The 140,691-nt window shown below is 50.4% G+C and overlaps 8 protein-coding genes across 12 annotated transcripts in view; 2 read left to right on the top strand and 6 right to left on the bottom strand.

The window, feature by feature from the left end:
* LOC144142632 (protein kinase C-binding protein NELL1-like) overlaps positions 1-2,625 on the bottom strand; it is a 98,462-nt gene extending 95,837 nt beyond the window's left edge. For 2 of the 3 annotated variants that reach the window (XM_077674279.1, XM_077674277.1), the window contains exon 1: positions 2,443-2,579. Coding sequence is in view for 1 of the 3 variants with exons in the window: in XM_077674280.1 (XP_077530406.1) it covers positions 2,443-2,500 (58 nt within the window). In the remaining 2 variants the exon portion in view is untranslated. Of the gene's footprint in view, positions 1-2,442 lie in introns of all 3 variants that reach the window. The other variant, XM_077674280.1, reaches the window with a different exon arrangement.
* Positions 2,626-8,255: 5,630 nt separating this feature from the next.
* On the bottom strand, positions 8,256-13,545 carry LOC144141552 (uncharacterized). The gene is made up of 3 exons (XM_077673095.1): positions 13,208-13,545; positions 9,843-9,984; positions 8,256-8,667 (listed from the first exon to the last, which is right to left on the bottom strand). Exons 1-3 carry the CDS (start codon positions 13,344-13,346, stop codon positions 8,310-8,312), a joined length of 639 nt encoding a protein of 212 aa, XP_077529221.1. The 5' UTR covers positions 13,347-13,545; the 3' UTR covers positions 8,256-8,309.
* Positions 13,546-21,751: 8,206 nt separating this feature from the next.
* On the top strand, positions 21,752-22,994 carry LOC144143006 (uncharacterized). The gene has a single exon (XM_077674830.1). It carries the CDS (start codon positions 21,783-21,785, stop codon positions 22,992-22,994), a length of 1,212 nt encoding a protein of 403 aa, XP_077530956.1. The 5' UTR covers positions 21,752-21,782.
* Positions 22,995-40,339: 17,345 nt separating this feature from the next.
* Positions 40,340-47,599, bottom strand: LOC144141551 (uncharacterized). Of its 2 annotated transcripts, none has more exons than XM_077673093.1 (3): positions 47,368-47,599; positions 44,608-44,749; positions 40,340-40,772 (listed from the first exon to the last, which is right to left on the bottom strand). In XM_077673093.1, the coding sequence occupies exons 1-3, from the start codon at positions 47,552-47,554 to the stop codon at positions 40,391-40,393; spliced, it is 711 nt and encodes a 236-aa protein (XP_077529219.1). In that variant the 5' UTR covers positions 47,555-47,599; the 3' UTR covers positions 40,340-40,390. The 2 variants fall into 2 exon arrangements, with proteins under 2 accessions (XP_077529219.1, XP_077529220.1); XM_077673094.1 differs by lacking the exon at positions 47,368-47,599 and adding an exon at positions 46,396-46,593.
* A 10,188-nt stretch (positions 47,600-57,787) lies between these two features.
* Positions 57,788-63,210, bottom strand: LOC144141550 (uncharacterized). The gene is made up of 3 exons (XM_077673092.1): positions 62,406-63,210; positions 60,759-60,900; positions 57,788-58,245 (listed from the first exon to the last, which is right to left on the bottom strand). Exons 1-3 carry the CDS (start codon positions 62,542-62,544, stop codon positions 57,864-57,866), a joined length of 663 nt encoding a protein of 220 aa, XP_077529218.1. The 5' UTR covers positions 62,545-63,210; the 3' UTR covers positions 57,788-57,863.
* Positions 63,211-68,520: 5,310 nt separating this feature from the next.
* Positions 68,521-68,950, top strand: LOC144141549 (uncharacterized). The gene has a single exon (XM_077673091.1). The coding sequence runs from the start codon at positions 68,558-68,560 to the stop codon at positions 68,939-68,941; it is 384 nt and encodes a 127-aa protein (XP_077529217.1). The 5' UTR covers positions 68,521-68,557; the 3' UTR covers positions 68,942-68,950.
* A 5,081-nt stretch (positions 68,951-74,031) lies between these two features.
* LOC144141548 (uncharacterized) lies at positions 74,032-84,626 on the bottom strand. 2 transcript variants are annotated; one of them, XR_013316639.1, is made up of 4 exons: positions 84,347-84,617; positions 84,003-84,108; positions 81,972-82,117; positions 74,043-74,524 (listed from the first exon to the last, which is right to left on the bottom strand). XR_013316639.1 is itself a non-coding variant. In XM_077673090.1 (3 exons), exons 1-3 carry the CDS (start codon positions 84,513-84,515, stop codon positions 74,245-74,247), a joined length of 555 nt encoding a protein of 184 aa, XP_077529216.1. In that variant the 5' UTR covers positions 84,516-84,626; the 3' UTR covers positions 74,032-74,244. The 2 variants fall into 2 exon arrangements, 1 of the variants encoding a protein (XP_077529216.1); XM_077673090.1 differs by lacking the exon at positions 81,972-82,117 and having other exon boundaries at positions 74,032-74,524; positions 84,347-84,626.
* A 16,826-nt stretch (positions 84,627-101,452) lies between these two features.
* Prosalpha6 (Proteasome alpha6 subunit) lies at positions 101,453-126,804 on the bottom strand. Its single transcript, XM_077674275.1, has 6 exons — positions 126,672-126,804; positions 122,751-123,090; positions 117,972-118,042; positions 113,878-114,007; positions 109,435-109,586; positions 101,453-101,668 (listed from the first exon to the last, which is right to left on the bottom strand). The coding sequence occupies exons 1-6, from the start codon at positions 126,672-126,674 to the stop codon at positions 101,528-101,530; spliced, it is 837 nt and encodes a 278-aa protein (XP_077530401.1). The 5' UTR covers positions 126,675-126,804; the 3' UTR covers positions 101,453-101,527.
* Between the last annotated feature and the right edge of the window lie 13,887 nt (positions 126,805-140,691).

Here is a 140,691-nt window from a genome sequence, read left to right as displayed (position 1 = left end):
GGTATGGAAGCGCGAAAGGGGAGAGGATGTTACGAGGCGGCAGAAGACGAGATTTGCAGCGAAGCCAGCAGACACGCGGCCTGCGGGAATTCGATTGGGGCGCGCAACACAGGGAACACCGCCACGCCCCGTCGCCCGTGAAGTTGCCGCCCAAGTCGAGTCTCTCTCGCTTGAAAGAGCGCGCTCCAGAATCGTCGCCCTCCCAGCAGCAGCAGCGGCAGCATCTTTCCGAACGCTACCAGCGGCTGCGGCGCAGACTTGACGGTGATGAACTCGCCTGCTGCGAGGAGCCGCCGCCCCGAGGCTTTCCCCAAAACTTTCCCCGAGCAGCCCGCTGGACGGATGACTCGGGGAGCGACGCATTCCTCCTCCGCGGGGCAGAAGAGAGTTAACCGCGGCTTGAGACGGCGGCGAGCGCACTCGGCCGGGCTTTGCGCCATCCAAATTTAGACCACCACCCCCGAGGCCAGTCTCTCCGATGTTTGGAGGAGCCCAGCGGCGGCGCCCGGGATGTTCGCTCGCCACGCGGAACATGCGACACGACTCTGGTATCGTCGCCGGGGCGTTTTGCACGACGAGCACAACACCTTCGGTGTAGTCGCCTACCTTCGAAGGTAAAGCCGCGAAACTTCCGAAAGGGACACCAACGTCAGTGCGATGATTGTATGCGCCAGGGTACCGAGATAAGAGCATATCGACATAAAAAAGCATAAAAAAGCAACGTACGCGTTATTTGAAGGTTGGGGGTTCGTATCACACCCGCGGCGCAAATTTTTTTCCCGTTTTCCCATAAACACGCTACTATCATTTAAAAATTTCTATTTGTGAGGCAAAAAAAAAACACGCCTGCTACGTTTGCTATGACCTAAATATTGTTCATAACTGCTGTATTTTCTTACTATAAGAAAAATACCCAAGGCAAAAAGGGAAAACACAGTAAAGGTTGAAAAGAGTTCATTAAAATTACCGATCATGCCCCGTCAAACTGCTTTTGCCTCACCACTGCCGAGCTCCGCGGCAAAGCCCGCTTGCAAACAGGTGTTTTCGTTTTGAATATCACGTAGTGTGCGGTCTTTAACTGTTTTATCTTCGGTTACGCTCCGCAAGCGAGAAATCAATTAGCGTAGGACGGTTACGTTTCCTGCTGCAAGCTACGTTACTTGCTTCGGACCGAGCTTCAAAATGGTCGAAGAGAATCGCCGAGAAAGCACGGAAGTTAACGAGATGGACGCTCGAAACAGCCTTCTTGCAACCGTGTTTCAACATCGCCGAGAAAAAAAAAAAAGAGAGAGAGAACGAAAGCTGGGCAACGACAAAAGCAAAAATCAAAACACAAAAAACGCGCCCGTTCGACGGCGACGTCTGAACAGCTCAGCAGCGGAGGCTTAACGCTTCGCTCCGAAGGAGCGGCGGTGCGTATATTCGGAAACATCATTTGTCGCCACCTTGTAAAAGTGGCAGCGCGCGCGCTTGAAAGAATCTCGGCAGCGGCGGCACGCCCTTGGTCATTAATTGTGCTTTGTTTTGGACGGCGAAACACCGCCAATGAGCGCTCTCTTTTTATTCTACCGCCGCGATGCTTTTTAAAGCAGCACCGCTAATACTTGGTACTCCTGTCTTATCTTCGTAGCAGTTTACAACGGGTGCGGCATCGCCGGCGAGATCTGAAGATATCCGCTTAGCTGAACGGGAGTCGTTCCGTCTAGAATTTATTGCCGCGACGATGACGGCCGCGGAAACCAAACAAGGAGGGGGAAACTGCTCTCGAGTGCATTTATTTGTGTTATATTGGGTGGTCGTGACCTCCGCATTGCCGACCGAGCAATCGTCTATTTTGGGGTAAGCGCTTTCGTGTTACGTTTATCGGGCTCGCAATTCTCAGTCTCGGGCAATAAGCGTCAGTCCATGGTCGTAGCAGTAACCCGCCGATTTTAAGTTGAATGTACGTAACCTTCAGAGATCGCGCTGAAGGGGAAAAAAAAAAAAAAACAGAAGAAGAAGAACGGAATTTGGACTTCGAAAATGTACGGCACGTGGCCCAGGTGTCTACAAGTTCTTTTTTGTATTTCCTCTTCTCCAGGCGCAGGCCGTCTGCTTCTGCCGAGGAGCGTGACGTCACGACCCACGCGGTAGGTGTGGTGCGGTGAAGCCAACGTCGGAAGGACGAACCATCTCACAGGGAGGGGTTCGGCATTCTATTTCGTTTTTTAGCAAATACACTGTCGTGCCACTCGGCTCTTGGCTCGCTATGGAAGGTGCGTAATCCATTGCTACTGATGCGTCCGTCCTTAAATTCTCCACCTCAAAGCTTTCACCCCGACCGAGCGATCTTTTTGCAGCGGCCGGCGCGTCTATCACGGCCCAACAGGCCTTGCCGCAATGGAGCAAAAAAACAAGCTCGCGATCGCTCGCACGACGGCGGCGACGCGTGCGGGAACTTACCGGTTAAGTTGAGCAACAGTAGCTCGGTGAACAGGAGCGTCAGCGGCCGGAGAAGCATTTCCTCATGGGGCCGCTGCCGGGCCGCGGCGGGCTCCGGTCGCTTCCATACCGCGCGGGCCCCGGCGGCCGCCAAAATGGTCGACGCCTCCTCCCATAGCTTTTCAATCTGTGCAGTGCCCAAACTCCCCGCACACTTCGCTCCAGACTAAGCGGTGCCGTGATTGGTTATAGCATGCGATTGCAGCGTCATCTGTATAAAAACACACACTGAGTTTCCGCGGAAGCGGCGTCGAGTTCGTTGCAACTTTGTCGATTAGCCGATGATGTATTCAGCAACCAGGTATGAACCGAAACTCACACCTTTCGCTTCAAAAACTGAGCTATTTAATGATGAGCTAAGAAATGCCGGTGAAATTGGCTGGACGCCGCGAGGGTGGTGTGACAGACATGCGGCAGACGTTTCCCTACTAACAACTTTGCAGACTATGCCTGCTACGCCTCGGATCCGCGTGGCGGCGCTGCCTGTGGGCGCGCTCGCAGAAGGGCGGGCCGTTTGAGTTGTTGGAGTGGCGGCCGACGGTGCGGTTTTGCGGATGATTAGGATCGACCAGTTTGCGCTGCCGTCCACCGTCTACGCCGGCCACCTGCCATTACGCTAAGCGAATTCTGAACACGGATTGCCTCCCGCCATTTTCGCAGCTCCCCCGTAATGCCGAGGTCCGGAGCTACGCGCCGAGCGTAACACTTCGATCGGGTCGAGTATTGACGGAACTCGAAGGACGTAGCTGTCCAGCCATCTAGATCCACCGCGGCCTCGTCAAGCTGTCCGAGCGCGCGTCTGCTCTGACGGTGAGAGGGAGTCAGGAAATATGCAAAAGGTTTGGGCGTGCCCCACTGCCGGCTAGACAGATAAGCGCGAAAGGAGGCTTGTGGGCAGATCTTTTTTTCCGTCCTTCAGACAGAAACGTATACATTGTCTATGGTGACTTGTTTTCGCCTCAAGTTCCGAAACTGACCACCGTGCATTCTATAAACTTCAACTTACTCCTTAATTCCTACACCATCTATCGAGAGCACAGAGCCATCCCGCAACCATATATGAAATTAATACCTCTACAAACTGCCCTTCTCTCTCTCTCTCTCTCTCTCTCTCTCTCTCTCTCTCTCTCTCTCTCTCTCTCTCTCTCTCTCTCTCTCTCTCTCTCTCTCTCTCTCTCTCTCTCTCTCTCTCTCTCTCTCTCTCTCTCTCTCTCTCTCTCTCTCTCTCTCTCTAGCCTGGTCGAGGTGTTTGGGGCCAAATGACAGAAGAAATGCATGAGTCCGAGACCACATCATTGAAATGCGTCAGCAAGGCATACGCGGCTTCTTGCGCGCATATGATCCTGCAACGGAAAGAATAATGATACAGAGACTCCAGCTGGTTGCAAATTAGGCGAGGCGTCGGTTGATGCAAATGCAGATAGGCTCAAATACCAGTTCACAATGTCTAAAAGCGGCATCGAGGAGCTTCTAGAGATACTTCACTTTGGCGCGAATGGGTGACCGATGAGCCCAATTTAAATTTCAAGCGCGGGAACCCCTCCGGGCTGCACTTTGGTTCACCCACTGAGCATGATATATTATATCGCCGGCGATGGGCCGAAGCTATACGAAGGTCAAGTCGGGGCACGCGTGAACTATACGGGGCGCCTCCCACAGCGAGACCGGCAAGGTAATGGACAGAAATTTAGTCGCGCGAAATGCGCGAATCTCTGAGAGCCCGCGCTCCACACGGACTGCCTGTCCTTTTAGTATGCTTATCGTGAACTTTTTCACTTCTTCATTGCCGAGAGTATGGTGTTGCACTGGCTTGTCGTTCCAGGATAGTACACGCGCAGCACTTCCTGTGTGATGCAAAACGTTGATTATACGTTTTTCAATATGCCGTGCCCCAATCTTAAACTGAGCCAAAAGGTGCCAAAAAACCCTTATTTACGGAAAAATGCGTAGAATTGAGCTAAGAAAACATCTTACAGTCAAAAGAAACACGGGTATTCTGAAAAAAAAAAAAAATTGCTGAAACTCAGGTCGCTCGCTTCGAAACCCGAGATTCTACCCCGACGCTGTTGAAGCCGAACCGTGGAGTTATTTTAGCAGTTCTTCAAAATAATACAAGGAATGTCCCAAGCGAACCAGTAGATGGCGTTGAGTACTCACTGTAGGTGCTTCCCACACAGAAATTGCTTATGGGCGCCTATTGAAAAATCTATGATGAGCTATCGCCGCCTATGTATCCCCATGGTCACCCATAATAGGGCATAAAATAGGTTACAGTCAGCTATTAAAGTTTTTATGCATCCTGCGCTAAAGATTATAACTACAAAATTCTCTTTGGACGATTATAGAACACCCTAGTGTGTTTAGGCTAATCGAGTCACATCTATTCAGGTTACTTTAGCCAGCTACAGTAAAGCCATAGCACCGGATATGGAAGAAGCTAAAGTCACTCATAGGAATGTCGATACGAATGGCCATAGAAATGGCTATAGAAACGGCTGTGCCTAATTGGGGCAAATAGCTAAAGCAAACCAGAAAAAGGATTTTCTATAGCCGACAACACGATATGTTTATATAAGTTGTACCCACAGGAGAATGGAATGTCGCGTTTGAATACAGGACCAGCTCGCGGCTATATAACTCAGGCGATGAGGCGCGCCGTAGTGGAGAGCTCCCGATTAATTTTGACCACCTGGGGATCTTTAACTTGCGCCGAAATCTCGTACACACGAGCGTTTTTGCTTTTCGCCTCCCTCAGAAAAGCGGCCGCCGCAGCCGGGATCGAACCCACGTCCTCGTGCTCAGCAGCGCAACGCCTTAGCCACTGAGCCACCGCGAATAACCAACTAGCAACTTTCGTTGTTCAGTGTAATTATTGTCTCATGGTGGGCAAAAAATCCCGGGCCATCTCCACTAACGTGAAACCTGGGGAGGGGCGAAGCATGCAGTGTATAAGTGTATTCTTTCGCCTTGGCGTTTTTTGCCAACGGAGACGAAACCGCTGCGGTGTAGAGGTATACAGCTTTGCTGTTAAAGTCTCTTGTCTTTGAAGCCCGAAGCTCTCCAGCGCGAGGCGCAAATGAGTGTCCCGGTGTTTTTTTTAGTAGGGGTTACCAAGCTTTCCAGCGCGAGGCGTAAACGAGTGTCCCGGCGTTTTTTAGTACGCGTTACCAAGCGTTCTAGAGCGACGCGTAAACGAGTGCCCCGGTATTTTAGCACCGTGACTACATGAGACGACGGTTACGATGACGACGACAGGAGACGCTGACAGATCAAGCCCCTAAAGGACTTCACCGCCTAAAAACAACAGTGAAAAACACCGCAGTTGATGGGCCAAATATCAGTTCTGTGCAGCGTGAGGGAAAATACGGCAGCAGTCGCCGTTGTCGCGCTCGCGTTCGTAATATTACGTAAGCGTGACGAAGCTTCCCTTTTGTGAGATAGTTGGCCTTCGCTGATAGTGTATTTTTTTCTTCCTGTTTATTGTTACCTTTAGTTCCCATCTACTTGCTCCTCGTGTAATTACATTTGATTGATGGCGCTACCCGTTATTCACACACGCTATTGCCTCTCTCGGCGCCGTTCCATAGCGAAGCGCTATAGGCTGGTGGCACTAACCTCGCCGTTCAAGAACAATCGCCCACACTTTATTAGTTTCACCGCCGGGTTAGAATGCGATCGAAGTTAAAGGCACCCTGCAACACTTTCTTCAACTTTATTTAAAATGTTAAATGCTTGCAGAACGTAGTCACACAACAAACCCGGTAATTAGATTAGAGAATGGCAAAGTACCTCGGCCAGAAATTACTGCTCTACGCCCATCAGATAACTTGGAAACTCCCTCAAAAGATTTTCCTCTCTTTCCCGGTCTTAACGTTCTTCGACGGCCCCAATTACGTCACTGAGGCCATGTAGCGGCTGTTGGCTGGTTTTCCTTCAGTTTCAGCAATGAGCGTTTTTCAACTTTAAAAATCAAACCACAAAAACAAAGCAGAGGCGGAAGGCGCATCTGGTGCGACGAGCAAATCACGCAGTGCCGCTCCGTGCTGGCGATAACTGTAGCTTTCGCAGTGCTTCCAGACGCGAAGGAAAGAGTGCAAGCGCTTATCGAAAGTGTTGCAGGGTCCCTTTAAAAGTCTGCAGGCCCTTCTTCTACTATCCAGCTGGGTGGTCATATTCAGCGCTGCAAGACACTGCGCTTGGTATCGGCGTGCCGCCAAGGGATGATGTCCTTCGCTCGCGAGTGATAGTTTACGTGTCTCCTTATGCTCCCTCTTCAAAGACATTTCATCATCTTTCGCTAACGTCGTTTCAGGGTGTCTGCCCGAATACCATTAATAACTTAAATAACACACCCCTCCCCCTCACCTTGTTCTTTTGCCCTTTATATCCCGCAGTCCCCTTATTCGTGGAATTCACGGCAGTACAGGAAATACTTTACGCAAAGCAGCAGCACACTGGTCAACTGGCTACCTCGACACCGGAGCTTTCATATTCGAATTATGTGTTCTACGCGCCAAAGCAATATACTACAACAGGGCTATAAGCCCCGCCTTATGGGCCTTGCGTACTGTGAGTTGTGTCCGTTTCGAAAATTCCCATTTCGCGTCAGTTTCGGTCCGGATGTAGGCGCTCTCGCGAGGACCCTGAGGAATGGATGTGCTGTCTAGTCGTCTGCTTTCAGCCAATCAGGGCGTGCTCAAAACGGACATGATATTGGCGCGCACCACGCCTTCAGTTTTACTTTTGTGTTGTCGCCAGCGTCTGCCCGCGCCAAGCAGTCAGAAGTGAAGCGCGCGTTTCCGTCTGTTTCTTTTGTATTCCGCACAGGCTCTCTGATTTGGTAGGAATAGTATATAAAACTGTCGTCACTCGAACGGAATCTTCGTCTTTGATCACCGATGTTCGAAATCTTATCCGAGGGTTCTCGAAGCATTAACGTCGAAAGATAAAAGCGAGCAATGCAAGCAATGCAATATTCGAATCGCCGACACTCTCCTGCGCATGTCACTTTGTTGACTGCTCTTTTGCCGCTTGTATATTCCTTGAGTTCTTTGCGGAACACAAGTTCGCCCCAATAAAAGTTTGTCCCTCGAAGAAACATGCGTCCTGCTCGACTAAGTGATAGTTTTTTTCTGACCGTTTCCGACGGTCCGCTCCGGACCCGCGGCCTACACAGCGCAACTGGAGCCAATGCCGTACGCGGACAAGTGCGCCACGCATGCGCAATGGCACCCCCGCTTGCAATCGGAGCCTAGCGGACCGTGGAAACCGGTCCGCGGAAACTCGCTAATATGGACAAAGCTGAGAATTCCGCCGGTGGCGAGGCATATGCCCGAGATTACATGTCGGTATGTATGCATCTCTTGTCGTCACATAGTGTTGGGGGAGTGAGAGCATTCGAATAAAAAGGCGCAAAGGATCGCAGGCTGAAGGAGAGTTGGGATAAAATTTACATCTTTTTTGTAGTTCGTGCGAATTGGTGGCTGAATGATTTGACAATCAATTACCACATTTTGCTCATGACCATATCCACCTAACTTGTTACGTGAGTGGAACGGACACAAACGAGCAAAAGGCCTGGTGTATCATTTCCACGGTTCTCTCTCCGTACAAGATGTTTCCTAATATTTTATGTTTAAGGTCTTTTAATCGCCGTTGAGGTGCGGCCCAAGGCGCGCTGAAAATGATAGATCCATCGAAGGATCCAGATGCTTTGACAGCAGAGAGTAACTTTTTCACTTTGAACCCTTTTATTTCTCCAGAACCGTCGGTTCGGTCTCTGACTGCGCCGTCTTCAAATCCCACGGCCAAGCATCCTCACGCTGTGGCTACGGAACGGGAGCCGGCGGCTCCGAGTTGTCCAGCAGACCAAACTCGAACTGGTACAGGGACTGCAGCACCTTCAGGCGGGCCACGTCGCGCTGCCTGGGTGGAATGCGCCTCAGGTGATCCAGGAGGCTCAGGCAGAACAGCTCGTCCTGGTCGCGTGATTCCCCTAGAGTGGGAGGTGCCGAAGGTGGAGGAATAGGCTGCGCCATTGGCGGCTCTTCTAGCGCCAAGCCCCACTGCAGGTCCGGAGACTCCGGTGGTGACGGCAGCGGCACCGTCGACGCCGCCGAGGAACATCCGGGACTCTCGCCTTCGTCCAGCTCCATTTTTATTACTGCGGGCCGCAGCTGGCACCGCCTGCGCATGCGCAAAACGACGTGGTTCACGGGCAACTCGCCCAGGTTCACGGCGCGGACGTATAGTCACGGCCAGGTTGTGACTGAGACAATGGAGTATTAAAGCAGAGTGCTGAACCATCCCGGAACTAGAATTACAGCAGAGCGGAGAACCGGCCCGGCAACGTATTTCCAAACGCTTCGCTGCACAGAGAACCCACGTGACATGTCTGTTTGTGCGATTGGCTGCGCCCCAAACCTAAAGCGACCTAAAACATACCAAATCACTATTATTAACAAAAACAACCCGTGCATTTGAGTTTAGAAAAAGAAATTAACAGTAGAAAGAAAAGTCAGGCAATGAAAAAAAAAACTAAAAGATAGACCTGCTGGAGATCGAACCCAAACCTTCAGCGCCATTTCGCAGTACTCAACATCAAGGCCACGGAGCCCCATTGGATGGCGCGTTTTAGCGGGCGCTCAAAAGAATAGCGCGCGCAGTCACACCACACATGTCACGTGGGTGCTCTGTGCAGCGGAGCGTTTGGAATCACGCGGCCCGCCACGGTTCCCGGTATAGGCTACGTGTACCAGTGCTCCGTGGGCAGAGGCGGCGAAACCGGCTATGCGTACGCGCATGGGCAAGGGTAGCCCACCTAGTAATCTGCAATAGCTATGATCGACCCCTGTTGCCCGAACCGGTGGGCGAAAGCCAATCGTACGTGTTAGGTTTCTGGCAGTGAGTGAGCTAGTGAAGGAGTGCAAACGAAAATGCGAAGTAAATTTGTATCGACGTCAAGATGTGCACGTCCCGCTATAAAGCCACGGCTCATGTGTCGCACGAACTTGAACTTCACCGAACGACCCGTAGAAAAGCAGGTGAACACATCTAATATAATCACACATGCCCAACTGGGGGACGTAGAACAAAGGAAGCTCCGGGGAAGACGAAGAAGGTGGGCAGGGCGAACGGGGTGAATAAGAGGAGAACGAGAACTCGAGAGATCGAGAGCGGTTAGGTGCAGCCACTTGCTTCCGGGCACAAGTTCGCCCGTGTAAATAAAGGAACTTATTTGTACGGCTCTTTCGCCCATGACAATATCATCGGGTACTTACGCACGTCTCTTCCTACATTGTCTCCTGTGGGAATAGTCTTCCCAAGTAATGGACATCAATGCAGCACAGACGCGCACTCACGTGCGGGGTCTGAGGAAGCCGTCGAGGAAGCCGAGCTCGTGCTCCAGCACGTTCCACTGGCCCTTGGAGGAGACGTGCAGACGCTTCTTGCGCTTCAGGTACGTGTCCCGGATGGTGCGCCACCGGGTTTGGCACTCCTCCACTGTACATGAACGGGGGCCACACATGTACTAATGAGTGCGCGTAAGCGACGCCCAAATTAAATGAAGTTTTCAACGGAAGTTGATCAGTGCAAAGGTAGAGCAATTTGTTGAACTTCTCTAAATAAATTGCCATATCTTTGCGTATTTTTATTCCCATGGCCAGAACGAGGAAAATAGCTGTCTACCATACATAAATGCAAAGAGCATTGCACGACCACGGTGGGCGTTTTATTTTCTCGCTTTGGAGCGGAAACCAGTCTTCCCGTGATCCTGATGGTACATTACGATAACCATCATTATAATTCACGAGCAAAGCGGTAATATCGTGGTCCTTGCGCAAGATTGCACCGCAGGCCCACTATCTAGGAAGTAGAAACTGCAATCTTTCTCCTCATTAGCCCAGTATTAGTAAGGCTTCCAGCGTTATGAATAAGTGTTAGTGCGTAGCTCTTTTTCGCTAATGTAAAACGCACCATCAACGAGGAAGTTAGGCAGTTGCAAAGGCAAGTATAGTGCGAATGCAACTTTACTAGAAGCCCGCTGCTGAGTGGAGGTCAAGCGTTTGCCTCTGAAATTCGGTAGCTGCGTCTGTGATGGAAGCATAAAAATTCGAAAGCCTTTTTCTCAAAAGAAAGAAGGTTAAAACGCGACGTTTCCACCAGTGCTAACTGAGTCAAAGGCAAAGACCGAAATCTACGCTTCGAAAGTGTGAAATCCAACTCTGCTTATAGAATGTATTACATCATCATCATAGTGTGTACTGCCAAACTATATTTTGTGTATTACGAGACGTTCGTAAGGTGTGCAACGACATCCCATTGTTATGTTAATGGGTTTACGATTGATGTGCTCCCTGTGAAACCTATTGCGTGAAGTTGGCTTTCCTCCGTGCACTTTACTTCGACGTCATAAGTGAGGCGAAGAAAGCTTCGCTTAAAAAAATTGGCCGCGTATCTGCTCCTTCCGTTGCAAATGTCGTCAAAAGACGATAGTTTTTGTAGACATTTGCAAAGGAGATTCCCCCCCTTTGCTTTCCCGTCACTTCTCATGCTGTTACTGTACCGTCGCGCTCATCCCAAGGTAAACACACCAAGGGTTTGCTCAAGGCGATTTGAATTTACCGCGTTCCACTGCTACAGGCCGGGTTCCTCGATGCCAGCGCTGCAGTACGGCGGAAACGTGCGTGAATCGAGGCGGCCGACTTGAAGGTTTATAGAACCGCGTGGCGTTCCAAGCAGAACGTAGAACCTACCTAGTGGAACCTTTCGTAACTGTTGCAGCGTTATTTTTTATATGCTGCCTGTAGGTGACGCGGGCAACAGCAGGCGGCGGCTGGTTTTCTGCAGTAGGTGTAGAATATCATTTGCTATCGAAAAACCAAGCATCCATGAATTTTTTAATAAAGGAACAGTGTAAATATTCCTTGTGTATGAATTTTTGGTCTTATATTTGCGTAATGTCCTGTTCATGTTCAACAAAGTTGACAAGTATGAACATATAAACTGGGCTTAGACGCTCACATTTGGCTATGAGTATATAAGACTGTTCTGCAGTGTACATTTTACTTTGGCCGGGTGGCTGAATCGAGTCACAGACAAACAGACGCACGGACAGACAGACATAGACAGACCAAAATTTCTGGGTTTATGTTGCCCAAGAAAGAATCGTCTTAAAAAAACGTGTAAATAGACGGGGGTTCAGTGAACGGGAAAGAGCGGATTTAAGGCCATGTGGACGCCTGAGACCACAACAAGGCACCCTGCCGACCGGAAACTATCTTTGAGCGGCATCATTTTTTTTCTAGGGATAGCACTTGGCTACGGTATGCAGAGCCTCTTCCGATGCCACTGCGCCAAGTCACACCTACCTATCACACGTGCCGCTTTTGTACCGGACACGGCCTCAGCAAGCTCCTGGTGCACGCGTCGTTCGTGCACTTGAGAACGCAGTCAAGCCAAGTGCGATCCACAGTCAGTGGCACACACCGACCCCCTACCCATGATTACACAAGTAAGCCAGAGCAAACATCTGATAATCGTAGTTTTAGCAACCACAAACTGGACAAAATGATTTCTGACAGCTCGTGGGCTCCTTTTTGTACTATATCAAAACAGCCACGCGATGTGCTAATTTCGGAAGCTAATTTCGGAAGTCCCACAGACGACGTACATCGCTTCCGTAGCTTCCCTTTTATTGCTATTCAAGGTTATCACCCACTAGAGGACTATAGCAGCCATAAACTGCCGCGATTATTCTCAAATCCCCACGAAGTAACTGTCTGAGCGGTGAGCCCTCTGAACTAGATCCGCTCCTCTCCCTGGTCCTCTCCAGGATCCAAGATCAGTATATGTCAAAAGATCCGGCACCGTTGGCCCTGCAACGCACGGCACCAGAAAACATCGCAGAGCGCAGCGCGTGTGGAGAACGCGTCTCGGCACGCGAGGAGAACTGCTGCGTCGCGAGCAAAAAAAAAAAAAAAAAAAAAAAAAAGCTGCACCCCAGCCACGCAGAACACCGATTCTGGGGAAGGGAAGATGACTGCGTTTCTGTACTACCCTACAAAAGTTAAAAAAAAAAGCATTACTCTGAGCCCTCAAGTCGCTTTATATAGCACAAGTGGAAATCACAACGCTTCCGCAATAAAAGAACGTAAGCAGACTTGCCTATGGTATGGGAAAGCCACAACTCGTTTGAATTCGGAGCCCGTAAGCTTCATCACGCGCTCCGAGAAATTTTACGGGTTTGCTTTGCCACAGAATGCGATCATAGGACTCTAAAGGCGAGCCGTAAATACCACAGTTTCGTCGTGCATTCACAATGGTAAGTACAACAAATACGCTTTGTCGAGTTCGGATACGGGCATTCCTCTCCAAAGAGGTCTGCAGATCCATGCAAAGATGGCACATTACGAGACGGGAGCGAACGCGCTATCAGACCGCCAAGGTACCTCAAAAGGCGTCAGGTGACACGGCTCAGACGGGACACACTTAATGCAATATGTACCTCACCGCATATTTTCGCACTGGAACGCGCAACGCAGCTTACGTTGAACAGAAGCAGCTTTTCCCTCAGGGCTAAACGGTGGTTTGCGGGGGCTTTTACCACCTTGATCTCGGAATTCATCATGCAAGGCTATTACAATAACCGGGACTCTGCCTCCGTGACCACGGAACGCCGAAGTAATGCACGCTCTCAGAATGGCGACGCGGGCGCGCTACCCACCGGTCACACCGAGGGTTTCGGCGATGTCGGCCCACGCGGTCTCCCGGCAGCTGGCCTCCTTGTGGAGCTTCGAGTGCTGGTCCCAGAGCTGCTTGTGCTTCTTCACCTCTCGGACGAGCCTCTCGTTGAAGGACGCCATCGTGCGTTCCGATCTACAGCTGTGCAGGGTCGCACTGACGGATGCGTGGGCCTCACTTCGTCCTCTTCTAGCAGAGGACACACGATGTACGGCGGCGTTCCTTTTCCCCCGGCCGACGTCAGCGGTGTCTGCTTCCGGTCAGGCGCGTGAGGAAACCCGGCGTCTGAGCACCACCGACAGGGCGAGCAGCTGGCGCTGCGGTGCACTGCTTGCACACGCGTCTTGCTTGATTTCTCCAGTTTTCGAATCCAGAATAGTTCTTAGTGACTTGTGGGCATTCGAGGACTGCGCTGTTAATTGAAATTCTGCGACCCGAATTAAAAAAATTTCGGAGACGCCCTTGAGCAGTGCTGGGCAGTCTGCAAGGACAAATTGAAGAGACCTGTAGCAGACGACGCTGATGCGTGAAGCGGCATATTCTGTTCGGTCTAGGTGGTAAAGAAGCCGTCTAGGTGGTAGTCTAGCCGTCTAGCCGTCTAGGTGGTAAAGAAGGGAACATCTTCAGAACTTCAACTGACATAGGGTTGCCGCAATTACTCAAATGCTTAGCCCATGTTAATTAATGTCAAGAATTCGGTTTCTCGTCGCAAGCATATCAAAAAGGACGATAAAGAGCCGAATGCGAGTAAACGTTTTAATTCCTTCGCATAGCCTCACGAGCCGAAGGTATACCGGCTCAACCCCTTGGCTTATATTGTTGAAGATCCCTGCTGAACGCTGCAGTATGCCCTGTAGTTTTGTATCCAAAATCATATTTCGCACGCATCAAAATCCCCTCAAAGGTTTATTCTCCAGCCCGCGTCGCCTACAGGCTAATGGGCTTTCACCCGTTGACAAGATTTCTGACACGTTCTAAAGGCTCAGCCTCTTACCTTCATTCCGATGGACCTCTCATAAAATGATGGTTCACTGCTGTCACGTCTGTAAGGAACTGGTACACCAAAACACTGTCGCTGCGGTAGACCATTTGGGAACTGAAAGACCGGGCGAGACTATTGTTCTTTGGTCCGATCTGGCCCTGCCTCGTAAGTCTCTTGCTTGATTGATTGATTGATTGATTGTAGGGTTTAACGCGCCGACGCAACGCAGGCGATGAGGCGCGCCGTAGTGGAGGGCTCCGGTTTAATTTCGACCACCTGGGGATCTTTAACGTGCGCCGAAATCTCGTACACACGGGCGTTTTTGCTTTTCGCCTCCATCAGAAAAGCGGCCGCCGCGGCCGGGAATCGAACCCGCGACCTCGTGCTCAGCAGCGCAACGCCTTAGCCACTGAGCCACCGCGGCGGGTAAGTCTCTTGCTTCTACTGGTTGTTTGGCGCCCGATTTTAAGTTTGTTTTCGTGTGCCAGAGATTCGCTCCCCTAAACAAAAAATGACGCGCTCCCCGTGAGAGGCTTTACTTGAGGGGAGAAGGGGAACATAGAGGCTGAAGGAACCGTAACTGTTCACTCATCCTAGACCTACGTCACGTGAGACGTGAGAGCCTCTCCTCATCAGAGAGACTGGCAGATGAACCAAGTGGCAAGTCGCTACCCCGTGTCAGCAGCATTATCATTCTGCTGGACGACTGATAAGTGCCATACATGGTTGTCACTCTGTGACGCAGTCTCTGCGCGTGTCCTCACCCACATCATTGGCCGCAGAGAGCGTTGAGAGTAGCTAGAGAAGTAGTCGGGCTCATTGGTTCCTAGTAAGGAAACAAACAATCATGGCCACACACACTCACACACACACACACACACACACACACACACACACACACACACACACACACACACACACGCACACGCACACGCACGCACGCACGCACGCACGCACGCACCGTACAAGGTTCAGCCATGCTCTTTGTCTCGTAGCCAAAGACTGCGCAGCTTTCTTGAAGGAAAAACAAACTAATTGGAGCGAACTTCTGCTCCCCTAACCACTCAAAGAGTACACAGGCGTCGAAACAGCAGTCAACAAAATGACGTGCGCAGACTGGTGTCGGCGAATCGAATGCCGCGGCGTCTGCTCTGCGGTCATTATCTCTCGGCGCGATGGCTTCTCGAGCAGTCGAATTGCACCTAGAACACTGCAGATCATAGAAGATTATTCTAGGCTGGGGACGTTAGTTCGCGACACTCTCTCTATCAAAGGAGATAACAGGTGCGGCATAAAGAATAGAACATGCGCTTCACTTGGCCCACTGATAACACAGATAACATAGCCCGCTGCAGCCGGTCGGCAAGAACAAAACATAAACAAACAAACCCAAAGCATGGTTCGTGGCATTATGCAGCGTTGAGTACGTGTAGCCTCCTTCTTAGCCTCGTTCTGAGTGCTGCTTTTTCCCTCATAGGGGTACGGAATTGCCTACTAATTCCACAATTCCCTATAGGATGTATACTTAACTAGGAGTGGCCACGGTAGGGACAGGAGGTATCTTGGTAGAGTGGTTCTGTTTCACCAGCGGTAACTTGGACGATCATGTATCACTTCAGACCGTTAAAGAGTTTCTCCGGCGTCGCACGGGGCCCCGCTTGCCTGAAGCGGTCCGGCCCCGCGGTTAGCTTCTGCGGGGCTTTTTCCGCCATTTCACTTTCGCTCCGCCATCTTCAATTTTATCTTCACTCGTTCTCACGATTCCTCCTTGTTAGTCATTTCGCATACCGCTGGTAACATCACAGGGGGAGCTTTTCTGCAGTCTTCTGACCAAATGTAATATTCTTTACTAGGATCACGTCACAATTCCATGCACCGGCAGAGCAGTGCCGGTGGCAAACTCACCAGTGCGATTAATGAACATAATCTCTCTCTCTCAGTGGCGCTGGCGAGAGGCCGAAGAGAGTACATGTTGCCAATAGTACATGTCGCTGTGGGACTGAGGTATGTTCAATTGTTGGTACTACCTTACAATTCCTGGAAGAGATATACAAAAAGACACTTGAACATCACGCTCGGGAACCTGTACTCATGTATCTATATTCTCTGTTCCCACAAAAAAAAACCTTTAGTTTGGTTTCTTAATGTGCCACAGCAATACCTGCAGCCAATGCAATTCACGACGCTGGCGAAGTTTCCGAACCACACATAACAATCTAAACACGTGTTTAAGTGACATAGAATACCGGGATAAACATTTTATTAAACGAAGCCCCGGGGCGGTTTCCAGGCCGCCTTCTTCGTCTTCTTACGCGACGACAGGGGCCACTGGAATTTCCGACGGCCCTTATTTAGACTTCACCAGGGCCAAACTCGGCCTCGTGCAGAATTTGCAGGAGCTTAATCATAGTCAACATACGCCGACGGAGTGGCACGCGCTTCAAGTTGGCCGCCAGGCACAAGCAGAACAGCTCGTCCCCGTCGAACGAGCGGTACTGCTCCGGCATCATGGCGGCTCCCGCCGTTACTGACGCCCCGCGCTCCACTTCCACATCCGCGGTAGGGGGCGCCTCCGACGCGTGGCGGGGGTACACGCCATCTCTCGGCTCCGTCGCGACCGGCATCTTACGCAGAGGGCGGCGCCTGGGCAAAAAGTAAGGAAAGAGGGTTTCATCAGTAAACACAATGAATTTAAATCTCCAACTAAAAATAAATTTTCTCCCCAACCAATCCCTCGCTGACCAAAGAAATAACAAAAAAAGCAGTACCATGGATCACCCTATAGTGTAATACATACCCAAACCCAGGCCTGTACAGGCACTTTCACCCATAATTCACGAAGAAATGCACATAGCGCCCCCCATAGCGCCCCCCAGATAGCTAGATTGGCGTACCTGATCTGGTGGGAATGACCTAGTATACGAAGAGCAGACTTCAGCAATCCAAATGGCACATTATTATCACCAGCAAAGAGCAGCAACTCCCTCCAAGGCACGTACAATGATTGTCACACAGAAAATGGAGGAAGCTCCCAGTTATAGAACAAAGATGGAGTAAAGGGCATTGCGGCAGCGAATAAAGAAGCAAATCGGCTACAATTGTCGACTCAAACCGTCGTGATTGTCATGAAGATTGCGTACAGCTTCGCCTCCCTCAAGTCTTACGCGTTCGTGTGAGCTTCCTTTATTTTGCTAATATGAGCTGCAAGCTTCCAGTGGGAAAGCTGTATGCCCCGTTTAAATCTTCGAGTCGCTCCCATCATGTTGATTCTTGCGCAACTATTTTTTAGCGTTTCGGGGAAGGCAGGAGAACTGAAAAGCATGCTCCGTCTTCCCCCGCTAATCCTCCTCCTCACCCCCAAGCGTGTCTTGCGAAACGGGGCCAGCAAGCTCCGTACGCATGCTGACCGTCTGTGGTGAGTTGCTCTGATCACCTGATTACCCTATTATCAATCATCCTCCGTCGAGTTGGCAAGGGCCGGATGTCATGGGCTCGTGTTTTGAATGTTTGCCGGCCAAAAATGGCAGCGATGTTTAGGCGCCACCGAGAGCCAGCACTCTATTTCTCCAAGTGATCTTTGCTGGGCATGCTTAGTGAATGCAGACTTCATAAGGTTATCCCAGGCGCCTTTTCGGGCACACCAAGATGCAGTGGTGAAAAGAAGAACCTGCGTGGCACGCAAAGCAATGGACATGACTACAGTGCAGAAATGGGCTCGGAACCTAGTTAGAGCGAATACAGCACTGACCGAGTGCAGGTTTTATTTTGATGATGCGTCGTGCCGCAATTTCTGGAGGGCTTTTAGATGAGAAGCATCTCATACTCGGGGCTGTGTCCCTCCCTCCCTCGTTGTCGTTGTCCGCCGTCCGCCCCCTACTGCGCATGCGCATCTGTTCAGCCCCGTCAGCGTTTGGGCTGACGTCAGCGCAGTCCGCTATAAAAAGAAATAGTTAGGTGGCGCCCGGTTTCGATCCCACGACTCTCTGGCCGCAACGGGAGGTACGCGGCGCTCTTCCCACTGCGCTACAAACCGAGACGGAGCATGTGCTACGAACGCGCTTCATGTCCTTCACTCATTCAAACTACGCCAAGAAGCTACTGGTACAACGAAGGCACGCGAAGCTGAACGTCAACGGAAACGACGAACTGCAAACTAATGGTAAGTTCAGTCGACCCCATGGCTGCTTCGCATACGAGTCAGCGTTCCCCTACGAGAAGATGGTGTAATTTTGTTTTTATGCTCTAACGTAATAACACAATAGCAACTGGCTAACACTGGCCTTTCTAGACACTTTTCTTTTGTTGAGCAGTTGTAGTGCTTTGCGACAAACCTGGTGTTAGGTGTTTTCAACAAAAAATGTGACAGGCTTCAAAAGGTGTGGAGAGCCTTGTTGACGCCAACGGTATTGTCAAGTTGGTTTGGTCTGGTGATTAAAGTCGGCCGTACACCAATTCTCGGCAGGCTTTCTTGTGTGGGCTTTTGTGCACTGCTTTGGTGTCGTACACAAGAACCAACTCAAAGGTGCGCGGTACGAACAGGAGCCCGGAGAGCGTACGTGCCATGCTGCAAAGCCAACTTTTTGCATCGCTTATGTTCAGCAAAAACAAATTGGGAGGCTTTTGCAGTCCCTCATCGAAGAATCAATGCAGCATGTGGTTATCTCTCTATTTCTTTCTCTCTGTTTGTGTGTCTGTTAATAGCTTTGATGATTATTTACAATCAAGCCATAATAGGCGATTTTGTGGACGCAGTGGCAACGTTTCACTTTTACTCTAAAGCACATCGGTGCACATCACAGGTTTTATGACGTGTAAAATGCGCAACTTAAGACGATGGACGAAATAAGAATGGCACGTACGAGCACTTCAGGCTTACACATGCTTAAGCTACTAGCATGTCGTACGTTAGAATAAAATAACAGAAACCGACGAAAAATGGCACAGAAAAGCAGAAAACGTAAGAGCTGTTTCATTTACTTTCGTCACTTGTCACTGCAGATGTTTACCTGAACCTTATAGCGCTGTAACTTCGCATTAGTTAAAGTGACAACCTTGATGACTTGCAAGCTTACTGCTCTTTCAGGATTCTAGACTTCCCTGTGGTGCTTTCAGACCACCGTGTTTAGTGAAGCTTGTGAACAATTAGCGTCTAAAATGAGTGACCCAGATGGGCAGACCGCTTAGCACGCTCAAGATTTCTGTCAGGACCTTCAATCAAATAATTGACTGTGCACCCCGCCTCCTCCGTTTCCACCCCCACAAGCTGTCCGCACTGTCTATATCATCAACGGAATGTTAATAATACAAACACTGAAGTAGCCTAAGTAATTTTATTGAGGCAATAAAGTAAAACATATTGAAATTCAGCTGCGATTTGACTAAAGCAGAGCAGCAAACTGTCGCGTAAGTGAAATCGCGGTAAGGTGTCTCAACCTTAAACTCGGCGTTCAAAGCGCTCACAACACAGGGACAAAGAAACAATGAGCGACCACACGGCACTAACGGTCTCTCTCTTTCTTTGTTCCTTTCTTTGTTCGTGAGCGTTTTGAACACCAAGATGCACAGGTACCAACTACCCAATTGTCCGTTCTGATGCAGTACATCTCAAACCGTACTGTGTACATACGTCAAAGGCAGGCTTGCTACCGGTTTTTTGCAGCTATCCTTCTCGTAGGTAGGGGCGGGTCCAGTGATAAGCAGTTTGCGTGTGTGTGTGTGTGTGTGTGTGTGTTGAGGGGGGGGGGGGGGTCGTGGCACAGAAAACTCAGGAGTGCTCACTCAGATAAGGCGGCAGGATCGGGGCAATCGCCTTAGCGCACACACCCCACCAACCCCCCCTTATGCCTTGCCGGAGTTGACAGCCGCCGAGGAAGAATGTTTCTCCAGGGCCGTACATAGGTTGCGCTGTTTTTTTTTTTTTTTTTTTTACATCTCGCCATCAGTTCCTCCCGTGCCAGCGGGGGCTGACCGGTGATGCCTACATTTGGAGGTAACTGCTTAAGCTGCTCTTTTGTTCTTTTTTATTTCCCCGGTCACCGTTCCCCATTTTCAGCCCTTTCATTCGAAATTTCCACTTGACTGCTTCTCCGGACGCGCGCAACAATGGTGTAACCGACACATCAGGCAAAACCGAATTCTGACGTCCTTTCAAGTTGCACGGGAGACGAAGGTCTCCACACACTCGCTAACCAATCAGTGCGCTCGCTGAAAAGGTCTTCGCGACCATTTCACGTTTAGGAGAGTGCATATTCTCACCTGGGCGGGCGAAGATGGTCGTCGAGGAAGCGAAGTTTGTGTTCCAGTAGGTCCCACTGGCCCCTGGATCGACTGCGCTGGCGCCTATTTCGCTTGACGTACGAGTCCCGCAGGGTGCGCCACCGGGTCCGGCACTTTTCAACTGCGAAATGTTAAAGAAATTCGCAAAAACGAGCAAATTGGATCTGTCGGATACAGGATCAAGCCGCGCTGAGCTCTCTTTAAAGACACCTTCTCTATTACGCACAGTTTCGTTGCTGTAAAGGCGTTATGCATGGCAGAATGTAAGCTGTCGGATATCAAAGTACGAATTTCCAAGGGGTTGTCATTAACCCCATCTGCCGTTACAAAATGTTACACGCCGAGGTTGTGTAAAATCGGCTTCACTATACAGTCAACCGGCTTATAACGAACACGAAGGTGCCGCGAAAAGTGGTCATTATATCAGTAGTTCTTTGTATTGGGACTCGCCCTTTAAAACGCTGGTGAATAAGCGAACATGTCGAACAATTCTTTCGGTAATAAGTTAAGCCTTTTCGCTTCATGAAGGGACGCCTGCTGCTTGCTTACGAACGAACTAAAATGTGTTCGCGTCCAACCTGCCGCTAGCGGCACAATGCCTGCGAAGGAATTCTTTCGGGCGTCTTAAAAATCTCTACTCGCCGTAATGGCTTCGGTATACCTATCAACCGCACCAGGCTGAGCGTACCGGGAACAGCATCGCTTCGCCCGGAGAAGGGCGAAATTGGAAAGTTTGAATGTCATCATGACGCGTTATCAGTAACTGTGCAAACGAAGTGTCGGCGAACCGCGATCTCTTGATGGCAGCTAAGTAACCAACGGCGCTTTTTGCAGCGGGCGGTGCTGCGTTGGCGTCGACTCGGGCGGCGGGAAGATCGACACCGGTGATAGCAGCACTTGAGCGGCAGTTGATACCGAGTGGTGTATAATGTTCACTTATAGCATTTTGCATACGCTTAAGATTGTAAATTGCTTACATTTAATTGCCTCTGCCGCGTTGTGCAATTTAAGGCTGCTAATTGCCACAATAAAAACAAATTTAACGACATCTAAAGGAAACAGCAAGAAGGGCCCATCTCCCCGCGAGGGGGACTCGAGTAAATGCGTCGCATAGGGGGTGGGTGTATTGCGTTAACGTTTAGTGTTTGGGGAGTTGGTGGTAGTGAATGCGTTGTATCAGCAGCTTCTTGACGTAGTTTGAATGAGCCAAGGATCTAAGGCGCGTTCGTAGCCTTCCATTCTGTGTCGGCTTTGTGGCGCAGTGATTCTGCTTCCGGCCACCGCAGTGAACGGACGCAGGATGCAGGGCTCCTCAGGAGCGGTTAATGCGGCCCATGTTGGCCGCGGAAACAGGATGTTTGCTCAGGACGATAGTTATCAAGTTTCGTTGCCGACATTGCCTACAGGACGTATCGTTTTTAACACAGTTTTTTTGCACGGTGACATGCGCGCCCGCCCGTATCGCGTTGAAGATTTCCGCGATACTTTGGCTCGGCTGGAATTGCTCCCTGAGGTGCTTGCCTTGGGGGCGTTCCAAATGAGTCACGTATGGGCGGTGACGTTCAAATCGGAGCAAGGCGTCAAAAAGATCTTGGAAGCAAAGGAGCTTCAAGTCAAAGGTCGACACTGCCTCGTCATCGACCCTGCCAACCAGGACCTGCGGCTGAAGCTCCACTGGCTGCTTTACAACGTGACCGAGGACGACGTTCGAGTTGCGCTGGCTCCCTACGGGAGGGTCAGCGACGTTTCACGGGAGCGCTGGCGTGTACAAGGCGTCCACGACAAGGGCTCGACGACGCGGTCCGTGACCCTCAAGCTCAACGCGGGCGTGAGGGCTGAGGACCTGCCCCACCAGCTCCGTGTCGCAGGCGAGCAGGCGCTCGTGGTCGTGCCCGGCAGGGCCCCGCAGTGCCTTCGCTGCTCTGGCACGGGGCACATGAGGCGCGACTGCAAGGTGCCGCGCTGCACTCTCTGCCGCCGCTTCGGTCATGAAGCGAACGAGTGCGTGCGGACGTACGCGAAGGTGGCCGGACCGGTGGGGGATGTAGACCGAACGGAGAACATCATGGACGAGGAGGAGGCGGAGGCGGCTGCAGCAGGGGGCGGCGGAGACCCGGTGACGGGGGACGCGCCGCCTGAAAAGAGCGCTGAGGTGAAGGAGTCGGTCGCTGTCGTAGTGCTACCTGCGCAAAGTGCCAGCGAAGGAGACCAGCTGACGTACGATGGCGACGGTGAGAGCCCGGTGAGCATGGCGGGTCAGTTTCCGGCGTTGGAAACTGCCGCCCCCCAACAGGGCGTCGACTTGAAAACTGGCGACCAGGACCAGTCTGTGGCCAAGCGGCCGCGTCAAGACAACCTCCTTGGTCAAGACAGTGTCGGGCAACGGGGAGGGGGGGATGGTTCCGTAGCGGTGGGGGCGGTGAGTGTGGGACCTACGTCGCGGCGCTCGAGCTTCAAGCCGAAGCTTAACACGCCCTACGACAGAGGACCCACGGCAACAAAGAATGCGTAAGAACGCCATCCTTGACTCCGCTTTCGGACTGCTAAAAGTATTTTTAAATTGTCTTTGTGTGTCGTTGAAAAGCAAGGAAAGTGCAGGGCGTGTTCTAGCGATGGGCTTAAGGTCGTTGGTTGTATTACGGGGGTTTTTGGTTCTGTGTCGGGTGTCGAAGGGTTTTCCTTGCGGTCATTGCGCGTTTTTTTGGGGGGTGTGTTGGGTGTCGAAGAGTTCTTCCTTCGTGCCAGGGCGGGGGTTTGGGGTGTTTTTGTATGTACGCGTGTCAAGTGAAGCTCTCTCAACGGGCTCAAATTGGATCCGTTTTTTTTTTTTTTTTTTTTTTTGGGGGGGGGGGGGGGAGGGGGTTGTTTTCGTCGTTTTACGGTATTTTGTTTTTTTTTTTTTCAAATGTACCAGTGTAAATGTTTTGGGATCTGTTTGTTTTCTCTCTTAACCTGGTGTATTTAAACACGCCAATCCGTATTGCCACGTTTAACGTCAGGGGGCTTGCTGACAGGAGACGGCAGAATCAGTTGTATCGTTTAGTGACCGAACAGGACCTGGATATAGTGGCGGTACAAGAAACGAAGGTTGAGAGAGAGGAGCAGACAGATCGTATGGTGCGCCCGTTTGCGTCGAGGTATGACGTGTGCGTTGCTCACGCGGTCGGGATGTCTGCGGGTGTTGCCCTGTTGGTACGAAGGAGTTTGGGGGCAACCCTAGAGACCGTCACCGCGTCCGAGTGTGGGCGTTTTGTTGTGTGCGATTTTGTTTTATCGTCAAGCGAATGGCGCTTGATCTGTGTGTACGCGCCCACAAAGGCAGCGGAAAGGAAAGATTTTTTTGAGGATGTTCGCGGGCTTTGCGATACGGAGAGGCTTGTTATTTTACTTGGCGACTTTAATTGCGTATGTTCCGCGCAAGACAAAAGTAGCTCGACAAGGTTCCGCGATGCGAGTACGATAGTTTTAACTGATATCGTCGCTGACTTTGCGCTGGAAGATGTGGGTGATAGCCTTGGCAGTAGCGGTTCCATTCGCTATACACACTTCCAGGGCAGCAGTCATGCGCGTCTCGACAGTGTATGTTTCGTCAGAGATTCTGCCGGAGTGTGATAGCTACCGAGTCTCCCCCGTTTCCTTCAGCGATCACTGCCTTGTGACCGTAATCGTTGGTAGAATTGCAAAACCAGGCAACGCGTTCTGTTGGGGGCTTTGGAAGCTTAATAACAAGCTGCTGCAGGATGAACTTTTCACTGAGGCCGTTAACGCATGCGCACGGACGTTTTTCTGTGGTGAAAAGAACCTTAACTTTACGCTCAATTGGGAGCTCTTCAAACAAGAAGTTAAGTTAAAGGCCATTGAAAGATCATCCGCAATCAAATACGACGAGAAGCAAAGAGAAGCCTGGTTACGAAGTACCCTGGACGTTTACGTTAAGGAAGAGTGTGAATCGCCTGGGGCGTTAAAGGATGACATTAGAGGACTAAAAGCGCAGCTCGAAGTAATAGATAAAGAGAAGTATGAGGGTGCGCTTGTGCGCGCAAGAGCTGAACGATTTTTGCACGGGGAAGCGCCGACTAAAAGAGCGTTCAGCGCGGAAAAAAAGTATGCTCGCAGAAATGCGATAGTGGAAATTGAAGCCGAAGGTGTGGTTTATAGTGACCAGGCTAATATAGAGCGTTGTTTTTGTGACTTTTATAAAAATTTGTTTTCTTGTCATCCTGTCAATGCCGTCAAGTTTAGAGAAGAGTTTACGTCTTTGTTACCGTGCTTAGACGAGGAAGTTAAGGCGCATCTCGAAAGAGATATTACAGTAGAAGAGATACGCGGCGCTATCGACGAGTTGAGCCCAGGGAAGACGCCGGGCCCTGATGGCCTGAGCGCCGCTTTCTACAAGGCGTTTAAGGGTGACATCAGCCCGGTTTTATGTCAAGTTTACTCTGAGGCGTACCACAAAGGTGTGCTGCCACCTTCTTTTCTTGTGTCTCACACTGTGTTTATACCGAAATCGGAGGAGGTTGCAAAACTCAGACAGATCCCTGGGTATCGTCCTATTAGTCTGACAAATGTCGACTATAAGGTTTTAATGAAAATATTGGCTAGCCGCTTACAGACTGTCATAAAGGACGTGGTAGGGCCGCATCAAACGTGCGGGATCAAAGGGCGGTCGATAGTTACAAATATTCATACTGCCCGAAGTGTTCTCGAGTGTTGTGACGCCATGCAAGGGACTTTGGCAATGCTCCAGGTAGACATGGCTAAAGCCTTCGATCAGGTGTCTCACGAACTTTTGTTAAATATGTTGGAACACGTGAATGTTGGTTCTGTTATTCTTAATGGCGTGCGCATGGCGTACACTGGGTGTTCTACGAGGCTTGTTATTAACAAAACGATCGGCACACCCGTTCCTGTTCAACGTGCCGTTCGTCAGGGTTGCCCATTGTCTCCGTTGCTTTTTTGTTTGTACATTGAAGCCTTTTGTTTAAGTGTAATCAGGAGCGAAGACGTCAAAGGTTTTAAACTTCAGTCGTGTGAAGTGCGGGTGTTAGCTTACGCTGACGACATTGCCCTCTTTTTTGTTGATAGGAGAAGCATAAGTATTGCTGTAAACACCTTGAAAATGTTTTGTAAGTACAGTGCCAGTGGTGTTAATTGGCAGAAATGTCTAGGCTTCTGGCATGGCCAGTGGGACAGTACGCCTAGTTTTTTCGAGTGTATCAGCTGGCAGACGACGCCGGTGAAGTACTTGGGAGTGCCCCTCGAGAACTATGTAGACAGCGACCCTTATTGGCGCAGTCAAACAGTCGAATTGCGTGAAAAGGCCGAGAAATGGAAGGGTAGCGGACTTTCAATATTTGCGAGGGCCTCAGTGTGTAATGTGTTTTTAATTAGCAAACTGTGGTACGTTCTACAGGTGTTGCATTGTTCGCGGGCACATGTACAGGCCTTGCACCGAGTTTTTGCTGTGTTGATTTGGGAGTCGTCATGGGAGAGAACCAGCCGTACGAACCTGTTTCGGCGCGTGCGTCTTGGTGGCCTGTCATTATCGCATCTGTTTTTGCGTCAAGTGGTAAATCGTTTTTTGTTTCTTAGGGATGTGAAGGACCCCTTTTTGCGCACTGTGTGTCAGGTGAAGTTGGCCAGAGCGCTTCCTGATTTTGTTGTAACGTCAGCTTCTTTTTCGTTTGGCGCAACGAAAGGCTACTTCCGTGAGGTGGTACAAGCCACCATGTTTTTGCGTGCACGCTTCACGCTAGAGTACTTATCTAGTGTGACGCGTAAAAGATTGTATAATGACCTCGTTGATTCCGTACTTCCCGTTCCATTGTATAGATCGCTCTACCGTGTAGGGCCAGGACAGGATGTGCTTAAGCGTGTGAAACGTATGGCGATTGGCCCATGGGTTAAGACTTTTTTCTTTAAACTTCACTCAGGCGTCCTTGATGTGAAAACGTGGCAGAAGGAAAAAGGAATGTTTTTGCCGGGTGGGGTGGACTGCTACCCGTGCAGAAAACCCGAGACTGTAGAACACGTGTTTTTGGACTGCTGGGACGGGGTCTTCTTTTGGGACGTGCTTCAGCGGACCCTCAAAAAAGATTTCCCTCTGGACGCTCACGGCATTAGGTTTTTACCGATTGAGAGTGACGAAGTACCTTACGACCTCGTGATGGTCCTGGCCCTACATGCAATTTGGAAATCCCGCATGGCCATACGCCATAGGGACGTTGACGCTAAATGGTCAAGGGAATATTTCGTTGATTCAATGCGCATGATTATTGAAGTGTGGAGGGCTCAGCCTGAGCCTCCAGAGTGGTTGCCTGTGATGGAAACACTGACCAACCTCAAACAATTTTAATCGTTTTTCTGCTGGCAAGGTGATGACTAGCAGTTTTATCGTTGCAGTTTTTTTGTTTGATGGTGCTTGTTTTGTGCTGAAATATTGCAATAAAAAAAAAAAGGCTTTGTGGCGCAGTGGGTAGAGCACCATGTACCTTGCGTTCCGCCCGCAGGGTCGTGGGATCGAAACCAGGCGCCGGTAAGTAGTATTTTTTATATAGTGTAGGGGGAGGGGTGCGGACCTGTTGTTGAGAGCGAGGAGGGTAGCGTGATGCGGGAGAGGAGGAGTGGGGGAGAGGGCGCACCTGGAACGGCTGTTGCGGACGCCGAGGCACGCCAACGCCGGGTGACATCGTGAGTTAAAGAAATGCTCTGCATTTAAAACAATGATTGCAGCAGGACAAAATAAGTTTTTTTTTTTTTTTTTTTTTTTACAATGGACACATGAGGTAGGACGCTTCGAAAAACTTCTGGTATATCTGGACGCAGTTTCAATGGGTGGCATAGGAAAGTCGTGAGTGCACCGAAATATGGTCGTTATACCCGATATGTTGTTATATCAGGAATCGATATAAGTTGGTTCCATTGTGTGCGCAAGGGCTTTGCAGGAAATACTATTATTGCGTTAATATGAGAGGTCTGATATCAAAGTCTTAATATCGGCTTGTCCACTAGGTAAACCCATTGCTGGGAGCACATTTCTTTTCTTGTGGGCCGTATAAGCAGTCCTCTGTAAAAATACAAAGGCCTTCGAACCTTCCTTTAAATCTTCTGGTACCTCCATAAAATCCCATTGATTCCTAAGCGCGTTATACACCGAGCCCCTCTGAAAGTCGGCCTCACTACCGTACAGAAATGCATAAGCGGAAGGTCATTATTCCAGAGGCAAAATTCGCATTCGTATACGAAAACATGGAGGCTCTGAGGTTCTTTACTAAAAGAATTTTTTTTAAGTGGCGAAAGTGTGTCACATCAAGCGTCGCAGACAGGGTTTCCTGGCTGTGTCGACAGAAGTGAAACGCATTTAAAATTCGAGTTTCGCGTGCCGCAGCTACACAGGCCAAGTGGCGAACAGTAGTGGCAGGCCTCAGACTTGTATATCGGCCACTCGTTGATCTCCGATGTCTCGTGCATGCGGGCGTTCCTTTCGCTCCCTTGACAAACTAAAACAAAAGCGCGAGCACGTGTTTAGCAGCGCAACGCGGTGGGCGCTGCCAGCATCACGCGACGCCGACTGAGTGGTCTTGGCTGTGGCGTTTGGTGCCATGGCGTCCCTTCCAAACGCGCAGCTGAGGCTCAGTTCTCAGTTCCCTAAAACGACGGCCGTCGTTTCAGAGACGCGCAGAGCGACGCGTCGCTTTCCGCGTAGTTTATGGCCTAGACTGAATTACATGCATGTGCTTGCCAACGCCGCGTCTCTCTAAACGACTCCCGTCGTTTTAGAGAACTGAGCCCCAGCTGAACGAGTAGGCAACGTGGCCCAGACTGACGCGATCACTCTGAGGGCAGCTGAAATGCTAAAAATAGTGCAACTGTTTGAGCCTTCGCAGCTCCTGACCACGTGGTACGACCACGAGAAGTCGGCATTTGAGAATCGAATGCAAAAAAAAAAAAAAACGTTGAAAAAAAAAAAGATCACTGAAACGCTGCGCTACACGAAACAGTATGGCTCCTCTTTACCAGGAGCACTGTCCCTGGGCACATCTGTTCGCCCCCGAGCTATCGTTGTCAGGAAATCTTCCTAAAAGAACTGCGAGAAGAACAAAAACCGGCCACAGAATACTACATGCACCTACTTTTGTTTCTCGGAAAGAACGATTTTTCCGAAACAGCCCATACCTTTCGAAATTGCGTTGGTGCTTAGGCGGGGTTCGCATCAGCAAACAGTTGCAGTTTTGTTTGCTTTGTTGTTGCAGACGCGTCCGCTAGTCCGCTACGTGTCCAAAGGCACGCAGTGGCGCTGCGAACGCTAGCGACAGCGGGAGAAACACGCACAGGTTAGAATGATACAATGCTCGTTTTGTATTTTACTTTGTTGCATGTTTAGAGTATTTTAGAGTATTGCATGCCGAGTATTTTTATCCAATGCCGTTGAGTAAGGTCAGGATGATCAATATTTTCAAGGCTACTACGATTACTAAAGCGTGGCCAATACTAAGCGGCCATATTAGGAGCAGCAGAAAACAAAGGAAGCTAGAAGTTGTTACGCATGGTGTGGTCGCGGCGACTGTCTTTGCAAAATGTTTTGCTGTTGCGCTAGTTCGTGTGTTGTACTCGAGAAGGAGAGAGAGAAAGGACTTTATTGAGGTACCGGCAGTCGGGGACGGGTCAGGCCACGCAGGGTTTCACCGTCCCGTAGTCTTCACCGCTCACCGCGGCGTCGGGCCGACCCCGAGGTCTACGTCTGGTCGGCGCGGGCTACTTGGAGTGCCGCCGCTGTCGCCCCTAGCCCTCGCTCCCGCAGGAGGAGGCCGAGAGGAGTGCGGGTTCCCCTTTCGCCTTTGCCTGTCCAGTGCAGCCTCGAGCCGCTGGATGGCCCTTAGCTGATCTTCTCGCCCCGAAGAGCGCACTGAGTCCGCAATGTCCGGTGGGAGGATCGGCCTCCCCGCACTTGAGTCGTGGTCCGCACATCCCCACATCAAGTGGGCCAAGTCTGCGTTCACACGCGCACACACACTGCACACCTCGTCCTCGTACATGTCCGGGCACACGTGGCGCGCGAGCGCCGGCGTAAGCACCGTCCCGGTTTGCAGTTGTCGTAGAAGCACGGCCTCTCTCCTCGCGAGCCCCGGGTGGGGCGGAGGATAGGCCTGCCTCTCTGTCCTATACCAACACAGCGTAGCACCGTATGTGGTCAGGGGCTCTGCGCCGTTGTCCTCGTCGTTGCTTGGCTCCTCGTCGACGTCGGCGTCCGTCGCTGGCGCGGCCCGGCACGCGGCGAGATCACGGGCCGCAGCGTCGGCTGCCTCGTTGACGTTCCTGTAGCCGCCTCGCAGCTCCCGACCCATGTGGGCCGGAAACCAGCGCACGGTCGTAGTTGCGTTCCTGCGCGCGCCTTCCCCGATGCCGGAGAGGACTCGCATCGTTGTCTTGCAGACCATACCCCTGGCGAGATTGGCGATGGCCGACTTCGAGTCGCTGAACACCGTTCGCGTGTCGGGGTGAAGCAGGGCCAGCGCTATGGCCGCCTCCTCCGCCTGTCTGGCGGTCTTGGCTTGCACGCTGCCCGCACTCAGTACTTCTCCCGTGGCGGCTCGTATCGCCACCACGGCGTAGGTGTCTTCCCTGTCGCGGCGTTTGGAAGCGTCCACGTACACCGCGTCGCTCCTCCCATTGTACCCCTTGGCGAGCGCGCACGCCCGCGCCATCCTCCGCTCCGAGTTTCGCCCCGGCGCCACGTTCTTGGGTAGCGGCGGGATCACCAGGCTGCTTGCGATGTCGTCGCGCAGCGGTACTAGCTCGTCCTCCTCGTCGAAGGAGCAGCTTAGTCCCACGCGCTGTAGTAACCTTCTGCCCGTGCGGGTCGACCCTAGGCGCTCCAGTTGAGACGTTCGCTGCGCCTCGCTGATCTCCGAGAGCGTGTTGTGTACTCCTAGAGACGCGAGGGCCGCGTTGCTCGTGCTGTTGAGGAGGCCCAGGGCCGCCCGGTACGACTTGCGTATCGCCGCGTCGATCTTTGCGCGTTCTTGGGTCCGCCAGTCGTGGAAGGCTCCCACGTAGGCCACCTGGCTGACCACGAACGCCTGCAGCAGGCGCAGCAGGCTCGCTTCTCGCATGCCGCGCGCCCGCGTGGCGAGGCGCTTGACGAGGCGCGTGGCGATGCCCATCTTTGTTACCAACCGTTCGACAGTGGTGGTGTTGTAGCGTCGGCTCGCGTCGATGTGCATACCCAGGACGCGGATGCTCGTCGCTTCGGGGATCGCCGTGCCGTCGCTCCCGCGTACCACGATGCTGCGCTCCGCTTCGGTCTTCTTGCGGTGACGTCCCGTCGGGGGCAGGACCAGGAGTTGCGATTTTTGCGGGGCGCATCGGAGACCCGTGCCGCGCAGGCTCTCTTCTATGCCGTCCACCGCCTCTTGTAACGCCGACTCGATGTGGCCGTCGCTGCCGCCCGGCACCCACAGCGTAATGTCGTCGGCGTAGATGGTGTAGCGGACGTCGGGTAGCTCGTCCAGGCGGCGGGCCACGCCGATCATTACGAGGTTGAATAGCAGCGGCGAGATAACAGAGCCCTGCGGCGTGCCGACGCTGCCCAGTTCTCGCTCCTCGAGTTGTGTCCCGCCCACCTCCAGTCGGGCCGTGCGGCCGGTCAGGAAGGTTCGAACGTAGTTGTAAGACCGTTGTCCCAGGCCGAGCCGGGACACTTGGGCCAGGATCGCCGAGTGCTTCACCTTGTCGAAGGCGCTCTGCAGGTCCAGGCCCAGGATGGCGCGGTTGTCCGAGGTCGGTCCCGACGGCGGAGCCAGCACCTCGCATTGCAGCAGCAGCATTGCGTCCTGTGTCCCCAGCCGCGAGCGGAAGCCCAGCATGGGGTCAGGGTACAGGCCGTTGGACTCGAGATACCGTTGCCACCGGTCGTTGAGAACGTGCTCCAACACCTTCCCCACGCACGACGTGAGAGAGATGGGGCGCAGGCTCTCTATGCCCGGCGGCTTGTTGGGCTTCGGTATGAGAATTGTCTTGGCCGTCTTCCACTGTCGCGGGAGGCTGCCGGCTCGCCAGTGCTCGTTGAAGTACTTTGTGAGCGATGTTATGGCCGCGTCGCTCAAGTTACGCAGCGCCTTGTTCGTGACGCGGTCCGGGCCCGCCGCCGATCGGCAGTTCAGGGCCTGGGTGGCGCGCCGGACCTCCCACTCCTCGATGTCGCGGTCGAGCGAAGGGTTGGGCGGGCCGGCGTACTCTCCTTGTTGTTCCGTCGCGGTCTCGGGAAGGTAGCGCTCGTTGAGCCGCTTGTGTACCTCCCGTTCTCCGAGCTCCTTCGTCGCCGCGTACATGATTTGCGCGAGCCGGTGGCGTTGATACTCCTTGCTTTGGGTTTCGTCCATCAGGTGACGGAGGAGTTTCCACGTTCCCCCGCGATGGAGCTGGCCGTCGGCTTCGTTGCACAGCTCGAACCATTGCTGCGCGCACAGCTGGCGGCTGTACTTCTCGATTTCTCGGCCGAGCGTGGCGATCCGCTTGCGGAGGGCGCGGTTGTGCCGCTGCCGCTTCCACCTTCGCTGTAGCGAGCTTCGAGCCTCCAGCATGTGCGCGAGCCGGGGGTCTATTCGCGTGGTCTCCTCGGACGTCTCCGTGACGGACGTCGCCTTCTCGACGGCTGCGACGACTTTGCGCGTCCACTGCTCTATGTCCGTGATTTCACCCAGGTCTTCGGTGCGGTAATCGTGCCAGTTCGTCAGCCGGTGCTTGATCTGCCCGTCGTCGGCGCTGGTCCTACTGTTGGGTCGGAGCGGGATGACGACTTCCACGATGTAGTGGTCGCTGCCGAGATTTATGCCCGTGTTCCTCCAGCTAGCCGTACGGTCGTCGGGCAGGTGGAGAAACGCCAGGTCTGGTGTGGTGTCTTTCACGACGGACGTGCCGATGCGTGTGGGGTGTGCTGGGTCCGTGAGGAGTACGTAATCCGCTTCGGCGGCGTCCTCCAACAACTCTCGGCCCTTGACCGTCGTGGCGGCGTGGCCGAGCTCCTTGTGTCGCGCGTTGAAGTCCCCGCACGCGACGACGATGGCGCCGTCGCATGCGGAGACTGCCCCACGCGCTCTGTGCAGTAGTGACTTGAAGCGTTGCTGGTTGTGCTGTGGGTTACTATACACGTTGACCGCCATGACGATCGTGCTCGTGCTCTTGTGCTTGCCCGTGATCACCGAGAGTTCCGTCGCACACATCTCGATGGCGCTTCCTCGGTTCCCCATGAATGCGTCGTGCTTGATGAAAGTGATGCCCTTCCTGACGAAGGTGCACACGCCTTGCGCTGCTCCGCGCCCGCAGGTGCGAGCGCTCGGCGGGCTAGCGTGCGCCCTGTAGCCGGGGAGGGACGGCGCGTTCTCTGCGTGGGTTTCCTGTATCATGATGACGTCGGGCTGCTCCGCCGGCGTCAACGTTTGAAGGTGTTGTTGCAAGACCGCCTTCCGGCACCGAAAGCCGTTGGCGTTCCAGTGCCAGATGCGGAGCGAAGTGCGTTGCCTGGGCGTCGTCATCATGGCGAAGAGACGGTGATCGGGTTGCCGTGCTCTTGTGCTGCGCCCCTTACGGATGCTGCCAGTTGGTTGAGTTGTTGCTGAACGGGCAGGATTGCCTGCTGAATTGCTTGCTGCATGACTTGTATCATTCTGTTGGTGAGTCGTCGCTCGAGGGCGTCAAAGCCCTTCCCCCAGCGGTTCATCTGGGACTCGAGCTTGCGGTAGCGGTTGTTGAGGCTGGCGTAACTCGTCGGCTTGCTGATTGTGCTCGAGGCGGCAGTCGACATGCTGGAACCGGCGTCGCCGATGTCCTCGTCGCACTCGTCCTCCACCTCTTGCTCCCGCGCCGGGGACGCGCGGCGCTGCGTTACTTGCTTCAGCGGCGGGGCCGGGCACTCCGTCGGCTTGGCGGTCGTAGTCGTTTCTGCGGGCGCGGGCTTGGACCACGTGGTCGCTCTCGCTCCCCACAGTTCCTCGAGCTTTAGGGTTAGTTGTTCGATAGTTACCCGCTGGGCGTGCACAGTAGCCTGCAGCTCCTTCACCATCTTTCTGAGCTCCACGGTTTCCGGGGAGGCACTCGCTTGTTTCGTGGCGTTATTACCGCGGCGTGGCGGTGGCCGGCTCGCGCTCCTCCGTCTCGACTCCGAGCGGTCGCGGCGCGCGGACTTTGAGCGCCGGCGGCTCGGCGCGGCAGCCGCTCCACCAGCTGCGCCGGCGGCAATCGCCGCCCAGGCGGGGCCTCTCGACGTGGCGCGGCGACCGCGCGATGTACTCCTGGCGGCACCTCGCGACGCGCTCCTGCCGCGGCTGCTGCCGCGCGGCGGAGCGATTTCGGGGAACTCGTCTCTCCGAGAGAGTCTGATCTTGGGCGCCGGCGTTGCCGCTCTCGCGCGTTCCTCCTCCAGTTTCCGTTCCCACTGTCGCTTGCGGACTTGATACGGGACTTTGAACTTGTTCTTGCACGAGCCTTCGCCCGTGGGGTGTGGGCCGCCGCACAGGCGACACCGCGGCTTGCACTTGCCTTCGTGCCCGTCGCCGGGGTTCTTCAGCCCGCACGCAAAGCACACGCGGGCGCCCGGCGTTGGGCACACGTCCTTCCTGTGTCCGATTTGGCCGCAGATTCTGCAAACCTCTTTGTGCTGCCTGTAGAGGTAGCAACGCGTGACGACGCCGCCGTACCAGACGTAGGACGGCACTTTACTCCCGTGGAACAGGATGACGACCGCCATCGACTGACCGAGGCGGTGCGCGTCACCGGCGGTAGGGTTATGCCTGTTGACTATGTGGCGGTAGATGTCGTCCGCGGAGTCTTCCAGGCCCACTCCACGTATCACGCCGCGAGAGGTGTCCTCCGGCGCCGCGCGGTACGCGTACGTTTCGTATTCTTTGTCGCCGATGGCGATCCTCTTCACAACCTCGTAGCGTAGCATTCTCTCCCAGCTCGGGGTGCTTATGACGAGAATATTCTGGGCAATGTTCGGGAGCATCGTGTCCTCGCGCACGGCTTCCTCGTCCGCCTTGGCCGCAGCGAAGATGGCGCGGCGCAGGTCGGTTAGCGGCGTTTTGCCTATCTCTAGGCCGCCACGTGGCCGCACGACCACGCGGAACTCATCTCTCGACGCAAAGTTTGGCATGCGCGCCGATTTTGCCATGGCGGCGTTGACTTTACTCGCGATCTGGGCTCGCGTGAGGGTGGCGTGGCGTTGTGAAGCACTCGGCTTACCGGCGTGTGGCGAAGCCCGCTGCGGAGAAGCTTCGGGAACACTCACGGTCTTCTTACGGCGACGCTGATGGGATACGCGGGTCCACCCGGCGTGGTCGTCGTCTTCCTCCGGCTCGTCGGCGGCGCGCGGACACTCGATGTCGTCGACTACGTGGCCGTCGGTGCCGGTGTTCGCAATTACAGTCCCCGTCGATGCACAGTCTGACACAGTCCGCACTCGCTGGGAAGGGTAAGGGTCCGCAGGTGACACATCCATTTCACAGGATTCGGAGAATAATTCTTCGTCGGAGCGCCGAAGATCCGCCCGCTGGGCAGGTCCGGGCACGCCCGCGGCGGCGGCGGCGGCGGCGGCGGCCGTCGACGTGGCCGACGCCATGCCCGTACTCGTTCGAGCCCTCGTTAGGCTTAGCTGGGGTGCCTCGCCTCGCCGAGAGAAGATGCTCGTAAAACGGCCAAAAATGGGCTAATCGGCCCAAATTTGGTATCGGCGTGGTCCTCGCAACGTTAGGAAGCTCGTACGTACGTTTGGGACATCAGAGGCGGGATGGTCCTCCCGAAATCCGTGGCGGCGACGGAGCCGACGTGGAGTGCGTCCGCTCTGCTCGGCGACCGGAGCGCCCCCCGTGTTGTACTCGAAGGAAAACAGCCGCGTCAAGACGCAAATAAAGGTCATGAACCTCGACAATCACCAGCTATTATCCAGCGTCTTCATTTACAGTGAACTCCCAGACTCGTCTGCTCTCCGCGGCTTTGCTGAGACCTTGCAGACGCTCGAAATCCGCAGGTCACAAAAACGCTCCAAAACTGTCTTCGCATTCTGTACACCTAGGCACGTACGTTCTCCATGACGAGGATGTATAAACATCTTCGCAACATCGTTCGTACGAGCCTGCTGAAAAGCCACACGCAAAAACAGGACAAGGACTGTGTAATACACGTCTGCAAGACCAGCGCTCAACTTGACCTACCTCCTACGATATCCTAACTGCGCTCACCTTTTAAGACTGTACCAACAAACAGCAACGAAGACACTTTTTTCTCTGCGATTGCGTCTCATCATCTGCTAGCCTCCGCAGCGTCGAAGTTATGTTGGTTAAGACAGTTTTTAGATGCGACTGCATCTCTGCATCTCATTCACTCGCCTTGTCCCTGCGTCCGGCGTCGTCGTCGTCGGCGTCCGCCCCTCCCCCATTCTCATCGCCGCGCCAGCTGCGCTCTCCGCCGCTCACCCCCTCTCCTCTCCGATAGCGAACACTCTCTCGCGAGGGGCGTTGGATTAGATTCGATTGGATTTGCTTGGATTGGCTTGGCTTGGATTGGCTTGGCTTGGATTGGATTGGATTTGGATTGGATTAAAGTGGATTGTGTTGGATTGTGTTGCGTCATAGCCGCGGCAGACGCACTGGCGCCGGCGCGTCCCCTCACCGTTATGCGCGCTGTAAAACGCGGTGCCTGCGCCGCTCCGCTCCATCGTTCCAGCGCCGTTCCTCCGCTGTCCAACGCTGCAACGTGAACCCCCTATGCGTCGCATCTACACAGGAGTTCCCGCGACGGGAGGTGGGAGTTTTTTCTGCTCAAGAGGGCCTTCGAGACACAGAGCAAACTTTATTGTCATCTTTCCTAAAGACGAATTCACCGTGCGGGAACGTCTGGTGTCGTTATCCCACCAGACGCCTGTAAGGAATCCGTAGTCCCTGGCGGCGTCCTCTGCCAGTGGGATGACACCAGCTTGTATCCCGGGAATAGAGCTGACCAATGCGGCCTTCAAATGCTCATTACTTCTTTGATGTATGGCTCACTTAAGGGCCTGTGCTTTACCGGGGCATCACCACATCGTGTGTTGTAGAGTGGCTGCTGCAATTTTGCGCCACCCGCATCTGTCTGTGCAACGCCGCCTGTATAAACATTGCCTAACGCGTGAGCGAAAAATGGCCAAACAGCCACTCTCCTGTTGCTCTCTCCTACCCTTCCCCGCTCCGTAGCCTTCCAGCGTGCTTTCGTGTCCGCCAGCCAGCGCCGCTTCTCGGAAACTATGCAAAATAGTGGAAAGTTTGTTTAGCGTTCCCGAGGCTGCGCTCCTACGCCTTCTTGTTTTTCACCATGCCTGTCTGTCTTGGTCTGTCACTGATAAAACTTCCTTTGTCACGAAGCAAAATCCCTGGCGCTGCCGCAGGCTGATGCCGGCTTTGCGCGCTTATCTACTCGCATCACAGGCCCTGAAATTTTCTGAGTGGGGCATCCCACCTCTATCCCCTCCGCATTTAGGTATTGTTTTGACCCCGCTGTTCGCACTCCGCATCGGTACGCGCTTCTAAAATTGAGGACTGTACTGTAGAAGCGCCTGGACAGTGTGGCGGGATCCCAGCTGCTTATCCTTTTGTTTCCTATAATTTTCTCAAGTTTACAAGCACGTGATATTATTGGAAAGTAATCGTAGAAGTGAGCGCCTGAACAAAAAACGTGCACGCAAGTTTTTCTTCTCTAAATACTCCAGAAAGAAAAATATCAGTAAAATAATGGCTGCCCAAGCAGAAAATATCGTTTTTCTGTTAGCTATATGTCTACCCGACAATCAGTATGTTCTTACACTATTTCAGTCCGCCTCCGTCTTTATCTTTGGAAAAATGCAGCAAGTATGAAGCGAGCGACACGTTGAACGAGATCCCCAGTGCGCCACAGAACTAGCGCCCCGTCACGGCTAAGATGTAAGCGAAACGGCTCTTGAAGCCCAGCAGGCAAGCTGACAGACACACGTCGTAGAAGTGGGTGCAGCGTTCGCGACTCGCGAGCAGTGACGTAAGGCGAGATGTCCGCCGGCACGCGCCACATAGCGGATCAGTCCCTACCCTTCCCATTTAAAAGCGCGCGACGCGTCAGGCAATGTTAATACAGGCGGCGTTGGTCTGTGTATACCCATTTGCGGTGGCACAATGCGGGTAACGTATTTGATTGCAACCTGCGCAGTGCAGCTGTTTTGCGTTTGTTTAGTACAGCGTGAGCAGCAAGAACTTTCCGTCCGCTCAGCCTATGGAGCTGGGTAATCTCCCTGTAAGTTGCCAGCCTGTCCCTGCCCCCGTCGCAGAGGGCACGTTGCCGGATTAGAAGACAGCCTGGTAGGTGCATCCTCGGGAGTCGGGCTGCGTGAGAGAGAGAGAGAGATGAAACGTTTATTTGAACTGAAAGGTCTTGATTGAACTAGGGTAGGTTCCCTCCTTCCAGGGCCCCTGTTTCCTCTGCCCCAGTCTTGGCCCTAAAGATCAGATACTTCTGAACCCCAGGGTCAGAGCTGGCCAGAGCTGCCTCCCATAGCTCATATAACTTGGTGTTGGTGTTTACTGAGGGCCATATAGTACGACAACCCCAGGATGCATGGAATAGGGTGGATATTTCACCGCACTTATTACATGCGTTTGTGAATTTCTCGGGGAACATCTTCGATAGCCTGAGGATGTTGGGATAGGTGTTCGTCTGAATTTGTCTAAGAGACTGATGCTCTGCAGCTGTTAAGCTTTTATCAGGTGGAGGAAAGAGAGCTCTGGCTTTTCTTTGAAGGTTGAGTCGCTCACCGAAGGTATTTGGGAGAGGGGTGAGTAAGCTAAGACTACTGGCTGAGCGGTTAGTAAGTTCTCGCGCAGCTTGGTCTGCTCTCTCATTACCCTCAAGCTCCTCATGTCCCGGTGTCCAAATGATATTTTGGAACTTTGTGATATTTACAGGTAAAAGTTTTGTGAGCCTTTTGTGGATTCGGCCATTTATAATGTTTTGTACGGCTTTCTTAGAGTCCGTAATTATTTGGAGGCTTTTTCCTTGGAATTCTCCATACCTTACGGCCAATAGAAGGGCGCCAGTTTCGGCCTCCTCTGTGCTGGTGTTCGTTAATGTGAGACAGTCCCTGATTACTCCTTCTTGATCGACGATGACTAGGGAAGCATAGGTATTGTCGTAAAAGCCAGCGTCTGTATATACAACGTTTGGGTTTTTTTCCAACTTTCTGCGTAAGAAATTGACCCTGGCTTTCCTTCTGTCTTCATGTAAGTGGGGGTCCATGTTTCTTGGAATGGGGAGCGCTTTCAATTTCTCTCTGGCGGCGTTGCTTAGGTCTTCTTTGTCGATAATTGATTGTACATCTAACCTGGAGCCTACTCTTTGCAGAATGGCCCTGCCAGTTCTTGTCTTTTGCAGCCTTTCCTTTTGTGAAACAAGGGTAGCTTCACAAATTTCTTCAAAAGTGTTAGACACGCCGAGATTCATGAGTTTTTCATTTGCCGTGTAGTTGGGAAGACCGAGAGCCGCTTTGTATGCAGTACGCAATATAACGTTGGCCTGTTCCTTTTCCTGCCTGTTAAGAGAGTGAAAAGGCAGACTGTAAGCAGCTCTGCTTACTACTAAGGCCTGCATGATACGCAAGGTTTCTTCTTCTTTCAGCCCTGCTCTCTTTTTGGTTATCCTCCTAACTATCTTGGCAATTTGCAGCGTTGATTTTTTAATTTTTGCAATTGTAAAGTTTGCTCTGCCATTGCTTTGAACAATCATCCCAAGGATTCTTAATTTGTCTGTCTCTGCTACTTCGTGGTCCCCAACCTTGATTTTTACCTCCCCTGGGCTCCTATATCTGGCGTCGTGGACTCTGATAACTTCGGATTTTTCTGGTGCGCACTCTAGGCCGTTATCCCTTGCCAACTTTTCCACCCAGTTCGTGGCTTCTTGGAGTGCCTGTTCCTTTTGAGCCAGGGAGCCTTTAGTGGCCCAGATGGTTATGTCGTCGGCGTACAATATGGAACCTATGTCGGGGATGTCTTGGAGTTTCTTTGCTATGTTAATCATTGTAATATTAAAAAGCAAGGGGGAGATGATAGATCCTTGTGGTGTTCCTTTGTTTGGCATTTTGAAGGCCTCGGAGCGAACGTCTCCAATCCCAATGGATGCTGTGCGGTCTGATAAGAAGGCTTTGACGTAGTTGTATGTCCTCACTCCGCAATGTAATTCGTTAAGTGCTTCGTGTACCGTCGGGGGACGAGTGAGCTGGCGTCTATAACAGGCGCATTTGCCTTGAAACTGGGTTCGCGCTCTTGTTACGGGTTTCGGTGGCTGTGGTGGAGATACCACCGCGCACGTAGTGGCGCAGGGCGGTCTTGGATTCCTAGATAATGGTCTAGCCTATGTCGCCTATGACGCCGTATTTGGGCATCATTTGGGGTTTCTCCGTTCTCTACTCTCGTTTTTGCCCCGGTGGGTGTTATCATTTGAGGGAATGTCTTGAGGGACAGGGGTTGTGGTTTCTCGAGCTAGGCTATGCTGGCTTGGTAAGCAAGGGGTTTGACCACGATAAATCTGAGCGTACTACGAGGCCTAACATGCACACCTACAGAGGGGCACATACCCGTGTACTAAGAATGAACTGATGCACAGGTTATGGATATAGAGTTGGGTTTGGAGTCGCCTAAAAATGCAATAAAGCCAAACGATGTTTCCCAATCACCTAGGACAAATCTGCATCAGATTGTCCCTTCGTTTTTTTTTTTGCGACTCCAGACACGCATTTCAGAAATGAGAATTTCTGTTCAATTTATTATTCTGTTCAATATATTCAGAATATATATATATATATTTTGTTCAAAATCAATTTATTAGTCTTTTCTGACGTCACTGCCTACCGACCTCGGATTAGGCTTAGGCGCCCAAGTTTTCGGGTGCGCTGCCCGCTGCCTGCGGGTCCACGTCAGCCCCAACAAGACCGTGCTCGAGGCCGTGGAGAACTTGCAGCACCCACATCTCGGCCTTCATCCTCTCCCTGGGCATAAGGCGCTTGAGTTGCGGAGCCAAGCCAAGACAGAAGAGCTCCACCGGATCCTCCGAGCGCTCCTGGACAACTGGCGACGGCGGAGGGAGCGGTATTGGGGAACGCGGGGTCACGTCCGGCAACAGGCTCAACTCCATGTCGGCTCCGTATTCGGCTTCCAGCAGCGGCAGTGGAACCACCGGAGTACAGCCGCCCGGATTGGTTTCGTGCTCCGGTTTGGACTTCACCGCGGCGCGACGCACCTGCGACCGTCTGCGCATGCGCGAGAGAAAACGGAGGGCAGTGCAGCGAGAAATTGAAACCGAACTTGAAATTATAAACATGACTTAATATTAGGTTCCGTAGGGAACACTTGAGCCCGAACTTACACACACCTTCCTCGGGAACAAATATCAAATCAGTCCTTTGTAGTGCTAAACCCCACTCCAGCACGCTTCACTAATGACTCGGATGGGAATTAAGTGGTGTAGCCATTGCAACAGCTTGATGTGGGCCGATTGGTTGAGATCCCAGGGTTTAAGAGCGCGAGAAAAAACGTGGACAGTAGAACGCGGACACTAGTGTCCGAGTTTTTTCTTGCGACTTAAAACCCTGTGATCACGGTGTAGCCATCCTCTTCAAGGAGTGATTACATATCTTTAGTGTTGCATTGGAGCAGAAATCACAAGGTATGCGGCTCGTGCCCACGACAATAGCCCCATCGGCACTATGTCTTCGCAAATATTAACTGCTTCCTGGCCTCACCGATAAGCTTCTTCGCCTGGGGACTGGTGGTCGCCTCAGTTCATGAACACCCGTACGAACAATCTTTGTCTGAAGTCCGACATGCTCCGCAATCTGTGATTCAACAGGGCTCTCGTGAGAATTTTCCATGGACCCTGATGCGAAATACCGCGCAGGTGGCAACACTGACACCTGGACCATCTTTCCACCGAAAAGACTCGACTATCCGCAGCTCCAGGTTTTCCAGGTTTCTTTTCAACAGAGCTGAATTACGCTCAGCCTATTTGCACGACGTAGTTTGTGATTGGCAGTGCCACGAACAAGCAGCGAGGACACCACAAATTTACCTTTGCAGTGGTAGGCCTACAGAAATGCCATCACTACCAACTCAGTCTTTTGCCTGCAACAAAGAATAGACTTGGACAATGCACCATTAAATGCATTGGACAATACACCAGAACCCCATTTTCTGCTGCACGAACTGGGGTCACATCAAATGAAGTTCTCTCCATTTTATGTCTCTGAAGTTTTCTATGTCCGTCCCTCCTTACGCCTCCGTCTGTATGTAAGGTGCGGCGTATTTGCGAGACTAACCTCACCAGTGCCATTAAAGACCATTCTCGAGATCTCTCTCGTTTTTTGTGTATGTCTCTGTATTTAAGTATCTCTCACCTTTTTTGTTTGTGTCTCTTACTGCCTGTAGCTCTTTCTCTCTCGCTTTTTGTCTCTATATACCCTGTCTGTATGTTTCTGTCTAGCTGCGTCCTCGTTATCTCCGTCTGTACGTCAAGTGCGGTGCCTTCGTCAGACTAATTTCACCAGTACCATTAAAGACGATTCTCGAGATATTTGAATCTCACTCGTTGTGTATCTCTCTGTATTTCTATATCTCACACCTGTCTTTGTCTCTCTCTCTCTCTCTCTCTCTCTCTCTCTCTCTCTCTCTCTCTCTCTCTCTCTCTCTCTCTCTCTCTCTCTCTCTTTCTCTCTCTCTCTCTCTCTCTCTCTCTCTCTCTCTCTCTGTGTCTGTCTCTTTATCCCATGTCTCTATGCCTGCGTGTATGTCCGTCCTTCTTATCTCCGTCTGTATGTCAGGTACGGCGCCTTTGCCAGACTAACCTCACCAGTTTCAATAAAGACCATTCTCGAGATCTCTCTCTGATTTCTCTCTCTCTGGCCTCTCTTTGTCTTTGTCTTTTTCTGCCTGTAGCTCTCTCTCTCTGTCTGTCTCTCTGTCTCCTGTCTGTGTGTCTCTATGTACGTCCTACTTAGCTCCATCCGTACGTCAGGTGCGCCGCCTTTGCCAGACTCACCTCACCAGTACCATTAAAAACCATTGTCGAGATCTCTCTCTGTCTTTGTGTATCTCTCTGTATTTCTCTCTCTCACCTCTCTATGTCTCTGTCTCTTTCTGCTGATAGCCTTTTCTTTGTGTGGTTGTCTCTCTATCCCCCCTGTCTGTATTTCTCTGTCTGAATTCAAGGGTTTCGCGGACGCCCGTCTGGTCGGAAGGGTACATTTGAAGAAAGAAAGAGGGCACCGACCAAGTAATGAAAAATAAAAACTTAAAGGACATTCCGGCTCCCGCACGGGAGCCTTTCTTTTTCATTACTTGGTCGGTGCCCTCTTTCTTTCTCAAATTTCTCTATGTTCGTACGCCTTATTTCCGTCTGAATGTCACACGCGGTGCCTTTTACAGACTAACCTCACCAGTACCATTGAAGACCATTCTCGAGATCTCTCACTCTCTCTTTTTGTCTATCTCTCTTTATTTCTGTCTCTCACCTCTCTCTGTCTCTGTCTTTTCTCCTCCTGTAGCTCTCTCTCTCTCTCTCTCTCTCTCTCTCTCTCTCTCTCTCTCTCTCTCTCTCTCTCTCTCTCTCCCGTTTGTATGTCTCCGGCTATGTCCATCCTCCTTACCTCCGTCTGTATTCAAATGCACCACCTTTGCAATACTAACCTCACTAATACCATTAAAGACTATCCTCAAGATCTCTCTTTCTCTCTCTCTCTCCCTCTCTCTTTCTCTCTCTCTCTCTCTCTCTCCCGTCTGTATGTCTCCGGCTATGTCCATCCTCCTTACCTCCGTCTGTATTCAGATGCACCACCTTTGCAATACTAACCTCACTAATACCATTAAAGACTATTCTCAAGATCTCTCTCTCTCTCTTCTGTATCTCTTTATATTTATGTCTTCATCACGTCTCTTTGTCTCTCTGTCTTTCTGGCTGTAGCTGTCTCTTTCCATCTCTGTTTGTCTCTATATCCCCTGTCTGTAGGTCTCTACGTCCGTCTGCCTTATCTCCTTCTGTATTTCAGGTGCAGTGACTTTGCCACACTAACCTGGTCAGTGCCATTAAAGATCTTTCTCGAGATCGCTCCCTCTCTCTATCTCTGCCTATCTGGCCTGTCTGTTTACAGAATAGGTGCAACCAGACCATTTTAGTTCTTTAAGACACGGCCGTTCATTCACTTCTGTTGCACAAGACTCTGGTGGCTTCCTATATGGGAGCGGGCTAGCACAACAGTGAGTAATCTAGTACTGCTGCCTAATCGAGCTTGCGGAAAGGTGTCTCGAAACTTCATCTCGGTGTTCAAAGCGCTCACAACACAAGGACAAAGAAGCAGAGAGAAGACACCGCACTAACAGTCTTTCTCTCTTCGATCCATTGTTGTGAGCGCTTTGAACACCACGATGAACAGCTACCAACTACCCGTTTTTCCGTACTGATGCAGTACATCTCAAACCTTACTGTTTACGTCAAAGGCATGCCAGATATCAGTGTTTGCAGCTATCCTCCTCCAAGGTAGAGGCAGGTTCACTGATAGTCAGCTTGTGTGTGAGTATGGGAGGGGGGTGCGTGGCGTGGCACAGAAGGCTCAACAGTGCTCAAATAAGGCAGCAGGATCGTGGAAACGGCCTCAAGGCACACACCCCACCCCCGTTCTTCCTTAGGCCTTGGCTGAGTTGACAGCCGTAGAGAAATGACGCTTCTCCAGTGCCTTGCATAGATTGCGCTATGTTTTTAAGCACCTCACCGTCAATCGCTCTCGTGCGGGCGAAGGCTGCCGCGTGAGGTGGTCATCTCGGGAGAACTGCGCAGGCGGGTTTTGTTTCTGTTCTTTTTTTATTTTCCCGGTGACAGCTCTCATTCGGAGACCTTAAATGGGAATTTTCTCTGCTTCTCTGCTTCTCTGCACACGGGAAATAATGGTGTAATGGCACATCAGGCAAAGCCGAATTCCGGCGTCCTTTAAAGTTGTGCGGGCGACAACAATCTCCGCACACTCGCTAACCAGTCAGTGTGTTCGCCGCTAAAGGTCTTCGCGACCATTTCACGTTTAAGAGAGTGTATATTCGCACCTGGGCGGGCGCAGATGGTCGTCGAGGAAGCGAAGTTTGTGTTCCAGCAGGTCCCACCGGCCTCTGGTGCGACTACTCGGGTGCCTTTTTCGCTTGACGTACGAGTCCCGCAGGGTGCGCCACCGGGTACGACACTTTTCAACTGCGAAACGTCAAAGGCATTTCGAAAAACCTGCGAAGTGCAACCGTCGGATAAATGCGGAAGCAGCCCCGCTATACGCCGAGCTCTCTTTAACGTCACCTTCACTGCTACGCACAGTTTCATCACTGAAAAGGCGTTATGCCAGGGGCAATGCAAGCTGTCGGATATCAAAGTGGGAAGTCCCTAGGGTTTTTACACTTAACAATGTCCCTAGGGTTTTAACAATGTTACACGCCGAGCCTCTTTAAAGTTGGCTTCACTATTTATACAATTGCATTGGTGGAAAGACTTGTTTAGCTGTAATATGAGAGGTCTGACATCTAAGTCTTAATACGTCTTGTCCACTAGGTAAATTGATAAAAATAAAAATAAAAATAAATATAATATAGGAATACAAGAAATACAAAATAATATAAGAAATACAAAAGTAAAAAGAATTATTCTGGAAGCATATTTCTTTTTCGTGAGCAGTATATGCAGTCCTCTATGAAAATATAAAGGCGTCGAAACCTCTGTAAAACAACGATTATCACTAAGCATGTAATATGCCGAGCCCTTCTAATGTCGGCCTGACTACCGTAGAGAACTGTATGAGGGGGAAGCCATTTTTCCCGGGGCCATATTCACATTCATATATGAAAACACGGAGGCTGTGAGAATTCTTACTGAATGCATTTACTTAAGCGGCGAAAGTGTGTCACATCAAGCGTCACAGACGCGGTTTCCTGGCTGGGCCGACGGGAGTGAAATGCAACTAAAAATCGAGTTTTGCTCGCCGCAGCTACGCACGCTGCGGGACGCACCGTAGTGGCGGGCTACGGACTTGTATATTGGCTACTCGTGAATCTCCGATGTCTCATGCACACCGGCGTTCCTTTGGCTCCCTTAGCAAATTAAGGCAACAGAGCGACACCTTGTTGAGCAGCGCAACGCCATAGGCACTGCCAGCGGAACGCACCTCCTACCGATAAGTCTTGGCCGTAGAGTTTGGTGTCATGGCGTGCCATACAAACGCGCAGCTGGGACTCGGTTCTCTATAACGACGGCCGTCGTTTCAGATACGCACAGTGCGACGCGTCGCTTTTCGCGTCGTTTTTGGCCTAGGCTGAACTGGCCCTCCGGGGGGCCACGTGGGATTTCTAAAGCACCCCCCCCCCTTCCATAAGCAACCCCCAAACCCAAGAATGCATGAATTGGCATGCCAACAACGCGTCTCTCCAAAAAGTCTCCCGTCGTTTTCGAGAACTAAGCCCCCGCTGAACGAGTTGGAAACCTGGTCCTGACTGCATGTCGCCGTCCCTTTGAGGGCAGCTGTAATGTTTTCAAAATGTTCAACTGAGTGAACCTTCGCAGCTCTTGACCACGTGGTACGAAAAAGTCGGCATTTGAGGATCGTCTGCAAAAAAAAAAAAAAAGAAAAAACGTCGAAAAAGAAAAGATCGCTGAAACGCTGTGATACATAGAACAGTATGGCGACTCTTTACTAGGAGCGCGGTCCCTGGGCACTTCTGTTCACCCACAAGCTATCGTTGTCAGGAAATCTTCGTGAAAGAACTGCGAAAAGATAAACAAAAACCTGCCACAGAATTGTACATGCACATACTTCTGCTTCACCGGAAGAACGCTTTTTCGGAAATAGCCCATACCTTTCGAAGTTCTCTCGTTGCTACCGCGTGGTTCGAGTCGGCAAAGAACCGCAGTTTTGTTTGCTTTATAGTTGCAGACGCGTCCTCTACGTGTCCAAAGGCACGCTCTGGCACTGCGAACGCTAGCAACCGCGGGAGAAACGCGTAGTGCTAGAATCATACAAAGTTCGTTTTGCATTTTTCTTTGTTGTACATTGAGAATTTACTTGATATGCGGTGTTTTTTTATCCTATGCCATTTAAGAAGGTCAAGATGATCAATATTTTCAAGGCTACTACGATTACTAAGTCGTGGCCAATACCAGAGTCCGTCAATACTTTATTGATGGACTCTGCCAATACTAAGCGGCCATAAGACAAAGGGAACTCGCAGACGATACGCCTGGCGTGGTTACAGCGACTGTCTTGGCAAAATGTTTTGTTATTGCGCTAGTTCGTGTGTTGCACTCGAAGGGAAGCAGTCGCGTCAAGACGCAAATAAAGGTCATGGACCTCGACAATCACCAGCTGTTACGCAGCGTCTTCATGCCTAGTGAACTTCCAGACGCGTCTGCTTACCGCGGCTTTGCTGAGAACTTGCGGACGCTCGAAATCCGCTGGTCACAAAAACGCTTCAAAAATGTCTTCGCTTTCTGTACACCTAGGTATGCACGTTCGGAATGACGAGGATGTAAACACATCTTCTGAACATCGTTCGTACTAGCCGGCTCAAAAGCGAGCGCCGTGCACGCAAAAAAGAACATGGATTGTGTTCTACATGTCTAGAAGAGCAGCGATCAACTTCTCCTCCCTCCCACAATATCCTCACTACGCTCATGTTCCAAGACGGTAGTGGGCACCAACAAACAGCAACGGACACCTTTTTTGTCTGCTTGTATGCGTCTCATGATCTTCTAGTCTCAGAGCGTCGAAGTTACCTTGCAATAACCGTTACGCATCATTCGAGATGTCTATCCATTCAAACAACACCCACCCGTGGCTATGAGTTCGGCAGCGACGTCCATCCAAGCAGCATCCCGCTTTTCCGACTCCTTCTGGAGCGTAGAGCGGTGGTCCCAGAGATTCTTGTGCTTCTGTACCTGGCGGACGAGCCTTTCGTTGAACGACGCCATGCGTGCAGAGATGATCTGCTGCGGCGCGTCTCTGACGAATGCCTGCATCTCCGTCTTCAAGAGGGCGCTATGGGCACCGTGGCGGCGTTCCTTTGCTATTCTCTCCAACCAGCGTCCGCCTTTGTGATTTTTGACAGCGGTTTACAGCCACAAGCCAGAGCTTGGCGTCTCCGTAAATGCGAGTCTCGGCTCGCCCACACGGCTCGCGGGATGCGCTGTCGTCTGCTTCTCGCTCGCGCTTCTTGCAGACGACCTTGGAGATTAGCAGACGACAGTTTTTCCGTTCAACAGCGCCTTAAATTGCGGGAAGACGGGATCGAGAGAGAGAGAGCCGACTTTAAAGATGAATGCAGCATGCAGGAAGGTCTGGTCTATTTATTCCACTGTACATCGGTAAGGGACTCGTGGTCAGCCAGTCTGTTCACTGCAGCTTGTTCTCGGGAAGAGAGCTGCGCATTCGGCATCCCACTGCTCGCTACTTCTAATATGTATGCCTTGTTCAATGGGCCAGCGGTTTATTCGAGCATCGCAAATCATGTGTAGTAGAGCGGCTGCTTCAATGCTGCACCACCTGCATCTCCCCGTGTGCCTATCGGGATAGTTGCGGTGACACAGGGCAGGGTGAGGGAACGCGTTTGATTGCAACCTGCGCCGTGCAGCTGTTTGCCATTTCTTTTGTGGAAGCAGGAAATATCAGCCTGTTCAGCCTATAGTGCAGGGTATTGACCCTGTAAGTTTCCAGTCTGCCCCTCTTCCCGTCGCAGATGGTACGTTGTCGGATTGGAAGTCAGCCTGGTTGGTGCATCCCCGAGTCATCTCGTTCGCCGGGAGAGACGAGTGAGCTGGCGTCTACACCAGGCGGGTGTATCCTGAAACTTTGTTCGCGCTGCTGTTACGGATTTAGGTGGCTTTGGTGGAGATACCACCCCGCGCGTAGTTGCGTAGGGCGGCCTTGGTGTACGAGATGATAGTCTAGCCTATCTTCCCGTAATTGCAAGTACTATGGCCACCTGTTCCTCTGTTCCTGGACTGGGCGTTTGGATTGAGCAAGATGAGATTGCATTTCCCTTCTGATTTACCCCGACCGCTACCACCACACGTTGACCAGGGTAGTCCGCCATGTCGACGTAGCTGACCCTTGGGTTTAAGCAGTTGTGTTTGTGGAGTTCCTTAGCACGGGCAGCCGACAGCCTTGATAGTACTCCGGTAAAAAAAACTTTTTATTGAGCAGTCAAGGGAGCTGGCTGCATGTTTTTCTGAAGCGGGGCCGCACTGATTTTCGTTCGGAGGTCCTCTACGATGGTGTCTTTGGTTTTCCGTCCTTGTCTTAAACGTTCTTTTACTTCGTACAAGAACCAATTAGCCCGACTGCCGATTCTACTGAACTTTCTCCTACGACCGCCCCATCACCGTTCTACATGTATTGGACAAGGTGACAGAGGTAAATTGTAACAATTGTTAATTAAGTGTTACTGGAATTAGGCTTGTCAGCACAAAGTCGCTCTCCGCGCGCTTTCGCGGCACAGTTTGAGGTGCTCTCTGAACACTGTATACAGCAGAATTAAAAAAGAGCAGCTGTTTAAGATGCGAAAAATAATGCATTAGTTTTATTGCGACATTTAGTTATATGTGACAGCCGTCACTTTCGGCGTACGCGTAAGATTTTGAGACTCCCAGGACTGCTGTGTTTGCTTCCTGGTCATCGTTAGTGCGAAACTCGGCCTCGTTCCGCTTCCTGGGATGCGGGCATTTTGAGGGCGCCGCCAAGCTCAAGCAGAAATGGCCGCCATAGGACGTCCGATGATCCTGGACACGGTCTGGGGCCCAGGAAGCTCCAGCAGCCTCTGCGCATGTGCGGTCACTGCAGGCCAGCCGTGACGTCCGGTTGTTCGGGTGCTGCCGGGTAGTAGTTTTCCGGACACTCTCCGTCGCACGGTTCAGGCTTGGTCGCCCTCGGACTCGACATTCAGCGCCTGCGAATTCAAGAGATTTCATGTTGTAACCATGTAACCAATACATTTCTAACGAAGTGTTCAACGCGCTTACGCTGGGTGCATGATGGACAGATCAAAGACACGTTGTTCGGAGGGACTGTCTGCGGGAGTGTTATTTTCTACGTACTTATCTTTTGGGTATTTTTTCGGTATATGTACTGCTCAACGTGTAATTGTTCCTGTACTTTTTTGCACTCTTCTTGGCCAATGCCCGTAAGTGCGTATGCGCCCGTATTTATGCACGACCACAAGGATGAACAAGCATGCAAGATGAACACGCAGGATATTCTAGACCCGCACGAACACCGACAGATCAGGCCGGCATTTCATCTTTTCTACCGGAAGTCTACCTCAAACGTGAGATCCCGCTTTGTCAAGGAACGCGGGAAAATGAAGGCATGCCTTCCAGACATTTCAAGGAGGGTCGAGTCACATGGCAACCAGGCCTGCAGTGTGGAGGGTAAAACGGTGCGCCCATCGGCTAGTACGCATGCGTTACTTACGTGCGCGGTCGCAGGTAGTCGTCGAAGAAGGCAAGCCTGTGGTCCAACTCCTCCACTGGCCCTTGACTTGAGGGCCACGCAGGCGCTTCTTGCGCTTCGGGTACGTGTCGCGGGTGGCGCGCCACCAGGTCTAGCACTGCTCTGCGAGGATCGAGCAGCACACCGTGTGTTTAGAGATGCGATGGAGTTTAGTGAGGTCAAGCAGCCCTATTGGCCCGCGATTATTCTCTGGCCTTCCCGCAGCGTGACATCAGCCGTTTCGTTGGCAGTAACATGTAAAGGGGGTACGTGGAGATGATATGGTAACACCCCCTACCGCCGGCCACATGACTACCGCCTTATAATTATTCTGCTGCCGAATGGTGCGCCCACATTTAGGCCTACTGGCTGAGTTAGCGAAGCTTCTGCTGAAGACGGTGGAGGTACGAGTTTCCGGGAATGAATTCGTGCAAAATTCGAGCAAAAATTTACTCGAAGGACCACCCGTTTGGTGTAGACAGGGGGAGAAGAAGGGGGCAAAGGCTCTTTCACGCAACACTTACAAGCGTACACTGGTGCAATTTGGAGGGGGGGGAGGGTGACGACCCGCAACCCCCTTCACGAAACATTGAACCTACAATGTTTTATAGAATGATACCTAGCGAAGAATACCTGGAAGTGGTATCAACGCAAACAACGATACGGTGCTCACGCCTGGACGCAAAGGGATTGCTTTAGCTCGACACATCATTACTATGGCTGCAACAGCCTTTTCGCAAGTGAATCATGTTTTGACACGTCTACGGTGCTTGCATAAAAGCTGGTTGCTAAAATACGGGTGGCGTACGAAATCACGGCAGTGCGTTTAGTCAAACGAATGTTACGGAGCCATATTATCCCACATAAGTGGATATGGCCAGGCTATCTGGTGGGCGTACCGAATCTACACACCCTATAAATTGACATAAAGAAATTCACGATGGAATAGTTTTACTATTTTGTTTTAACTTTAACGCTAATAGCCTTGTGGTAACACTCCAATAGACTTGACTGTGTTGATTATTTTCGTCTCGAAACGCGTCCTCCATTCTTCACGACGACGTGACGGTGGTCCTCACGATCGGTGTCTGCCTGTGGACGCGTGTTTTCAGAGCACAGGTCTTAAGCGCCCGCTCCTGCACTTTGGCGTTGTCCATCTCACTCAGCGTCGTCGTAACCGAGAAAACGAAGAGGACACCGAAGATAGAGCGAGCAGGAAAGCTGGGTGGAGGGTAACATAGTATAAACAAAATGTGAGGCGGAGGGGGTATGACAGGGTGCGGCCCCGACCAGCTCCGCAGCGGCTACTCGCTAGGAGGTAAAGTCACATTAGCGCGCGACGTCGTGCGTTCGCTGATGACGCGATCACTTCCCGAGACCAAGGTAGTGCTGTCCGAGCAGAGGCTCAGCGCCGCCGACGCCATAATCCAGACCTTCGCGCCGCCAAAGGAGCAGCTCTGCGCCGTAGCCGAGAAGATTCTGCGGTTCGCGCTGCGATCAAATTTCGCATTCACGGAGTGTCGTAATCGTCCGCCAATTTTTTGTTGCTGGTGGTGCTTTTTTGGTTTTGTTTTCTTTCTCGGCGGGGTTACGCGAGCAGCGGTGTCGCGTTCATTCTTTTCGCATTCAGCGTTTGTTTAAAAAAAATGACTTTCGTGGTCTACTCAAACGCAAAATTTTGGTCTGTCTGTCCCTCGATTCAGACGCTGTTAGAATGTTGGAATTAACTCTTGTATGAGATGTTTATGTAGGAAAAAAAATTTCAACCTACAAACAATAGAAATATGCTCCATATTTGTCCACATTGTTCAGCAAAAAAGACAATATTGCGCCTATTCGAGCAACACCGTCAATACAGAGCTACCGTTTGGAGCGTTAAGTTAATTAAATATACAAGTACGCTTTATTTTTTATTACGATGATTGGATCTTTATGGCGCAAGGCCAATTAGGGCAAAGAGCACCAAAACAGTGGTTATGTATGAAGGATGAAGATCGAAACACTAAACTCACTCAACAAGAGCAAAAATAAAACCAGTAAAAACAATGAGGATGGCTGGTGTAGAAGGCCAGGTTGTGATTATGCGTGGTATGAAATTGGGTCCAAAAATTTTACCTCTGTTAATATTTAAAAACACGCCGGGCAGAAAACATGGTACTGTCAGAGAGGAAAAGATCTGGGTGTAATGGGATGTGTTGTGTTGACGCTTTATTTTTGCGAGAGCGAATAAAGGTGGGTTAAAAAAAAATTTGACCACATCTTTCCGCGGGGGGAAACCATGGGGTGATGCGACGCATCTGGGCGGTGCTTGTTAATGTTGCGCCGACCATCGCGGTAGCAGACCTGTTAGTCACCATTCAAATCATCGGTGCTCATCGGATGTCATCGGAGCTGCGGCGGTGGAGCGACTGAGCGGAGCGACGCAGTTATCGCGTTTATATGTACCGCGCGTTAACGGTGAGGGGAATGAGAGAGAGTAGCGCATGCGCATGTGTTAACCGAGCGCTAACGCGCGCTGACGCACAGCTAGCATGGCGAGGGGAGCGAGCGCTAACGCAAGATGGCGCTGCGGTGAGAGCGGCGTTACCGCACAGCTGGCGTGGCGAGGAGAATAGGGGAGAGGCGTCCGGATGGACGCCGGATGCATGCATGAAGGGACAAGGCGAGTTAAAGAGATGTGTCGCATCTAAAAAAATGTGTTAACCGCAAAACACAAACAAGGCTGGCGCCCGGGCCTCGCGCTCGAGTGCCGTCTGAAGAACAGTAGAGGTACACCCAATGAGTGTACCGGTGCGGGAGGGGAACAGTGTGAGGGGTGGGCGGATGGGACAGTAGAAGCAATTACGTCGCACGGACGACAGAAGACTACGGCTTCGGAGGACATTTCCGACGCGAGCAGACGCGGGCCCAATTTTCTGCTTCTTCTTACGCCTGAGAGACGGCGTCACGTGAAGGCTATCCCGCGTCCATTGTTATTTTAAATGTTCATTCTTTGTGTACAGGGGCAAGTGAGCGGCCGTGTCGAGTTCATTCTCTCCCCCTTCCACATCCTTTGTGCACGCGGAAGCCACGAAGAACGCCCGCCAACAAGAGGACAACAGTTTTTCTGTAAAAGCAGACTTCCGGGAAAGCTTGTTATATAAAGCCAAGTACAACCAGATTGGCACTTTCTAAAACAAGGCCATCGCACTTGACATACTTCAGGGGAAAACGAAATCCTTGATACTCCGAATACGACATACGCTCTCAAAGACAGCCCAGCAAAAGCACGTTCGCGAAGCGCGGCTTGTCCGGCCGCGTAACAAAAATTAAGATTCAGACATTAATTAGAGAGCATTCGAGAGAGAGAGTTGGCTTTGTCGCACCGCGTTCAGTGGTCGCCCGGGCAACTGCGGTGGCCGCCAAAACGGCGGCCACCATCGTCAACTTACTGCGCTGGCAAATAATTGTTTCTGCTTCCGGCGGCAAACACGATTGAACCATCGCGGGTACCGCTCTGCGCAGCTTCGAGGTGTCAGCTTCGAGGTGCCCGTCAAAGCCAAGACAAGCGTACGGTACTCACCTGTGACAGCGAGGGTCACGGCAGTGTCCGCCCATGCAACCTCCGCGCCTGCTGCTTCCATGTGGAGCTTTTGCTGCTGGTCCCACTCTTGTCCGCGCTTCTTCACCTCCCGAACGAGCCCGTGCTTGGAGCACGCCAGGCCTTGCGAACGGGTTGGCCGCTGCGTCGCACTGACGTGTCCTGGGCTCGCACTTCTTCTCACAGTGGGCGCGTGAGACACGCTGGTTTTGTTCCTTCCTCTGCGGCCAGCGCCCCCTGGCAGTCTCTGAGCTGGCCCGGGCGGAAAAAACGAAGGGGGTGTCTTGAGTGCCGTCGAAAGGCACTCTACCCTAGCGCCGCAGCCGTGGCTACGTGCCCTGGGACGACATTTTACACACTATTGCACTTCTGGGTCGGAGCTGAGCAGTGTAGCCTCCCATTGCTCTAGAGTGGTAAGGGGCAAGGACAGAGTAGCATGGAGGGGGGATTTGGAGGGGCACGCACCCACCATGTGGTGGAGGGAAGCGAAAGGCGCGCCGCACCATGTGCACGTGTGGCAGTATCGCGAGGGGAAGTGGAGGTGGCACAATGCGGGATGCGGGAAGGTGTTAGTCTGCAGTCGACGCCACTGAACCGACTGCCTGCGCTTTAGGGTGGGAGCGGGGGGGGAGGAGTGTTCCGATTAAGGCGGTAGTGCTGTGTTATGTCCCGATACCTATGGGAGGCTACACTGCTCAGCTCCGACCCAGAAGTGCAAGATGTGTGTAATCCAGCTGGCCGAACTCGCCGCTAGGGCCCACGGGTTCCTGGCCCTCGACTAGGGGACTGTAGAGTGCTGGTGCTGCCAGCCGGTGCCTCTTTCTTAACAGCTATGGATGACTTAACAGCTATGGATGAGTAAAGTTATTACCACCACCACCACCACGACATTTAAGACTGGGCTGGTACAGGCAAGAGCGCCTGCCGTTGTGGTGTGGCGGTTCTGTCCCATCTTCCCGATGCGAAATGCAGTGGTTCGATTCCCCCTGTTGTCTTTTTTTATTTTTTCCATCTTCAGCTTGGTTATAACTTTAATTCCTTAGATCAGTTTTGGGTTTTAAAGGATTTCTTTCTTCCGTTAGGTTATGTTTGCATAGGTTAGGTTACGTCCCGTTTGGGATAGCGTATTACAGTCACAACTTTCATTCTTCTAGCAAAACATGGGTAGACGTCGCTATAGTGTAGCTCTTATACTACCGTCGGACAGCACTCTAGACAGAGCCAAAAACAAAAGTAGCTTGAGAAATTCCCGCCGGATGAATTTCCAGTGGTGTGTATTAAAATGACTTCTATTTCGTCTGGCCTTTTTAAAGGCTTGCGGGTGCTGGCAGGTGCGCTGTTGTCTTGGTTCAGAGGGCGCGTCTATCCAGTCCTTGTACCAAAGGTGCCTCCCTGGCTATAGCCTCCTGGGGCGGTATTCTCGTGTTTGTCCGTTTCGCAAACGTTCATTTTGCATCCGCTTTATTGTGACCTCCACTTGTAGGCGCGCTTTGGTTGACTTTTAAACGAGTAAGCCTATTTTAAACTATATTTTATGTTGTTGTTGTTGTTGGTAAACTTTATTGACACACACACACACACACAAAAGACCCCCAAAATCCGGGGTTCTGAAAGGGAAAATAATTATCTATACAGACGGGAGGACCTGACGAATGTGAGCCACCAGAGCTCGCCACCAGGCCGCTCGGTCCGGTCCCTACGGCGGCGCGAGCCAGTCTTGGAGAGAAGAGGAAGGAGGTGAAAGGGATTTAAGATGAGTTGAGAGTGATGGTTGCGAAGCAGAACAGTCCCAAAGAACATGCGGCGTGTTGGGAAAGCCAGAACACTTACAGCACCGCGCAGGGCTGCGATGGCCTTCTAATCGATGAGGTATGTGTGGGGTTGGAAGGCTGTCCGTTTGCGCTTGCCGGATAAGACAACCATCTGCCCGGCGTAAGAGGTGTGATGGAGACAGTAGAGTCTGCCTATTGCTGACTAACTCGTGCACAGTCTGGTGTCGATGTGGACGGGCTTGTCGCACCTGCGTGGGTGGGTGGAAAGGGGTTGCCAGGGCATCTCCGAGTCTCCCGGTTGGGACGGAGCACGGGAGAGCTGATGCGCCAGCTCGTTGCCCGGGAAGCGTGCGGGACCAGGAACCCAGTCCAGCACGTAACTAGTACCAGTGTGTTTGGCCAGATGAGTGTGGAGTGTGCGCATCAAATTGATGGGAAGCAACTGCTCCTGGAACAAGCGGAGAGCATCCTGACTGTCGCTGAGAATCACGTGGTTACCGGGAGTGTCTAAGGATAAGATGGCGTCAGTGATTGCTTGAGCCTCGACAGACAGGACGGAAGGAACGCCCGAGTATCTTTTCTGCAAGGGAGGGTGCGCAGGACGAACAAATACTGTAACCCCGCATGCGTCTTAGGTGGAGAAGGAGGCATCTGTGTACGTAACTGTTGTTAGATCACCGTAGCGGTAGCGAAGAGTGCATATTCGAGCTCGACGACGTCCTGGATGTGAGGTTGCGGATACGTTGATTGTAATGGTAGGAACTGTTACGCGATGGAGGGGATACCAAGGGGGGTATGCCGGTGTAATGTCGGGTAAGAACGATACCTCGTAATGAAGTGAGGATAGCAGAAGACGGCCATGCCAAGTAAGCTGGAGACGAGTGTGTTGTGCCGCCAAATGAAGATCAACCTGGTCTGATGAGTTTGTTGTCTCGGCAGCGAACCAACAACAAGGCGACAAAAAATCGTCTGCTCCAAATCGTCTACTTCGAGAAGCCGTGGCTCACAGCTCGCTCATAGTTCATCCGGGTGTTCGCTTTCAGCCAGTGAGGGCTTGCTCAAAACGAACACTTTTGAAACGGACACAAAACGGACAAAACAAGAGAATACCGCCCCTGCTCTGGCACGCAGGTCTTGTCAAGTTTGAGCGCTTGCGTTGAATACCGGTTTGGACACTTTCAAATCGGCCTGTGGTTCTTGCGAAGGCTAAGATCACTTTATTTATCAAACAAAACGAATGTTCACGTGTTCTTTGCTTCGCCCAATTTTGTGCACTCGGTCGCAAGAGAAACCTTGGGTTTTAATTTGCCCGTCTTCGTGAAAGTTGACCGCAGAATTCATTCTTCATTGAGAATCAGCTGCTTATTAAATTAGAAAACTATCTCCTGATGGCGCTCTTTGTCGCAATTGGGGGGGATCCACTCGGGGTGACGGTTATTCTCTTGATCAGTCGTAGCACGCTCTAACTGTACTTAGCTGCGCCGAAAAGCACAGCAGGTGGTGGTAGTTACGACGTCCGTTATAATTTAACAGCAGCGCGAGAAAGGTTATGACAGTCGCCTTTCGTGTCACCGCCCGTGCACAACTAATCTTCACCTAGGGATTCCGTTGGTCGGGGAGGGGCAAAAGGAGTGCTAAAGTTCAAGGGTGTACAGGGGATGACGCCATCTTGTACGGTTGGCAGGGATATAGTCAGAGATGTGTGCTTCGGTGGAGAGGGCCGCCATGTATCTGCTTGCTCCAAGCAACACAAATGCATTATCCCTACGGGTTCAAGGATTGCTTCGAACCAGCAGTTCGAAAGTTCACGGTGGCAGGGGAAGGGAACACGTGATGAGAATAAGGCAACGGGAGGACCGCAGAAACTATTTCAGCATATGCCGACAGCGTGTATACCACCCGCGTGATTGACATACCGAGGCTAACTAATGGGCTTCTGCTTTGAGGAGGTGTGTTGTTAATGAGAAGATTGCTTTCCTAGCGCCTCCAGTGCTGAATTCTCTCCGGAAACTTTTCGTGACGCCGTGTTTGGGAAGCAGTTTTGGTTTCTCCTTTCTTTACTCTCGTTTTTTTCTTTCCCGGTGGGTGCTATTGTTTGAGGGAATGTCTTGTGGGTCAGGGGTTGTGGTTTCTTGAGCTAAGCTATGCTGGCTCGGTAGCGAGCTCTAGAAGTTCTTCCACGATACATCCACGCGTACTACGAGGCCTAACATGCACACCCACAAAGAAGCACATACCCGACTAGGTACTTTGAAGAACGCTTTCTAAGCATGAATTTACGCGCAGGTTAAGGAGTAAGAGCTAGGATTGGACTGACCTTAAAACGTAATTGAGCCAAACGGTACTTTCCTACGCACCAAGGACAAATATACATCAGATCATCCCTTCATTTCTTTAAGCACCCCAGGAACGCATTTAATAAATGTGAAGGCACGGTAGTCAATTTATTGGGCTTTTCTGACGTCACTTCCAGGCGACCTCGGGGTAGTCCTAGGCGTCCGAGTTTTCGGGTGGACTGCCCGCTGCCTGCGGGTCCCCGTCAGCGTCATACAGGCCGTACTCGAGGCCGTGGAGAATCTGCAGCATCCACATCTCGGCCTTCATCCTCTCCCTGGGCAATAGGCGCTTGAGTTGCGGAGCCAAGCTGAGACAGAAGAGCTCCACCTGATTTGACGAGCGCTCCTGGGCCACTGACGACGGCGGAGGGAGCGGTCCCGGCGAAGGCGGGGACACGTCCGGTAACAGGCTCAACTCTATGTCGGCTCCGTATTCGGCTTCCGGCAGCGGCAGTGGAACCACCGGAACAGAGCCGCCCGGACTGGTTCCGTCCTCTGGCCTGGCCTCCACCTCGGTGCGACGCACCTGGGACCCTCTGCGCATGCGCGTGAGAGACGGAGGGCGTAACGCAGAGCGGCAACAAATTCAAACCGAACTAGAAATTATAAACATGAACCTATACAATTTCCTGTAGGGAACAAATGAGCACGAACATATACTCTCTTTCCTCGGGAACAAAACCCAAATCAGCCCTTCGTAGTGCTAAACCTCACTCCAGCAGTAATGACTAATAGGGCAATTATGAAGTGGTGTGATTACATCAAGAATCAAGGGTTGGCTACATATCGTTAATGTTGGTTTGGGGCGCAAAATCACTAGGAATGTGGCTCGTGCCCACGATTACAGTCCCATCGGCACAATGTTTTAGCAAAATATTCCCTGCATCATGGTCTCAGCGGTATGCAAACTGGGCGGGGGTTGGAAGTCGCTCGGTTTATGGACGCCCGTAGGAAGTCGCTCGGTTTATGGACGCCCGTAGGAATATGTGTTACAAGATGGCTCTCATAAGATTTGGCCTTCGACACTGATGTGGAACGCCAGTGCCGGTAACAACAATGACGGCCGTTTTCACAGAAAAAACTCGTCTATCCGCCCCTCTAGGTTTTCCAAGTGTTTTTAAATAGGGCGCGAATACGTTCTGCCTATTCGCGAGGCGTGGTTTGCGATTGGCAGTGCCGTGACCAACCAGTGACGCCACCACAAAATTGCCATTGCAGCGGTTGGCCTACAGGAATGTAACCTCAGTGTTTTACCTGCAACAAAGAATAAACTTCGCTAATGCACCGTTAAGTGCATTCCCGGCACACAAGAACCCTTTTTGGCAGCCCGAACAGGGGTCGCTTCAAAGGAAGTTCTCTCTTAATTTTATTTCTCTGAAGTTTTCTATGTCTATGTCTGTCCTCTTTATCTGTCTCCTATGTCAGGTGCGGCGCCTTTGCCAGACTAATCACCAGTACCATTAAAGACCATTATCGAGATCTCTCTCTCTCTCTCTCTCTCTCTCTCTCTCTCTCTCTCTCTCTCTCTCTCTCTCTCTCTCTCTCTCTCTCTCTCTCTTTCGAGGTATAACGTTGGACTCGAGCTGCAGGCACCAAACACCGGCGATGTTGGTACGGTCCATCCATGAATGGATTCGGTCGTGTGGCCGACCAAGTGTCACTAGGCGCATAGTGGTGGTCCCTATATACGCGGAGCCCGTCGTGAGTCATTCCTAATCCCGAAATCCTGTGCCCAGAGCCCCCGCTGTCTTTTTGTCTCTCCCCCCCCCCTCCCTCCATCACCCTCTCCCTCTCTCTCCCTCTCTCTCTCTCTCTCTCTCTCTCTCTCTCTCTATCTTTGTCTGTGTGTCTCTCTCTCCCTCTGTCTGTCTCCCTGTGTGTCTCTCACAGCGTGTCTCCCCGTCTGGGTCTCTGCCTGAGGGTTTGTCTCTGTCTATCTGTATTCGTCCCTGTGTTTTTGTCGCCGTCACTGTCTCCATGTATCTCTCTGTATGTCTCTCTGTACAGCTCTCTCTCACTGTGTGTGTTTCTCTGCCTCCCTTTCTGTTTCTCTGTATTTCTCTGTATGTCTGTGTGCCTGTTCCTTTATGTTTGTCTGTGCCTATTCCTTTCTGCTGTCTGTCTATCTTTCGGTTTGTCTATAACTGTGCTGTTTCGCTCTCTTTCTGTCCCGGTCTGTCTGTCTGTCTGTCTGTCTGTCTGTCTGTCTGTCTGTCTGTCTGTCTGTCTGTGCGTTTTTCTCTGTCGGTCTCTCTCTTTCTGTGTATCTCTGTCTGTTTGTCCGTCTATCTCTGTCTGTCTTTTTCTGTTTCTCGCTCTTTCTGCATGTCACTCCCTCTCTATGTCTGTGCCTCTCGGTTGGTTACTTCTCCTTCTCTCGCCCTTCGTGTTTGTATTTCTCTCCTGTCTGTTTCCATCCCCTGCCTTTCTCTCTTTCTCTTGCATTCTCTCCGTCTTTGTATCACTCTCTGTCCGTCCTTCTGTCTGTTTCACAGTGAACGTTTCTTGCTACCCTGTCTGTATCTCATCTTTTGTCTCTATTTCCTCTGTATGCATGTTACTTTTCCTGTATGGCTGTCTCCCTCCGTGTGTCTCTTTCCTGTCTTTTGCTGTGTGTCATCTCTCTCTCTCTCTCTCTCTCTCTCTCTCTCTCTCTCTCTCTCTCTCTCTCTCTCTCTCTCTTTCTCTTTGTATATCCGTCTGTACTCTTGTCTCTCGCTTCTCTCTTTTTCTCTCTCTGTTTCCGCACATTGCTCTCTCTCTCACTTTCCCTCTCTCTCTCCCTGTTTGTCTCTATCTCCTGTCTGCATGTTGCTGTTTATGTCCGTCCTCCTTATCTCCGTCTGTAGTCAGGTGAGACGCCTTTTCAAGAGTAATCTCACCAGTACCATTGAAGACCATTCTCGAGACGTCTTCCTCTCTATCTGCCTCTCTCGCCTGTCTACAAGCCTTTGTCGGTCTGTCTGCCTCCCCGTCGCTCATCTGTCCATCTGTCTGTCTGTACCTCTGCGAACCAGTTCCCTTGCAGCAGAACAAAGCAACCACTCACGTGCGTGGGCGCAGAAAGTCGTCGAGAAAACTCATCTCCCGGTCTAGGACGTTCCACTGGCCCTTGGCGCTGACGCTGAGTCGCTTCTTGCGCTTCAGGTACGTGTCCCGAATGGTCCTCCACCGGGTCTGGCAGTCATCCACTGCGAACAGGCGGATGAGGAACGGTAGAGTACCAGCGCTATCGTCGTGACCCCGTCCATCCGCAACCATGGCTCCCACATACAAGCAAGCGCTTTCCCGCAAGCAGGTCAGTCCCTGAGCAAGGGAATTAGTGGCCGAGCGACAATGTACAACGGACATAGTTCACGGATGGTTTCGATGACTGGGTCGGGCATTGGTCGCGAAGGAGGCGTATCCACTATCTGCCCCTTCAAAACCACTGACGCCGGGATCTCTCGCGATACAGGAGTCACCGTTGCCTGTCCGGCAGGATCCACACAAGGAATATGCAGTCCCGTGATACATCACGCGGAGAAAGAGGGAATCGGTTGTCTCCTCCATGTGAGTGCCGATAGGGTAATTCAATAACACCCGCTGCCGGCAGACCGGGAACACGGCTGCATGCTTGCGCGTACGTCCCATTTCCGAGTGGCGCATGATGGCACCTGGATAGCTGTCCGGACTTTGGGCCCACATGCGTAACCTCACTAACACGCAGTCGTGATCCCTACCACAAGGATATGTGATGCATTGGTCATGCACGAGGCTACCTGTCGTTTCATCAAGGTATATATTCGAGCTTCACTCAAATGCGGGAAGTATATATGCGGTGCGAAATGGCTGAAGTAGCGACTTGTAGAGTCTTTCCTTGTCTGTACCGCATCACGCTTCTCGTTCAATCGAGCAACTCTCAATCTAGACCAGCTACTTTTGCCGTCAAAAAATAAACCCAACGTGATTCAGGTTTGCCTAAAAATCGTGAGACGTTCCACTCTGTTGTGGTGGAGGACCAGGGAAGCTTTTAGCGCACGACATAGAGGCGACACGGGATTTAGGCGACAGGTATGAGCAAATTCAGTTTCTCTTGTTGGTTAACGGCGGTCATTTTTAAGGCAGACATATGCAGTTACAGCCGTCCTCTGCCGAGCATTCGCGATGAAGTTGGCTTTGCCGCAAGGCGTTGTTGTTGCATACGCCGAGCAAAAAGCCTCGGAGCTTTAGCCTATCTACGTCCCACACTCGGACCACTTCATGGTGTGAGTTAAGTAGCATCAATTAAAGAAACGCTTTCTCGACGCGTTCGGAGTGAATGTCGCTCTCGAGCCCAAGTCCCGAGCTCCTTTTGTAAGGAAAACGACCATCCCGCTTGTTCTATAACTACCTGATCGCCGAAAAATCGTAGTACGTCTGGAACATTAGGGGACGCACACCACGAAGATGTTCATTTTTCAACGCTTGGCGCTTTAAAACGGCTCGCGCTTCGAAGACACGCGCAGCCTCGGGAGATTTTTTTTTTCGAAGATGCGAAAAGTATACACACAATGATCCATAGCAACATAAGCTCGTCGCCGCTCACTGCGCTCTTCATGCTGTTGCAGTAAACGCGGTGACCAAGGCATACCACGCCACTCCAAGTGGCACGAGCCCTTCCGGGCACGGTAAACCTTGCGTGGAACGCAAGCCGAACAAACACCACGATACTCACTGGTGGCACCAAGGGCTGATGCTATGTCGGTCCAGGCGGCCTCCCGGCTTACGGCCTCTTTGTGCAGCTTGGAGTTTTGGTTCCACAGCTGCCTGTGCTTTCTCACCTCCCGGACGAGCCTCTCGTTGAACGGTGCCATGCGCTCCGATCTTTGCTTGTGTGCAGCTGCGGCGGCGTACTGACGGACTCTGGGGGTTGGAATGATGATGATGATGATGATCGCGATGATGCTCCGTATTCACTGAACCATACCCAATTCTATTATTATTGAATAGGCAGAGTTCGCAAATACTGTTGCTGATAAGGTATCAAAGAACAACAAATAATTCCCGATGGGAACGCTCTTCATCCCACAAAGAACAGCCGAGACATGTGGTCATTCCTTTTTCCACCACCAATGTCCTCCGTGTCGTTTTGCTGCGGCCAGCGCCTGTGCGCACGTGCGGAGCCAGTTGTTCAAACGCCGCGTGCGCCTACACAGCGCTCAGAAAACGTGATCGGTTGCGTTGGAGACAAAGCTTGCGTTTTAATCTTTTGCCATTTTTTTTTTGTTCCTTTGTATTTAACCTGCAGAGCTCGTGCTCCACACCTCCGCCTTTCGCGAGCCGTACCCTGCGTTCCCTCGACCAACGACCTTGAAACCTTCAACGATGATGGACTGATGGTACCTCAACTCTAATTGGTCACTGATCTCAGCGCCACTACAAATGGGAAAATTTTGAAGTGGCGGGAAAAATCGATCCGCTGACTCACGATTATCAAAACTGAAATCTATGTGAACTGTATTTAATTTGGCGCGAAAAAACAATATGCTGTAAATCTATGTGAACTGTATTTAATTTGGCGCGAAAAAACAAGATGCTGTGCAAAGTCTTAAGTAAACACCGTTGCGAATTGTGGACTTTAATGACTGTGATTGTTTGCCTTTCTTTAATTCTGCCCCCGTCTTTCGGTAGCCCCGCTAGAATGATAACCTTGCCAGCGTTCTCACTGTCATGATTATCTTTTCATTGGACGTGCTTCGGGCCTGGTTTCAGCGAACATATGTCCATTACTATGTGCGTACTGCACAAGATCACTCCGCCCCGACTGCCGAGCTACTGTTGGATCTAATATTTGCAACCGGGTTCTAAACGAATGGTGTCTTCAATTTGTGTAGATGTGCCCATCACGCACAGAGAAATGCCTGATCGTAACACTACGCTGCACTCACTGTAGCGCATATGCCGCACTCAGCACATGTGCCTGGGCAAACCGTAACGGTGTGGGGAATGACGTCAGAGCTCTTGCTTCGGTGGAGGCTGGTGGGTGCCATGGTGCTTGCGATGCCAGAAAAAGCAGTTCACGGGCCAAGAATTGATGGAACTAGCTTTCCGTGCTACACGTTACACAAGACTAGGGATTGGCTATAGCTTCCTGTGTTTTACCATTCGATTTCTAGCATACCCCAAGGCCCCAAGGCCGGCACAGTAGGAACGGAAATGATGAGTTTGACTTGAACGTGGCCGGCACAGTAGGAACGGAAATGATGAGTTTGACTTGAACGTAGAGTGTCAGCAGCTGACACTCATGATGGCGCGTTCGATTATTGAAAACAACTATTTTTATTTCTGATGATTACAGATTACTTGTAAAGTCTTTTGCTCAGCTCGCGATGAGCGCCATCCCTCCGACCGCGCATCCTCACAAGTCATAGGCACGTTGCCACTAAGTAACACACTTACAGTTACAGTTACCTAAGCCAAACAAGTAATTCTGTCACAGTTACAGAGTTTCCAAAAGTAACTTGTTACAGTTACAGTTGCTGTGAAAAAGCAATGACGTTACTTTTACGTCACTGTACCAAACTAAGTAATAGATCACGAACTAAATAATGGTTTATTCAATAGGAATAGGAATGTATGAAGGTATGCGGGTAGTCAAAAGAGCACGGGGTAAAACCCTAAACGGAGGGGACCTAGAAGGGTGCGCACTCAAGCGCGACACCAACACCCGTCTTGTGTCATTTGGGCTGCCCCGTTATCGGTGGGTTCCTCTGTGGTGGTCTTTATACAACGGTAGCCTAGCTTTCTCCTCAGCGGATATATAAATGCATGGTTCGTTTTTTTTTTTTGTAGTTTCGGATGGACTTAAAATGAAGGAAACGTTTAAGAAATAACCGTAAAGACGAATTTCTGACCTCTCTTTCAGGGAAGGTACTCCTATATGCGACCTTTTCTCCTAAACTGCGAGGCCACCCGTTTCTTGGAAAGGTGACAGCTGGAAGAAAAAGTGGAAAGTGCAAATTCTACGTCGTGCTTTAAGAAGTGTTTCTGTTGCATAATTTCACTTTAAAAAGAGAAGTAATTGTAACGGTATGTCCTGTTACAATAACTGCCTTAAAATTAAGCGTTACAGAACTAGTTACCGGTAATGTGTTAATAATAACTAGTTACTGCCCATGACTGGTCCTCACGTCCTCTCCAGTCTCTCGTCACGCTTCCCACACTTGCCGACAGAGGTCGCTAGTCTCTCGGCCAACAAAAGACGTCGGCGTCGCTCATAAATTGCACGCCATTACCGTGTATATGTAGGCGGTGCTCTGTGACAGGTGCGTCCTTGTGTGCTTCAGGCTTTGCGGCACTCCGTTGGATGTTTTACTGCTTGCTATAGCTTTCCGCGGCATGTCTTTTTGTTCAGCTTCGTCGGACTGAGCTGAAACAATGGCTTCTTCTTTAGCAGATACTTGAGAAGCGTCAACGGATGGGTTGCTCGGCGTACCCATATTGATCGTCTTATCACGTTCTTGTGGCGACAAGCGCTCCGTGAGGTTGGAATAGCACATCGCAGTGGACGGAAAGTGATCTTCCTCCGACACCCTGTCAGAGTTCAAGTGCTCCAGGGAACTTCCGGGCGTGGGCATCGACGCATCGGGTCGCTGCTCCAGCCGTTCTTTGTATGACATGAGGGAAAGCTTCAAACGGCTAATGTTGCTCCTCACATTAATATTGTTACGTGGCGGCAGGACAATGATGAGGCGAACCATGGGCGACGGTGAAGTGATGTATTTAAAAGATGTTGCCGCAGAACGATGGGATCTATTTACAAGCGGCCATCATCGCTCGGGCCAGCCGCATCCTCTTCGTCGTCTTCGGTGACGGGGTATGGCGCTATGGGGCATTGTATGTGTTCCGTGACATCACCCCCCGGCGGAGGACGACCCGCCGTGACAATATCTTCCCGTGACAATATCGTCGAGCTGCTTACAGTTTCTCTGGTGTTGTTTCAGGCCAATCTCTTCATCGACCAAGACCATGGAGAATCGGAGTGTGCTTGTCTGGGACAGTTGTCGACGGCTTTCCAGCGGACTGTGCTTGAGCGACGATGGTGAATGGCTCTGTCGAAGGTGGCTCACGGACTTGAGAGACCTCCGCGTTTGCACGCAGGAAACCGCTGGGGCGTCACTGGCTTGGTATCAAGCCTTGGAATTCGAGGCCCCATCTTCAGTCACAACAGGGGTCACCTTTCTCGTTTCCGGCTCTTCCTTCACCGACATATCTCTCAATTCAGGACCAGGGCCAGGGGTCTCCACCAGGGTCTGCGTCGAGGCTTGGAGGTGCCTACGTTTTTTTTCATTTTTCATAACTGGGCCTATATGCTCCGTACTGGCAGATTCCCGTTTCGGAAGAGGATAAACACAAAACAGCTTTGCGTACCCCGTCGGGACTTCTTGAGTTCAACCGCAAGCCATTCGGATTTCGAACAGCACCCAGTTCCTTTCAGAGGGCCATGAATTCATCCTCGGGACACTGAAAGAACAAGCCTGTGTCGGCTACTTGGATGATGTCTTAGTTCTTGGCTCAACCGCCGAAGAGCACCTACACCAGCTTCTCACTTGGCTCTACGAGGCTGGCTTCCGCCTGAACCGTGTAAAATGCCTATTCGGGGCTACCTCCATGCCCTTTTTCGGAAGAAGGATTTCTACGGACGGGACCGAGCCGCTTCCAGAACAAATTGCCGCTTTGGAGAACTACCCCACGCCAATCACTCTAAAAGACCTTCAGTCATTCCTTGGCATCGCCTCACAATTGTTCCCCGCTTTGCTTCGACGGCTGCTTCCCTTACACACCTAACAAAAAAAGAACGCAACATATGTGTGGGGTGCTGCTCAACAGGACGCTTTCGTAGCTCTCAAACAGCAGCTCCCCCGTTTCCCAGTGCTAAGTCATTTCACCGAAGACTGGGTCACTGAAGTCCATACCGAAGCCAGGTTGGCCTCGGGGCCGTGCTTACACAGAGCGATCCAGCCGGCAAGGACACGTCGTCGCGTACGCTATCCGTAAACTGTCGGATACCGAGCGGCATTACCATTTCAATGAACTAGAGTGCCTAGCCGGTGTCTGGAGCGTCGACGACAAATTTCGACATTACTTGTTTGGTCGGGAGTTCACCGTGGTCAAGCACAACAAAGCCATCACGTGGATGTTAGCCAAACACCATCTGAAGCAAAATTGGCCCGCTGGGTTATTACGCTCCAGGAGAACACATTTTCCGTACGTTATCGCCCCGGCGCATTGGACCAGGTGGCCGATGCACTCTCTGGTCACCCCAGCGGCGACTGCTCGCAATCCCGTCGTGGTGACAGTTGGATTTTATTTGTCCAAGGAGACGTTTCTAGAGCACAGCGTGATGACCCCAACATCGTGGCGGTAATTGGTGCTCTCATCTTCCCATCAGGAAGTCCTGTTTTCGTCCTTCGGAACCCTTTACCGCCGCGCGTGGCTCAAGCACCGCAGCGGGGAACACCAGCTTATCGTGGTCCCTGCGGCCTTGAGGTCGGAGATATTACGTGCCATCCAGGACTCTCCTGAGGGAGGGCACATTGGGCAGCGCCCAACTCTACGGAAGGTACAAGAGCGCTTCTGGCGGCCGTAGCCAAATGCGTAGGCATTTGCGTAGGCGAATGCGTAGCCAAATTCGCGCGTACGTTGTCCGCAGCGAAGTTTTCCAACAATGCAAGAGGATTCCTGAGAGTCAGCGCGGCATGTTCAGCCCCATCGCGCCTCCAGATACGGTTTTTCACAAGAACGGCATTGAAAACGTTAGGCCTCTGCCAACCACGGCCGCCGGCAACCGATACATCATTATGGTCGTAGACTACGTGTCTATATACGTCGAGGTAGCGGCCGTGTCTTCGCTGGCTGCCAGCCACGTAATCGACTTCCTGAAAGCAAGGTTTGAATAAAGACATGCACTGCCTGAGAAGCTGATATCCTGCCATTCCACCACGTTTTGCAGCCGCTAGCTACGCTCTTTTCTTGGCCAAGCGGGGGCGGATCACCATTTCTCGTCACCCTACCACCCGCAGGCTAACAGTATTATGGAGAGGATCAACCAGACCATCCAAGCGCGACAGGCACCATACGTGACGACCAACAAGGCCGGAAAAATGTACTGGGACAAACATTTGCAGCCACCCGCCTTTTCAGTCAACACATCCGCCCAATGTTCGACGGGAACTAACACCCTACGAAATCGTTTTCGGGCAACTTCTGAACTTCACCATCGTAGCCTGCTTAGATACACCCGAGAAGGTCGTACAAGCCGTCGATCGGCAGGTGGCGGGCAAAAATATACGCAGAAAGGGTCGGAACAACGTTAGAGCTGCACAGCAGACGCAAAAGGCGTACTACGACCGTCGGCACCGGCGCGTACCGCAGTATGCTGTTGGTGACGAAGGGTGGGTTCAGCGAGGGATGCATGCAGCTGGCCAGAAGCTACTATCAAAGTTTGGGAGACCATTCCTCTTCTAGCAACGCTTAGGAGAGAAGACCTAGCGAGTGGTTACCGTTTCAAGTAATTGGGGCGTCGATAGACGGAGAAGAGACACGTTCGCTGTACATATGTCGTGCAAGAGAAAAAGGATTTGTAGAATGGACTAACCTATCACTACGTTTTTTTTTTAAGATTCGCAGCGTGCCTGAGTTTGATGGCCGCGAAACTCCGAGAAGCTGGAAGTGCGGCCTCCCTGCGGGCAATCTGACCAGTAAGGCCATGCAGCAGCAGTCAAGTGGTGAAGAAGACGAAGGGGAAGCGGGGCTCGTGGAGAATAAGGCCTACCGTTCTTCCACCCAGTCGCAGTTTCTCTCGGGCCCTCCGCTCGACCGGCTCTCATGGTGGCTCGGGTCCCCTTCCGCATGAGGCGGAAGAACACGAGCCTCCATCACAAGTTCGGCTCCCTCGGGGACATGGAGGGCGAGTTCAGCGAGCCCTCCTGGGTGGCCGTCACCTCGGACAGCAACATCATCGTTGCCGACGCGAACAACCACCGCGTCCAGGTGTTCGACCAGGACGGCCGCTTCAAGTTCCAGTTCGGCCAAGTGGGCAGGAGCGACAGGCATATATGCTACCCCAGCCGGGTGGCTGTGCCCCCCGTCGGGCACTTGGTGATCGTCGATTGCCGCGTCACGCGCGTCGTAATCTTCGACCAGAGCGGCAACCTCCTGCGCAAGTTCGTCTGCTCCGACCAGCTCACTTTCCCGAACGGCGGTCGGTGAACGAGAAGCAGGATATATTCAACCACGCCCACCGCGTGACGGTGTCCATTCACATGGGCGCCTACCAGCGTCAGATCGGCGGCGAAGGCGTCACCAACTTCCCTGTCGCTGTGTGCCTCGGTGGCGCGGGGGAGGCGCTGGTGGCCGACAACCACCGCAACTTCAAGGCCACCGTGTTCACCGAGGACAGGGAACTCCTGAAGGCGTACGAGTCCAACACCAAGTACAGGCACTGCTTCGACGTCGCCTGGATAGACGGCGGGTCGGGGGTTCTAGGGAGCAGGGTCTGCGCCATCAACATGTACCACTTCGTGGAAGCGTCGCGGGTGGCTGTAGATGCGTCCCCCCCGGTACTACCCGTGCCGCCGTCTTCGCTTCTCTTCCACCTCGTACGCAGCGTGGCCGCTCCTACAAGGCGTTCAAGCCGAAGAACATCATCTCCGAGGGCACGAACCAGTACGACCTGATGAAGCAGGTGGACGGCAACGCTGAGCTCGGGCAACTTGCGGCTGGCCGCCAAGCTTCCCGAGGGGCAGGACCTCAACGAGTGGGTGGCCGTCAAAACGGTGGACTTCTTCAATCAGATCAACATCCTGTAAGGCACGGTGACCGTGTTCTGAACCGAGAGCGCCGGCATGTGGCCCCAAGCACGAGTACAACTAGGCTGACAGAGCTCTCTCAAGTAGATCCGCTCATGTCCTTGGTTTACTTTAGGATCCGAGGCCAGCATTTTTATTTTTAAAGCTAAAGCCTGGTGTGCGTCGTTAGTTGAAAGATCCAGTGCCGTTGGCCCTGCAACGGACGGCACCAGAAAGCGTCGCGGAGTGCAGCGCATGTGGAGAACACGTCACGGCACTCGAGGAGAACTGCTGCTTCTCGAGCAAAAAAATGCCGAACCCCAGCCACGCAGAACGTCGGTTCTTGGGAAGGGAAGATGACTGCGTTCATATAAAACGAAATAAAAAACAAAAACATTCTCCAGAGCAGTTAAGTCACTTCATATAGCGCAAGTGGAAATCGATGCTTCCGCATTCATAGCACGTAAGCAGACTTGCGTATCGTCTGGGAAAGACATAACGCGTTGGAATTCGGAACCAGTAAGCTTAAGTACGTGCTCCGAGAGATTCTACGCGTTTATTTTGCCACAGAGTGCGATCATAGGACTAAAGACGAGCAGTAAATACCACATATTTGTCGTTTATCCACCATGGCGGGTATAACAAAGACGCTTCGCCGATTTCGGATACGGGCTAACCTCGCCAAAGGGTTCCACAGACCCAATCCATGCGAGTTCTGAGCGGCTTGTGGACAGTCCAGGACAGTGCTCTTAATAGAAATTCTTCTAGCCGAATGAAAAAAAAAAACATTATGGAGCTGCTCGGGTGCAGTCGTGGGCAGTCCGAAATGATACATTCAAGAGACCTGTAGCAGAGGACGCTAATGCACGAAGCATTAAATTCTAACCGGTGCGAGATCAATTAGCGTAAAAACGTTGCTGAATGAAAACTGAACTATAATAAGGAAATCGTGGGCGGTATATTCGAAGCTACATGTTGTTCCGTTGTGCTCTTCTAAAAAAACTTATGGAAGCCGAGGAGCTCACTAAACGTACTTTTTAGAGAAGTGGTCAACAGCCTTCTTACTGCCGTATAGGTGGTAAAGATGGGAGTATCTTCAGAACTTCAAGTGAAATAGTGTTGCCGTAATAGCCCCCATGTCTAGTGAATTGTAAGTATTGTCAAGAATTCTATTTCTTGTCGCAAGCATATAAAATAGGATGGTCAAGCGCCGATTGTGCTAAACATTTTAATTCCTGCACATAGCCTAACGAGCCCATCGTATACGACGGTATACCGTCTCAGCACCTTAGATTTTATTGTGGAAAAGCCCTGTATGTCCTGCAGTTTTGTAACTAACATCATATATTTCGCGCGCATCAAAATCCCACGATGGTCTTTTCTCCAGCGCTCGTCGCATACAGGGCTATGGGCTTTTTGCCGTCCATTCCAATGGACCTCTCATAAAATGATGGGTCACTGCTGTCACGTCAGTAAGGAACCGGTCCGCCAAAACACTGGCGCTGTGGTAGAGCATTTAGAAAAGCAGGGTGAGACTATTGTGCTTTGGTCCGATCTGGCCCTGCCTCGTAAGTCTCTTGCTTCTACTGGTCATTTGGCGCCTGATTTTAGATGCGAAGCAGCTTATGGTCGAGCCTGTTCCCTCCGCCGTTGTGTGGGCGCCGTTGTGCGGCATCCACAGCCTCACTGCGCATGCCTGGCCAGGCACCGCTGATGATGATTGTGGCAGGAAGCCCCTAGCGATTGGCCAACCGAAGAATCCATCACGAGATAGCTTCGCGTTCAACCACCGTCATCACCTTCCCGTGGTGGAACCCTGAGTAGTATGTGGCATTTCTCCTCTCCCCTCCGACGCTCCTCTCCTCTCCAGCATTCCTCCTCTCCTCTCCTCTCCGGGATTGCGCAACGAATGGCAACACCTGCGGCTCCGCGCGGGATAATGCGAAGCAGCTTAGGGTTAAAGACGCGACGGTGGCCGCTGCATACTCCGCTGGGGGCGCCACTGTAGCTCCGCGGCATAAATGACGCGCGCGCGCGCGCTCCGCTCCCTGATTCTCTTCCCGCAACGCCGCAATCGAACTGAAAACTAATGGGAACTTGAGTCGACCCCATGGCTGCTTTGCATACTACTCAAGGTTTCCCTGCGGGAAGATGGTGAAATTTTTAAGTATGCTTTCGTGTGCCAGATTTCACCCCCTCAACGAAAAATGCTGCGCTACCCGTAAGAGGCTTCACTTGAGGGGACAAGGGGAACATAGCGGACAAAGGAACCGTTACTGTTCACTCATGATACACTTATGCCACGTGAGATGTGCGAGGCTGCTCCTCAGCAGAGAGAGTGACAGATGAACCAAGTTACAAGTCGTTGTCCTCACGTTTGCACCATCATCATTTCGCTGGACGACTGATAGGTGCCATATTGATTGTCCCTCTGTCGCGTTGTCACTGGGGGTGTCCTCACCCATATCTCTGGCCGCAGAGAGGGTTGAGAGTAGCAAGAAAAGTTGTAGGGCTCATTGGTTCCTAGTAAGGAAATAATGAGACATGACTACACACACACACAGGGCGCACGCACGCACGCACGCACGCACGCGCACAGACGCACACACACACACACACACAGCACGCACGCACACATAGCGCGCACGCACGCACGCGCACAGACGCACACACACACACACAGCACGCACGCACACATAGCGCGCACGCACGCACGCACACACACACAGACACACACAGCGCGCACGCACGCACACACAGCGCGCACGCATGCACACACGCACAGCGCGCGCACGCACACACGCAGACACACGCACAAACACACACAGCGCGCACGCACGCACACAGACACACAGTGCGCACACGCAGCGCACGCACACGCACGCACGTACGCACACACACACACAATGTTCAGGTATGCAAATGCGGCGTTGAGTGCGTGTAGCCTCCTCAGACTCGTTCTGGGTGCTGCTTTGCTCCTGGTAGGGTTAGGCAATTGTTGACTGTTTCCGCAATTCCCTACAGGATGTAGACTTAATTGGAGTGGTCACAGTGGAGACAGGAGGTATACGTTGGTGGAGTGTTTCGGTTGCACCAGCAACCACTTGAATGATCATGTGGCACGTGAGAGTTGTGCTGGCTGCACACAAGGCCACGGAGGTTACATTCTCCACGATGCCTTTTTGTTCGTCGTTTCGCATGCCACAGGTAACCTCTAAATGGGAGCGTTTTTGCGCTCTTCTGACCAAATCTCATATTCTCTACTAGGATCACGTCCCAGTTCCATGCACCCGTAGGGCAATGGCGCTGGCAACCTCGCAATTAAACACCATTCTCTCCCTCGCAGTGGCGCTGGCGAGAGGCCGAAGAGAGCGCGCGTTATTATTGGTACATGCAGCACTGGCGCTGAGGTGTGTTCAATAGTTGGCACTACCTTGAATTTCTTGAAAGAGGTACACAAAACGGCATTTGTACAACACGCCCGCAAACGTGTACACCCGTCTCTAGATTCTCGTTTCTCACCGACTGTCTTTAAATTTGTTTCTTAAAGGGACAGACAACTGATTTTTATCGCGTATAGGTTCTCTAGCTCATATGAAAGCCAGCGTTTTATATAGCCCAGTAACCACAAGCAATTTCTAAACAAATTGGCGGAAATAATTTTAATTTGCCAGCAAACTTCCTGAAATCGGAAGGGTGGCGGTGTAGTGTCGAAACTTGACACTACAATGTGTCCCTGTCACGTGACCTGCAAACCTAGCAGCTACTGTAACTGCTGAAACGTTTATTTACGTAGTGAAAACCTTCTAACACAAGGTTGCACAAGTATTTTTACACAAGTATTTGTACAAGGTTAAATTGTATATGTATTTCTAAACATTATTTTGAAAATTTTAAAGACACGCCGCCCGCCGTCGCTGGGTTTCTCTCAGAGTGGCTAACCGAGTCTCTGTGCCCAGAATCAACGGCAGCGTTCAGTAAACAGACCCAGTGCAGGAACTTTGACGATTCTGCCTGAGTCAGGGGAGTTTGTTCTGCCAAAATATTTGATTTCAGTTTCCAAATACGCCAACGGCCGCTTAAAAAAAAAAAAAAAAAAAAAGTCTAGCGCCCGGGGAGATCGAACTTCCCACCTCCAAAACGTGAAGCCAGATTCTACCTATCGTCTATCCCAACAGATGGGGCATTCGTGCAAAATAGACCGTTGCATTAAAAAACACATAAAGAAACAGGAAAGTCTGTGATTCAAACTTTTTTAGCTGGGGACAGGTTTTTAAATATAGTTTTTCATTTCGCATACAGAAAAAAGTAGGTTGCCGAGCTACTCTGTGTCATGGTTGCCAGCATTATTTTTGGGAGGGACACATACGGCTCGTACATCTAAAAATTTCGATTTAAAAAGTTCTAGGTCGTTATCAGCAAAACTATTTCTCGTCAAGGTGCTTTAAGTGATGCCCTTTCATTTTTTGGGATAGACAATATATACTCGACAAAAATCGGTTGTCTGTCCCTTTAATGTGCCACAGCACTACGTACGGCCAATGCAATTCACGGCGCTGACGAAGTTCCCAAACCGCACATAGCAATCCAGACACGCGTTCAAGTTACAAAGAATAACGGAGTAAACATTTTACTAAACGACTCCTCGGAGTGGTGTCGTTCAGGCCGCCTCCTTAGTCGTCCTACGCGAATGCAGGAGCCACTGGAATTGCCGACGGTCCGTTCTTACAGGTCGCCGGGGCCAAACTCGGCCTCGTGCAGAACTTGCAGGAGCTTAATCTTGGTCAACGAACGCTGATTGAGTGGCAGGCGCTTTAAGTTAACCGCCAGGAACAAGCAGAACAGCTGGTCCTCGTCGAACGAGCGGTACTGCTCCGGCACCGCCATTACTGAGGCGCAGCGCAGCTCGTCAACGTCCTCGGTAGGGGGCGCCTCCGCCGCCTGGCGTGGGTCCTCGCCGTCTCCCGGATCGGTCGCGACCGGCATCTTACGCGGAGGGCGACGCCTGGGAAGAGCGTACGGGTTGAGGGTTTCATTAGTAAACACGGTAAATCCACGGCTTCATACGGAAGAAAAAATTTCTTGGGCACATATATAGCGGACTGATCAGTTAGCATTCCAATGGGGCTTGCTACTTAATTTCCCACGGGAATAAAAATCACACGGCACGAATACTTGAAGCTCTACAAATACATACCAAAGCTCACTACAGCCTAGCTTGCTTATTTTTAAAGCATGTGACTTATGTACTGAAATAAATATTCAAACCTCGCGCTCGCTACACATCTAGCGCCATCTAGTTAAAACTAGATAAACCAAAATGTCTTCCTTGGTACTTTTTAAACAAGCAAACTACGCCATAAGGAACCTTTCTAAGGATTTGTAAACCTTTTCCTATTGGTACACGATGCATTTTTAAAGCCCGTGCGTCATGAAATAATAAGTCCCGCACAAATGTGGCCAGGTGAGTGGTTTGAAGGAAAACCTAGCGATTACCGGACTTTTTACTGTTACATCATGTTCGCGCCTTTTCTCTTCGTTTTTAAAGCGAACCTTTCTGTGTATCACTGATGGGGCATGTCGCCTGAAAACTCACTGAAGCAAAGCCAACTTTCTCTGACGATGATGATCGTGCGTAAGTGAAAGAAAAAAAAAACTGGTTCCCGCAGTTTGGAGTTGGAATCGAACCTTGGCCTCAGGAGTTCTGAAGCCAACGTCTAAGCGACTGCTCTATGCCACCAATTTTTTTCTTCTTTATTGCCGGTATTCGACATAACGCAAGTAAATCAACACACCACATACAACAGGCACACACAAAAAGCAGCCAGTCGTGACTCCGACTTGGCTTGCGCTATGCCGCCACGGACGAACCATTTTTGATTTGGAGATGGGCGCATGGACGTGCAAAATTAGTAAAAAAAGATGTGCACCCCGCCGGCTAACGACGACGATGGTTGCACGCGAAGCTTTCTTCGTGCGAAACCAAACGCCGAAGGGTCAAAGTCAATGCAGCTGGGATCAAAAGTTCAAACTGCGTGCGAGTCAAAGTTAAGGCTGAGCGAGTCAAAGCCCAAACTCTCTGCGAGTCAAAGTCCAAACTCAAACGACAACCAAGAAGCACCTCACGAGAAAGCTTCGCGTTTAGCGATCGTCGTCCTCAGGAGGAGGGGTGCTTGGTTTTTTGAAGCCAATGACTTCGACAAACTTCGACTGCGCCAACTATACGCTACGGCTACTCCAGGTTCAAAAGCACTCCGCGGCTCTAGTTTTCCTGTGCTTTTTTATATAGCGTTTAGGTTTTTACTGCGTATTAGAGATGGCGGAAGAACTGAAATGCATGACCACCACCCTCCTCCTCCTCCTCCTCCTCCTCCTCCTCCTCCTCCTCCTCCAGACCTCTCGTCGCGTCGCGCGGACCAGCATGCTCCAAGCGCATGCTAGTAAATGCGTATTTGAATGTCGCGCCATATGAGCCACCATCAAGCCAAAACCACCGCCATATTACTACATTATAGGTTGTGTTCGTGTAGCGCGCCAAGTCAACACCGTCGGCGGGATTGTCACATTGGTTTGGCGGCTTTGGCGGCCATTTTTTGCGCGCCTTTCCGGCGAGGCTTTTGTGCACGGCTCTGTTGTCATGCAACAGAGCCAACCCGAAGTCGAGCACTATGCACGGGAACCAAGTAAAACCCCTCCCCCACCCCCACTCCCTCTTCCCTCCCCTACACACTTCCACGCGGTCCACGAGAGCGTACAGTCATGGACAAAAGAAATGCAAACACGAAAATTTGAAAAATATTGTTCGTGGCGAGCCAGAGTACATTTTGCGCCAGACTGCATTTCGCGCAAGTGGCGCCGAAATGTACCAACAAACGCAGGTATTGAGCGCTGCCTGCTCCGGAAGTAAGCATCTTCCCGGATACCTATGGTGTAAACCAGATAGGTCCAACCATGCTGGGAAGGCTTTTTGGTCGCACTCCCTCACCAGAGAAGGGTCTGGCCACCCTGGTGTAGTAGTTGGCCGCCGCCTCCCACGACTAAACAACTCAACTCTCGGCCCTCAGTTCCCAGCAGCTGCAGAGCAGTAGAGCACCTTTCTACGGCGGCGGTCAGAACAGCGATAACATCAGAGGGTGTTAAGAATCTCGGGGTCCGGACAGGCCACCTTCGGAAATTGACCCTGGCAACGTTCAACGCACGCACCTTGTGAAGTGAGGGAAGCTTCGCTGTACTACTAGAGGAGCTCCCGCACATTAGGTGGAATACTATAGGGTTAAGCGAAGTTAGGACACGAGAGAGTTTTTCGGAGCTAAATACAGGGCATATTTTATGCTGTAGAGGGCCCCATGAGGAACAAGACCCGGAGTGGGATTCCTAATTCATAAAGAATTAGGAGGCAACGTCGAAGAATTCTTCACCATTTACGAAAGAGTAGCGGCTGTCATGATCGTTAGAGATAGTACAGCGCCAACAACTAGCTACGATAATGAAGCCGTAGACCTAAAGCCTGATGGTACAACAAAAAAACGAAATTGACTTCATTTTAAGTGGCAGCCCAGGTATTGTGCAGGACGTAGAAGTGCTAAGTAGGATTCGGTGAAGCGATTATAGGATAGTTAGCTGCAAGGTAAGCTTAAATCTCGAAAGGGAAAGAAGGAAACTCGTGAAAAGTAAGAAACCCAGTATGGAGTCAGTCAGAGCCAGGACGGCGGAGTTCGAGATAACTCTGCCACACAAATTTGCGCTTATCAACAATGAGAACGAGGACAGTGTAGACAAGCTGAATGACAATCTAACAACTGTCTTCACAGAATCTGCAGCAGCTGTAAGAGAAGCAAAATATAGGAAAGAAACTGGAAAACTGGCCAAGAAAACGAAGGAACTAATTGCCAAATGTAAGAACTTGAAAGTGTCAAGTACGGCGGATCGGAGCGAATTAGCCGAGATGTCGGCACTGACACAAAAATTTTGCATCTTGTTTTTTTTGTTGCGATAAGTAGCTAGTGACCTACTTATAACCTGTAGAAACCTCATTTGCTTCAGCGTGCGACGGTTGTTTAATTAGAGGCATTTTCAATGCGGCCAGTCACAGTTTCGGTTTCAGCGAGTGCCGCGAAACGATGGATTTTGTGGATTTTGTGTGAACAAAGCTGACCACGTGACCGTCGGAGGGATATCACAGAGCAGAGCCGCCGTAGCACTGTCGAATCCGCATCGACGGCAGTTTCTGCGAATGCCCCCACGTACTGATCTCGTGAGGCGCTTAATTAAAAAGCGACCGTAGATGTGACGCAGGCGCTGCGAGTGCAAATGCTACCGCGGCTAAAGAACGACGCGCGACGCTCGAGACGGTGGGTGAAGACGGGCGCTCGGAGCAGCCGGCCGGTCCGCGTACAGGTCCGCCTACAGATGTTGTTCGGCTTAGCACTGCGGCGGATATTCGAGTGCCGCTCTCGTAAGCGGTGCAGATGACAATTTTTAATGCAACTCGCCATCGCATCATTAACTCCTTTCTCATGTAAGCCACCATGGTCGGGACTTGGGGACAATTTCGTGCAGCGGTAACAAGCTATCACTCGAGCTACCTACGCCGGCCTGGGCCACTTCGCGGCCGTGGCCGCCGCCTGCACAGCGACCGTGCGGCTAGCTCAGTGAGCTTTTCGCGCCTCCGGCGCGTTTTCGCATCCAATGGTAATAGGCAGCAATAGAAACAGAGTGCCTGGAATCGCTGTAGAACTTTGGTCGCGGCCAGCTGCCCGATTAGCTGACGAAATCACGGCGCCTCCGCCGCCAACGATCGGGTCGTTCGTTCTCGAGAGCAGAAGCTCCGCCCTCCGGCCCTCCGATTGGAGCGGCGAGCGGACGACCGGCGAAAAACGCCGGTAGTGCGGAAGCGGCAAACACAAACTCGTGACGTGTTTGGATGTTGTTTATTTACAATTGCGCGTGGTCCTCTGCTGGCTGCTCGGTTGCGTTTCGCACACTTCAAAATTGATTTTAAATATGTTCCAGGCTGTATTCGCCGCTGATATTTTGCAGATGATGTATATGTGTTCCCACCAATCTATCTGCGAAGTTATTTCGCCTTCAAAATTTTGTGTCAGTGCCCCTTTAACAGAAGTAAAATAAACGACATTCGTGCATTCAACATCGCAGTGATCGAGGGAACGTTGCGAATTGGAGGAAGTTTGAAAGCAACTAAGAGTCCGGGAACAAACGCCTGTTAAGAACACATTACTAGAAATTAAGAAGAAGAAATGGACGTGGGCAGGGCATGTAATTCGAAGGCAAGATAACCGTTGGTCATTAAGGGTAACAGAGTGGATCCCTAGAGAAGGCAAGCGTGGCAGGGGCGGCAGAAAGTTATAATGGGCAGATGAGATCAAGAAGTTTGCAGGGATAAATTTCGCAGTTAGCATAGGACCGGGATAATTGGAGATTAATGGGAGAGGCCTGTGCCCTGCAGTGGGCGTAGATAGGCGGGTGATGATGATGATGAAGAGAAAGCTAGCCATTGGCAAAGACAGGATGTACGCACTCAGAAAAGAACAGCGTAACGTTACGCACAATGTGGACGAGATAATAAAGGTAGCAGAATGATTCTACAACAGGCCGTATGCCAGGGACGTTAGATCGGAAAAACTAGTGAGAGTGCAAGCTTAACTGTCGATGTCCTTCTAGTTACTATAGAGGAAATAGGAAAGGCTCTCAAGGACATGAAAAGAGGAAACGCGGCAGGTGATTACTGCATAACCGTGGATTTTTGAACAAGGGAGGAGATATAATACTGGAAAAGCCTGCTGCACTTTTTTTCGGAATGCTCAATGACTCAAAGAGTGCCCATAGCCTGGAAAAACGGTAACATTACTCTGATTCATAAAGAGGGAGATAGCAGTGACCTTAAGAATTACAGACCAATCTGCCTACCCTCAGTTGTCTACTATACTCGGTGACAACTTAAGAACGCCACCGGAAGTTGCCGCTGTGCCTTATCACCGTAGCCGGATGTTTCTCCGCGCGGCGCAAGTAGGGCGTTACTGGGAATATTTTGAACATGGCGTGAGCCGTTCCCGTGATTTTTTGGACTTCATATGCTTATAAACGACTCCAGTGACGACAAACAAACTGCGTGAGGCAAGGCAGACGATATCACGCATTCATAACAAACCCCTTTCAAAACGCGCGCGCACTGACGTCACGGGTCCGGCGCTTTGGCGGAGTGATACACTACATGAGGTGGTGCCGTTCTTGAGTTGTAACCGAGTATAGTTCTCTATAAAAGTTATTTCTAACCGCAACTGTACATAACCTGGATTCCTCAACAACGCAGCGAGCAGGCTCACGGATAACATCGATGTTGTCGATCATCTGATAGAAAAATTCCGGAGAATACACTAAGCCCGTTAACATGGCATTAACAGATTATGAGACAGCGTTTAACTCGGTGCAAACAGCGGCTGTGCTAAAAGCATGAAAGGACCAGGGAATAGAAGAGACCTACATAAGACTCCTAGGCGACATATATAAGGATTGCATGGGCAGGATATAACAATTCGCAAGCAGAGCGATAAATTCCAGATCCAAAAGGGAGTAAGGCAGCGAGACAGCATCTCACCAAAACTATCACAGAATGTGTGGAGGGGTATTCAGAAAGCTTGACTGGGAAAACAGGATTAAGGACAAACGGGGAATATTTGAGCCATTTGCGGTTTGCCGACGACATATTATTGCTAAGCGTGTCTGCAGAACACCTTCAAAAAAGGCTTGAGGGAGTTCAATCAGAAAGCCTGCAGCCGTGGGGCTAAAAATAAATATGCATAAGTCTAAACTAATGAAGAATAAGCCCGTTTGTTGTAAGCAGCGGCCACCAGGGGCGCTGCTTAAGTTTCTCAGCAGAAATTTTCATCGCAAAAGGGACCCCCCAAAATCGGTCCCGAACGACACGGCGTGTTAAACAGTCAATCAATCTAACCAGTCACCCAAGTCGCTACCTTGGTTTCTGAAGATGCAACAAAACAACGTGACTTCAAAACCGAATTTTCTCAATGTGCAGTTGAATCCCAACTCCAAGTGAGTATTTTATAGCAGATTTTGAGTATGGGCTAGTTAGTAGCGGTAGTAGCGCAAAAAAAAAAAAAAAAAAAAAAAAAAAACAGGCCACGACCGAGGGGGGCGACGGGCACAAGCGCTACTTCCAACTGAGCTTTATGGAAAAAATGCGCGAATTTAAAGGAGCCATGAAGAGAAAATACAACTTCAAAGAACTAGGATTCAGTATCTCACTCAGCTCCATTACAGCCCCAAAAGGTGTTTTTTTAACGAAAAAAAAGCAAGAATTATTTAAAAACTTTCAAATTTTGCGCCACAGTGACATGTTATGAGCAAGAATGACGTCATACGGGCCAACAATAAAACAATTTTTGGTGCATTAACTGCACGTTAGCATTCAAGTGATGCGGTCAAATGGAACTAGAGGCCCCATTACAGACGTCCAGTCATGTGTCGTCGCGACAGGTCAGTCAGGCGGCCGCCAATCGCACAAACAAGGTTCTGTGACGTCATAGAAAAGTTGCCGGAAATTGGCTAGGGGGTCGCGACTGCTTCACACGTTTTCTTCAATATCTTCGTTATTTGTTCGAAGATTGTGATGATATTGGTATCATTGTTATCGGGACTAAGCAGTCTTTCTAATAAACCCAACTTGTATTTTGTCTTCATGGCTCTTTAACTTTAGCGATGTAGCTAAGGACGAAATTTTAAAAACATTAGAGGGAAAGAATGGGGTCTGGGGGTGCAGGTAGGGGGGGGGGGGTTGGAGGTTCATCGGAGAGATAGAGAGAAAGAGAGAGACAGAGAGAGAGATAGAGAGAGAGATAGAGAGAAAGAGAGATCGAGAAAATGCTTATTAAAAAATAAACATCATCGTGAGTAGAACAAACTGAGTCTGTGCTAGTTAAGGCAGCAGTTTGTGCTCAGGTTAAGGCAGCAGGATCGGAACAATCGCCTGAGCGCGCACGCCCTCACCCCCCTATTTTTTTTTCTTCGGCAGAGCTGCCAGCCACAAAGTTTCTTCTGGAGCGTGCCTAGTGTGCTCTAGGTTTACTTCTCCCCCTACATTTAGCCATCATCTGACTAACAGCCTCTCCCTCCTGCCAGGGATGGCTGCCACGTGATCCAGAAACCTCGGACCGATTGCGTAAGTCGTTCTTTTTCGGTTTCCTATTCGAGTGACCGCCACCCATTCCGTGCCTTTTTTAATGCAAAATTTCCGAGAAGCTGTTCTTTTTCATGCGTACTAAAGTGTAACCGGCGCGTTATAGGCCGAGCCGAATCCTGTAGTCCTTGCACGTTCTACGGGACAAAAAAATAATCTCCACGCGTATACACCAACCAAAAACTGCACCGCACGAAATCTTCGGGACCGTTCCCCGCTTGAAAGAGTGTGTACCAACCATGGACGGGCGCAGACGGGCGTCTAGAAAGGGTAGTTCGTGTTCCAGCAGGTCCCGCTGGCCCCCGGAGAGATTGCACGGACGCCTCCTCTTTCGCTTGAAGTATGAGTCCCGCAGGGTGCGATACTGGGTCCTGCCCTTTTCCACTGTGAAATCTAAAAAAAAAGAAAAACTCTAAGAAACTGGCTTTCCCGCTTATTTAGGCCATGGTGAGAGCTCGGTTAAAATCCCGGGCCATCTACACTAACGCGAAACTTGGGCAGGGGCGAAACATGCAGTGTATTAGTGTATTCTTAGCGCCTTGGTGCTTTTGCCAACGGAGATGAAACCGTCTGGGGCAGAGGTACACAGCTTTGCTGTGAAAGTCTCCTGTCTTAGAAGCAGCTCCAGCGCGAGGCGTAAACTCGTGTACTCGTGTTTTAGTACCATGACTATACGAGGCGACAATTACGACGACGACAGGAGACGCCAACAGCCCCAGCCCCTAGGGGGTTTGGCCTCTAAAATTATCAAAATCGGAATTATCGGATCAATGTTCAAGCCACTCTGCTATACACACACCGAGCCCTTTAAAGTTGGCTTTACTACTACGCGCACTTTCAGTGCTGGGAGAACATTTTGCCAGGGGCAGTGTAAGCAGTCGGATATCGAAGCGGGAAGTCCATAGGTGTGCTTGTTATAACAATGCCCCCGAAGACCGCACAAACCTTCCTCATCTGCCATCGTCCTCGTCTTTTTGCGCTAAGCCTCCCATTCAGTATGTACCAACTAGCCCAATAGCACGTTTTATTGAAGTACCTTTGCGAAGTGTTGAACGCCGACTGCCTTTTAAGTCGGCTATACGATATGAACAATTGCAGTGCTGAAAAGACATTTTTAGCGTTAATATAAGAAGTCTGATTTTGTCATGTGACGACTCCAGCACCTTGATTAAATACCTTAAATACGTTCATCCCTATGGAGCGCTACATAATGTCTCCCCTTAAAGTGACTAAAATGCTATCGACCACAGGTGGGCTAGAGATATTTTTCGGGGGTGTTAAACGCCACTGGTAAAAAAAAAAGTAAAAAAGAAAGAGACCCTGCGTATCAGCCAAATTTGAGCCATTTTACAGATTCCTATTTTTTACATAATATAACTATTCGGAGTATAAATAGCACAGACAAAAAAGCGCGAAAAGACTGGGGAGTTTGGGAAGCGGCGCTCGGAAAATTTGGGGGATGTTCTTACACCGAAACAACCTCCCCCCCCCCCCCCCCTTCGCCGCGACCCTGGCTACGCCTGTGATATACACAAATGCGTTGGTCAAAAGAAGAGATTTTTATGTGCTAACACGAAGTCCTTAAAGCTTTTTATGCGGCGAAAGTGGGAACCTTCCTCGGTGGGATCCACATACAAATGCTACGCATTTAAAATTCGCGGTTTTGCGCGCCCCAACTACACGAGGGTTAGGCCGCGCACGTGGTGGCGGGCTTCGGAGTCCAGCGTACACACCGGCATTCTTTCTCGCTCCCTCGAAAAATTAAAAACAAAAGAGCAACCTCTTGCTCAGCACCGCAACGCCTCAGCCACTGCATGCGACGGCGTCAAGAACAGACGCCGCGAGCATCGCAGAACGCCGGCTGGGAAGAATAAGGCTGTGGCCATCGTCAGGCGATGCTGTGGCATTAGGTATAACATGGCGTTCCTTGCCAGCGCGCAGACGCCGACCTGAACCAGTACAAAACACGGGCATGACTGGCGCTACAAAAATAGATAAGCTCTTGAACGCGTGGTACGACCGTAATAAATTGTCATTCAAGTTATCGTCTGCAAGAACCGCCGAGAAAAGAAGGTTTCTGGAACGCTCTGCAACGCGGAACAGTTGGCGCGTTTTTACCAGGGGCGTGGTTACTGGGCACTTCTATTCGACTGCAAGCTGTCGTCGCTACCGCTTTCAGATAATCTTCCTAAAAGATACGCGAAAAGATAAAAAGAACCACAGAACGGACAAGTACGGGAAAGAAGGCACTTTTGGAAGAAACCCATACCTTTCGAACGTGCGTTGTTCCTTCCTCGGGGTCGCGTCAACAAGCAGCCGCAGGTTCGTAATTGTTGCCGACGCGTCCGCTATACTTCCAAAGGCAAGCAATGGCGCTGCGAGCGTAAGCGACACCAGGTGAAATATCCTCGTGCTAGCAGAAACAGGCAACTTCATTTTGTATTTTGGTTGTGTATTTAAAATTGTTTAATGAGCGTAGAGGTTTCTTGTCCGACTCTTGTGAAAGTCGAAGATGCGTTATGTTATCCTGGCTACCACATTTACCAGCGTGTGCCTAACACAGAGCGGCCATAATTCGTTAAGAGCAGCAGAAGACAAAGTAACAAAACCCACCGTGACTTCGGGAGCTTGGGCGACGTCGATCCAGGTAGCGTCCCGGCTTGAGAACTCCTGGAACACGGAGCGGTGGTCCCAGAGCGGTGGTCGTCTGCTTCTCTGAGACGCTTCTTGCAGACGACCTCTGTAGAGTAGCAGACGAGAGTTTTTCTGTTAAACAGCGCATTTAGGTGCGGGCAACAGGGGAAGGCACGCATGCACGGCATGGTAGAAAAGAAGTCGGTCGAAGTAATTGGCGCGAAAAGTTAATTAGATCTTCGCCTTCAAAGCATGCAGGCGGACTTCAGTGCTTAGAGATATCTTTTTGGCGACAAGATCAATGTAGTTTATTTTTTCTCATACATCACTTTTGTGAAAATTGCTAGCCGACATCTGTTAGGGGCCGAATGTTGAGCAGACATGAATTTGTCGAATTTCATTAGCTTTTGCCTCTATACGTTATTAATCCGCAAAAAAAAAAACTTGCTCTGCGTTCATAGATAAAATTCGGTTATACCTGTTATGATCGTGTGCGTGCATGCAAACATGTCAAAGTGAAGAGCGAAAAGACATTAACCATTTGCTCTTGCCATGAACATTCTCACACTCTTTAAACTTTTTTAACGTAAATGCACCTTCGGGTATCACAGCCTTTCGTTACATATAATCAGTTTTTAGAAACCTTTTTTGCGTGTCTTCCTTTTGAGCGAACTGAGTTTAACTGCGTCGATGGGGGTGGTCCTTGGATAATTCCGGTTGGTACTGATCCACAAGCACAGAAACGATTTGTCGGATGCCCTTCGAACAAGCGCAGCCCACAGCCGCCGTGGTTGCAGATGTTCGGCCCTCCCTGAGTCATTTGTCGACACAGCACGCGTGAATCCCGTGGCCACAAGCAAGCACGATAAGAATGCCCTAGACTCAGTCTCACACCACACCCGACAGCTGCTCCGACTCGAGCGTCTCTGGTAGGAAGATTCAAGTGAGGAGGTTGTCAAGTCCAGCTTGAGACATGCCTCGTGTCCGTACTGAGCGTGGCAAGCCGACTAAGCACGGACCCATAGCACCGCAGTCCGTTAGTCAGTCCGCAATCTGACGACTCGGTCGGTAGACAATCCCGTTAGAGAACCATCTGTAGTAGAAGGGCTGCTGCAATGGCAGCTGTCACCTTGTGGTCGGTGGGTCCTGAAAGGGAGGCGTCGCAACCTGCGGGCTTCCCAAATCCAGGATGCATGAGGGCAGCCAATAGCCTTGCTCGTAACGGTCTCTCGTGGACTCGTCTTGGCAAAGTTCCATTCACTGTCATGCCGCCCGTGTCCGACACAGACCCAGGAGTGCGGGGAGAGCCTTGGTGAGCCTGATCCTGGCAGCGCCGAAGGAGGGGGCTGTGAAGAGAGTCAAGACCACGAGCTCCCTGTCACTGCTGAAGCCAGCGGAGCTTGAAGACGCCTGGATCCCGCCAGCACAGCTCGTGCCATGGCCACTCGGAAGATAAACGCAGCTACGTTCTTCCCTCGAGGGCTGGCTTAGCCGCCTAGAATGCCGAGGCACCGAGGTTTGCAGGAGCTACAAAGTCTGACTGGTTTTCACCGTGTAACTTGCGCACCAAGAATTGTTCCACGGACGGGACATCTATGGGCCGGCCTGCACTGGGGCGGGCCGTGATCCCAAAAGCGGATGCGGAGACCATAGAGTTTCTTACAGTATATACTTACTAAGAAACTCTATGGCGGAGACAGGTGTGAAGACCGAATGGGATGCTGCCGCTTCGGAGGTCCCGGATGACAGCCTTGATTCTTTCCAGGTTATAGCGGTGATCAGACGCCCCCTCGAAGATACGAGGCGATGGACACAGATTTGGGCGCCGTATCGGGATGATGAGCCGTACGAGGTACAGGTTCTAGTCCTGGGGCAACTTGAAGAAATTGCACTCGAAGAAGTACCATATGGTACTTGGGGCGAAGTGCGATTTCAATTGAACATCTATTGGTAGATGTTTAAGAATGCGAGAGAATGTTTCGCAAAAAGAAAAGGAGCATCTTGAAAAAGAATTTGCAATCGAAAAAGTAAAGCCTGTGGCACTTGGGGCTAAGCGGGCGGAGAGGGAAAAATAGCGGAAAGAAATTCTCAAGAACTAAGGAAGTAAGAACACCGCCCTGCATATACAAAAAGAAAAAATATAAAAAGAAACTGAACTTAAAAAAAGTACACGACACTAGGGCGAAGTGACGCAAGCAGGAGAAAGAACTAAAAAAAATCCTTAGACTTAAAGGAGTACTGACACGAAATTTCAAAGCTGAGATAACTATGTAAAACGCTTCCTTTTTATCAGGAGATATCTCCCAGCAAGTTTCAACAGCAACCGCTCCGCGAAACATATTTAAAATCCATTTTAATCTTCGTCCGCACGAGAAAGCCCCGAGCGGGCCGACGTGACATCATCTGCTACTTGCCCCAAACTGCCGACGTCGGGACTCCCGTGACGAAGCCGGCGCGCTGGCTGTGGTTGGCGCGCGCTGCTCGGGCGTGTGTTCACGTCATGGTTTTTGGACTGACGTCATGCTGCCCGGGCCTGTGGGGACGGCGAAGACCTCGGCCGGTCTGGGCGCGCGCGTGCGCTCGCTCGCGCGCGCTTCCAGAGAGGCAGCGATACGGCAAGAATGGTGACGTCAGGTGATACATCCTGTCATGGCGGCCGTTCGGCGTTTTTTTGTCGAAACTGAAACTGGCACGAATAAACGACGCCGTAAATTAATGTTTACGCTGCGCTCGACCGTCTAATGTGTCATTCTATGATTAGTGGGCTGGTAGGCACGCATAACAGCGAAAAAAACGTAACGCGAAAAGTTCGTGTCAGTACTCCTTTAAGCAAGAATACTACCCTTCAAAAAGATAAGGAGGAACTCTAGACGGAAATTAAACTGGAAAAAAAAAAGTTCATGATACTTGGGGAGTACTGGAACGAGCAGAAAAAGATGCTAAAAGAAATTCTTGGCATAGAAGAAAGTAAAAAAAAAGCGCCCTGAAGAGCGAGACAGAAAGATCCCCCCAAAAAATTTTACTCGAAAAAGAAAATAACAGGGCACTTTTGGGCAGAGTGGAGGAACGAGAGAAAACAGCTGAAAGAATTTACCCAGATGGAAGGAAAATTTGCCCTAGGAAAGTGGACATAAAAAGAAAAAATATACTTGAAAAAGAAAGATTGATAGAACTCAGGGCGGAGTGAGAGGAGAGGGAAAAGGAAACGTTAGAGAAAGAAGAAGCTCGCGCGCTGCCCCCTATGCCACTCCCACGACCGCGGGAGACTGGTGCTGGTGATTTATTAAGAAAGAAGGGAAGAGGAAAGAGCTGGGGATATTGTTGAACTCAGTCGGGGAGTTCACCCTCATACAACCCAGTCCAGGGAAGGGGAGGGGGGTTTCAAAGGATAGGAAGAGAGAAAGAGGAAGGAAGGAAGAGAGTGGGGCGCAGTCTATGTAGCGTTCGTTTCGTCCACGGCGCGACGGCTACAAGCGCTGAACTAGTCCTGTCACAACTAGGAAGTTGAGGAGGTGCTGGAAGACTCGGTAGACTGCCTGCATCGCTTCCAGCTGACGCCCTCCCCAACGTCCTGGCAGGGGCCGTTTGGCTGTTCCAGGCACGCGGGGCTACCTTCTTGAGCGTGGTCTCCTGCCAAGGGCGGCTTCTTCTCCCTTTGACAACCACACTCCGCAAAATTTCGCAGGATATACCTCGGTCCAGTTTTATTTTTTAAGCTTACGTTTTTGTCCAAATTTTTTTTCTGTTTGTCCTAATTCTCTTGTGTGTGTTGCCATATGTTTCTGTGCATCTCTGTAGATGCGCCCCCCCCACACCCCCTGGCGGGAATTGTGCACTCCATGAATGACATCAAATAACAATTAACTGACAACAACATTGGACGACGACAGCATCGGACCCGCCTCCTTCTTCGAAATTACGGCAGTGATTCAATTGCCCTTTACACCGACGCCACTTCCTACCCCCGACAACGAGCAAACATAGCTGCCGTAGTGCGCTCTGACGCCACCACCCTCGTTGCTTCCAGCCTGCAGATAGCACCAACGAGCACGGCAGAAGAAGCCGCTATAGCCGTCGCCATCGCTCACGCTACGTCTCCAACTGTCACGGTGCTCGCCTGCCGCCGCTACGCTCAAGGCAGAGTTTCCACCCTGGCACTCCATATCATGTCCCAACGCTGCACTCTACCCATTACCCGCATTGTGTGGACACCGAGCCACACATCCGTCCCTGGAAACGAACTGGCTCACGCCACGGCCCGCGATCTTCTTACCCGGGCCCTCCCAGACGAGGCCTGCCGAACCAACCTAGACCACGGTCCCCCTGCTCTGACACCCCTCCAACAAACCTACACCGACATCCTGTACCACTACAGGGCCTCCCGACGCACTTATCCCCCTCCCCGCCCTTCGCTCTCCGTTTCCGATGCCCTGCATCTAGCGTAGGCTTCAAACTCACACATACCACAACCGCATCTCCCCCACCTGCTATGCACCCAACTGCTCACGCTGCGACGCTCCCAACACGACCCTGCACCTTGTCTGCACCTTGTCCCTGAACCCTCGACCACCCGATCCCCCTTCTGTAGAGCGATGGGAGATCGCGTTGCGCAGTTGCCAGCTCGAGGGCCAGGACGCCCTGATCTCTCGGGCGAAGGCGGCAGCGACCCGGCGTGGCCTACCGGAATAGGATGGCCACCCACCGCTCCTAACTCTTTCTCTCCCCTCCTCTCTACCTTTTTCTGAATAAATGTTTTCCAACCAGCCAACCAACAACAAATCCTGATTAATAAATGGAGGAAAATGTCCTGCCGAGTATCAGTACACGTGGTTCCATGTTTCATATTACGCATTTTCCATTATGCAATCCTGCACAAATGGGAAGGGTCCTCGGGTAGAAAACGTGGAGTGGAGTAAGTCGGATGCAAGGCCATCAAGCACACGCCTCTGCTGCGTGTGTGAGAAAATGTTTAGCTTATCCGCAACCATTTTCGGAAACGTGACTTGAGAGAAACTGTACCAACACGTGTAACATTACAGCTTGGACCTGAGGAAATCGTTTTTTGACCAGTGTAAACGGCGGGTGTGGTGGATATTCCCTCAGTTCCACGGGGCACTGGTGCACCTGACAACCTCCCTGGGGGGTATGTTGAGGCCAATCCCCCAGGCCTAGGGGATGGCGTTTTGCCCTATAGCTACTTAAGCTTTTGGTCAAAATCTCTGCCTCATTGAATGATTCTCGCAATGAGGTTGCTTGTTTCGTGAGGGATTAAGTAATGGAGGTTTATTTTCCAATGCAAAGATATTTGATTGAGCTGAGTGCAGGAAAAGCGCGCGTGGAAGGTCAGGTGTTGGAGCTGCGCAAGTAGCTCGACACTGTGCGGGACTGCACTCGGTCATCGGTGGGCGTTGTCGGGGCTGGCCCGGCCTCGTTTGCTGAGGTGGTGGGGCGCTCGGTGGATGCTTCGTCCGGCTGTCCTGCCTCGCCTGCTCGGTTGCGTCCGTCGTCATTGGGAGTGCCGTCTGCTTCTCCTGGGGTGGTGTCTTCCGGTAACGATTGTCAGCCGGAGTATTCCCTCCGCCTGCGGCTCAAGGGTCCTTCGGCGACTCCTGCTAGGGACACAGCAATACTGCTCAGCCAATTCCATGAACAGCCGGTCAGCCACACTACGTCTACAGTCCATACACTCAAGACCCCAATCTCATGAGTCCAGGACGTGATTTTTCGGTACTCCGTGGTTGAACGACGCACAGGGTGCAAAGTTTCGAATAAAACGGCGAAAATAGGAGGCCAATCCAAAAAAAAAAAAAACTGCATTAGTCTTTCAAGCAGGCTGGTCGCGGGAAATTGAGGAGGTTCAAAATTAAGAACTAGCGGATCATCTTGGTTCATCACGGAACTTTCACAGATAATGCTCCTGTCTTTTTAGGAGGACGGTGTGTTGTCGGGTTATTCCATATTGCTACTTTGGGTCCTTTTGTTGGATGGATGGCTATCTACCACTGGCGATGACGCGGCGTCAGGATCATCGTCCAGCAGTTCGTCTGGAATGGGGCGCTGACGGACCACAGATGCACGCCACCCGCCCGGGGCGCTGCCGACATCACGTACCGCGCGAAGTCGCCGGGCGCCGAATCTTAGAGGCTGGGAGGAAGGGACGATTCATGAACTGGCCGGTGTCGCCAGTGGGGTCCGGTGAAGCCAGGGACCTTTGATGGTCGGATGGCCCGGAGTAGCGTGCTCGCGGTGTGCCGTCAGAAGACTCACGGTACTGCCAGAGCTCTTGGGGACCGAGTACACGTCGCGACTAATGGCAGCTTGGAATCGGTGAGGACGAGAAGAAGCAGGACAGGTCACGGCTGCGTGAAAGACCGCGTTCGATTGCGTTCCTTTAGGGGATGAACTTGGTTGGTTGGTTCCAAAAAGATGGCTCGTACCCACTCAGGGGGATTGGCCAGGAAATGGGCGCTAACTGAGAGAAGAGGAAAAACTGGAATTTGGATTAAACTTTGATGGCGGCACCGAAGGTGGTCTCGTGCGAGGGGCTGCTTCTTCTTCGTCTCGGAGTCACATTGGTCACATCCGCAAAATGTCCTGGGATAGTTCTCCCTTCCTGCTTCCTTTAGTTCAAAATTAATATTAATTTTTGTCCTCATTTTGTTATGTTTGTTTTTATCCTATTTTATGCGTTGACATATGTTGCTGTGCACCTTTGTAAACGACGATGATGATGATGATGATCGATGATTGCTATTGGTTTACCCTTTGTAGCGGGGTGATGACATGCCATCTTACCAAAAAGGCCTAATATACCCATGTTTTGCACTCTTGGTTTAATACTAGCGCTGCTTAGGGCAGGCACAACGCCCCCTACCACCCTCCACCCCCTGGCGGCGGGAATTGTACACTCCTTGAATGAAACTTTGAAAGGGAGGTAAAGGGCCTACTGAGTATCAGCACACGTAGTCACCTGTTTCATATATTACCCAGTTTCACTTATGCAGTTTCCCATCAATCTCAAGGGGTGCGGGTATTCAGTAAGTACTGGATAGAGTACTGGATAGAGTATGTCACAATTGAAGCCAACTGCGCACGGGTGTGCCTCTTCTGGGGGTTAATTGCCTTATCTACTACAATTTTGGAAAAGTTACTTAAGAAAAACGGTTCCAACAAGTTCGACATGACAGAAGGTACCTAAACAAATCTTTCTGAAATCCCCTCCCCGTTTTTGCCTCACATGTGCCGACCATGTGGCGACATGCGAGGCATATGATGATGATGATGATTATGATAGCAACTTTATTTTGCCCGAAACTTGGTGAAAGGAAGTATCACCTGAAACTGTGCGAGGCTCGCTACGTGGAGCCAGCTGTGTCTAAGTGGCCGGTTCCACCGCTGACTCTTCACTGCACGCCGCCAGATGAGCGGTGCCTGACTTCACGCTCCTGTCCAGTCAGTGGCATTTCCAGGGTTTGCGTCTATGCATGCGTCACTGCTAAAGATCGTGATGATGATGATGATGATGATGATGAAATATACTTTACTGTTTCAAGTCGGAGTAGGGTCATCGGCTATAGGAATCTGGTTTCCGTCCTCCTGTACCGCCTTCAGCGCAACGCTTAGCCACAGGACGACGTCCAAGGTCACCGAGCTTGCCGCTCTGCGTGCTGCTTTCGCCTACATCATCGAGCAACCAGCACGTCAGTGGGAAATCTTCACTGATTCTCGGGCGGCCCTTCAGTGTTTAAAATCGTACCCGAAGGATCAGCTTGCTTTCGACATCCATGTATTGCACTTACAAGCTCTAAATGCACACCATCATGTAGAGCTTCAGTGGGAACGTGCGGCATGGAGGAAGAAAACAGTTCGGAGACGGCGCCACCGGAGAAACGTGAAACCTATACATAAAAAGTAAAATCGAAGTCGGCCCAGGCGTCACTGCACCACGTGACCCCACCGCGCCGACGCCGTGTGTAATTATTTCGCCGGAACGAAATAATTAATATTGTTACGTTTTTGTTTTCGTTCCAGCCAAAAATATCGTTTTTTTTTTTCGTTTTTCGTTTCCGGTTTTTGTTTCGTTCCGACACCCTGCCGGCAACACTGTCGCTCCAGGAGCCCTAACCCATAGAGTTTCTTACAGTATACTTACTAAGAAACTCTATGCCCTAACCAGCTGTGATAACGCCGTTCTCCTCGCCGCTCGGCTCGTCTCGTGCCGGCTCGGGAAGACACCGGCAACACTGTCGCTCCAGAAGCCATCTCATGGTCGGGGCTATGACCCTCCCTTGTTGTTGCGCCGTCCCCATCCCCACTGCGCATGCGCGTCTCTCCTCCATTCTCCTCTCCAACAGCTGTATAAACGCAGGTGCGCGCGCTGCGCGGCGTTCAGTCTGCTCCGAGACACCGCCTGCGCCGCTTCTGCTCCGGTGTGGAACCTACACGGAACCCCCATGCTTTGCATCACCACATAGTTCCCTTCGGGGAGATGGTGTAATTTTAAGTGCAATGCACTTCTTAAGCGACCCTGAACCTGCGTCCACAGGCGATGTCCGCGCACGTGGAGATGGGCGCGCGCAGCCTGGCCGCTGACATAGCACATACCCACGTGGGGGATTGGCCAGGAATCTCCTCGTCTTCCTTGGCAACGGGGGGAGATGGGCGCGCGCTGCCTGGCCGCTGACATGGCACATACCCACGTGGGGGATTGGCCAAGAATCGGGCGTGAGAAGGGCTAATGCACCTGCTTAAAGGAGTACTGACACGAAATTTCAAAGCTGAGATCCGCTCTAGCAATCAAGTACAACGACAACACAAATAGGTGTCTGTGAATAAATGCATCTTTCTTTCTTTGAAGTTGTGTGTGTGTGTGTGATCTCTCTTTCGCGAACATTGCCGAACCGCGCAAATTCAACTCGTGCATTCGCACTTTTACATTCTTCCCCACGGGGAAATGCGGGGAATTTTTTCTTCCTCCATGGGGCCCAGGTTCGATTTCGGCTACTTCACCCACGGTCATTTATCATCGTGAGAAAAGGGTGCCTTTCCTGCAGGACGTACCAGCGTACAACGCAATTAGTGAGGATACAAAATCTTCGCTTTAAATGTGCTCTACGACCATATCGAAGTGTCACGAATTTTGTAGTCACTAAGTTATATACGAACCATTTCTTCGTTACTCTTCTGTGGGTTACTGAAGCGTTTCACCAACTACGCCTGGCATCACAACGCGGGGATATGGGCCTCGATAGCTCAGACTACGCAATGTCGGCGTAGATTCGGTACGTTAAACCCCCAAATTTAGAAATGTTACATGGTGATAACACCCCACGCTCAAGATAATTTTTTTCAGCAACGTTCACTTAATAATCGAATTTATTAAAAATGTTTTCGCATACGATCATTTAGAACTAATTGACATTGATTAAAGCGGCCCACGAGGGCGGCACTGGGACAATCCCGCTGGGCATTGGCCCTCGTCTTGCGACGGTGTTCCAGAAGGCCTGCGAACAGTCTGCCAGCTTTGCCGGCGTGGCCGCCCAGGATTTTCGGTCCTTCTTGAACCATTTGTCGACACAGTGTGAGTGAAACTGATGTCCACAAAGAAGCACGCTGGCAAATAGCAGGGCTTCAAAGGTCTCACACGTACACAGCACACGTCACCTGATCCGACCCGCGGGCCTTCCAGTTGAAGTAGGTCACAACGCTGTCAATGTTGGGCTTGAGACATTCCAGGAGAGGGGAAATACGTGACGGTGGGCGGACACATTTCCCAGCAGCTCTGCGAGTCCCTTCTAAAACCACGCATATTTACTTGGGCACACACCCCGCACGAAGTGGCGGGTTGTGACGTTGCCGGCGGCAGTCATAGAGGAGGCTACGGCTCCACACGAGCAGCCGGTGGGGCTGATGCCGTTTCGGTTGCCCCCGGTTACACCCCGAGGCTAGATGGTTCCACACGAGCAGCCGGTGGGGCTGCTGCCGTTTCGGTGGCCCCCGGCGACACCCCGAGGCTAGATGGTTCCACACGAGCAGCCGGTGGGGCTGATGCCGTTTCGGTTGCCCCCGGTTACACCCCGAGGCTAGAAGGTTCCCCACGAGCAGCCGGTGGGGCTGCTGCCGTTTCGGTGGCCCCCGGCGACACCCCGAGGCTAGATGGTTCCACACGAGCAGCCGGTGGGGCTGATGCCGTTTCGGTTGCCCCCGGTTACACCCCGAGGCTAGAAGGTTCCCCACGAGCAGCCGGTGGGGCTGCTGCCGTTTCGGTGGCCCCCGGCGACACCCCGAGGCTAGATGGTTCCACACGAGCAGCCGGTGGGGCTGATGCCGTTTCGGTTGCCCCCGGTTACACCCCGAGGCTAGAAGGTTCCCCACGAGCAGCCGGTGGGGCTGCTGCCGTTTCGGTGGCCCCCGGCGACACCCCGATCCCTTCGAGCTAACGCCTCCCCGTCATCACCAGGGCCATCCGGTTGTTGAGCCGGCGGCAGAGCGACCTTTCGGCGGGGACTCGGTTGAAATAGGTGGCCCTGGTGGAGGGCCCGCCAAGACTCCAGCAAGTCTGACGCCCCATGGTGCTATCGCCTGCAGCTAGGATGGGCGAAGGGCAGCTGTCTTCCATGGCCGATGACACGGCGTCTGAAGGCTCCTCTGGCGTCGGGCTCCGATGGCCGAAAGATGACGGGTCGCCCGCCCCAGCCGCCTGCGACAGCGGAGAACCGGGCGCGCGGTCCGTTCGGGCGCCGTCAGTGTTCCGCCCGGGGTGGCCGGACGCCAAATCTTTTAGGCCTCAAAGAAGCGCGAGCGGGGTCCAACTAAGCCAGGGGCAGTCGACGATGCGAAGACCAGAAAGAACGTGGTCGCAGAATGCCGTCTCTAGGCTCATAATACTGCGCGAGCTCTTCGGCCCCGAAGACGTTTTGACCCACGGCTCGCTGAAATCGGCGAGGCCCAGAAGCAGCTCGGCAGGCCACAGCTGCGTGAGGACCGCGCTCTACTGCATTCCGTTTCCGAATGAGCTTCGGTGGCGTTATGAAAGACGTCAGCGGAGTCGGAGTAGACGTGGTCCAATCCAGCTCTGCCAGCAGATGCGCTCGTGGTCTCGTGCAAAGGAGTTCTTCTTCTGGCAGCCACACGCAGCAAATATTTGCAGCACGATCTTCATTTCCTGTTTCATTGTGGCCACTTCATTTTTGCCGAATTCCTTTGGTTTTATCTAATTTTGCGTTTTTGAGCCTGTACGTCGCACAACTTTGTACACCTCGGTAGTGGTTGTTGAGCGTCCTCTCTTCGGTCGATCCCCCTGCGTGGGTATGAGCCTCCTTTTTGTAGCGTGAGCTACACTTGCCGAGGTTGAGCAGTTTCGCGTGGCTCCTGGAGAGACGTGCTGCGCATGCGGGAGGAGCAGTACAGCTGGCGCGCCGGAGCCGCCGACGCCGCCGCCGCGACTTGATTGGATTGGATTGGAAATCGTTTTAGCAGCAGTAAGCATGGTAATCAGCTCATCATAGACAACCAGGGCATAGAGTTTCTTATAGTATACAGGGTATACCTAAGAATGACCAGCTGAACCTTCGCTCACGCTACGCATCCTGGGATAGCCGAGCTAAACCACTGCTAATTTTTAGGCGGGGCATATTACACAAGGTACAAACCCAGGAAGCACCTCGTAGCGTCCCTCTGACCTTCAAGCAAGATCATCGTGCGCTCATGGTAAAAAAAAAAAGAAGCACATGCGGCTTTTCGCGCCGATGGAAGCGCCACCGACCATGCTACCGAACCCATTCGCGGTGGCAACAGCTTCCGCCGCTTTCGCAGTGAAGCGTCTAATCTTTCGTTCGGTCGCGAAGACGGGATACAGGAGCAGTAAAGTCGCGCGCCATCGAAAAATGATACACGAGACGGTGCTGGCTGCATCCGAATTCACCGCTATTCGCACCTAGACCGGTGATTGCGCCAGGCAGTGACTGTGTTCTGCCTTGCCGTGCAATTGTGTGCGCGTTTACTGCGCGCTCTAGCTCGAAAACCGAGCTTTCGTCAAGCAGCCCAAAATCCCCCACAGTCGAATAACCTATTGCAGTCAGACAATAATTCAAACATTATCTTCCCCAGTACACAATGGAAGAGCAGACACAGGTGGACGTGGTGCGTGCTATGAACACCCTGCAAGCAGCTCGAAATGCGTAAAGATGCGTATTATGGAAACTCTCAAACAAATAACTTCCCACCTTACGAGATTAGAGGGGCGGGTGCAGGTTCTCGAGGAAGCCGACTTTAAAGGGGCACTGATGTGATTTGTAAACATTGCGGGATTACTAGCGCAAATTGTAGTCCGGAGCCCATAGGCCATGTTTGGACCACTCTGAGCGCGTTTACGCGAATTTATTTAGTAGAAAAATCAATTCGAAAATGCTGTCCTCCTCTCTGCATCCTCGCCCATTTTCTGTGGCGTTTTCGTGTGACGTCAGGAGGAGGCTACTGCACTGCTTGCCGACCTTTCGAGAGAGACAGTCGGCCCAGCGTTTAGTCTGCCGGCCGTTCGCTCAGTTGAAACTAAGCCACAACACGTTTGTGAATGGAAGAATGTGCCCTTCTTTACTTTGTTAGTTTGTACACTGTATCAAGCTCCGAGTCCGGGTAGCTCCGCACAAGCGCTGCACAAGTGCACATGCGACGCTTCGCTGACTGGTACGCTATAGTAGGAAAATCTAAGGCCACTTGAAGGAGGGAGAAGGGTCAGCGAAGTCAATATAGGTACCAAGGAAATAAAATCAACTGAAACTTTTACCGTTCAGCGAAAAACTAGAGAGGAGGAAGCACTTTTTTGCGCTGGGTGAACAAGCACACGGTCAGCAGCACGACCACACATCTGCGAACGCTTTTCCGTCTAAGAAATCCAATTGCTAGACGTGAGATATTGTGGAAATTTGGGGGACGTTTACTGCACGAGCGCAATACAACAAACAGTCACCTAATCTTCTTGAAGACATTATATACCTTATATTTCTAGGTCAGCAGCGCTTGCCCGTGGCCGGGTGGTCTGTAATAAAGAAAAAGAAAAAGTGGCGGAGTGGTCTGGAGCGCGAGTGTTTTGCAAGTCACGAGTTCGAATCTCCCAGGGTATATTCTTTTTTTATTTTTATAAGTTGACTTTTTTTGTTTTCGGCCGATGTTTTCTGTACTGAGTTCAGCATTTTTGGGCCGTAACGTAAACTGCTCCACGAACTACACACAGTTCACAGTTCACACTAGTTCACAGAACGCGCGCAGGCTGACGCGTTAGCGAGTTCTCGTTGGCGTGATGTTGCCATAAGCACCGACTGCTTGCGGGCAGTGGGTGCAGGCCAGAATCAATTCTTGGCCTGGTGCGAACGCGCTTTTTACGATACAGACATGAGTGAGGCAAATCTCCAAATACGGGGGAAAAGCGCATGGCATTTGAGCGTCTCGGGTACGCGGAGGGCGTTCATCCACTGCGTAGGCTTCGGCTAGTGATTGCTACGATGCCAAGCCGTCCTGGGAGGCTTATGCATTTTACAGCCGACCACACGGGAGAAGCGCGGTTCGACGGTTACTGACATATCGAGAATGGCCATCCAACGATGCCGTCGGATGTCAACTATGTTGTTTTAGAGAACCGAAACAGAAACTTGTTTGAATGCTAACCTTGGACATCGTCCAATCACGGTGAGTCTCCTCCCGTCGTCACAGCCTTTAGTTGGTGCGGCCGCCGCAAACCGCGCATGGTATATTTTCTTTTTTAGCGCTTTGTAAAATAATGACCGACTTATCAGCCGGATAAACGTTGAAAAGTGTGTTAATTTGAGCCAGTCTATGCAGTGCAAGCAAAAACGGGAGCTTGACAAATTCACTTCAGTGTCCCTTTAATACCCACACCAGGCAGACCATCAAAACAGATAACGCCAACCCCACATCTCTCCTCACCCATGAATTAAGATGGACCTTCATCTACCCAATAATAAATTGTTTCAACGGCAAGGAATAACTATATGGCAGTGGAACTGCAGAGGTTTCAAGAACAAATATGGATCACTCTCCCAATACATCTATTCCATGACGATACCAGCAATTATAACTCTGAAAGAAACTAATACACCAGTTTGCCTTCCAGGATACATAATGTACGATACGGGCACAGACAAAAGCCTGCACGCTCTGGTCAGCAAACGACACGTGGCGATTCAGCACCCACTTACGCAGTCCGGAGCCAATCGCATTCTACATGAAAATATACCCCAAGCACACAAGAAGACCCGCTCACTGTACGTTTTGAATGTGTAATGCAGGCCTAAAAGCTTCCCACTTATTCTTCAGCAAGTGTCTGACAAGACCCGTCAAGATAATCTGGGTGCCTGCGCACACTGGAGTCTCAGGGAACGAGACTGCCCATCTCACAGCTCGAGAATTGACCGGCCGAGCACCTGAAGACGAAGATCTGCGTCCGCTTCCTCTAGTCTCATATCATGAGATTACCACGCACTGTCGTCTACAGAGACAAACGTACGCCCCACCGCACAAACAACCACCCAAGGGCCACGATAGAGTACTTCACGCCCTCAAACTAATCCCTTACCCGAGCAAAAACCACTACATCGCCCCCCCACCCCCAGTATCCCCGTTCGTGCCGCTCCTATAAGGAATCCAGGACACTTTTTCGTATGGTCAGAGACTGTACGCAAAGCCCACTTGACCCGTATAATCCCTTCCACACTTATGAGCTTTGGGAGGGCGCCTTGGCCAGCTCTTCCCTTAACGTCCAGCGCAAGTTGGTGGAGAGGGCAGAAGACGCGGCCCGTGCCAATACACTTCTGGAATGAGGAGGCCACCCTAAGGACTCTTTACTAGGGATCAATAAATATGTTTAGACTCTCTCTCGACAAACTTAGCTTAATCGCATTCAACCAAGGCAAAATTTATGGCTATGGTTGCGTCTATGTACCTTCCTGGACGCAGCGGACGCTTTTCTGATGGAGGTGAACAGCAAAAACGCCCATGTGTACGAGATTTCGATGCACGTTAAAGATCCCCTGCAGGTGGTCAAAATTAATCCGGAGCCCTTCACTACAGCGCGCCTCATCACCTGTGTAGCGTCAGCGCGTTAAATTTCATAATCAATCAATCAATGAATCTGTGTATCGTGTATGAAATGCAACTCTTTCTTAGCGATGACCATCGTCCATACTCGAGAAATTAGATTTGCTCATACCTGCCACCTACATTTTGTGCCACATCTATGTCGTGTGCCAAAAAGCTTCACAGATCACCCCATTCAGAGTGGAACGGCTCTTTATTGGGCACCATGTCCTCTGCCCACGAGGGTGTGTTGTACCCAATGACCAAATTAGAGCATTTATTCAATAAGAAGCGACAAGCCTCGATTTGGAAAATCATTTCGGTCTCCGAGAGATGGGTGCAAGTCCTAAAAGGGGATGTGCCAAGATTTCTTGCGTCGCGAAACTGGCCCTGTGTTTTCCTGGAACCGTGGCTCTCTGGAGCATGTTTTTTTCGTTGTGAACTCTACGTGGACATCAACTTGCTGCCAACGTTGTGCACTATGTTGCTTGTGCGGCTGAACTTTCTGTACAAGTGCGAAGACTTTTACAACCGAGCCTTGTATGATAAAATCTGCTTTAAAAAATTCGTCAGCAAAACACACCACCGAGAGACCCGAAGCGGGACCTCCGAAATTAATGCACAGAATTGAACAGTGAGTGGAATTGTTCCCTCAGCCTGAATGACGACTCAGTGCTAAATGCTAGTTTAAATAAGAGCAGTTGGTGCATTAAAATGTTTTCTCCCATTTGTCTTTTGTTGCCCCCCTTGCTGGTGTTTCTACAGTCAAACCCGTTTATAGCGAATTGCAATATGCACCACGATTAGTTTGATATATCCAATAGTTCGATATAGCCGAACCCGCCTATAACGAACTTATCGTTGCAAAATCGCAATCCGCGGGAGCCCCCCATCCCCCTCCCTCTCCCCAACTCCACCATCCCCGCATGCAGAAACGAACACAGAAAAGTAGCCATTACCATACCCAACGTAATCTATTTATTGCAAATAAAGCTACCTTCTGCCTGAACTGCCTACTCTGCAAAGAAAAAATCGGTGATTTTTGTTTTCACTTTCGTTTTGGCGGCTTCAACTAGCGTAACGTAACATTCTCTACACGAAACATTGTTTGCACCAATTCGAGTCCGCGTCCTCCAAAATCTAAGAAGCATTGGCGGAGCACATCGACTGCCGAAAGCGCTTCATTATAAGCGTCGGACGGCTTTCACTCGCGACATCATAGGGAACGTGGGGGAGCTCTTCCCACAGTTCACTGATGCTGCAGTCTTGGTCCGGACTCACTGACTGCGCGGACTCTGTCGCGAGTCCCGCGCGTCGGAAACAGTTACGGAAAGTGTCGGGCGTCACGTCGCTCCGTGCGAGATGCAATGTCTCAGTCGCAACTCTTGATACATGGTCGCGGCCAATCCACATCTCAATCGCCGCTCCGAGACCATGCATTTCGACGACCATTCTAGGCGCGCAGAGTTCGATATATCGGATGTGAACTTCGTTATAAGGAATATGTTTCCCATGTATTTCCGTAACTGAATTATTTTTGTTCGATATATAGCATAATTCGCTCTATCCGGGTTCGTTATAACCAGGTTTGACTGTACCTCCACGAGAATGGTCACTATCAATTGGTGATCTTGGCAGTATTTTTTTCAGTACTAATGAGTGTTTTAGGTCGTACTGAGCATGACTGTAATTGCACAGTGCAAAGAACAGGGCCCTAAACCGAAAGGGAGATGTGCATGACAGCCTTTCAGGAAGCTTGATTGGTCACCTTGGTTACATACTATTGTCAGTATATACTAGGTTCCTTACTAAGTTCCATTGGGCCTGTGCAAAAAAGGGAGAAAGTGCAGAACTGAAAGGGTGAGGTGCATGAGAGACTTTCAGAAAGTTCGATTGATCACCATGGTTATACTATTGTCTGAATACTAGTGAGTGTTCTAGTTCATATTCAGTGCGACTGTTTGTGCAGTGAGAAGGATAGGGAAGCTCCCAACAGAAAGGGGAGGCGCACGACAGCTTTTTAATCTGCAAAAAACACGCTGGATGCCCGACGGACGGTCATTGGAGGGGTCAGTGCTCCATAGGTTCCATAGCGACGGCCACTGCTGGATCCGCCAGAGCTGGAGCTTCAGCCGGGGGCGCTGCGACAGCTGCTCCCGCTCCATCATCCGGAGGCGGCCGCTTGTCTTCCTCGCCTTCGATGGATGCCAGCTGTGGGATTGTCAAGGAGCCTCGACAGCCTTTTCACAGTGAGTGGCGCCACAGTGAATGACTACGACAGTAAATCCAATTCTAACAGACACAGCAGTGTTGATTCACGTGACCAGTTGTAATGAACAGATTGAACTTATCACCAAAATTTCTTGTGATATTGCATGCTGAATACAGAAACCTTTTGTGATTTCAACCTTACATATTTTGATTTTATCTTTTAACGTGACGCAAGATTACACGCCCATTCCGGTACAAAGTAGGGCTTGAGAATATCGAATTTTTGACTGCAAGTTAACCCCTTACTTGTTTTATTTTTCAGAAATTTCCTTACAAAAAGTGCTTAATTTTTGTTGCTGCTGATTTTGAATCATATTGTGCTAAAAAACAACTTTTCGATGGTCAAAGAAAATTTACGGTACATGCGAAGTCAAACACTGTACAGTTTATTTGCGAATATTGCATAGGAAACCAGCTACCTGGTGCTAACAAACTACAAAAAGAAAAATTAAAGCCAGTTCCTCCCCTGTTTCACCATATTTCAGAAAATTAAAGCTTAGAAGTCAATTTAATGACCTTTAACCCTTTAACTGCCACTACCGAAATAACTTGTGAAACCACCCCCGCGCACCCCCTGCTACTCTTGAGTATATGTACTTGTGTTGCTCTGTAAACGAACTGCCTGCCACTCCTGAGACAACTCGCGCAAAAAAAAAATTGTGTTCATGTCCCGCCATCTATGGAGAGGTCACCTAAACACATAGGACTTGTAAATTAAATTTTAGACAACAGATGGAGCGTACGTTTTTACACCCGCGTCGTTTCGTATCGGCAGAGTGCAGCAGCCATGGTGAGTCAGCGTGCCACGTGCGTTCGCGCTTTGACGGACGAAGAATTTCAAAAACTGCTGATGAATTCTTACTCAGATGAAAGTGATAACAATGAAGAAGCTCAGCTAAGTGACTCGTCGAGCGACGACAGTGAAGAACGCCACCGAAGAGTTCCACACCAAGGTTTTCTAAACCGCTGGACATCCTACCTACCGCTGGAAATCCTATTTTGTTAATTATTGTGGTAATTATATGTAATTAGTAAGCCTTTCTTATTTGAATAGGATAATCCTGAATAAATATCTTCACATGTCCTGTGGAGTATCATGGTGCCTTACTAGCATGAAATTTCCACTGAACCAACATGAAAAAATACCCGGAAAAAAGCCAGAAAAAAACCCGGGAGTGAAAGGGTTAACGATTCAGCATGCATGGCGGAAAAGCCATGGCAGACAGCTGCGCTCTCTCATTAAACCCTTTCCACTCCCTCCTCCTCTCCCACCGCATGGGGCGCTTTGACTAAATCGCTCACATCAGGCCCCAAAGAAAAGCTGAGTGAACGCGAATCATGTTCCCTAAACGTTTTGAATTCTCATCATCATCATCATCAATGAGTTGGTTTTCCTACAGTGCATTTCTGGTGGAACAGTCGCCATCAGTGAGGCTAAGAAATCTTTGATTTAATCTCTGTGCCTGGATGGCGTAATGTCGGCTTCATAATGAGAGGAACCTGGGTTTCATTCTGACCACGGGATACATTTTTTAAGTGCAGAGCCTTTAAGGGGCTCGCCTCGTCATCGTAGCTCGCTGTAAAGGTGGATGTCAAACGCCTGCCGAAATCAGGCAGCGCAGCGAGATAACAGACCCAAGTAGAGCCCGGCGTACCGTTGTAGGGCGTCCCGCAGAGGCTTCGAAAACCAAGCGGTTTAAGCAGTCATAACCATTCAAAACTTGGTGAACTGCTGGCACTTGTCATACACCTCCCCATTGTTTAGCGAAAAGAAAACCAAAAGTACATTTCAGGCAAAAAATACGTAATTAACCGGCAGTGCTTGTGCTCATTTACCGTATAAACCGGATTATAGGTCGAGTGGGAATATAGGTCGACCCCCTACCTTGAGGTGAGAAAAGTCGACAAAAAAATAATTCGGCACAGAAGTGCACACACAATGTCTATATTTATTTTCGACGCCCATCCGTCACTGCCCCTCACTATGCGTGCCGAAGTCACTCGTCCGAGCTCTCAGAGTCGTCCGATGATGACTGCTTCTCACTGTAATCTTTCTTGAAGTCAGGCGCGTTGCTGATGGAGCACTTCCTAAACACTCGTGCAACCATGTCATCGGGCAGCGACTGCCAAGACAAGGACACCCAGCTTGACACGGTCGCGAGGGATGGTCTTTGCAGCCAGCCCGTATGGGTCTTTTCCTTGTCGCCGGCTATCCACTCATTGTACAGTTCACGGCGCCGGTCCACGGATGGCCTCCGCTGTAACCGGGAGCGATCGTGAACGAAGTTCCCGGACGAAGTCCGCCACTTTGTTCTCCAACTCGGGGTGCACCGCTTGACGTCCACGGAACGATCTGTTCCGAGGGTTGCACGCACACAGCTTAGCTTTCTGGCTCCGCCAGTACCACACACTTTCCTCCGAAATGCCAAACTGGCGTTGCACCGCCATATTCCCATTCTGCTCGGCGACTCAAACGCCTTCAGTTTAAACGTCGCGGTGAAATGGCGACGACTGCCGCAACTCATCTCAGAACAGACACGTACAGAAATGTACGCACGCACACACAATACACGAGTAAAAGACGAAAAACTAGAGAAAAGCGGAAAGAAATAAAGGCCTGATAGTGCGAGAGAGCCGTCCGACACGAATGGCGATGGCGACGGACTTCGCTTGCACATTGTTGCCAGACAACAATTTACATTCTGCCAATGACCGCTCTATAAGACGAGGGGTGACTTTTGTACAGATTTTTTTGGAAAAAAAACTCGACCTATATACCGGTTTATACGGTAGTTAGGAATGCTCGTTGGGTTGGTTTTTTAGACGAAAAAAAAAGTGGCAGTGCGACGCCGGCACGTGGCGGAGGAAAAGCAAGCACAAAAAGAACAAAACTCCCGTTGGCGGTGCTGTTTCAGGCAGGGGGCGCGCAAGCACTGCTGAGGCGGGAAATTTAAATTGCATTGGGTGATAGGAGTGAGCGGATAACGGCGCTGCAGCCCATTAAGGTGAATCACTGCTCTGCATTTCCGACAGCGTTCACGTTGAGTGGAATGGTTTTAATTTTTAAATTAAGGCCCTAAAGGAAAGTGCAGTGGACAGGAATCACTGTTTTCCGAACATTTTTCATCACCATAGTGCCACGTGTGGTCCAGCAGGGTACCTTTGCTTGGCATGAGGGGCATCAACAGACACTCCGAGCACCTAAACAACTCCACTGTTAAAAGTCACAAATGCCTCATCATTCTTTGCTTGTGTAGTGTAATTAACCTTTGGCTATTTTGTGTGGAAGGCATCTAGCAAGTGTTGGAAATTTCCAATCGGGGAATTACACAGAGCGGCTGACTAGCGCTCCTGATGTTTGCTTCAGAGATGCCCCCATTATCAGCACAACTGCTCCAATCAGCATCATCGTTGTCTTCTTCACTTCCAGACACAAGATAAACATCAGTGTACTTATCACCTTCATCAGAACAAGAAGCCAAGGATTAAAAACTTCTTTTTTTTTGGTCAACAGGACAGCTAAGCCAGTTTTGCCACCACCGGATGCCATTTTTATCACTCGAAAAGCACATTCCTGCCGCAGGAGAGACAAAGGAAAAGAGTGTGGCAAAATTGTGGGGGAAGCGCGGTTCGCCGTGGTGGCGTGAGCCAGCACTCTCCTAAAGTGCGCGGTGGGGGAGGGGAGGGGGCAGTAGGCTGTGCCCGCACGAGGAGCTGGATGGCGTGACGCTTGGCGAAAATGTGAGGGGGGCGTGCGTGTGTCTATGATGTGCGTTCACTTAAGATGCACTTTGTGGTCCCTTCCTGAGACGTACTTCGCGCCGCCGACGCAGAGGCTCATGAACCCACGAGTGCTACCTCAGTGCACTGCTGCTGCTCCCAAATATCGCATTAGGGAGTATCGTAATCGCCAGCCTTTTTTTTTTTTTTTCAATACCGCTGCTCTGCCTTTATTTGACAATGTAATCTCTGTTGCGCTGCTAGTTTTTCGCCACACACTTGAGATAAACACGTCTGCACTAGCACTCCCAGTGCTACAACCACAAGCTCTGCCCATGCAAATCGTTAAAAGAAAACTATTATCATCGGCGAAGTGGAGAGGTTGAAAATGCTAGGCCAAGTGGTGTGAGGGAAAGTGGCGAGGAGGCAAGGAGCCCACAAGCAAGCGTGGGGACTGCGCGCCTCCACAAAAAAAACGCTTCCCAGTCGGAATTGAACCTGGGTCTCTTGCATTATGAAACCGCGTCTATCCGATTGCGCTGACATCGCATCCGGTGCGCTCAGCATTTTCAACAAAGCCAGCGCGGGTGTTGGCTTTGCACTTTGGCGGTTTGGATTTTGGACTTTAGGAGGGTGGATTGTGGACACTGATTTAACTGGGTTTGAACGAAGAAAACTTTGCTTTTTGGCCATCTTTCTCTTAAAATTTAAGAAAGAGGCAGACCTAAGAAAAGTCAAGTTAAAGCTAGCGAAGAACACCAGTTCCGCTGTAAGTTCAGCTAACAACAGTGTCAGTACCCAAAATTCCCGGGGAAAGCCTTTAACGGGACTGGGGTTAGGAGGAAAAAATACCTTTAGTCGTACTCCTAGTATCAATTAGATAACTGATTTCCCCGTTTCTCCAGAACGAAATCAAAAGCGGACCAATTCCTGATCTGTTACCGTCAAAATTTTTGAACGACGACGGTAGCTTTGTTGTCCCTGGTGCTCCGCTTACTAACTTAAAAATTTCAGTCCTGTATTTCTGGTGCATTTACTGCGAAGGGCAAATTTTACACTATCTGAAATGCAGCCCCACGGTCACGTTGAAAAGCTGTACAGCCTCCTCCCAAAACTTCACTAGGATTGAGATTTGACCCCGCGAGGCCACTGCCTGTCACTTTGCCAACTAAGCTAACCAGGACGCTAGCCGTTTGTAGCGCAAGAACAAATTATTCAGCAACTCAAAGTGAGAGAGAAATGTTTTGACGTGGCTGGTGTGCACCTGTTCCCCTCACGTGCCGTCAGGTTCCCCTGTCATGTCATTTTATATCAGCGATGCCCGAACTGGGCTTACTTTTATTCCGTGGTATTAACACACTTGGCTTCTGCTATAGAGGCCTGGGCTCCATTTCCATATGAACTCAAAATGTTTTACAGCAGCAAACGAAGCTGGAGGTCTGGAGGTCGAGGTAGCGTTCCTTCCCCTGGGATCCGCCGTCAGTGTGGGGGACCGACCGAACAGCCTCGCAGAATCTGGCTATACTGTGCCTCACCCCCAAACACTTAGCCTAGACTAGCAAGAACATTGCAAAACCTAACAAAACTTAGCGAAGCATAGCAAAAAAACCTAGGAAAAACTTGGCAAAATAGCAAAATTACTCCCACCTCCCCTCGCGGGAACCCCTGTGTAGATGCGACGCATAGGGGGTTCCGTTGTTGTTCCCGTTAGGTTGATTCTCCCATCGCGTGAAACGTGCTGTGAACCCCCTGCCGCGGCTATGACGCAACGTGGCGCGGCTATGACGCAACACAATCCAACACAATCCACTTTAATCCAATCAAATCGAATCCAATCCAACGCCCCTCGCGAGAGAGTGTTCGCTATCGGAGAGGAGAGGGGGTGAGCGGCGGAGAGCGCTGCTCGCGCGGTGAGGTGAATGGCGGAGGGGTGTGGACGGACAACGACAACGCCGTATGGAGGGACAAGGCGAGTGAATGAGATGCCGTCGCATCTAAAACTTGAAGACACTAGGGCGACTCCCAGCTCTGCTGTTTCTCCAGCCTTGCACCACTAGTGCAAGCTGTGCCATTCATTTGTTTTTTTCATTGTTGTACCGGACAACTACAACAACCACAGTGATGGCTTTTCACACAATGGGGCGCTTAAAGGGACACTGAAGTGAATTTGTCAAGCTCCTGTTTTTGCCTGCACTGCGTAGACTGGCTCAAATTAGCTCACTTTTCATCGTTTATACGGTTGACAAATCGGTAATTATTTTACAAAGCGCGAAAGAAGAAAAACTACCATGCGCGGTTTGCGGCGGCCGCACCAACTAAGCTGTGACGTTGGGAGGAGGGGGCACCGTGATTGGACGATGCCCAAGGTTAGCAATCGAACAAGTTTTGGTTTCGGTTTCGGTTCTGTAAAACAACATGTTCAACATCCGATGGCGTCGTTGGATAGGCATTCTCAATATTCCAGTAATCGTATTACCGCGCTTCTTCCATGTTGTCGGCTGTAAAATGCATAAGATAAGCCTCCCAGGACGGCTTGGAATCGTAGCATTCACTAGCCGAGGCCTACGCAGTGCATGAACGCCCTCCGCGTCCCCGCAGACGCACAAATGCATGCGCTTTTCCCCCATATTTGGAGCTTGCCTCACTCATGCCTGTATCGTAAAAAGCGTGTTCGCACCAGGCCAAGGGTCTGTTGATTCTGGCCTGTGCCCACTGCCCGCAAGCAGTCGGTGCTTATAGCAACAGCACGCCAACGAGAACTCGCTAGCGCGCCAGTGCCAGGCTGCGCGAGTTCTGCGGACTAGTTCGTGAAGCAGTGAACGTTGCGGCCCAAAAAAAGGTTAACTCAGTATAGAAAACATCGGCGAAAAACGAAAAAGTTACATTTAAAAAAAAAAAAAAAAAAAGATTGTACCCGCGGGGATTCGAACTTGTGACGGGAAAAACACTTGCGATGATAAACCTAACGCTCCAAGCCACACGGCCACGGGCGAAAGCGCTGCAAACAATAGAAATATAATGTATGTAATGTATAACTAGTTTACACTTTTATTTCGTTTTAGTATTTCACGCAGCTTAGGTGGCTATTTGTTGTAGTGCGCTCGTGCAGTAAGCGTCCCCGAGTTTCCACAATAGCTCACGACTAGCAATTGCATTTCTTAGACGGAAAAGCGTTCGCAGATGCGTAGTCGTGCTGCTGACCGCTCTGCTTGTTCGCCCAGCGCAAAAAAGTGCTTCCCGCACCCTAGTTTACGCTGTACGGTAAAAATATCAGTTGATTTTATTTCCTTAGTACCTATATTGACTTCGCTGACTCTTCTACCCCTTCAAGAGGCCTTATATTTTCCTTCTGGCGTACCAGTCAGCGAAGCGTCGCATGTGCGCTTGTGCAGCGCTTGTGTGAAGCGACCTTGACTTGGAGCTAGATACAGAGTACAAACTAACGAAGTAAAGAAAAGCACATTCTTCCATTCACAAACGTGTTGTGGCTTAGTTTCAACTGATCGAGCGAATTGCCATGACCCGTCGGCGGCCGGCGGACTAAACGTTGGGCCGACTGACTTGGTCGCGGAAGGTCGGCGAGCCGTGCAGTAGCGCAGCCAATTGCCAGCTCCTCTCCTGCTGACGTCACACGAAAACGCCAAAGAAAATGGGCGAGAGTGCAGAGAGGAGGACAGCATTTTCGAATTGATTTTTCTACTAAATAAATTCGCGTAAACGCGCTCAGAGTGGTCGAAACAGGGCCTAGGGACTCCGGACTACAATTTGCGCTCGTAATCCTGCATTGTTTACAAATCACTTCAGTGTCCCTTTAAGGTTGCCCCCTTGGAAAGGAAATAAAGAAACAAGTATAACGTCGTTGTGGCACTACTGCACTGTCTCCCTGAACAATGGTATCGCTCGAGATGGCGCAGCAGCCAGCACCCATTTCCTTTTCCAACTATACACAAGACCTGTGTTGTGGCAGGGGACCAAAAGAAGGATACGTAGGGGGCGACGTGGTCGTCATCGTAAATGGTGAAGTCTTGGCCCTTGCCCACGATGGCGATGGAGACGTTCTTGGTGGACAGCTCCACCTCGTTCGGCAGGCAGTCACGCAGAGCCCGCAGGCCGTGCTTCACCAGCTCCTCCAGATCACCTGCACAGAACGAGGGCAGTCGTATAAGTATCTAAGTTATATGAGGATATAAGTCGCACAAGTACTTTGATCCAACTGCAACGAAGACAAGTGGTGAAAGTACCAGCTCCTGCGGCACACCTCTGCTGCGACGATAAGTGAAACCAGCGTAAACAGAGTGAGCACCACCATCAGTGCCGGTGCCAGTGTGAAAGATGAAGTGTCATACCAACTGGAGTGAGAAAAGAATGGCTGCTGAGCTCGGCACCATCTTGGTTTTCAATTTCAGCTTCTCACAATTTCTCTCTGAAAAGTAAATATCGCCTAGATAACATTGAACACCTGGAAGCATTCACGGTCTTCACCATCGGTGATCCTGTCAATGAGTATCAATGTAGTAAGGCCTTTCCCGTAGACTTCCAACCGCTCCCAACAACTTTGGCCTGAAGTTTGCTTACCACATCGATCCACCAAGCTCTCCATTCCTCCCTGCTTCCAATTCCATCCCCCGATAGACATGTTTACATTATTATGGGGAAACTGGCTGAACAGTCAAACACACAGAGAGCCCTCCAGTGTTCCATGTTTTCTGACCTCCTTTGCATCACCTGGCTCACCGAGCTTCCCCTTTTAACAGTGGAGCTGTTTAAACTAGAGCTCTGTCCGCGTGGATCGTCAACAGGAAAGTCCGCACAGAAGAAAAAAACGCTTCCACTGGTCGAAATTGAACCTGGATCCCTCGCATTATCAAGCCAAAGTCTATCCAATTGCACTATAATTGCATTTAGGGCACACAACATTTTCTTTGGGTTCTAGAGTGGGCGTTGGCTTCGAACTTTGGTAGAGCTGAAGTGGACTTTGGCTTTGGACTTCGGCAGTTTGGATTTTGGAAACTGGTTTGTGGACTTTGATTTGACTCAGCTTGCACAGAGAAAGCCCTTTAACTGTCTTTCTATTAAGAAAGGGGCAGACCTAAAAGAAGCCAAGTTGAAGCCAGTGAAGACCACAAGCTCCACTGTTTCCTCAGTGTTTGCATCTCAATTGCGAAGGTGGCCGAATTTTTCCCCCTTATCCGACCCAGGATGTCTTCTACACCTTGCCCTGAAGCGTTACTCCTGTCATTCTTCCCAGAGTGTACTGGGTTGACCGAACTTTCTCATTCTCCTCAAGGTGCCTGGTATGTCAGTGGCTGACTGAGCACCTTGAAGAGAGAGGGAAAAGAAAAGACCTCACTATAAACCATAATTGGGCTGGTAATCAAATAACGCAGCGTCCATCCGCACGGAGTGTGTGTATGCTATAAAGAGCAGAGTCCTGAATGCCTTTGTCATGCCGCAAAGCTGAACAGTGGGACTTCATTAGTCAGGAGGAGATTAAGCGACGAAGCAATCATGACAGCTCCAATTACAAAAGCTTGACAGCACTTGCAGGTTTGTTTCCGTTCTTAAATGGGTGAGTGACTTCTTTTTCTGCCACCGAAAACGACTGCCATATATGATGGCTGCAGTATGGGTGCTACAGGGTCAGAAAATTTAACAAGGGGCTCGCCAACACACGTCTTTCAATTCTCTGCATGACAGCTTTGTGTGTCATTCTTGAGGACGGAAATCTTCCAAGCTAAGCATCCTTAAGAATTTCCTCCACTCAAGAAGGAGCAATGCGATCTAACCTGCCTTGGCTGCACAGCTTATATCGCAGGAAAAATTCTTTTCACCACTGACAACGTGGCATTGTTCCCATGTTTAGTGGTATGAAGAAAAACACAAAGGTGTCATGTGAACCTTCGGTCATATGCAAGTAATATGTCAATGGAGGCCCTACACGTCTACTCCTGCAATAGTTGAGCATGGCAGTTGAGCAAGCGTGTCAAAAATCCTGTTTCCGTTGCAAAAATGAAAACAAAACTGATTTTGAAAGGCCATTTTCTGATCTAACTCCGAAACAGCTTTACTTGTTCGAGCAACGCCTGGAACGCTATGACAAGGCACTCCCAAAGTATCGATCAAATTGATCGATTTTGAATAGGCCCGGTAGCAAAAGAGTTAATTATGATCACACGTATGAGACCACAACTATATGAAGGGATTTCCTGCCCCACCTATAAACAGGTTTCAAGCACACGACGACGTATTGCAGGGTCACATGACCAAATGCCATGCTGCTGTCAATTGTGCCTTTTCTTTATTTTACTTACGGCTAATGGGGAGGCTCATGGATATGCAAAAAAATAATAGAAAAAAAGAAGGAAACAGAATACGCAGTTTCGAGTAACTGCGTCCCGAAGATGCCACAAGCATGAATGATGTTATCTCTTACATGTCGAACACAAGTGTTTTACGCTAATCCTGTTGCTGTTACAACAGACTGCAGCATGAAAAAAAATTAATGAGAAAATGAAATGGAGAGAAGGATCAGCAGGTGAAGCTTGAAGGCCACACCAGCGCAATGTAAACGATGCTTTGGACTATTTACCCGCAAATACTGCACACACGAAGCTAGTACTCTTTTCTGATGCATGCACAAGCCTTTACGCCTGCTAGAATTAATTTGTTGTGTTTTAACATGCCTGGCAGCTTAAGCAGGCATTTCTCCATTAAGCATTTTCTAATAAGCTTCCTTCAAGCCTGCACGATCGCCCGGTCAACAGCCATTGCATGGCACAAGCAATTGCTAATGCACAGCCAACTTGCAGACTAGAAACGGATGCTGAGCTGTAAAATTCTCACTCTATGGTTCCACGCTCAACAGAAAAAAAAAAAAAAAAAATTGGGTTGCTTTCAATTTCTCCGTGCCTAACTTTATTTTGGTAGCTTATGTCAGGAACTGAATTTTCTTTACATTCTTTCCAAATGTACCTGCCGCACACATCCAACGAGCTGTGTCGATCAAGGCGATGAATTAACACAGATATCAAATCAGCTAGCATAGAGGTATATTCGCTACATGGACTTTCTTGCACTATTCACAAGAAAAAAAAAAAAAGCACACTGGTCGGAGCACGAAGTATCCTGGGATGGAGCTCCTGCTTTTCGAATGATTACTGTTGAAAAGCCATACATTTTGTTTTTTCTAAGGCAAGAGTTCATGCTTCCGTAAAATTATGCAAAGCGCACTGACTGAGAAACAGTCGCACGATTGTGCAGCAAGGTCTTGTTTGTGTCACCCACTCACTCAGCTGCAACAGCACTCTTGCCCGACTGTAATGGCTGCTCTCTTTTTGATTTCTGTCTCGAAACCATCACTTTTTCTTCACTGTTTGCATCATGCTTGTAAACAATTCAGGCATTACATTTTGTAGTTTGTAGTCTTTTGAAGTCACAACTACACTTATGCACCTTTCCCCGAAATCGATATTTCCCCAGCGTTTCGCCTCTAATGGCCGCAGATAAGGAACCGCAGTTTTGCTTTTGTTGACATTTTCAAAAAACCCCACGCTAACTAGCCGGCAAGCACATGCAGTACCACTTGTGCCCACCCTCCCAAAGAGATACTGTAGCGACTACTCCGCAAGAAGTTCTTTAAGGGGGGACACTGGTCTCGAGGACATTTTTGTGATTTTTTAAGCTATGTGCTTGAGATTTACACATTTAGTGCATTTTAACATTCCGAGCCCAAATATGAACTCAGTTTTCAACTAAGGGGTATATGCATAGAGCTGTGCAACATGTTATGCCCCCCCCCCCCCCCCCCCCCCCCCCCATTTCGGGCAATTTTTTCATTGTCTACCTATGAAATACTCAAAAAGATTTTATCCCTTTGTGCTCTAGAAGGACCAGGGAGCACAACTATACCACAGAAGCAATTTTTGCATTGCTTCTACAAACGCTGTAAAACTTCATAAATATCAGGTAATCAAATGCCAATGTTTTTGCAAAACAAATTCTATACTTTTGTGGTTTTATTCCACTTATCAGATCATAAACTTTTGAATGAAGAAAAAATGATACAATTCGAGCGAGTACATTCCAAGATATTGTACCCGACAGCTGACCTTGCGGGGAAAAAATTGGTTCTGTGTACGAAGTTTGGAAACGTAGGCAAAAATGGTCATTTAGGCGACTTCAAAGGGAGACAGCTTTGTGAATACTTATGATACAGCTACGACATTTTGCAGGTACATTCTCTGGGACCTGTAGACTGCAAGTAAAATTAATACAGAAAATTGATTTTTTGGCAACTTTTCGAACCTCAAGACTAGTGTACCCCCTTAAAATATACCAGAAAGGGCTGCATCACTTCATCGCAAACGATCTGGCAGCTGACCACCGCCCCTCCTCCTCCCCATCAGAGCAGCAAGAGGTGCGGTACGTACAGCTCTTGAACTTGTCCAGGTGCTTCTCCAGGTAAGTGCGGGCCGATTGCGAGCGTGCCCCGATGGCCATCGCCTTGCAGTCAAAGTAGTTGGCCGAGGAGCAGGTCTGGTAGATGTGCGCCCCCATGTCCTGCAGAGAGAGACCACCGGACAACGCAAATTATTATTCTTCATTCTTCAAATTTTGGGATTGTTTACGTTGAAGCTACGCCTAGGCTTTGAGGTGAGCCGTAGTAGAGGACTCCGAATTTATTTTCACCCCCTGAGGATCTTTAACGTGTGACGAAACCTCAACGCATGTGTTTTCGTTTCTCGCCTTTAGATACAGTTAAGAGACATGTACCAGGGAACAGTTTCTGTCTCTTACATGAGTGGTCCCTTATAAGCAGGGTACCACGTTTTCGCTAACTGATGAACCCCTAGTTCAATGTGGGTGCCGTACGGCTAAGATAAGCTCAAAAGAACACTGCAGCATGTTGCGAAAAGTTTATTATAACTCATGTTTTGCCCCACCAATTTATGAAGGGGTTTGGAATATTTGTTTTTGCTTCACAACTGTATTTACACTGCTTTTTACAACAACTTCTTCAAGCTTTCTCTCCTTTCACTGTTTGCAGAAGATGAATCATAGATGTCGAGTTCTCAAGCCTGACTCACCAGAGCGCACAGCTTGTTCCACTGTGTGCTCTGGCTATGCATCACGCTTGCAGGGCTCAACATCTGCGGTGCTTCTTGATTGGGAGCTATGTTATTGCGAGAGCCTGCATGCTTTAGCAACTTGTGTACGCTGCATTTCCATTGCCGGGGCTTTTCATCATTGTTTCGTAGCTGACTGAACCACTCTGTGTTTGCTGAAGTTATAATGAATAGTGACTATGGGCGTCTGTCATCCCCTTTGATTTCACAGCGGATGCAACTGCAGTTAGTGACTGGTGGCACCACATCTAAGGTTAAACTGTCTGTTACAAGCGAAATTGTTGACCAAAAATCAAGGATAACTTGTCCTTTATAACCAACCATCTTCTATATCCATTGTCTGCTATAAAAGAGGCCAATCCAATGGGAAAGATAGGGCGGCCATCCCTGTGGGTGAATAGTGTCTCTTATACCCGAGTGTCTCTTACATCCATGCCTTTTATAACAAGGTTCAACTGCATATATATATATACAGAAAAAACAAGGCAGCGATTGGGATCAAACCCACATGTTTAAGCTTAAAAACAAAACATTAAGACACTGCACCACCGTGGCTGCTTGGACGACATTAACCAGCAGCCTAGGGTGTTGGTGACTGGCCAGAAGCGGAAAAGCCCTCAATAAACAAGCTGAGAGATAAGGGCATGACCACCCGATTGAAAGAGCCTCGGTGAACGAATTTGTGAGGTATATCCTGTTGATAAACACTTCAAAAGCTAGCAGTAAGTTTAACCAACAACTTGTACAGCCACTTGGTAGTTTTGACACTTGCAGTTTTAATGGAGGAACACATGTGGCCAGCAGGAATATTTCCTATACTAGCGCTTTACTGTGTCTGCCGAGTGCGCACACTTGCCAAGTTAGAGCTTGACAAAGCAGATCGACTGCTGCTTGGTAACTTCACCCTTTCACCACTGCCACAATGGCGCACTCCGATCTGCCTAAGCTTCAGAAACTAAACTATTTTCAGATACGTAGTAAACTACATTAGTTCACAAAATCAAGAGTCGTTGCAATCACTGCTACAGCAAACAAACACAAAAATGGTAACTGACAGATATTAATATGCGTAAGCCATATTTCACTTCTGTGGGCAACAGTTCAAGCAGTCCCCTCGCTGCTGTACTGACTGATAGAAGGATTATTTCAAATGTCCCTTTTTACGCCTTTTGTACCATGCCCAGTAAACATTGATAGCCCAGATGAAGAAATTTAGAGGCTGGCTTTCAATCACCTGAGGTGAGGCATCATTTACAATTGCATGCTAAAAAAACTACTGAAATCACTATTTTTGTGTGATGGCTGCTTTTTCCTCATGGGAGCAAGTTTTGTATCAATGACAAAAACAACGGGACATGGATTAAATGAAAGATGGCCATGTAATCACTGCTTGGGCTCACAATAGGCCACAAATCGCGTGATTACCTTTCGTATAGGAGGGATTTCTTTGATGATCCCAACAGCAATGATTCTGGTAATGACACATAATCCACAGAAACAAATAATCTAGTGCTTATACAACTTAAGAATACATCACTGCAGTTTACAATGCCCCCAGGTTACATACTGAAGCCCCATTCATGCATCACAGGGCAATTGCTTCCCTAAATTCCTACTACAACAACAAAATTTTCCGCAATGTAATAAAACACAATTCATACCGTATTTACTCGCATAATCCTCGCACTTTTTTTTCGGAAAAGTCAATGCGAAGTCAGGGGTGCGAGAATTATGCGGGGAAAAAAAAATCCGGTGCACAGTGTTGCCAATCTGCCTCCTGCCAATCCCGCTAAATGTAGCGGTCGTTTTTTGTACATGTAAGCTCAGTGTTGCCAACAGCAGCTATTTCTTTTTATTTTATTATTTGCAACGTAAACAGTCTCCCGCCGATCAGCGATCATGAAATTGCCGCCTTTGCTTTCTGGCGCGCGCCCTATCTCGTCGCCGTCACGTGCGTGCCCTACCCCAGTAACGCACGTTGAAGTCGGTGACGCCGAAGTGCCTCCCTGCGGCGCGGTTGCCGTGTTCGATCGCGTACTCTATCGCTTTCAATTTGAAAGCGGCACCAAGCACAAAACAAAAAGATCAAAAAGTTCTCAAAATGGCTGCGAGCTATCCACCGTTGACGCGAGTGACTCACTGACTGCTGCTGCTCAACGACGGGACCACGACGACGACACGACAGCGGGCTGCGCGAACGCCGTCTAGTTGCGCGCACGCGAAACCGGCTGAAGAACAGTGTGAGCAGCGTGTTAGGGCGCCTGTTAGGGAGTAGCCATGCAGGTTATTAGGGCGCCTGGATGGCCTTGAATACACAGCGCTCTCCGCCGAACGGAGAGGCGGCGGGGGAGGGCGCGCGTTGGAGAGCGCGCGCACCATGCGGGTTTCGCGAGCAGGCAACTTTCGCCGCTGCAAAGTGGGGGGTGCGAGGATTATGCGAGGAACCAAAAAATCCAAGTTTTGGTGGCTAACATTAGGGGTGCGAGGATTACGCGAGTGCGAGGATTACGCGAGTAAATACGGTAATAAACAAAAAAAAAATGTGTTTACCACTTGTTTGTAGAAAAGCAACAACTGCTTCGTACAAGACGTGGCAAAGTTAACCGCAGCTCACGTCATCGCACCCAAATCCCCTGTCGACTACTGTAGACTGATAACACCCTAGTAAATTTATGAATTAATTCACTCAGTCACTTACCTCAAATGACTGATAATTACCCCTCTCATTATTACACAACGTAACACATGCAGTGCAGCCCGCTTACACAAAGGCAATGATTCATGATGTCGGAATCGTGAAAACCCATGATCCCGGCATGGTGTTTGTTACTGGAAGGACTTTCACGGCTAGCAGACAATGCACCTGAGGTGCTCTGGCAAGACGCCAGGGCTATTCGATGACGACGACAACGGGGTTTGGTTGGGCCCCATGAGACGGCATCACCGCTCTGGCGCACACGTGAGACAGAGACTGGCTCCAACTTGCCTCTTCTCTTCCATAGTAGGCTGTAGGTTTGGGTGAGTTGGTAATCCATGCTGTACCTCAATTGCACAAAAAAGGGGACGAAGGCTGAAGCGAAACGACACGACACACAGCGCTGTGTCGTGTCATCTCGCTTCAGCCTTCGCCCCCTTCTTAGCGCAATTGAGGTACAGCATGGAATGAAGTACAGTGAAACCACACAACACAGAGCGCAACACGCACAGAGCACTCTGTGTAGTGTCGCCTCGCTTCAGCCTTCGTCCCCTTTTTTTTGCGCAATTGAAGTACAGCACCTTCCCTTCCAGCCTGGACAGACTACCGTCTACCGGTAGTGCCGCAGTGGAACAATTCCAGCCGCTTGAGCCCGTACCTCCACTGCCCACCACAAGGTGGGGTGGAGGCCACAGCCACTTACGTCGTATCCAGCCACGAGCAGTCCCACTCCGTACGGGCGGCGGTCGTAACGCTGCGTGCACACCTGCATTTCTGTAAGCACGGTCAAGGAATGTCCGAGTACGTGGCAGTGAGCACACGTGCCTTTCTGCCCCAAACTGTAAAAGCCACAAGTGATGTCACCCCTGGCAACACATCTAAGGGAGCAATTTGCACCAGCCGATCACTTGCACGCAACGAGTTCCGCTGAGGTCGGACAGGGTTCGCACAGGCTTCAAAAGCGAAAATTCAAGGGTTTTCAAAGACTTTCAAGGACCAGAAAACACATTTTCAAGGTCCCCATCTAATGTTTTATCCGAGATTATCTATAGCTTTTCAACGCAATGCAACAGTTTTTATTGCACAATACCTAAGCACAATATTGCACATTAAGATAGCCACTAACAGGTGCATGAATGTTCCCCCAGCTTTATTTTTTATTTCATGGTTGGTATTTAGAGATTTTTTTTTCACGTTTTGCTCAGGCTGTTTGATTTCAAAACTTCGTTAATGTTGCCTGCATGTCCTGCTTTGTCAGCAAGAGTATCAGTTGAAACTGAATCAGCAAGTGTTGCTCTAAGGCAGGACGAACTATGTACACGTCCACCATTTGCACGTAAAAGCAAACACAGATGGAGCTTATGAGGCACAGCAAACATGCAATGAGCAAACGTCCACAGACTTGGAAGATGCAAGATAGAGAACAAAAACTGGCTTTCACTGGATTATATTGTGACATGGATTGGATTGAGAAAAACCTGCTCCCAATGTTGCCTCGTAATAATGAAAATCCACAAAACTTTTTGAAATTTCAAGCAATACACTGAAGCTTGATTGCTACAATGTTTCTTTAGATTTGTTAACACCTAAAATCCATGACAAACGCTTTAAATTCTTGTGAAAAGACAGGGCCATTGATTCTCTCCATAAAAATCAAGGATATTCAAGGACCATTTAAAAATTCTAGGACTTTCCAGGCCTTGAAATTGACACTTCTGAATTCAAGGGTTTTCAAGGACCTGTGCGAACCCTGTTGGAACAAGATACACAGTCACTCACCAAAATGTTGGCTCATACAAATAGTTCGTGCCCAAAATAATTGAACTTAAAATCCTTGCGATGCACAGTGGCAGTCACCTTTTCCAGTGAAATGGCTCCCAGCAAGTGAGGCGCTCCACTATAGTGTCACGAGTGAGGACTAGAGGGGCTTTGCATTCAAAGAAGACATTTTCTATGGTGTCTTCGATGCTTACAGGTAGCCCTGAAGACTTGAAAGCCAAACTTAGAAGCAAAAATCTGGCACCAAGAGTGGTGTGTGGGCAAAGTTTGGTGTCGTGATTGTCGGGGCAACACCAGACCCCTATTGCAGCCCGTGCGATGCACATCACAAAAGTGCTTCCACACAAACACCCAAATCCTTGGTTTAACATTCTGTTCTGGAGCAGTTTGGCACAGGAAAATGGTTTTTTATCAAAAATGTGCAATAGCTGTCTCACACCTGCAATGTTTACGTCGGCCATTTATGAGTGTTGGTGTGGAATATTTTTTTATAAAAATATAAGTAACTGTAATGGTATTTCATGTTATAGTTACTGTGTAATAAAGTAACAGAGTTAGAGTTACAAATTCCTCTAACTTAAATGTAACTATAGTTCATCTCACAACCTAGCTGCAGCACTGTGGAGGCTACATTGTTATTAATAGTGCGCCCACTGAGGGTGCCTAATCCGCCGTGAAGGGGGTCCTGAAAGGACACTCCCTTCTCCCCTCTCGGCAAGTGGCACCCCACGGCCCCGGCGCCTTTTGTCGCTTCCTTCGCGGTGAGTTAGGCGCCCTGAGGGGGACAACAATGTAGCCTCCACAGTGCTGCAGCTAGGTTGTGAGATGAACTATAGTTACAGTTACAAGTTCCTATGACTTAAATGTAACTAGTTACTGGTAACGAGTTCCTAGTAACTAGTTACTGCCTAAGACTGCTGAAGAGCTACTAAAAACAGCTTGTGAAAATCTGGCGTACACTCCAAGGCAGTGCAACTCATCGCTAACATAGCCAGTATTCTTCAACGCAATCTTTGTGGTCTTCATGCACTGACACCACAGTAATTCTTTGCCATGGAGTTTTGCTTACACATTAACAGGTATCCCAACACTAAGGCAGAAAGTAACGCAACAAAATGTTCAAGCAAAAGAAAACACCGCCTTTGGAACGCACTACAGTGAGAAAGTTGACAAAGGCTTACAAGGAACACAGGAAGTGCTTTTCCTGTGTTACTTCCGAGTCTCTGTCAACCTTTGCGCTGTAATATGTTCCACTGCAGAGTCCTAACTTGCCCAACAACATAACCTCCTGCAACACTGCCTTTGTGTATTGATATACAATGCTTCTCCAACAGGTCTTCATAGGGCATAGCCCCCAACTAGGCAGCAAAACAATGATACCACTAAAAAATTAGAGCCCTGTTTTTGAGATAAAGTTGGTTAAAATGCAAAGCTCTCTCCCATGCTACAACAGTCAAAATCCAAACAGCTTCGACCACGGCAGAACGGCACAATCGGATAGACGCTGGCTTCATAACGCGAGAGACCCAGGTTCGACTCCAGCCACAGGAAGCATTTTTTTCTTTCGAGGCACTTGATGTGTCTTTGTGGAAACCCATCCCCATCATGTGACCTCTCATTGTGTAAAGTTGGCTTTCTGGCAGTGAGTCTTCCCGCACGGTTGCCATCAGTGACGCAAAGAAAGACTACCACCTTTAAAAGTGCCCATGCAATTTCTGGAAGGTCACAATGCAGACAAAAAGGAGGGCTGCTTCAAGGAAAGCAGCTAGCAAGTACAACAACAGCAATAAAACAGTTTGTCAGCCAAAGTAATGTCCTCACGATTGATTGATTGTGGGGTTTAATGCACCGACGCTACACAGGCGATGAGGCGCGCCGTAGTGGAGGGCTCCGGATTTATTTTGACCACCTGGGGATCTTTAACGTGACCCAAAGTCTCGAACACACGAGTGTTTTTGCTTTTCACTCCATCAGAAAAGCGGCTGCCACGACCAAATTTAGCCCACACCCTTGGGCTTAGCTGCGCAACGCCTTAGCCACTAAGCCACTGCGGTGGGTTAATGTCCTCATGAGTAGCTGAGTTTATGCCAACACCTTCATACCACTGTCACAAAGAATGCAACAAGTCTACTACAACATAGTTGTATTTTTAAAGTGTGCTGACTCGTTCCTCCCCTGCTCTCCTCTCTGCGTGCACAATAAGGAAAAAAAAAAGGACTGTCCAGAAAAGGTTACTTAGTGTGCCCATCTGAGACTGAAAAGCTAACAAAGTGGCTGTGAGTAGTTAAAACTCTCGTTCTGAACACAGTTAAAGAAAAAAGAAACTGCCAGTTTAAAACACACCCCTTAAAAAAGCGTGAGTGAAGAACATTAAATTGTGCCTAGGACCTAGGGTTACAGTGACTTTGCGACCTCTTTCTGTATATCCTAACTATATACTGAACCTTCTGTTTACAATGAAATCTTTGGCTCTCTGATTCTCCCCAGTGTCTTCATCAAACTGCAGCCTGTAAAAAAAATCTTGGGAAGGAAGAAGACTGGAGGTTTTAGGCACCAAAAGCCATGGCAAAAAAACCGGCAAAAAAACCGGGGCCATGGGGCCCACCACGGAGAAGGGCTATAAATTAATTTACACCAACTTGGGATCTTTAACAGTTGCCAAAGCCAAGTGTTTTCTGCCTCCCCCAGAATAAATGGCCACAGCAGCATGAAATCGAGCCTGCACTCTTGTATTCAGCCTTGGAAACTGGGCCACCACAGTAGGCCCAAACTCCATTTCCCACTCAGCTTTCTCCCTCGCATGTGCACACACATAATGCAACTTTAAAGGGGCCATGCAGAAAAAACACAACATCGGTTCATTCAAAAGATTGCCTCGTTAGAATCACACTGGCACCATTCTTAACGTAAACTTCACTCAAATAAGCTACATAATTAGGAAAAAAGGGAATGGCCAGGCGACTGACTAGCTTATTTCCCGCAACAGAACCTATGATGTCATATGCCCAGCTGTGTGGTTGGCTGAGGCCAACAAAAGCAAATTAGGCGGGGCTTATTAGCTTGCCGAGCAAGCTATTTGCACTTAAATATAATGCATATTCATGTCACAGCAGCAAGAATGGTGGGGAATGGAAGTTACGGAGATACACCTACACATAGAAGTACCGATGCGCACTGCTGCTGGTACTGGGCGCACTATGCTTATTTTAGCTGCACAGCAGTCCACTGGTTTGGAGTTATCTTACATGACACTGGCCAATTGCTGTAAGCGATGTTGTCTTGCGTGACCCTGTTTGTCGAGCAGACCCCATGTTTCATGAAATGATTACACTCTACTGTAACAAAAACGAGCCAGGTGCAAATACAGTCAAAAACAAACCAACGGCGGCCAACAGTCCGTGGCTGAGTATGGTAGCGCCATCTGGGACAACTGATGGAAAGCAAGGCTGCAGAGCCAAATGACGCTGTGGAAGTTCATTTGAATAAGTGCACTTATGACTTCACTGCTGACGTCACAGAAACACACGATTTAGTGGGAGAATCAAAATGTTAAACTAAATTGATTAATTTCTCAGCGAGCACTGCATCGTTTGCTACTGGACAAACACTTGGGGCACTATAAAACACTGCACCTTTCGAATGAACCAAACTCGTGCTTTGCCTGCACGTCCCCCCCTTTAAGCGCACACCAGAAGAAGGATACTGTTGCCCAGCAGGGTGACGAGGCGGCTGATGGGCAGCGGGGTGTCGTGCGCATAGCGGTTGTTGAGGCACTCGGTGCGCATGAACTTGCTCAGGAGGCGGGCGTCGGCCGTGAGGCCCGCGATGGAGACACCGCAGTGGTTGTCGATGGGGATGATCTTCTTCTGGTGGGCTGACAGCTCGGAGGAGGCCCGCTTGAGCGCCAGCAGCACCGCGAAGGTGTCGCTCTTGAGCCCGATGGTGGCCGAGCCCTGCTTGACCGCCTCCATGGCATACTCCACCTGGTGCAGGCGCCCCTGGGGGCTCCACACCGTCACGTCGTTGTCGTACTGGTTCCGGTACTGCGAGGGGAGGGAGGGGGGCTCAACCGGTTAAAACAAATTTTTAAGTTACAACCAATCGTTATGGAGTGCATGTCCTCTAGCTTCCATAAAAGCCGGCGTTTTATATACTGCAGTAACCACAATGAATTTCTAAAACTGGCAGCAATTATTTCAATTCGGCAATAAACTTTCTAGAACCTGAAAGGTGGCGCCACGCAGTGTCTAAACGTCACACTACCATACACATACAAACAACTCCATCAGTTTCAATACGTGATTTGATACCCGCGTAAAGGAATAGGAAAGACTGCACACTATTATTGTTTTAGCTGGGCACAAGTCCTTAAATGCTTGTTTTCACATCACGTACAGTTAAAGGTATGTTGGCGCACGGCTCACTGTCATGGCTGCATATGTCAGTGTCATTTTGGCAGCATATGTAAGGCCAGTAGATATAAAAATTCTGCTTTCAAACGTTCTTAGCCCCTATCACGAAAAACCAATTAGGTTCAAGTGATGCTCTTTCATTTGGGACAGAGAGCATATATTCCCCAGACATTAGTTGGCCATCCTTTCTTTAAGGAAGCCATGAAGAGAAAATACAACTTCGTGTAATTTCAAAGAACTAGGACTCAGTATCTCACTCAGCTCCATTACAGCCCCAAAAGATGGTTTTTTAACGAAAAAAAAAGAAGCAAGAAGTATTTAAAAACTTTCAAATTTTGCGCCACAGTGACGTGCTATGAACAAGAGTGACGTCACACGGGCCAACAATAAAGCATAATTTTCAGTGCGTTAAGTGCACGTTAGCATTCAAGTGATGCGGTCAAATGGAACTAGAGGCCCCATTACAGATGTCCAGTCATATGTCGTCGCGACAGGCCAGTTAGGCGGCTGCCAATAGCACAAACAAGGTTCCGTGACGTCATAGAAAAGTTGCGGGAAATTGGCTAGGGGGTCGCGACTGCTTCACACGTTTTCCTTAATATCTCCGCTATTTGTTCGAAGATTGCGATGATATTGGTATCATTGTTATCGGGACTAAGCAGTCTTTCTAATAAACCCAACTTGTATTTTGTCTTCATGGCTCCTTTAACGCACCAAGCTACACGTGGGCAGTGACGCACAGTAGTGGAGGGCTACTAGGGATTAATTTTGACCACCTAGGGACCTTCAATGTGCACCGAAATCCCGGCACACGGACATTTTCACTTTGCGTCGCAGTCAGAAAAGCAGTCGCCCCGGCTGGAATCGAACCCACGCCCTTGGGCTTAGCAGTACAATGCCTTAGCTACTGAGCTGCCACAGCAACAAGCCCAGGCCAAATTCTGAGCTGCGCCGGAAGCTTTCCAGCGCAGTTTATTTCTCATGCGGTCTTGTGTGATTGGCTCTGCGTGCAGCTATCCATGACTTTTTTGTGTGCGCACCAAATCAGGTGAGATTACAAGCCAGCCGCGACGATTTCAGCACAACCTCAGAACACAGGCCCGGTTCGCCAGAGTGTTCAACGTTGGTGCTTCCACCAGGCAAAACGGACCCTGGGCCCACATTTCTACACTCACTCTTTTTGTTAGACGAAGTCGTGGGTTCAGCCTGCAACACCAAGCCGCAGGGTTAATAAGCGTTGCCAAACCTCCCCCTATTCCGGCAATCCAGTGACCTGCAGTTGAGCCTACAACACTTGTGTTCAATCTATTGGCCCACTGCCTCCTCCACTCACAAAGATGAGGCAGTACCCAGAAATGGACCCGCCACGGTGGCTAAGGCGTGCTGCTGAGCACAAGGATGTGGGTTCGATTCCCGGTCGTGGCAGTCACTTTTATGATGGAGGCGAAAAAGCAAGAATGCCTGTGTGTTCGAGATTTCGGCGCACGTTAAAGATCCCCAGGTGGTTGAAATTAATCCGGAGCCCTCCACAACGGCCCACCTCGTCGCCTGCGTTGCGTCGGCCTGTTAAACCCTACAACCAATCAATCAATAGTGGGAAATGGGAGCTCGCGCACTGAAGCAGGAAAGGTGCTGTGCCGAAGCTGGCCGTAACAATAATAGTTTTCTTCCGCCTTTAGTTTTGCTTTTCAGTCCTCGCTGCTCAACATACCAGCGGTACCATTATGGAGGAGGTGCTAGGCTTTGTTCACGCTTTTCCCCATGGAATGCGTATGACATGGACGACACCACACATACGAGTAGAACAGCAACAGGGCAAGTGGCCAGTAACAAAACACAGAACCCAGTTTACATTACAAAACGTTGACTGGAAGAATGGCGAAGCACACTTGTTAGAATGAGAAAAGGCAACGACGAACAAAACTCTTGAGGCTAGGACGCCAGGGTGATTATACACACCTAGTAGTAGTAGTAGTTGTAGTAGTAGTAAGGGACGTAGCCAGAGAGAGGGTTTGGGGGTTTTTCTTCCAGGCGGGATGTAAGCGAGGCATGGTGTTCCTTTCAGCAAACACCTCCCTTCCGATAACCCATAATCCCCTCCGAAAAAAATTTCTGCTTACGGCCCTGGTGGTGGTGGTGGTGGTGGTGGTAGTAGCAGTAGTAGAGAACACTATCTTTCTGAAAAATTGGTGCCCCCCCTTGTTCTGCTCCGTTCGCTTCCTAACTGTCAAAACTGTTTCCATTCACTGGCTAGACAGAACCACTGTTAATTATTTATCATTTCTTGGTTTGGCTGGACCTTCGCCCAGGCGCATTCCTAGCTTTCGTAGTCCGTTGCATTCCGTAGTCCGTTGCTAGAGTTACATCTGGTAACCTCCAATAATTAATAGCGGTTAATCGTGAACAGTGACTCTAGGTAGTCCGTGAGAGGTAGCCGTTTGGCCGACTAAATAAAAATCCCTGCTCCCACCACGAGTTGTGAAACGGCCTTGACAGTGATCAAAGCAGGGGGGGAGGTTTGGAGTCCCAAGCCTCCTGCCGCCGTTCCCTCGTTAACAATTTAGAAGAGGTCGCGGGTCTGCACCACGAGCACATTTGATGCGGGATTTGCGAGCAAATAGAAACGGCGACAAGCTGTATTGTCTGAACCACTTCAGGCAGTAAGGCGTCTGGTCCGGAGTACTCGCGAGCTTTCTTGCTAATTGCTAATCTAATACAACGCTCTCTTCAGTTGTGAGTCGCGGGCACCGTACGACTGACTGCTCAACTAAGTGGGCCCGTACAGTAACATCGCTAAACCGACGGCGCTGCGCGACAGCGAAAGGTAACAGGAGAACGTCACAATTTTTCGCCGGCATTTTCCGCCCTGGATCCGTCTTTCATTTGAGACGCCTACAATGCAAAACTGACAAATCATGCTCGCTAGCGCTTACTTGAGCGGCACGTCTGTGAGCTCGAATCAATATGGCACGAGAGGCATCGTTTTATACAGCATGAATAGCTTGAAACACGGGCCAAAGGGATCGTACTCCGGTTTCCCGAACTTTTTTACCGTGATGGGTAAACACAACGTCTCACTGCCACCGCATACCTCCGAGTTCAATGCAAACATTTCCGAAGCTGAGACAAAAAGCATAATACAGCTGAAAGCAGAAACTTCTAAAGCTTGACACCCGCGGTTTGATGCCGAAATCAGAAGCTAAATTACTTACCATGGCGCGCTAAAATCAGGACAGAAAGCCAGGAGCAACCGTGACTCGCCGGATCTGAAGAAGCGCGAGGAAAAAATGCTGAGCTAATTTGACGTCCAAGGATTGGATTGAATTGGGCTACTTTTGGATCTTTTTGGCAATTCACACGTTTATACGAAAACCATGAAATTAAAATAGAAATAAAAATATGTTATTTTTTGTAACGAGTGTTGTTAAAAACTACAAAAATAATTTTTAGCATAAATAGTGATTTTTTTTTTAAATTTTTGTTGGTGGTAGTGATGGCTGCAGTTTTGACCTCGAAGAGGTGTTTAGTAAAGTTTCGTGCATGAAACTATGAAAGTCTGGGTTCTTTTCTAAGCTTTACGCTACCGCTACTATCGTCAAAAAGCCCTACATCATGGAGGAAAGAAAAGCTTAGGAGAGGCCCTGACGTCACACCCAGCGCAGCCGGAAACGCCATTTCTGTAAGTCGAATGGCGGACCATTGGCCCTCCATGCCATTGGTAGAGTGAACTAATTCTAGTTCACTCTACCATTGGCGGACTCTTTTTGCCTCTCTCTCTCGGTGCACCTTCTCCGCCTCCTCCGTCCTGTATCGCCTCTCTTGTCGTCTGCATCTGCCAGCGCCGAGCCGGCGGAAATCAGCTGATAGGCAAATAGAAGGCCGTTTTGCAGCGCGTGACCGTGAACCTAAACGCGCGGTTACACCTTGGTTACACTGTTACACGTCTTCAGTGTGGCCGCAGCAGGTTTGCGAAGCGGCTCGCTCTAACAATGCCGCAATGCTCGGTGCCTGGCTGCAAGTCGCGATCGGTACCCAAGGAATTAGGCGTCACTTTCCACCGGTTAGTGCATCATTCCGCTGACAAGTATTGCAGTACATTGGTGTGCATTCATCCTTTGTTTGCAATCGCCGCCGTTTATAGGTTCCCAAGCGATGGAGAACGCCGCAAACAGTGGGCGAACGCCGTGCGGCCCAAGTTTGCGTTGCAGTTTCACTGGCAATCCCAGAGATGACCAGTCAATTAAACGGCCGTTCTATATATATAGGTAAGCGTACTTCATGCAGATTTCACGCTAAAAAATTGTGGAATGTTTTTACCGTTGTTCGCGTGCCTTCGATAGAATTTTTTGCGAAGGAGGAGGAGGAGGCAAAACGTTTTATTGAGTAAAAAAAAAATGACAGGGTGGGTGGCGTCAATAAACTTTTTTTCGCCAAGTTTCAACTTGTCTCAGTGTCAATAAATTCAAGGTGATATCAGTTGAAAACGTTCATACACTAACCTCGCAGTATGAAGCGTTGAAAAGCGAAATCCAGAGCGAGACCACAAAAAGATCCAGATTCCAGATCCAGCACTCTTCCAGTCAACAGACGGACATCTACTAAGGTAATAGGACGATGGAATTATATCAACTGGAAATCTACCTTGTAACAGTTGCAAAAGCACTGCCGCGCATTGCCGGCCTAGCAAACTATATATTGCAGAGGCGATAACCAAACAATTGAGTTGAGAATCGTTCGGTTGCAAGTCGCCTACGTACTGCACACCGTGTATCACTTCCCGAAAATCTACCAGACGGGTGTCCGCGCGTACGACGGGACGGCGCGTTCACGATATCTGCACTTCAATAGGCGCGTCGTGATCGCGACCGGAGCAATAGCTTGACGCGGTACAAGGTGCACTTGCAAGTAGAAATTAAATGACATATTCACATCGGCGCAGCCGTCGCAACTCGCAGCATCCTTTTCGAGTTCCGCAAGACCACAGCGCAGCAAAGCGAAGCAGCAATCTTCGCAATCGGACGACAAGGCAGGCACTGCCTTTCCTCCATGACTGGCGAACGGTGGGCGGGCTGTTGCTAGGACGCCGTTGCTAACGCGACTTCCAATGGCCGCCGAAAACACGTGACTTCCTCCACACTTTTGCCAATGCGCGGGGATAGCTGGGGGCCTCTCCTAAGCTTTTTTTTCCTCCATGCCCTACATTCACCAATGCACTCGCTCAATCGACTGATCCTCAGCCATGGGGTGTGTAGTTGATTTGGCTGATTTGGCTGCACTCGCGGCACTCATTCGACTCATTCAGGTAGTGCAGCACTGGCCTCTTCGGTTTTCGAGTGCAGCGCATGGCGCCTGCACTTTTCCCTTCGATTTGCCGACGGTGCAGAGAATCCAGGATGAGTTCACGGCTTTCCCTGCACTTCCCAGGAAGGAGGTGCAGAAGCAGATGACAAAAGTGCAGGACTGGTTCTGCTATGGCTGGGCGCCTGCGCTGAACTGGCGAAACTAATTCTGAACTCGTGCAGAAAATGCAGGCCAAATCGAAGAGACCCGATGAGTGCCCACCGGGCAACAAAGCAGCCTATCGGCTGCACTTGAGAGTGAGATTGCACGTGAGCTCTTTTTTTGCGGAGGTATACTGCATAACTGCGGGTGATCTAAATACACTAGATTAAGCCCGCCTCCATAATCTAGGTGAGAAGGGGAATTCGGTCTTGTACATCCGTTTCTGGATGTCCACTGTACGTCCGAAAATGTACGTCCATACATGGACGTACAGTGGCCGTCCAAACTGGGCCTTCGATGTTCGGCTGTATTTCGGACGTCCCACGGACGTACGTGGTTGCTTGGGTAGTCTAGCAGTCGCACTTTATATATGGAAGAGGAGGACCCATGGTCCAAGCAGGGGGAATGGGTGATCACGAACGGGGTCCGGAGACGAGGATTGATTCTGGCAAAAGAATATGAGTTCTTGCCTGTGCTATGGCCGTGTGTCCAACGGCAGAAGTCAGGAGGCCACCCTGGGTAAAGAGCGAGGGCTCTCATGTGGCGAACTCGTGCTAACTCAAAGTCGGGACCGTGTTTTGAACAGGTGGCCCACGCCCCAGTGCAAGCACGGTGTAAAAAGGGCATGTGTGCCGGGAAGTCGTCCAAGAAGCGTGCCGGGTACGAACCTGCGCCCACGAGGATCCTCCGACACGCAAAAGGAGAAGTGCGCGTCCTTGCTAATGAGGAGAGCGTCACCCAGGGAGTACGTACCCAAGCAACCACGGACGTATCCAATGCCCAGCTTGGACGTCCACTGTACGTCCATGTTTGGATGTACAGCTTCGGACGTAAAGCGGACATCCAGACACGAATGTACAAGTCCGAATGACATCCGCCAATGGACGTAAAAAGTTACTACGAAGCCTTAAATACCCGCCTAAATTGAATATAAAATCAAAAACGAAAAAGCTACTTTGCTTTTCAAATAAAATGATTTTGTACGTCAACACCCTGACTTGTATATTGCAAGTTTCATCTGCATATTTCTAAAATTAAGACTGATTTTCTTTACTTTTTTGAAGCAGCTCACCGTCTCCAACGGTTATCTGTTTGGAGGATATATACAATGGAGAACCGCTAACGAATCATGTGAAGCAAGTTCACTGTGTTCATGTATGCCTGTCTGCCCGGTAGCGGTAGTGTGTTGGCCTCGTGTACTGCACTTTTCATTGTAGGATTCTCGTTATGCGATTCTGGAAAGTTTTATTACTGAACATCCAAAATACATCCGATTTCGGAGATCCGACTGGACGTACGGAAGTGTTGAATCCGGACGTCCCACAGACGTACACGGTACGTCCACCGACACTAAAACGGACGTCATACGGACGTCCGCTAGAGCCGGAATGGACGTACGGTGGCCGGCCGACGGATGTCCGGTGGCTGCTTGAGACTGAAACAGCGGGGGTGGCTGATGCACCCCCTGTGGATGGCAGACCGCTTTGCTGGGGGCAGATGTCGACCAATGATTTAACAAAACTCGAATGGAGCACCAAAACGAGCCCAGAAGACAGTGCACATCGCAGGTGAACTCAAGATAAACTGGCGACGCGACGGAGCTCCCAAACTGTCCTTGTAGAGTACGGAGGAAAGAACGCATGTGTGGTAGTGGCAGAATCGCGGCGATCCGGCAATGCGGTGGCGAGGCTGTAAGACGGATAGACCACCCGAAAGCCCATAAAATCTGGGAGAATCGAATAAATGCCACTTTGAGGTAGAAGCATCACCATGCCAGCTGCAGCGCTGCTTTCCCCTTGTCAACAACAATCTTGCGGCCTTGTCATCGCCAGCGTCTCAAAGCAGGCGATACAAAAAAGGAAACACTCATCCCAAACCCGCCTGTCTTCCTCACGTCCCTCCCTGAACTCTCCCGATCCGCAGAGTCGAGTACACACTTTGTTGAAATTTTCTATGCCAATCCTAAGCCTAACTGATGACAAAGAATTCAAAGAATAAGCTTTACCTTTAAATGTGACACAATTATTTTATGACAGTAAGAAAGAAAGATGTTTTCTCTAGCTTCCCGACATAACACATTTCAACCTTACTAGGGACGTGCGCTTGTTTATTGAATTTTTTGCCACCCGTGAGTTTCCTCCTTGGCCTAGGAAATTTTGACAAAGACTGTACACCGTCAACGGCAGCTATACCCCTGGAACCACGCCTATCCGCTCTTACACTTAGGAGCCTCCACTGCATCAATTCAACCAAATCTAATATCGGATTCTGTCCCTACTTAGCCGATTTGTAATGCTGCGTGCAAAGCTCGATGAACTCTTGCGACTTGAGTTGGGCTCTGAGCCTTGCGTCATCTAACGTTCGTCAGACGTCCCTACTGGGCAATGGACTAGAGCTGTGGAAACTCTCGACATTCATACAGTTCTCCGTGTTGCATACGGGAAGGCGTCCCCGAACCGGGCTCCGTCGCCTCCGTCGTGCGAGGTAGCGTGGTGAAGAGCGGCCAGCAAAGGTTGCTGCCTTGGTGACGACGACAAGAAGCCGAAGGCAAACTTCACTGGTTTACTGCATAGTGAAAGATGAGCCGCAGCAATACAGAAACAATGACCTTACGGGCGAGGCTACCGCTACAGTACTCGGGCTGAATGACAGCATTGATTCGCTGCTCCAAAGCGAATACCTTCTGCCCTCAGGGCACCCCGTATTTATGCCCAAAGCGCTAACGGTTGAACAAGTTTTCCCCCTGCTGTTTGCACATGGTGCGACATGATACAGACACACACAACACTCTTTCCAGAGTTCGTGAGTGGTGGGTATACTAGGGGCGCACGCTCAGTCTGAGAGAAGAGAGAGAGGAGGTCTCCGATGCGGCGTCCGCGTCCTTCGTGCGTGTCTTCACAAGTCGTGTTTGCCGCCGCCGAAGTTTGAATTCCGCCGACAGCGAGGCGCCCTTGCGCCGGCCGTTTTGGGGCATGTTGTGAACTGTTGGCTGTCGCTGCAAGCGTGAGTCACCGACGGAGAAACGCCCGCGCGGAAGGTGCTCGTAGTGGTAGGCTCTGCCGCAAAGCACAAGAGCGCTGCACTAAGCTTGCACCACAGCGGCGCGCTGAATCACAAAATCCGCCACAGTCATCTCTCATCCCTTGGCCTGTACTTTCCCTCTACCCCTTCTAACGCAGATGTAGCTGACCAGAGCGCTCTGTCTTTTCTTTCTCTCTGTCTTTTCTTTCATTAAAGTTTACTTCTGGGTTATTCCATGCTAAAGGAGACCTGGCAATTTTTCAATCTTCCGGATAGGCTTCAAAAATTTATTTTAGCAATTTTGAGTCGAGCAGGGATACTCGGTGAAATGATGATGACGATGATGATGATGACTGATGATTGCTATTGGTTTCCCCTTTGTAACGGGGTGATGACATGTGATCTTACCAAAAGGACTAATATACCCATGTTTTACACTTTTGGTTTAATACTAGCGCGGCCTAGGGCAGGGACAAGAAGCTTATTAGGCACAAAATACTTTTTTTCCCTGTTGCAGGTGGTAGCTGTTCTAGGCAATATTCCCCTCTCTACTTTTCGTCCACCAGCATTCTAATCTTCTTTTCGTCCCTTCGACAGCCTTGAAGTTAACTTCCTCTGTGATATCCTTAAATCCTAGGGCTTCTGGAAGCCGAATATTCCCTTCATGTAGATTTGGATCCTCACATTCTAACACTATGTGCCACATAGTTTCTGTTTCTTTTCCGCAGACCACGCATACCCCATCATTTTGTGAATACTTCCCCACAAAACTCTTAGTTCGCAGGCAACCTGCTCTAGCCTCAAAAAGCAAAGCACTGCCCTGGGAATTATCGTAGAAATTCTCCTTTCTGATGTTCAATTTCTCAGGACTAATATACCCATGTTTTACACTTTTGGTGTAACGACGTTTTAGCTTCTCTAACGACGTTTTAGCTTCCATTTTTTCCCTCCATTTATTCGTTTCAATCTGCCTTGCCTCTTTTTTGGTTACCTTGGCTGTTTTGGATTCTCCACTGTTCTTTCCGTATTTCATCGCTAGCCTTCTAGTCTTTCTTAACCACTACGTGTCCGCGCTTTTCAAGTATAGGTACCTAAAAACCTTAGCTGCCCACCTTCGCTGATCCATTGCTCTCAACCTCATCTCAAAGCATATTTTACTCGGTGCTTCTCTAACTTTAAACGACGCCCAGCCCATATCTCCCTGAACTGCTTTATTACAGGGCATTACACGATTGGCCCGTTTGGGGAATTTTTTTATTCGTATTTCCGCCGTTTTTCTCTAGCCTTTTTTTATTTTTGTCTTCGCAATTTTTATACATGGAGGACGAATATTATTATTTATTACTTCTCTCTCTCTTCAGTTATTCGATTTTTGTAATGTTTTCATTTTTTATGTTTTCGACATTTTGGTTTATCAAAACATCGTTATTTCAATTATCTGCCTTGTCACTATATAACCAATGAATGTGCTACGTGCAAACACAGGGGGAAAAAGAAGCCACATGGGAAACATGCGGCTCCATCCATGATTTACAGAATACGTAGAAGCATGCCTCAGAAGGAGGCATGCTTCTACATGCTTAGTGGGTTCTCTGCCCCCTCCCTCCCCCTCATAAGTTTTCTCAGTCACCGCAACTATTTCCAGGCACGGCCAGACTTAACGCTCCCTTCCCGTTTAAGAAGATAGATTCTGAGTCCGGCCGTGATCCAGGAAGCAGCACCTGTAGCGGGACGCCGCTATAGATTGGTGACAGGCACAGTCTCCAGACATGCGGACGTCTGATCGCGAGCATCGGCTGAGCCACTGGTCAAGCCAGGCTGTCGCGACAGTCAGCTCCATGGCCAATTTCTTCTAAAGAGGGCAACGAGGGCCATCTCAAGCAAAGAAATTTGTTACCGAAGCGAGTGCACTTAGAGTCACTAAATAAGAAAATTGTGGCAGCGCGTTATTGTATTCGCTTCAAACACCGGCCGAGGGCTGCCAGTACACGCTGATTTTGATTGAAGTGTCTGCCACTGGTCTGCCACTGTTTTGCCTGGTATTCGGAATAACAAAAAAGGCGTGCAAAGGAAGCACGCGAGGACGAACACGTGCGAAAAAAAAAACTGTATGCCGCATTTCACTCAAGTAAATTCACCCTTAGCAAATATATTATATATCAACAGATGCAAAATATATTGTGCACAAATACAAACATATATACATAAACACATTGACCCCCTTGCTTCCCTCATACAGGCGCTCATACATAGGAGCAGTTGTGGTGGGACCATTTCTTCCTATAGTTTGAAGTTGGGACCATTTGTTCGGGGACCATTAGTTCCGGGACCATAAGTTACGGGGCCATTAGTCCCGGGGCCATTAGTTCCGGGACCATTTATTCCGCGACCGCTCAAGTTCCCATTAGTTTTCAGTTCGTCGTTTACTTTAAGTTGAGGTTCGTAGCTAACGTTATGTTTACCGTTTGGTTTCCATGGTAACTACCAAAATTTCACTTACCGGAACTACGACATGGGAACTGAACTTGCGTTGACCCCATGGCTGCTTCGCATACTACTCAGGGTTCCCCTACGGGAAGATGGTGAAATTTTATTGCAGGGGGGGGGGGGGGTGTTAGAGTGGAGAGGCATTAAAGAGATATCGAACCAAATCCGGTCGCACACACTGAAGCTGTGCCTGAAGCTCCGGTCGAGGAAATCACGCTTGAACCGTGCGTCGGCTCCGGTGTTTCTAGGTCGCTGTATAGTTGCTTCAAGCGGCTGGCTGCCTTCGCCGCCGACTCGCGTTGCCGCGCCGCTTCGGGATTTGCTTCTCGGCGTTGACGTTTCGATTCGGCTTCGCGAGCCTTCGTTGCATCCTTAGCTTTTTAACGGTGTTTACGGCGCCCTACAGCTTCCCAAGCCCGGAGCTCAGGATCGTCTTTGCGACGTTGACGTGCCGATTCAGCTTCCCGAGCCCGAAGTTCAGGATCTGCTTGCCGGCGGCTTCAGCTGCGCCAGCCGTCGTTGCATCAGTAGCAGCTTCTTGGCGGCGTTGACGTTTCCTTTCGGCTTCGCGAGCCCGAAGTTCGGGATCATCCTGTCGCCGCTGCCGTTTCGTGGCAGCGGCTCGAGCCCTCTTCTCCGCGGCGCTGTCCGCGGCGCTGACACTACTGGCGTTGACGCTGGCGTTGCAGGTGGCGTTACCGGCGGCGTTGCCCGTGGCACTCATCGCGGCGTTGTGGGAGGAGGTTCCCCTACGGGAAGATGACGGCGGTGGTTGAACGCGAAGCTATCTCGTGAAGGATTCTTTGGTTGGCCAATCCCTAGGGGCATGCTGTCACAATCATCATCAGTGTTGTCTGGCCAGGCGTGCGCAGTGGGGGTGTGGACGCCGGACAACGGCACCCACACAACGGCGGAGGGAACAGGCGCCACCATAAGCTGCTTCGCATCTAAAAGCGAGCGTCCTCCGTCGGTTTCCGGCCCCACGCCGGTTACCTTCCTGCCCATCTGGGGCGAGAAGGCGCGGCCGTTTGTTGGACTGCGTTGCGTTTGAAGGCACCGCGCGACACCCTTTCTCTCGGTACGTGCTTCTCTGCCCAGGGACAGCGCGAGTTTATTCATCGACATACCAAACAGCGATAATTAGCTCGTTCTCCGCAAGGGCAGCGCATCCCAATTGTCCTGTTAGCGAGGGCAGACTGATGAGGGGAGTGCATGCGTTCGTGCTCGAGCCAGTACTTCATTTGCATTCAACGTAACGGATATATTCGTGAGTATTTCTTCGGACAAGAGAATCATTTCTCTTATATGCACGTAACCATAGCACAGACATCCAGCCGTCATAGACATAAAAACAGCAGTGCAGAATTGGAGAATGGCAGTTCTAAATCGGCTCTTCAAAGCAGTAGCGGATCTCGCCTCCTGTTCTAACATGGCAAGAGGAAAAAATGGGGGTCCCTCTGCCGCTCCTCTAAACGAGGCAGTGGCCGGTGAGGCACCCAACCACAACATTCGCGTATCGTTAAAAGAAGCAAACAACTACTAAACAGTAGAGCTCTGTGTAAATAACTCTGAGCAGGTCGCGCCTCTCACCTCTGTGGCGAGAGAGCAGCTGACGAGCGACCGCAAGCAGGTGCTTGCATCGAGCCCCTGCGAATAGGCGGCCCGGCATGCACCCATGAGGCCGGGCTAAGGGCCGAGCGCGGGGACTCGCATCGAGACCCTGCAAATAGGCGCCTCGGTGTGCGCTCATGAGGCCGCTGCGCCAAGGTGGCCGAGTTTTTTCACCCCACCCAGCGTCCCCCGTGCACGTTCGGCAAGCCTCCTCACGGCTTCGCAGAAGCGAAAGGAAACTAGTAATCGCAACCATCTATGATTTTCCAGTTATTTATACAGCATTGCGGATCACCGTGCGGGCACGTAACATTGCGATTTGCTAAACAGTTTAGCAGTCTGTCTCTCACTTAACTGCTTCAATCCGGTTCAATGCAAGAGAGGGTGCCACCCCCTCAGCAAGCACGCGATTGCTCCTCCCACCGTCGCTTCTCCGGCGCCCAATCAGCGCGCGATGTGTTGCAAGCGAGAGGCTTACAATAGTTGAATAGGCTTATACACTGCATGCTTTTCTCCTTCCCACGTTTCACGTTAATGGCGATGGCCCGGGTTTTTTTTTGTATAATCTACCATGCTGGGTTTAGGGGTTTTGAGCTCACTACGAAAACCAAAAACCAAGACAGACCCTTACGTTCGACTTCGAAATATTTATAGACATATGCGAAACAGAGCCCAAAAATGCGTACACCCACACAGAATTTTCAAACACTTTGAGGAGCTAGCGCAGTGTCAGGGTCACTGACGGTCAGGCAGAAGTTATCGATAGCGTAAAGTTGCACCTTTTCGCTTAGAGACGGGATAAACATGGCTGACCATCAGACGACAACATATTCAAATGGGCTAATAGCTTCGCGAGTCACCCAACTGGCCAAACCGATATACCGATCACTGACTAGACAAAGTCACTGTTAATTATCAAGCAACATTTCTCCTTCAGCGGTTTTCGTTTCGTCCAGGCGAATAATTTGCTTCGACTGGTGTTCCGTACCCTCCCACCCTCTCCCCAAACCGAATCCGTACAACTCTCCCGAGCTCTGGAGACGCGCCCTGTCCAGCTCATGCCTGTCCGACCAGCTTCGACTGGTGGAGCGGGCTGTAGCGGCTGGCAAAGCATATGGGGTCCTGGACTGAGGACTCCACCTCCTGAAGACGTGATAAAAATTTGCTACACAATAAAGATACTTATCCTCCTCCTCCACATGAAGCCATTGCTAGAGTCACGTCTGGTAATCTGTAAGCATGAAGTGACTAATCATAAACAGTGGCTCTTGATAGCCAGTGTGTGTGTGGTAACGATTTGTCGGGTCTGGCAAAAATCGGGACAGACTGGTCCACCGCGAGCTGTGAAACGGAACGGACATGAGTTAACAGGGCAGGAAGGTTGCGTACGCAAAATTCGCGCCGTTCATCAGCCTGGTGCGATAATGTTCCACGGATCCACAAGAGGTGCACGGGAAGTCATATAAATCAGCTGTGGCTCTCATGATCGGACACGGGAGTGTCGAAGGAGGCTAGAAATATAGGCAAACGTAGGACAATGCCGACGGAAGGAAATGTGAAAATACCGCCCAAATAGTCCGGGTACTGCACCACTCACAAGACACACCGCGATCTACATGCAAAAAGCGATACTCGAAAAATGGGCTTCAGAATAGACAGCACCCACTCCATTCAATGAATCGGTGTTCTTTACACGTTTGCGGTGTGGAGAACCACAACGCCGTATTGCATCGCCTTAGGTAAGTGTTCCAAAAACACAAGGAAATAAAAAATTCGACTGCAATTGGCTTTGTATTGAGCGGCTATATATCTTCGTGGCGCCAGTCTGCATTTTCAAAAGCTATTTCAGGCCAATGAGTCCTCGTCACGCGTAATAACAACAATAATAAAAACACGTGTTCTCATCTGGCACAAAATACGCAGGCGTCCAACCCTTCCCCAGAACACTGGAGGACCGCCAAGGCAGAACGGCCAGAATGCTGCTGCCATTTATACCACAACGACGAGGCAACAGCTCTCCACCACACTTCGCCGACTCGACGACCACCCCTTTACATCACAGACAATTTTGTGTCATAGGCGTTGTCCGTCACAGGCCGAAAAGGCTACAAAAGCCTTACTTCGTTTTTTGAAGGACACGGGCCTGTCTAAACGATTGTAGGGACATTACTACAGTGCAGTGCCCTTAGTTTAGTTCGCCAATTTTATCATTGTACCGTCTTAGTTTTGTGCATTTTCTGGTTTTGTGTGCGTCCTTTGTACCGCCTTTGTAGTTGCCGGGTCACGCCTTCTGTTTTTCCTCATTTTCTTCCTCTCATTTTATCCTTTAATATATACCGCTGTCCTTTCTATCCCTTCATTTGCCGTATCGCCTCCCTCCTGAGTACACGGTAGCCAACTGGACAGTATCCTGGTTAACTTCCCAGCCTTTCCTGTACTGTACCTTCCTTCCTTCCTTCCTATACCACCTAAGTACCCAGACTGGACTGCTGAACAATGCCTCCGGCTGGATGCCCCTGGAGACCCAGTGACCCGCCGTGGTGGCTCAGTGGCTAAGGCGTTGCGCTGCTGAGCACGAGGTCGCGGGTTCGATTCCCGGCCGCGGCGGCCGCTTTTCTGATGGCGGCGAAAAGCAAAAACGCCCGTGTGTACGAGATTTCGGCGCACGTTAAAGATCCCAAGGTGGTCAAAATTAATCCGTAGCCCTCCACTACGGCGCGCCTCATCGCCTGCGTTGCGCCGGCGCGTTAAACCCTACAATCAATCAATCAATCTGGAGACCCAGTACCAGTGCGACGAATTTTGTTTCTATTCCATGGTTGCGGGTACCGGCGTAGTCCGGGTACGAGGGAGTTGTCGGATGTGGTGCAAGTCCCAATGTCGAGTTGATCAGGCGGGTGAGGGTGGTTGTGGATAAGTCGGGTTACGTTTTGCAAAGTGGCAGTTTTGGTAGGCGTGTTTCCCAGTAGGTGGCGTAGGATGTACCAAGCTTTTTTGGTTGTCGGAGGGCCATTCATTTGATCACAGAACTCGCGCCACTTTTGGGCTTGCAGTTGTCTGGCGTATTTGAGAGCCTCTTCTGTAATCTGCGCAAAACGACGTTTTAGCTTGCGATTGTGTTTATTTCGACGCCATCTATTGATTAGGCTACGCCGTGCCGTCCGTAGATGGTCGAGATGGTTGTCTACTGCCGGTAGATCCTGCGTGAGTGCGATCTTCTTAGTGTGAGAGTTTTGTATGTCAAAAAGTTGTTGCGTCCGCTGTTCTAGGTTATCGGTCGGCAGTATGGGTGGAAGTGGAGCACAGGATGTGAGGGAGATCGGTCGTAATGGGTTTGTGAAGTTTAGGCACTGAAGTGATATCTGCGTGGCGCCGCTGCGGCGGTACTGTGCCATTACCCCAGTGGTGGTTGTAAATGGCAAGGAGAGATTCTAAGTGGTCGTCATTAAGGTTACAAAGTAGCTTGTACGTTACAAAATCGTGTTTTTGTGCTGTTGGACGGGCTAGCCGCGTGAGGGCTTGCGTGCGTTCGTCCTTAGTAACAGGGCCACCGAGCTAAGGATTGGGGGGTGTCAGGGTAGTCGCTACTGTTGCCCGCTTCGATAATGCCTTCCTCACCTCGGCAACTGTCTGCGCAACCTCTCCTACCACGGCCGAAGAAGCAGCCATTGCTTTCGCAATGACCCAAGCCACAAGACCCAGCATAGCAATTCTATCTGAGTCCCAAGCTGCCTGCCGTCATTTTGCGCTCGGAAGAATTTCAGCTCTTACCCTGGCCATCCTCTCTCGATGAATGCCCCGCCCCCCTTCATGCACGCACAGTGTGGACCCCCAGCCACACTGCCCTCCCTGGGAGTGAGGTGGCACACGCCACCACCCAAGCTCTCCTTCACCGTGCATTCACACAAGTAGCCCACCACGAAACTGGTATTGCAAACTCACTTAAAGGAGCACTGACACCAATTTTCGGCGTTAATATTATTGCACAGTTCGCTTCCTTCCCTCAACAGAATACCCTGGCTAAAATATGAGCGGCCTGCGACGCGAAGAACATAGTTTAATTGGATCTCATTTATCGCGCCGACGGAGCAGCGCGCGGAGCGGCACTCAGCAAATGGACATCAGCGTGACATCATCCAGGGAGAGCCAAAAGAAGTGACGTGGCAGCGCTCGTCAAAAGCTCGTGACGTCACTTCATGCGCGCGGCCCCACGAGCGGCGAGGGGGGGCAGCACCCTCTCAAGCGGGCGCCGGTGATGTCCGCACAAAGCGGTGAGGTCAGGCAGGGAGTCTGTCATATGCGCCGTTCGGGATGAAAGCGCGAGAATTTGAAACAAACGATTTTCAGGCCGTTCAATGTACTTAACTATCGCGCGCTGAAGTATTTGAAGTGAGGAATCCTGGTTCGCCAGGCCATTAAGCATCGATAAAAGCAATAAAAGTGTAACATAAAATTTTCGTGTCAGTGCTCCTTTAAGCACCTCTCCCAAACCTACACTGACATCCTCTACCAGTATAGAACAACCCGACGCAACTATCCCCTCCTCACCCTGCCCTTCCTCCCGCAGCGCCCGCATTTGGCGATGACTTCAAACCAACACGTGTACATTAC

Source organism: Haemaphysalis longicornis, unplaced genomic scaffold, assembly GCF_048455015.1.
Source record: "Haemaphysalis longicornis isolate Haplotype H1 unplaced genomic scaffold, Haemaphysalis longicornis Haplotype H1 scaffold_6, whole genome shotgun sequence".
In the NCBI taxonomy this organism is placed as follows: Eukaryota; Metazoa; Arthropoda; class Arachnida; order Ixodida; family Ixodidae; genus Haemaphysalis; species Haemaphysalis longicornis.
The sequence above is the reverse complement of the archived record's forward strand: the minus strand, read 5'-3'. Positions and strand labels throughout refer to the sequence as shown.

What these genes read in the sequence shown, in the direction of transcription:
- LOC144141552 (XM_077673095.1), bottom strand. Translation starts at nt 13,346, where the DNA reads ATGGCGTCCTTCAACGAGAGGCTCGTCCGAGAGGTGAAGAAGCACAAG. An exon ending in CGAAACCCTCGGTGTGACCG is followed by an intron (nt 9,985 to 13,207) that starts GTGGGTAGCGCG and finishes GTTCATGTACAG; the next exon opens with TGGAGGAGTGCCAAACCCGG. An exon ending in GGCTTCCTCAGACCCCGCAC is followed by an intron (nt 8,668 to 9,842) that starts GTGAGTGCGCGT and finishes GCGCATGCGCAG; the next exon opens with GCGGTGCCAGCTGCGGCCCG.
- LOC144143006 (XM_077674830.1), top strand. Translation starts at nt 21,783, where the DNA reads ATGCAGGGCTCCTCAGGAGCGGTTAATGCGGCCCATGTTGGCCGCGGA.
- LOC144141548 (XM_077673090.1), bottom strand. Translation starts at nt 84,515, where the DNA reads ATGCGCTGTTTAACAGAAAAACTCTCGTCTGCTACTCTACAGAGGTCG. An exon ending in CCCAAGCTCCCGAAGTCACG is followed by an intron (nt 84,109 to 84,346) that starts GTGGGTTTTGTT and finishes TTACGCTCGCAG; the next exon opens with CGCCATTGCTTGCCTTTGGA. An exon ending in GAACAACGCACGTTCGAAAG is followed by an intron (nt 74,525 to 84,002) that starts GTATGGGTTTCT and finishes CGCTCTTCCCAG; the next exon opens with GCGTCGCCCTCCGCGTAAGA.
- LOC144141550 (XM_077673092.1), bottom strand. Translation starts at nt 62,544, where the DNA reads ATGGCACCGTTCAACGAGAGGCTCGTCCGGGAGGTGAGAAAGCACAGG. An exon ending in ATCAGCCCTTGGTGCCACCA is followed by an intron (nt 60,901 to 62,405) that starts GTGAGTATCGTG and finishes GCCTGTTCGCAG; the next exon opens with TGGATGACTGCCAGACCCGG. An exon ending in GACTTTCTGCGCCCACGCAC is followed by an intron (nt 58,246 to 60,758) that starts GTGAGTGGTTGC and finishes GCGCATGCGCAG; the next exon opens with AGGGTCCCAGGTGCGTCGCA.
- LOC144141551 (XM_077673093.1), bottom strand. Translation starts at nt 47,554, where the DNA reads ATGCAGGCATTCGTCAGAGACGCGCCGCAGCAGATCATCTCTGCACGC. An exon ending in TGCCGAACTCATAGCCACGG is followed by an intron (nt 44,750 to 47,367) that starts GTGGGTGTTGTT and finishes GACGTTTCGCAG; the next exon opens with TTGAAAAGTGTCGTACCCGG. An exon ending in GACCATCTGCGCCCGCCCAG is followed by an intron (nt 40,773 to 44,607) that starts GTGCGAATATAC and finishes GCGCATGCGCAG; the next exon opens with ACGGTCGCAGGTGCGTCGCG.
- LOC144141549 (XM_077673091.1), top strand. Translation starts at nt 68,558, where the DNA reads ATGGTGGCTCGGGTCCCCTTCCGCATGAGGCGGAAGAACACGAGCCTC.
- Prosalpha6 (XM_077674275.1), bottom strand. An exon ending in TGCTCGTGGCTGGATACGAC is followed by an intron (nt 114,008 to 117,971) that starts GTAAGTGGCTGT and finishes CTCTCTCTGCAG; the next exon opens with GACATGGGGGCGCACATCTA. An exon ending in CCTGGACAAGTTCAAGAGCT is followed by an intron (nt 109,587 to 113,877) that starts GTACGTACCGCA and finishes CGTTCTGTGCAG; the next exon opens with GTGATCTGGAGGAGCTGGTG.